This window comes from Argopecten irradians, chromosome 8 (assembly GCF_041381155.1).
Source record: "Argopecten irradians isolate NY chromosome 8, Ai_NY, whole genome shotgun sequence".
Classification (NCBI taxonomy): Eukaryota; Metazoa; Mollusca; class Bivalvia; order Pectinida; family Pectinidae; genus Argopecten; species Argopecten irradians.
This window is the reverse complement of record NC_091141.1, coordinates 8,048,645-8,192,823: the sequence shown is the minus strand read 5'-3', so window position 1 is coordinate 8,192,823 and position 144,179 is coordinate 8,048,645. Positions and strand designations below refer to the sequence as shown.

The following is a 144,179-nucleotide window of genomic DNA, read 5'->3' as shown; positions in this document are numbered from 1 at the left end:
AAACGAACACCTGTGGATATATTGTAATATTTGTTATACAGATAGAGAAAATGTATGGGAGTTACCTCCCCTGACCTACCTTGCTTCCCCATAGGTTTGTCCCTTCTTCTTCCATCAGATGATTTTGGCCGCCCTTGTCCATACATTTGATTCGGCATAGTTCTCTCCCTTGACGGACTTCCATCCACTTGGTCCCTATAATAGCCAGAATTACCTCCCCTGCCATCCCCTACCGGGAGATTGGAAGGCCTTGGTAGGCTGTTTTGACCTTGCTGTCCATGTTGCCAGTCTTTAGGATCATCAAATACAGGGTGGTCCTGTAAACACAATCACATTAGCAGATTTTATCAGAAACATATATATATAGAGATTGGCAACTCCGCCATTTTTACGATTGGCAAATGTACCTGTGTGTGTTTAGGGGTTTTAAGATCAACTCTTAAATAGTTAAATGCAGTAGAATAATTTTGATATGTTATAAAAGTTTTCAGATGGTTTGAGTAGAATTTTGAATAGAAAAAATTATATTTGAACTGATACATTAATAAAAAAAAAAATTGCACTTCCGGTTTTTAATGTCTGATTTTCGAAAAAAAAAAAAAAACAGGTAAAATTGCTGATTTTCATGCTTTCAAAAATCATATTATATAACATCAATCTAGAAAACTGGTCACATCAAACCAGGATATAATGTTTAATATTTTGTACTGATGCAAAATTATCATGTTTAAAGAATACACTTAAAAGTATTTAGCAAATGGAAACCAAGAAAAAGAGTTTCCAATCTCTATGTATATATATATATATACAGAGCTAATGCTAAACTAACAATGTGTTTCAATTCTTTATTTCTATATAGATACAGTGTATATATATATATCTGATTTTATAGCCAACATTTATTGGAAACACAGCATGTTTTAAAGTGTAATGACGTGAACCAAAACAACTGACAACATGAATTGATATATACTTGAGTCACAAATATAAAGACGTTTGCTATCAATCTAGGGGACACTTGTAGTCTATTTAACATACTTACCTTTGGAGGAAATATAGGTGTTGGATAGTTGAAATAAGATGGTTGCTGCATCCTCGTTTCTAGGTTCCTCTCGGCCTCCAGAATCTCTTCTGATGTCCTGGGGGTCTTAGCCTGAGCGATTTCCTCCACAATCTGTTTCCGTACCGAGGTCGGGAGTGGAGGACGTTGAGGTACCTCCTCTATATACTCCACACCATCATCCCGATCCTGAAGTTCTCGGAGACTTGATCTATCAGGCAAGTTTACATAGGTGTGTAAAGTTTCATTCTGATGCTCAGGAACCCTTAACTCTTGTTCCTGATGTCGGGGGTACCCTGACCCCTGATCATAAAGGTCATGTTGTGACCTTGGGCCTGGATGCAGACCCTCCTGCTGTTCCTGAGCCCTCTTTCGTTTCTGTTCCTGGTACTTAGTTAAGGTGCTATAGCCATCATCGGTATCCTCTCGTTGGTGGTGGGCATTCATAGCAGGCTGTTCTGTCTCCTTGGGAACTTTGATTGCTGGTAGTGGTCGGTTGGCAAGCTCTCGCTGTTTAGACTCGCGTGTTGGCGAGTAAAACCCCTCGTAGTCGGCTTGTCGAGGAGCCTCGTTGTCACTTGAACGTTCCGAAGGAGTATCACGAGTTCGGTGTTTGGCATACTGTGGGGCGACATCTCTACGACTCATCATCTCATCTGGCTCACGAAATCTGCTTTAAACAATTCAAATAAATATAAGTACTGATACCATGAACCTCTTTGTATTGCAATAATGTCTTGTTTTAACAGTAAATTTTGTGCAGAAGCTTCAAGCTGTCAAAAGCAGACAATAAACAGCAGAGCCACATTTCCTGTTGATGTGCATTTTTAGCATTAAACAGATATTGATAATAAATCTGAATAGTACCAATCTTAATAGCATGGTTCTCCGTAACAAAAGAACTTAAAACAAATGGGCATAAAGCTTTCATCAGAATGAAACGTGTACAAATACAGAATTAGTTACAAAGTCTTTGTTAAGTACAAATTAAGCTGTATAAACTGATTCAAGAACACATGCATTAAACTGACCACTAAACTAAACAATGTCTGTCTAAACCTCCTAATGATAATGGTACACAAATTAATAAAATAAAATAATCAAATATAAAATGACGCCCAATACATCCCAAGGACTGGTAAATTGTAAACCTATATATATATACCAGATTCCCCCTTTTCAGATTTTATGTACAATCGAACATGGAAACCTATATGTATACCAGATTCCCCCTTTTCAGAACTTATGTACTATCAAACATGGAAACTGACAGGTTTAGATCGGACAATATTTTCTCTAAAATCACAAAACCCCTGAACTGATAATTTCTACCATGAGTGCAATATGATGAAATTATTTGGAATTCTACCACCATGTACATCACCAACACCTCATGCACTGTAACCATAGCAACACAGACCACATCACATCGCAAACTGTAGCCAATGACAACACAGTAATACAAGGAAAGTTTGTAGACATTATCAATACAAAATAAGATTTAGCAGAAAAATAACTTATATTGAAATTGGAAACAATAGAAATATTGTTAGATATGGAATAGAATATTATTGTTTTTTGAGCCACAAAAAAATAGTCCACTTACATCCTGCCAAGCCAACTTAAAGTGCTTAGATTGATCAGTGATTTCAAGAAACAAAAAGCAGAGCTGCATATATATTTTAAACTAAACAAAATATGTTATAATCATCATAGTGTCATGTTAATGTAATGATCAAAACATATCAATGGGAAAGAGCGAGATTAAAATGCAGGTGTACATCTAATGTGGACCTAGAAATGAATTAATATCACTGTTATCATGTTACAGACGCTGTTATGTCATTTATTAATCTTTGTTACCGAGTAAGATTTTCAGAAATTATCTCCCTTTTTCAAAGCTACTGTTCCTAAGTTACAAAATCCTAAAAGTAAACGAGATGATTTATTGTGAAGGTACATTAAATCTCCTAAATTCTAAAAGTATACCATAAGCCTATTACAGATATCTAGCCCAAAATCTAAAGGTGGTGGCATGCCATGGAAGTCTTTTCATGTATAGTACCCATGACTAGCCAGGAGACCTGATGTAGCAGAAGAGTGAATATACATATATATAGAGAGGATTCCATAGCCCATGTTAATATATACCTGTGTAGATAAACCCAGAGTTATAATTATAGTAAGTCTACACAGAATTTTACTTGTGACTGTTACGGCTCTGCTCAAGGGGTTTTCTGAAGGGTCCCATGGGGATATAGTGATTTTCCTCAACACTTGAAACCTTCTTTTCTATACGGGCATATAATCCCTCCCTGCTGTCTGTCGGGCCCCGATTTCTGGATGAAGACGAGACTGAATGATCAGGATACCTTTGATTTGGCCCTTCATTGTAACCATGATCATGTGACCTTGGCCCTTGATCCTGTGACCTTGACGCTGGGTTGTACTGGTCCCTGCTGTAGGGGTCGTGAGGGTTTGGCACTCGTTGAGGTATGTTAGGTTGTCCGGTGTATCTATCGTAAGCTGCGTCTGAGTAATTACTGGTGTTAGGTGAGTTGTCCTGACCCCCTGTGTAACGGCCTGGCAAAGAATCCCCTCTGGGGTCGGATCTCATCCCAGGGTACTGGTCGAGACTACTATTAGGAGACAAGTCTTTGTTATAGTGACCAGGGAGGGACTCTCCCCTCCTGCCATAATCATCTCCTCTCCGTACAAACTCAGCTGGCATTGAATTAGCCTTCCTGTTTCCATAGGGATCATTATTTGATCTCGAGTGTCTTGGGTCCTGTTCATTGTTCATCTGTCTTGATTTGTCTCTAGGGTCCATATGTCTAGGGTCTTGTCTTGGGTCCATTTGCCTTGGGTCCATTTCTCGAGGGTCCATTTGACGAGCGTCATGTCTTGATCCATTTGACAGGTTCCATTTGATGAGGGTCATGTCTTGGATCCATTTGACGAGGTTCCATTTGATGAGGGTCATGTCTTGGATCCATTTGACGAGGTCCATTTGACAGGTTCCATTTGATGAGGGTCATGTCTTGGATCCATTTGACGAGGTTCCATTTGATGAGGTTCCATTTGATGAGGGTCATGTCTTGGATCCATTTGCCGTGGGTCCATTTGACGAGAGTCTGGTCTAGGGTCCATCCTTCTTGGATCTTGTCGAGGATCATGTCGAGGGTCTATTTGTTGTGGATCCTGTCGTTGATGACGCTGGCCTGCCATTTTGTCGGGATGTTTATGATGTTTAGTACTGTAACTGTATGGGTCCTGCTCCCTCTGTGGACCTTTGTCTCGATAACCATTGGGGTGCTGCCGGTCCATGTGAGTATTGTTGTGAGAGTATGGATGATTGTGCCCTGGGGGTCGGGACTGGTGCTGAGAGTATTGTCTGGGATCCTGAGGTGGAGATCTGGGGCTATTAGACTGGGAATTATAATCATTGTCTCTATGAGGATCAGATGCATATCTATTTCTTGGATCGGATGCCATTCGTGGATCGGACGCCATTCGTGGATCTGCCATTCTTGGATCGGACGCCATTTGTGGATCAGATGCCGTTCTTGGATTGGATGCCATTCGTGGATCCGCCATTCTGGGATCGGATGCCATTCGTGGATCATCTTGGAGTCGTGGATGATTACCAAGATACTGCCCATGAGGGTCATGTTGATTTCCCATAGGATCATCATCTGCAAATCTAGGATCATTCCTTGGATAGTGATTTCCGGGTGACCCTTGACCCCGATCATCCTGTGGTGACCTTTGAGGTTGCTGTGACCTCTGAGGTCCAGGGTCGTAACCCTGGGTTACTTTATTCTGCCATGACGATAGTCCTCTAGGTGTCTGGTCATCATCTTCATCCTCATCATCGTCCCAGGTCATAAAAGGTGATTTAGGGATGAGTTTAGGGAGAGGGTTGTTATTATTGGCCTCCTTCTCCTTCCTGTAGTAAAAATATAAAATGTTTACTTAATCAAAACAGACGTAATTTATTGTTTTAAAATACCTCAACAACAAAATATTTTCCCTTGTGACCAAATCATACAGTTTCTTATGAAAGAAGGCCAGTAAAAAAGAATAAGCAGAGAATATCTATTAAGATATAACACTAAAAGAAGTTAATCATAAGTAAAATAAATATTCAATATATTCGAAATATATCCAAGCGTGGTTCTTTTTTTTTGTACACTTACGAAGGCGGATTTTTGAGTACTGCTGCACATTTCAGGGCCTCAATCCAACGTGTGCGATCGTCTTGTGTATCAGAAGCAAACATGTATGTCTTCATATTATTATGCTCAGCCTTAAAGGCAAATTTTTTACTGGTATCTGCGGGACTACACTCCTCAATTCTGTAACTCGGCAACAGGATGGATCCCACGGTGTGGTTCTCTTTGTCATCTATAAAACAGAGGCAACGTCTTATGGTTACATACAGAAACCATAGCAATAAAGATTTAAAGTAAAATACAGAAACCAGAGCAACAAAGATTTAAAGTTACATACAGATACCAAGTAACAAAGATTTAGTACATAAAAACCATAGCAACAAACATAGCAACAAAGATTTAAGTTACATACAGAAACCATAGCAACAATAAAATAATACAACAAAATAAACAAATTAACAGAAACCATAGTAACAAAAATTTACACATAAAATACATACAGAAACCATAGCAATACAAAGATTTAAATAGAAACCAGAAAACCATAGCAACAAAGATTTAAAGTTACATACAGAAACCATAGTAACAAAAAGATACAAAATTACATACAGAAACCATAGCAATAAAGATACAAAATTACATACAGAAATCATAGTAACAAAGATGCAAAATTACATACAGAAACCATAGCAACAAATAGTCAAAGTTACATACAGAAACACAGTAAAATACATTAAAAACTAATGCAGTTACAGAACCAAATAAGAAATATATCTGATAATCATGATACAGGTTTACAATTCCTTCCTTCAATTACATGGAATCTAAAACAAATGCTTTGACATATATTAGCAGATAGACTTCATAAAGTTTGTAAAAACACCAAAACAATGTGATAAATAGATTTGCATAGCCAAACAATACATTGATTAAGCATTTACCTTTGTAGAAGAAGAGTCCAAAATTTGACAGGACACACCATCGTTTCTTCCATGTCTTCCAACTTCCACTCTCCTGTCAATACAAACCAATAAAGTGAGTTTCTATTTCCTGATTGTGTCACAGGTTAGGTTATCTCTACATCCCAGCTAGGTTACTGAGACAGTTCTGGGCTAACGAGGAAATCATTGTGATAGCGCATATATACAGTAGTCACCATAAGTGCAATTGTTCAATGTAATAGCTTAGACTTTCAAGTGGTTGGTTTGTTTTTTTTTTAATTTTTTTTTTTGGAATTTTTGTTGAAGACTTTATTATAACATTCAGGGTCATTTAAAGATATATGTATGGTGTACCAGGTTTACAGGGTGGAGGGAAGCTAGAGTTCTCGTAGAAAAACCATCAACTCCTGGTCAATGCTTGATAACTAACCTAGCTGTGTCTGATTGTGTCAGGATACAAACGTTCAACATGTTCAATAGTTTAGCAGAAATATTCGATGAGCACATTACAAATGTTCATCACAGACAAATGTTCAGTTTAGCATAGCTATTCAACAGATTATATATTATTATACATTTCATCCCCTGAACAACAATTGATAAATGTGTATTGTTTTCCTCTTGATACCTCACTCGTACTGTCAGTAATAAGTTTGTTTATCAGGACAATAAGACTTTTATGAGCAAATATATCAGACCCTTTTTAATTGGACAAGGTCACCATATATCACTATCTGAGACATTCAGTCCATGTACAACAGCTAAAATATAATAACAATTAGTTATTCATTGTAATTTCAAATGAATAATATTGAATCTCTTAAAAATGCAGCCCTGAAAGGTTTTTAATTTGTACTTAAAACTATACTTTGTTTATCATGCTTTTAAATGTGGCAGATGGAACTATACATTATCAAACTGACATGCTTTTAATGTGGCAGATAGAACTATACATTATCAAACTGACAAAGCTTTCTAAGACAATAAAGTAATACTTCCAGGTACTTTATCAATCTTACAGGGACTTTCTTTACAGACTATCAAGCTAACAAGACTTAATATACAAGACAACATTGGACAATACAAGACAATAGTTCCAGTAGATACAATGTAACCTAACCTAGGATACACAGATTATAATACCACAATCTAACATTCTACAACAACCCTCTCCATCCTAACATCCTTATGGACCACTACACCCAAACATCTAAGGCCTTCAAGCCACAATCTGGTCAGTTTATTTCCTCATTACAAACATTCTATAGATTATATTACACTGCCAGTCACCCTGAATTTCAGTCAGGTTTATTTGCTATACATTCCATCTTCAGATTTACTCCCCAAGGCAATCTGCAGAACTGTTCATTCATACAAGTCAGTGCTTTCTTTCTCACTTCTAATCATCACACTACAATTACTGACAGACAACTCCCATCTCACAAGGCCCTCCCAAAGTCTAATGGATACAAAAACAGTATAGTTATAGACATTGTATTCTAGCACTCAGAAGCAAAATGTGCCCTTCAAACACCACATCATACTTGCCAACACTATATGGATGACCTAAACACACTACCATTTTTACCCCTCCCTTCCCCTATTCAATACTATAAATGAACAAAAGATTTTTGATACCTGCCCTAATTACTGCAAACCAGCTTATTTCCACAGTAACTTAATTTGCCGATTTTTATTTTTCGATTTAGACTCAAGAGGTTCTAATATACCTATAATTTCTAATTGTCCATGAAATATGCGAATCTAATGGCATGTCAGAATAAGTTTACAGAGACAAGAACCTTTTGCTCTAAATGTTCCAATCATCTACACATTTATCTTAAGACTCTTCACTATCTTTTGTACACCTTTGACTGCCTTTCACTTTTACCTCCCCTTTTTCACCCCAATTTCCTGTCCACAATTCCCTACCTGTCGGTACAGCCAGCCCTTAAGGGTTACCATGGCGTTATCGTCTCTTTTGGCAGGTGGTGCTTTTAGTGGCCTACAAAAAAAGGTAAAAAATCATGAAAAGTCAGTTGACAACAGTTATTTTGGTATTTGACATATGCTATATATGTATTCCTTGATATAAGAAATTATCTTTTCACAATTTGAAATAGAATCATTCAATTGAACGTCTTCTTTCTGTGACTATTGCGTTTCTAAATGAGCAGATCATGATTCATTTAACCTAAGTAATAATGTACAGGTGTAATAAACTGTTTATAGGTATAACTGGAACACCTGGGGACACTAAATCATTTTATAGCGTTGTACCTGTATTTATCTTTTACCTGTGTCAATTAAAAATACATTAGAAAACTATAGATCAAGGTCTTACCAACACGAAGATGATCTTCAGAGCAATCATTAAAGCTAAGCAGTGGTAATTATCGGTGTGTAGGTAAAGGGACTATAGAGGTGAGTAAAAGTCTTATTTAACCTTATTTACTACAATTTCTTCTGATAACAGAGTTGGTATAAGCTAGGTCAATCAACTAAATTAAAGGTCAACCAAGGTCAAACCGATTAAAAGGAAAAAAAAAAAAAATAAGGTCAACCAAGGTCAAACCGATTAAAAGGAAAAAAGGTACATCCTCACTCATCCCATACAATCTAAAAGCCAATTTGTAAAATTTTGCAAATCACTGTGTTTAAGCATTATTCAGAATCTTGGAATTCAACAAAATTAAAACCTATACAAAAATTAGCAATGATATACAATAGGATGATAATTAAAATTCCTATTAAGCCGGATACCTTGTCTATCGAATTTAAATCCAATATTGGAATTGTTGTAGTCAATTTAAGAGGTCAGAGGTCAAAGGTAAACTCTACATGTACCATATGACACATATTTATCAATAATGTTCTGTCTATCATGTGCTATATACAACATCTTACAGAGAAGAATTTCTAAACTCAAATGTAAAGTCTGGAATGCTTTTACTAATATTTTGCAAGATGAATGTACCATATGACATTCATTTTCAAGTGTGAAAACATCAATAAACATCAGTGAAAATTGTACCGATTAAACTCATTAAATTAATGGAATGCTTTGAAATCAAAATTGATTTAATCCAATGCACTAACTCCATAATATTGAAATATGTAGTGAGATATACGGAGTATTCCAGCCTGATCACACCTACCTCATGCTGTCTTTTCTGACGTTCAACAGATCTTTTATGAATTAGTTATAACACCTTCCTCACAGAATATTCTCCATCAGAAGTTTTCACACACACTAATACACTTCTGTTACAAACTCAACAAGACTTCACACAATACAGGCCTGTGTTCCCTCCACTGATAACCATACATTAGCATCCTCATGAGACTGGATTCATTATCTCATTACTTGCACTTTTAAAATGATTATCAAACAATGGTGTGGAGTGTTGTACAGCCATGTACTAGTGGGTGCACCAGACGGGCTGGTCCAGGGTGTAGGATGAGGAGGAGGGTCTCTGTTGGCAGCTATCTCCACTCTCACACAGAGATGATTCTGATAGCAGGTGTAACTCTACAACTTTTATTTTCTTTACGCCTTCTTACAACATGTTTCTCTCAGAAGAGACATATACATTTCAATATAATTTTGAGAAAAAAATGTTCAAAGGTGCTGCAAGTTCAAGGTCAGAAACAAGTCTAGTCAGGGATCTGGTTTCCAGATCCTGTTTTATAATTAGATTTCGGTACAAATTTTCAAAGTTCAGACAGAGGTTAAAACTCTTCACTTTCAGTAGCCGTGTAAGTGTGTATGTTACAGTAGATTCAATTTCAAGGGCTGAAATTCTACATATCACAAATTATTTCATAGATGTCTGGCCAAGCACTTAATTGACATATAGCCAATTCAAGGAGGAGAGATACAAGATGAGAGAGAGTACAGGAATGGGTTTGAATGGCATCATGCTTTTATTGGAAAAATTCTGTTTCCATGCCAATCTCTAGGTCAAGGTGTACATGTCCGCTATGATAAATCTAGTGTTCCTTGGTTACATTATAAATACACTGGACAGATATTTGAGAAAATGACATGCCTTTCACTTTGAAAAATGTGTTGGTATTAGATCTCTTAATTAAACACTCATCAAAGTGGTATGCAAAATCTTAAACATAAAGATGTTTCCATTTTCAACAAACCCCATCGTTTTGAAACCTAATATATCAAAATTTAAAAATTTTGTCAACTTCATCAGTTATATTCCATCTTTGAGTTACAGAGTTACTTCCCTTTTAGGTAGGTATCCAGTGTGATGTTATAATTTTTGTGCATGAAAATTGTATTATTGTTTTCTCTGAAAGATATCAATACCTACCCACATAGGTAAATAACTAAGTTAATGCAGTGAAGACATCAAGGTGTCTTTCTTTTAATGCACAAGATAACTTTCACATTCCAGCGTACTTACAGAAAATTGATGATTACTTTACATACCTTAATTTATTTGGTGAATTAATCTTTATCTGTAACAGAAGGAGAAAATATGTTAACAGACAAGCTCAACTAAACATCTTAAAACACTGATCAGCTTTTACAAGGTGAGCATAACATTATTTTCAAGTTACAAGACTTTTTTCCTAGACTAGTTTTTCATATAGCATAAAATGAAGAAATGATCTGTGAAAATAAGATAATGCAAACGATGGTGATAAGTATAAAAAGAAAGCTTTCATATTCTAGGTTAATAGCCAAAAATGATGCCACACATAAGTAAAAAACGGCCACCTAAAAACTAGGCATGTGAAGAAAGATACAGCACCTCAAAACTCTATAAATTACAAAATACCATTTCACTAAAATAAATCCATGAAACCCAAATAAAAATATAATAAATTTAAAAATCATAATTGAACACATATTATGCAAAATGTTGAAATGTTTAAATGATTAAATGTTGCATCATCTGATTAACCATGCATGCATTCTGATTTTAGGGTTATGTAATCATTCAGGCATCTTAGAATTGGTTTCAGAAATCAAATGAATTAACAAATTACAACAAGTTATAGTTTCTAGATGAATACAACACATATTAACGTTCACATAAAACACCTGAGTTATCCCCCTTGGAAAGATTATAAAGCGTTATCACACTACTATTATATTATGTCAGTCATTAGAACCAGCCAAACTGCGGTGTACCTTGTCTAGATTCAGCTCATTTGTGGTGAAGATTCTCCGCAATGGGTACTGCAGATTAATACAAATATCTCTATATTCCATTATTCTACATGTTCTTTTTAAAAAACAAATCTTGAAATTAATTAGATGTTTTCAATAAACAAAAATTTTCAGGAATCATTAAATCATCTTATTCTAGTACCTTCCACTCAGATATCAGTTTTTCGCATTTTGTTTTTGCTAATTAACCTGCTTATAAAAATCATTAAATGAAATTTTAATATAGCCAAAGTATAAATTAGCATTACATACTGCAAAAGGTAATCTAAATCATGTATGCATTGGTGCAAGTAAATTATTGACAATGGGTGTCTTTTAATCAGTGAAATTGTTTCAGGAGATAAAATATAAATTTATACATCAATTTTTCACATTAATAAATATTGAATGATTACCAACAGAATGAGGCCACTGAAGTAACAGATTTGTGGAGTACATAAGATTAAATCTCTCCCTTAAGGACTGAAATGTTAGGTAACTCTTCCTTTAAATTAACTATGGAATGTAGAATTGTAACATGGAATTCCCCTTAGGGTACAGTACCTGAACCGTTTAACGTTCCCAAATTTGCGTTTCGTTTGCGTTTGCGTTATTTCCGTTTGCAATCGTTAGCGTTAGCTATCGTTTATCGTTAATCGTTATCGTTTGCGTTAGCAATCGTTAATCGTTAGTTGCGTTTACAATCGTTTGCGTTAGAAATCGTTTGCGTTAATCGTTAGCAGGACCGACTTCCGCTAACGTTAACCACTAAAAATAGAACCAAATGCCGGTGATATGCTTTGACGATCCGGATATAATGTTCATTTTTATCTACTAAGATATTACGTTTACCGCTTCGTGTATCCACGACGACTGATAGATTACACAAGAAAATAGCTAAAACAGATAATAAAAATATAAAAATGTTATTACAGACACGCTGCATAATATTGTTCTTGTTATGTTAAATATTATCAATGTACGAAGAACAAATAAATTCGTGAAATTTAAAAATCATTAATATGACGAGTTTGAACACGAGGAATAGGTGAGATTTGTCATTTACATGTACATACTTTTAAACGCAATTTATTAGTACTTTTATTTATATGAAAATGGAATAAAATGATGTAAATGTTTGCAATCCTACAACTACATGTAGAACACGTGTAGATAATTCGAACTGTGCAGGGGTACGTTACATTGTAAGCCTTCACACATACTGTACGCGTGTCAAATCAGCTCATATCAATAAAAACTGGACAGTCACGGGCACCCGTTGTTATTTGTAACTGGAATCTCTTCAATTCCCAGCGTGACGCGCACGGGTATTTTACCTGTACAGGTATATAGGTCACGACTGGTGTTACCTTGTGTCGACCCCCTGTAGCTTGCCACGGGCGGAGTTCACCTGTAATTAACACCTTCTTGGGAGGGAGATTAACTTTATACCCAACTTACCTGTGCCCCGTACACTGTGACAGTACATTTCACGTCCATATATGTACTGTCGTATTTCAAAGTTTTGATGTGTGCAATATGCTTTCCTATAGTATAGATTACGTTGGAAAGAATTAACTTACACTTATACATTGTATGAATAATTAATTTGTTTAAACTGTAAATTGAAGAGTTGCTTGATGTGAAATGTGATCAAATAACTATATTTCTTACACCAGTTACAAATATACGTAGAAAATTGTCGCAATGCAATTTTACAGTATATAATATTCAGTGTACATACATGTATGCATGTGCATCACTATCTTCATCGTCGTTGTTATTAATGATTATGCATAATTGACTTAATTTGAATATAAATAACTGGAAGTGAAATATTTTCATTCTTTATATCTTTATTATATGCATGAACTATAAAATGAGAGAACTGCAAATGGTGAAACACGAATTCAAATGTTCAATCTTTATTACAGTAGCTGTGGCGTATGTACGTGCATTTGTAAATGTACATGTACGACCCTAAAATCGATGCCTAGTCAATTGTAAGCAATGGGCTTTTATGAATGCACACCCTAGTAATATACAGCGTGTAATCCGTTATGAAACAAATATTTCGAGGATACAATTTTCCATGGTAAGCGGAAGAGCCTTTCGACAATCTACAAAAACCCTGAAACTTGTGATTGATGCGGGAAACACTATAAGATGTTAATTATTACAATTGTTGAGTTATGAAACATCGATAATAGAAATCAAACATATAGATGGAAATTTGATTTACTGCATTTTAAATGTGTTTGTGTGAAAATGTGTTATTCGTCATTTCAATACCATGATACTATTTAAAGTACCAGTATGTGACGGTAATATTATCAATAAAGTGTTGTTGTAACAATTTGTTTATTATTTCTTAAAATGTCGGACAAATATGACACTTAGAATAATACAATTCTCTCTTAATACATACGGCTGTACACGTAATTTGTAAACGTACGTGTACGTGTGAAGTGGAAACTTCGTATCGAGTACAGTCGTGTTTGACTTCATTGTGTTATTATCAGTAAAGAGATGTTGTAATAATTTGTTATTTCTTAAAATATCGGGTAAAATGACACTTTAGAATAATACCATTCTTTCTCCATACACACAGTTGCACATGTAATTCATTTTGTAAACGTACATTTTGTACATGTAAAGTGGAAACTTTGCATTGAGTACTGTCGTCTTTGACTTCATCGTGTCCATATAGTTTTCATAGGCAAATGTTTATATGATATACAGAAACTTTAATCCCGAACATACTCCAGTTTTTCTTGTACTTTCGTTTGTATTTCAGAACGTCAAGATCCGTAATTTATTTACCGTCAAGCCGTGTCCGTGATTATAACAATGGTATTTCCGGTTTATCATAGCCGATCGTTTTGCGTTTTGCGTTAATCGTTAATCGTTAGCCGGTTTTGCGTTAATCGTTTATCGTTAATCGTTAATCGTTAGCGTTAGCAATCGTTAGCGTTAGCTAACGGACGATTTTTTTGCGTTGCGTTTGTGTTAGGCTGGGAACGTTAAACGGTTCAGGTACTGTAGCCCCACACAGACGTGATAATTTACCTGACACAATTACCTTCAACTCATCAAGAGCCTCGTCTTATCTTGTATACTAAATATAAACCTTAACATGGATCTTGTTTGATTGTAATTTTCTAATGTATACATAAAATACATCAGAAAATTAACTTTACAAATTTTTGAAATTGAAATTCCTTTCACACACCTGTATTTTTGTAACAATCATTAGGGCAACTACATGTAGGATGTTTTAGCCTATGTCACTGTATCTTCTAATATCTGTTGTGGCTTTTAACAATTCTACGCTAATCAATAAATCAATACAAAACAAGATATAATACTTCTCTGTTTGACAATCTCGGCCCCTCCCAAGGGATAGAGACTCCCTAATACTATTAAGATACAGCCCTTTTAAATCAATTTAAACCCTCGTAAATTATATACCTACACAGGCAAAAGTGCCACGCATGTAAATCATGCGTGGCAATTTTCATGTGATTTTCACATGAATCTCATGCGTAAATCATATGATTTTTTGACACGCATGATTTTCGCATGAAAATTTCATGTCATTCTCATATGATTGTCATGCGATTTACATGTCATTTATTTTACACATGAGAATCGCATGATTTTTGTTAAATTTTAAACTTTTCCTAAATTTTGATATTTTCACTCTTTTGCAATATCTCATGTCATTTTTCGGTATATTCTATAAAATCTGTTTTCTCGCTAACTGATTGGATTGAGTGTTAGAGACTATATTGTATGGGCGGTATGTGCTCTTGATTCGTGCGAGGCAACTAAAAAAATCCAGATATATATATTAAGTACATACCCGCGTCATGTTCGGAAAATATCTTCCAAAAAAGTCCAAAATGATTACATCAAAACTCCACACGAAAATAGGAACAAAATTTAAACACTTTTGAGAATAGATTTTTAAAGAAACGAGAACTTGTTGTCATGAAAGTGATACCAAATATTGCTTTTGTGTAAATATGAAACCGGCCCTATAAAACAAATATAGGCCTAAGTTATTTGTTAGTGTATAGGTGCGTCATATTTGAAAAATATTAAAAAAAAAAAAAAGCGGTTACATTAAAACTCCACACGAAAATTAGGATCAAAACATATCTTTGAGAACAGATTTTAATGAACCAAGACATGAAATTGATACCAAATATTGCTTTTGTGTAAAAATAAGTCCGGCGTATGATTTTTTTTTTTTTTTTTACTTTCCAAATATAACTTAATGCAACATTATTAAAATATTTTAATAACTGCCATATAACTGCATTTGATATATATATACATGTAAGTTAACTGTATTCAATGTAAAACATAATGGTATCCCGAGCTAGAATATATCAGGATTTAAATTCTAATTAGCCATTAGGAACCATATCTGTCAGCAATATTTGATCTAATACAAAGGGACGGATGTAGACTGATTTTTTTAATTAAGCAAATTGCAAAATATTCAAATATTATGGTCATGTTTAGGATTTGAACAGTGACCTTAATTTTGTGTCCTTTAGAAATAACCTGAAAATATACATGTAAGCTTAAATAGGCTACCATTCAGTATAACATTACAATTGCAAATATGCATTAAAAATTATAATGGAAATATCCTTGTCAATTCTTAGATCTAATTATAAATATTTGGTGGTCACTGATCATGGCTTCAAAGCCAACTTTCCACCGAGTTAGGATGGAATCCCGGACTTGCACAAGACTGTGACGTTTCTGACGTCACTAAACATTCTAACAACTGGAATCAAGTGTATTCCGGACATATCTATCTACATCAAAAATAATACTCGCTGATTTTAGTTCAGCCAATAAAGTTAGGTTCTTTTTTAAAATAATTCTTAAAGATAAGTAGCAATTAAAAGGATTATTATTTTTCAATCTAATAATTGAAAAATGTCGGTATATCTTCACGTAATATGCTATCCGGATTATGTCGTTTCAGAAATTACACCATCCCGGAACCGATCGCGAAGGACGCTGACAAACGGACTTGACGAATGTTGACAGCAGTTGAATAACAGCTGAACAATACATGGTAAGTTGTACTGGATGAGGCATATAGGGCCTAACCCGTTGTAAGTCAACTTAACAGTTTTTAATTAGAATCACAATGCTTGTTTTTTTTTTTAAATAATGGTGATCAGAACATGCACTGATCAGTGATGAGCCACTGTCACTCGCGATCGGCATCAGTTTAACTAAAAAAATACAGTGTGTCGTTGCAACATTACAAAATAAATATAGGCATGCAAAATCAAACTTTTATGCTCAAAATGTTTAGGAAGTAAAACAATACCATGAATACATGAGATAAATCTGGAGTCAGAATTAATCAGGTCGTTTCGGTGCCGAGTTGTACAGTTACTAGGTGCCTACATGTAAGTCGTTTCGGTACAAAGGGAGTCGTTTCGGTACAAGCGAGAGTCATTTCGGTACATTAGTTATTAATGTACCGAAATGATTGTAAGCTATTTGGCGTATAAAATAAATACTGTTAATTAGTGTTAAAGTTATCTATTTGTATAAAGCTTTAGTTGGAATATTACCGGTTTATGATATTTTGAAACAATATTTTAAATGGGCGATACGCATTGATACATTAGATAAGTTTTATTGAAGTTTCATAGATATTTGTCTTCTTAATCAATGTTATTACTTATGTAATCCTTTGATTTTTTTTTCGAAAAAAATGAACATGGTTGTTGATTTTTTAGGTTGATACCACCAATGTAATCTCCAGCTCCTGTGACAGACAGAGAAGGCTACAATACAGGACAATTTAATTTTCATTCAAGGTAAATATAATATATATTGCCTGATGAATTAATCAGTAAGCAAACATTCAAGTGCAGACCAATCTTTTTGTGAAAATTTGCTTTAGTAAAGTGATAGCACTGTACAGAGCTACATTTTAGGTTCTACACTTTTATGAGGCAAGCATACCAACAAAAAAAGGAATATCTGACTGACATCCATGAAAACAGGTTAAAAAATATTTCAATAACATAAAATTGAAACTTACATAAATAGTTTGAGTCAGTGGTTTTCAAGTGGGTCTGTCAGGTTTAGGCAAAGAAACAATATTTTATTTTAGGCCTAACTGATAAACATATGGCATATATCAAGGGGCCCTGCTTAAGTTAGAGTCTGATATATCCTTATTGTGGGTCAGTCATTTATCAGGGCCCTTCCTGACTTTCCAGTTTTCTAGTTGTGCATGCATGTACATACATGTGCTGATTATGCCTTTGTGTTACCGGTAATTATTGTTCATCCGTGAAATTTAATAGATTATTGTACAATGCCCTATGTAATATTTTCCCATTTTGATTTTTACAGTGAAAGGAAACATGAAAAGAGGCAAGCAACTGGAGGAGCTGAAAAACTGCAAAATTGTGAAGCTGTGTTATGCAAGTTACACCATTTATTGATCAATAATAGGTAGAATGCAAATGGTTCAGATGTCATCAATGGATCAGCTCAGCATCCAGAAAGTTGATCATGGGAACTTGAACTGGCATTGACATGAAAACAGCTTAATTTGAAAAGGACATTTTCAATGAAATCAACTTGTTAGGATGACAAGCCTTGTTGGAAAAAGTGTTTTTATCCCACAACAAAAGACTGAACATTTATATCAACTGGAAGACAGGAAATGGACTTTGATATCCAGTAGTGAATCTAGTGTTGAAATAATAAGGCAAAAGGCATAGATAGTTGAAAGCTTAATGTGTCACACTTATAGACTGACAATTTAACTACATATAAAATGTTGTATGTGTTATTTAGGATATGCATGGAGAATTAATTTTGTTTTACAGTGTATCTTTTGATTGTTTGTGCATAATCAAATTGAAATGAATAATTTTCATCTTATCTGATGAGTTTTTGTCTGTTCCTTAAATTACATTTTGATATAATTTGAGATTTGACATAGGATTGTATTGCTAAGTTACAATAACATAATGCGAGATATGACATTTGACATGGAATGCGTTCTTGTTATATATAGTACATTTCTAGAGAAGTTCTAGAACAATTGGAGAGTTTTTCTTATCATCATGATAGAATGTCTAGACATGGGACATATAATTCACAAATTTATTAAATGTGCTCTTTTTTGTATTTTACATACATAATTTGATTAATTAATTACAAATATAAAATGCAAGAGAATATATTACACTATATGACATAATTTACATGTGTGATATGCATCACCATTCACATATATACAATACATGTGAAAAGCATGCGTGGCACTTTTCGGCTGATTTACATATGATATAATTTACATGCGTGCAACGCATGTGATACGCATGATTTACATATGTGGCTACACATGATTTACGCATGTTGAAATTTACGCATGAGAATCATGCGTTTCTCGCATGATTCTCATATGTGGCTACACATGATTTACGCATGTGGAATTCTACGCATGAGAATCATGCGAGAAACGCATGATTCTCATATGAATTTTACGCATGATATACAGGTGTGCTCTTTACAGCTCAAATACGCATGAAATTTTCGCATGAGAATCATGCGTTTTTCACATGTATTTCATGCGTGGCACTTTTGCCTGTGTAGATTTGTCAATGTATACCCTCAACAATACATCAATGATCAGATTTAGATAGCATCAACAATATTTACGTAAATCAGAATTAAAATTTAGTCATCTGCGAAATGATCTTCCCTGGCTGCGTCCAGCAGAGGTATTGAGGTCAGTCACACATGACTGGGCGTGGGAAATCGTTGTTTGTGTACAGTTGTGATAAATGTAAACAATCAAAATCTGTCAATATCCAACTACGGCTAATATTGATCTATACATCCTACAGCGAATTTTATTCAGACATTTATGAATCGTAAATCCAGCTTAAATATTCATATCTGTATGATATGTAATAATAGTATATCTATATGTTAGTGCTGTGTGACTGAATGAAGTCAGCTCAGATATCCAATATAGAACTATACATTTCTAAAGTAATCCTATATTACAGGAAATACTGGTGAAGGGTTTTTCTAGTGACGCTAATTCTATCCACAATTCACATCAATAAAGCCATCAATGATAAAAACACATTTCTAATCTATGAAGGATGCTTGAGACGGAAGCTGAAATATAAAACTAAATTATAGATCTATAATCAATATACAGAACCTATGATCACTATCATATCCTGGTGATCCCCTAATGAAATAGAAATTTCTGATAAAAGATCCCTCTAATTATCTACTCCATGGGCTATCCGTAATTTGACGAGGTCACTAAATACCACCTGATCTAGACATCTTTTATATTCTACCTCCCAGTTGTTCAAAAAGTGATTAGGCTAATCACAGTTAAACGACATTTTTCACATCAAGGTATATTCCATAAACAAAATTTTATAATATTTGTACAAACTTTACCTACTTGCTTAATTTAATGAAAATAAAATAAAATTAATGAAATCAGTATTGAAGCAAACTTAAGCTAATTACCTTTTGAACAATTAACCTTTGTTAAAAACAACTTAACAAGAATGGGTATGTTTAAACATATATGTGTGACATTTCAGACTTTGATGCTACCATCTGTTAATCTCCCAAAGGATCTTCAATAAAGGTATAAGACAATTTCAACTTCATTTCAATAAACAAACTTTTGCATAAATCATCTTTCCTTATACATAGATACCTTGAAAACCAGCTTAAGGTTATCAGTTAATTGAATTTCTACTGAACATTTTTGAAAAACGTTTATCCACCATAAGCTTTTATCATACAGTATGCAGTACAGTTTTTGAGAAAATCTATGGAAACCAATTGTGGATGAACAGACAGACAGACACTGTGATTACATATATAGAGCTCCCACACTAGAGAAGTGTGGCCACAATTAATGCACATTACTGTATCTATTATCTAAATACTGTTCTAACACAATATCATCAATGTGATGGCTTTACCCAGTACTGCCAACACCCAACTTTGGTCTGTAGCAGGGAAATACAAGAAAACATCATAACACTACCTAAAAGTAATGATACTGGGTACTGTCACTGCAAAACTAGCAACTTAAATTAATAACAGTAATTCAATATAGGGTTTCAAGATCCCAAAATGACGTGGGTAAATTATGATGAACCGTTAATAAGCCTCACCTTTCAGTGATAAGACATTACAAAAATAATGTCAAAATATGATGTCACAATCATCAGAACGTGGGACTAATCATCGGTAAATTGTGCTTTTCTTCCCATATTGTGGGGTCTAGAAACCACTGTATTGACAGGTTCAAAGGTTATTATGTATAGGGTAACCAAAAGGGAATCTATAGTCAGAAACTAGAAAGTGGAGTTTGGATTGGAAATAAAAATAGATCAAATCTGTGGACTGTAATAGCATAAAGAATGATTAGATTTATATATCATAATATAAAACAGTACTAACCTGCCTGTCTGTAGGACTCCCTGGGGATAGTGGAGAGACACCTGGTGGGGAACTGTAACATACAAAAACATCAACACACTTCAGAGTTTTTAACACTTCTAACCAGTTTGAAATGAGCTAAAATACTGCATCCGAATTACTTAGTGTTCATGCTACTATAAGTGTTTCTATTAATAACTGGAGTTATTTTTTTTTTTTTTTTTTCAAACTAAATGAAAACTTCGCAAGAAACTAGTAGGAAAAATTCAGAGACAGAAATATAATTTAGTTAACTATTTACTCAGTAGTTTACATGCAACATTTCAATTCATTTTCAACATCACATACAAGAAAAGATAATTCAAGGGAGATAACTCCATAACTGTTGAAAGTAAGATGACATATTCTATACTGGTATCTTTTATAAACAGCTGATTACCTGAATATCCATCTCTGAAAACAGTCTGTCATATCAGTCTGATTTCAATATTTCTGGGTAGTAAATGATATTATTCTGAGTTTGAATGACGATATGATCCCCACTCTATCACTGGATATATACCTATGACTCAGGTAACCTCGTCACAGGTGTTTGACAGTTACTGATCAACGTTCTGTGTACATCACAGACATATCACACACACAATAATGCTCAGTACTACAGATTCTACTATACAACTCTCAGTATTCCTCACACTGACCAGATTGGATAGATACTTGTGATAAATCCAACAGGAATCTATCTAAAACAGATAGTGCACTTACGAGATACATGTATATATGGGCTGTAGTAATTAGTGGTCAGATGAGATATGCACCTTTCCTGTTTCCAATATACCCCGACACAGCTATCCTAGTGTTGATTAGTCAGCAGGTTGGAGGTAAATCATGTTATACTAATTAACATTCTGCAGAGCCGGGGCTCAAGTATCCTGATATACCTCTATCAAACAATGGTAATAAACAAACTAACAGAATGGCGAAAACATTAATACCAATGTCCACTTAGAGTGGAGAAAATAGTATTTTTAATAACTCTGGTGTTTTTTATATGTTGTATTAACATGTTTAAGGCCATGCCAGGTTTAGGAGGTGCAGGTGTAAGCATACTTCAAATGAGCAATAGAGCTCTAATTACCTGCACAGCAATTAATTGATGGGAATTGGTGTAAAATTTCTGCTAAAATGATCTACCACTTTAGATTACAGCTGAGTCTGATAACACAATACAGGTGATGTAGTATCTATACTTTTATGTTTCCCTTAATCAAATGGTCACTTTGACCAATAATCTTTAACATGAAGTCCTAAAACATTCTATATAAGTAGGTTTTTCACTAGGTAACAAAAGAACAGAGAAGTACTGACCAATTCTCCAGATCCATTCCTTCTTTGCAACACATACATCTATCCATGACATCCGAAAACCACTATATCAAATATAACTATCATCCACATTTGTCATATGACCTTGCAGTGACCTTACATTGTGACAAAATCTGTGGTACAGGTAAATAATGATATTTACAATACAGATATACTAACATTTTCCTCTCGTCCAAAAAGGCCTTAGGCCAATTTAACGACCTCCAGTCATTTTTCCTGTGTTTCAGGGTTTACTATTACCTCCCCTTTTACCTACTACTACCGTGGTGTATTTCACCAGTCTCCCAAACCTTTCTACAGTTAAATATAACACTTTACCAATTAAAAAATTACTTAGAACATGTGACACAGTCTAGAACTATATTAATGGATTTTACCCTAGTGAACTAGCTGCCAAAAAGCCTTCAACATCTTTTATAGCTTCTCTCAGTCTTTGATTACCTCCCCTGTTACTGATGACAGAATGGTTCAGCACTAATGTTTGTGTGAATCCAATAATCAGCCAGAGTCAGTGGAGAAAAGATGAAGTACCCCGAAAGACTACAACAAGTTAAGGGTCCAGTACACAGCAACTGTCCCACATCGGATTTGAACCTCGAGACCAAGAGATGGAGGGCTTGTGGTAAAACATCATGTGAAGACATCTTAACCACAAGCTCAGCTACTGCTGCCCATTGTATGACATAACTCATACTTACACACATGTTTGTATATAGGCACTAACAAGTTCAATCAAATTGAAAAAAAGTACTATAAAAATATGGTGAAATCTATCTGAACTATCTAAACGGAATTTTTTGGCCTTAAAGGTAATAAGATTTGTATAAAAAGATGGTCCCTACAACAACATCACATGTGAGATTACTGACACAGCAAATCTATATTCTATAATTACATCTAGGGTAATAAACAAATTCAATTTGAATTGTCAATCACTCTTTAGAATTTATGGTAAAATGACAGGTACTTTGACATCCTAAGGCAAATCGGTAAAACGGGACACCAGTTTGATCTTAAAATGCTTCTCATCCACCGGTATTAGCTGTTAATGGAAGTGGGTAGAAACTGAACACTAGAACAGGAACTATCCTACCTACATGTGACCTATTGTAGTAGAATACAAATTAAATGTAAAATTTCATGTGTTTAAAATGAACAGCTTCAAAAGATTTCAATTAAAGTAACAAACTTTAAATCTCAAGGCAAAAATCCCCAGTTTTAGACCAATTAACTTAAACCTGGAAACATATTTTAACTCTTTGATGCGTTCTATAAATTCTCAGGGGAGAATGAGTTAGCTAAAGTTAAATTTTAAAAAAAAATAAGGTATCAAGATGTCTATTTAAAAAGATGTCTCTAAGCCATGATTTTTTAAACTGGATGCTATATGATGGGAAACGGCATGACAGAGAGTCACAAAATGGATATGGAGAACATAATAGGATGTACCTGCCCCATCCATATTTCATGATGGGAAGGGAGTTATGGGTAGGAGTGGGGGGGTATCAATGAAACCAAATCAAGTTAGGTATCTGTTGTTGCCAAAACTATTCTGTATGCTTTCTAACTGATAACAATGTTAATAAGAATATCATGTCTTTAGGGCTTCCTGTCCCTTTGATAGACATGATCTCACTATAAACATGCGACACCATGGCATGGTGCAGGTCCCTGTGTAAGTCATTTAGCCACTCCTACCACAGGAATTATCATACCCAGGTAAGTAAAACTATACTTAACAATAATTAGGCTGGAACCTAAACAAGACAAAGGTGTAGAAACAAACAATAGGCAGGTAATCTGTAGATCTCACCTGTAACGAGCTGATGTAACTAAATCCTCAACCCCAAACATAAGATCCTGTGGAAGTGACAGGTAGGAATGTGTGGGGTGATTGAGAGGGAAGGGTCGATGGTTTGGGTCAAATCAATGTGTGATGGCCAGCCGAGCTGACCGATGATTGAAAGATTTATGATGTGTTCTGGCCCTCACTGTTCAAATAGAATCTTTTGTTGGTGTAATGGGAGTCATTTACAGGTAGGCTGCAGTGACAATATCGTGGAGGTAGAGGTGGGTGGGACGATCACTTAGTGTATACCTGTATAGTGTGTATACCTCCACCATTTGGGCAGATGACACACATATATGTGGATACACAATACAGAGAAATGTTTATACAGCACACATATATATAGACAATAACAGACAAAGCATTTAGTATGGTGTTGTTAACACTGGGGTCTATTTTAGCTTTGGTTCGTAAGTATTCAAAAAGTCAATAAACAGAATGAACAACCTCAAGTTAACTCAAAATTTGTACCCAAATCATGAAGTCAACATTAATTCTAAAAGGTTTAGCCTACAGTGAATAATGACTGTAAAATGGGTTTTTCTGACCACTGTGTGAAGAAATAAGTAAGTGTTCTTATGATTTCTTTTTATTCAAAATGTGTCCAATTCTAAGTCTAGAACAATAAACAGTGGTGAAAACTTAGCTGTCATTTCTAAAGGTCTAAATTAAACACAAACACAGAGCTTAAATCTGAACAAGGACCACATTAGCCAGAAGAACATAAGATGGCCACATATCTCTCTGTTTATGATAGCCCTCCCTACATCTCCAAGTGCAAATTTTAAAGCACAAGTTTGAAGTTATTAGGTACTTATAATAGCCACATAATGGTTATTTTTCTCTGGTTACTCTGGCTTTCCTCTGCTTCCTCCAAAGACTGATATATGTGTATGTCTCATGATCTTGATAGACTGTAATTGAATGTAATTGAAAATAAAATCAAATTGTGTTCCGAGACAACTTACCTGGGAGATGATGGGGCATGTTGTTTAGTTTTCTCCCACGGGTGGTCAAATGTTGTGGTCCCTGAATTATGACTGAAATATACAAATAGTAAATAAATGGTTATAAATATCTGCCAGAAACTAGGTCACTGCAGCCAAGTTATAGAAGCAAATAAAACCTAATTAAATCAATATAATTGCTGAAATAGACCAAAAGTCCAATGGTACACACCTCTATGAATTAAGACTCCTTTATAAACATGTACATGACATGGATTCCTAGTTTGATCTGGATCAATGTCCATTGATAGAATCGCCACCATTAAATACTACTTAACATAATACAGGGTTACACATGTAACTTATCCTTGGAAGAATGTTGATCCAATTCACCAAGATAATACCCCAGTACGATATTCAATGACACAATATGTAGTTAATGCTTATTATGGCTGTTTGTTGATGATCCACACCTTTCATATTAATGCAGTAGTAACCCCCAAAACAATAATTTTCTGAAAGTTGTAAATATAAAACAACAGAAGTTGTACATGGAATACTAGTGACTGTAAGATATTTTTAATTTAGCTCTCAGTGCTTATTGCAGCAGCTCAAAAGACTTTTAGACAAATGATGATGTTGTCTTTAGAGCTGTAATTGATGTTTGACTGCACAATAATGCTTATGTAAACGAATATTAAAGTGTTTGTATGTAATTATCATACTTTTTTTATATCACTTACCTACCAATAAAACTGAACCATATGAAATATCGTATATAATTGTTCTAATTGCAGCAATGAAGAAATGTTAGTCCAACCTAGCTATATAGGTGTCATCCAAACTATATGGTTTATCGATGCACCTCTATCTATAGCTAATCAATCAGCATCTCTAGAGCTAATTGATCAGCATCTTTAGAGCTAATTGATCAGTATATCTAGAGCTAATTGATCAGTATCTCTATAGCTAATTGATCAGCATCTCTATAGCTAGTTGATCAGCATCTCTATAGCTAATTGATCAGCATCTCTATAGCTAATTGATCAGTATATCTAGAGCTTATTGATCAGCATCTCTATAGCTAATTGATCAGCATCTCTAGAGCTAATTGATCAGCATCTCTATAGCTAATTGATCAGCATCTCTATAGCTAACTGATCATCAGCATCTCTGTTTATATATAGCTAATTGATCAGCATCTCTATTTATATATAGCTAATTGATCAGCATCTCTATAGCTAATTGATCAGTATCTCTATAGCTAATTGATCAGCATCTCTAGAGCTAATTGATCAGCATCTCTAGAGCTAATTGATCAGCATTTCTATTTATATATAGCTAATTGATCAGCATCTCTAGAGCTAATTGATCAGCATCTCTAGAGCTAATTGATCAGCATCTCTAGAGCTAATTGATCAGCATCTCTATTTATATATAGCTAATTGATCAGCATCTCTAGAGCTAATTGATCAGCATCTCTATAGCTAATTAATCAGCATCTCTATAGCTAACTGATCAGCATCTCTATTTATATATAGCTAATTGATCAGCATTTCTAGAGCTAATTGATCAGCATCTCTATAGCTAATTGATCAGTATATCTAGAGCTAATTGATCAACATTTCTATAGCTAATTGATCAGCATCTCTAGAGCTAAATGATCAGCATCTCTAGAGCTAATTGATCAACATTTCTATAGCTAATTGATCAGCATCTCTATAGCTAACTGATCATCAGCATCTCTGTTTATATAAAGCTAGCTAGTTGATCAGCATCTCTATAGCTAATTGATCAGCATCTCTATAGCTAATTGATCAGTATATCTAGAGCTTATTGATCAGCATCTCTATAGCTAATTGATCAGCATCTCTAGAGCTTATTGATCAGCATCTCTAGAGATAATCGATCAGCATCCCTTTAGCTAATTCATCAGCACCTCTATAGCTAATTGATTAGCATCTCTATAGCTAATCTGATCAACATCTCTATATAGCTAATTGATTAGCATCTCTATAGCTAACTGGTCAGAATCTCTATAGCTATAATTGGTCAGCATTTCTATAGCTAATTGATCAGTGTTTGCCTATTTCTTACACATAAGTTTTTCTTTTCTGGTGGTGGATTCTCACCAGTCAGAAGAAGACATCACTGGTGTGTAATGGGAAATTCAAAATACAGGTTAAAATACATAAAAAAATCACGTGTGTAGGAAAATCAAAATACAGTTAAAATACAGAAACATCACAGGTGTGTAGGCAAATCAAAATACATGTTAAAATACAGAAACATCACAGGTGTGTAGGCAAATCAAAATACATGTTAAAATACAGAAACATCACAGGTGTGTAGGCAAATCAAAATACATGTTAAAATACAGAAACATCACAGGTGTGTAGGCAAATCAAAATACATGTTAAAATACAGAAACATCACAGGTGTGTAGGAAAATCAAAATACATGTTAAAATACAGAAACATCACAGGTGTGTAGGCAAATCAAAATACATGTTAAAATACAGAAACATCACAGGTGTGTAGGCAAATCAAAATACATGTTAAAATACAGAAACATCACAGGTGTGTAGGCAAAATCAAAATACATGTTAAAATACAGAAACATCACAGGTGTGTAGGCAAATCAAAATACATGTTAAAATACAGAAACATCACAGGTGTGTAGGCAAATCAAAATACATGTTAAAATACAGAAACATCACAGGTGTGTAGGAAAATCAAAATACATGTTAAAATACAGAAACATCACAGGTGTGTAGGAAATCAAAATACATGTTAAAATACAGAAACATCACAGGTGTGTAGGCAAATCAAAATACATGTTAAAATACAGAAACATCACAGGTGTGTAGGCAAATCAAAATACATGTTAAAATACAGAAACATCACAGGTGGTAGGAAATCAACAGAAAATACAGAAACATCACAGTGTGTAGGCAAAAAAATACATGTTAAAATACAAAACATACAGGTGTGTAGGCAAATCAAAATACATGTTAAAATACAGAAACATCACAGGTGTGTAGGCAAATCAAAATACATGTTAAAATACAGAAACATCACAGGTGTGTAGGCAAATCAAAATACATGTTAAAATACAGAAACATCACAGGTGTGTAGGCAAATCAAAATACATGTTAAAATACAGAAACAACAGTGTGTAGGAAAATCAAAATACATGTTAAAATACAGAAACATCACAGGTGTGTAGGAAACAAAATACATGTTAAAATACAGAAACATCACAGGTGTGTAGGAAATACGTTAAAATCAAAATACATGTTAAAATACAGAAACATCACAGGTGTGTAGGCAAATCAAAATACATGTTAAAATACAGAAACATCACAGGTGTGTAGGAAAATCAAAATACATGTTAAAATACAGAAACATCACAGGTGTGTAGGAAAATCAAAATACATGTTAAAATACAGAAACATCACAGGTGTGTAGGAAAATACAGGTTAAAATACAGAAACATCACAGGTGTGTAGGAAAATACATGTTAAAATACAGGCCTCTTTCCACGCTAATAAACACATAAAAACAAAGTCACTAGAATTTAAATCTTAATGCTATTGGGGAAGTCAATAAAAAGTCTTCTGACCTAAATGCCTTAAACTTGTTGATGCGACTCAAATGGCCTCCTTTATCTTAACCGTACTGACTTCTTTCTATCTACCATCAATAACTTAACACTTTTAACTTTACACATGGCTTGACAGAAAATTTCCTTAACATGTCGTACAAAAGAGTGTTCAACAATAATGCCTGTCATAGTATATTGTTAATGTTTTATATGGTTTATTTGATTGTAGGACAACAGAATGTTCACAAAGCTACACTTATTGTAATTATAACAAGGAACTATTTTCACAAAGCTACCTACATATTGTACCAGACAATGTACTGGTATATTCAGAGTCATATATTTTCTATTTACTTTGATCTAGGTTATAAATGGTTCTGTACTGGTGAGATCAATATTTCTTTATGCCATAAAAACTATATCCAGCTTCGAGTTAAACTCTTTTATAATTGCATGGAAAATAACCGGGAACAATATTAGTTAGGGTTGAATTATATATACCATATTCGACCCAATAAGTGCTCATGTCCCTATAAGCGCCCTCCCCCTTACTGAGGCCTCGATTTCAATTGTCCACGCATAAATAAAGACCAAAACTACAAAAAACTGTCTAGATTTGCAATAATTTCGTCTTATTTAAAGCACCTTTTCATTTTTTAGATTTTATAAACGCCCTGGGCGGTTATTGAGTCGAATACGGTAATTACTTTATGAAATATTATGCAAACATAAAAAATATAATCTAGGGTGACCTGGCAGTTTCAAATATACCAAAGAGATGATGTTACTTAGAAATCTGTGAAGATATATATATAGCTTGTACCACCATGCATGTATTACATGCGCATGAACTAAAGGTCTTCAACTTCTGACACAGGTTAAAGGAAAACTATTCACTCATGTGCAGAAATTACATTACTTCTATCTCACAAGCACGAAATAAATATATGTATGGACTAACACAGAACTTACCTACCTAGCTAATATACTGGTACCTCATCCAAATCTGAAATTTTCCTTAACTGCAATTAACCACCGCTACTATATCTAATCCTCCGTAAGACAACGCTATGTCAGACCTTAGATAGTCTTACACCCGACAAGTCCTCGAATGACACACCAATAAGTCCACCTAACTTAGTATCTGTATACTATAGGTCAAACAACTTAATCAATTAACCTAGATATTTGTCCAGGGTACATATTGAGCTGAGAAAGTCAATATTGATAGGTAATATCTTTGTTTGGTGGCTAGATAATCTATATCCTTAACACAACCTTTATGATTATGACTAGCTATACTCGGGCCACAACATTGGTCAGACCCCGACACAATGGATTTAAGTCTACTTATATTTCTCATAATTTCTGATCCTAACGTTTTAATGTTAATTTGTCCCCAAACAATGACCAGTTTTATAAGAAGGTGTGTGAAATGAGAACATCAAGCAGAGCAGTAAGTGTTTGTAGAGTTAATCCAATTATTTAGAGATTATGATATTGAGCTTGATAAGCTGTGTAGATATTGACACTTTAAACTTAGTCTAAACACTGGGGTGAGATATTCATAATCATATGTTAAAACACATATACAAGGATATCTCTGTATATAATTATGTAACAGAATTGTAGTGAAACAGGGTTTGGTCGAGTTGTCTCAATTATCGAAATGCCGCTGGTATTCGGGATGCCTCGGGTATCTGTGTGCCTCCGATAGGTAGTTGACAAATCTCGCTAGTCTTGAATCCAGCACCAGCCAGTAAACATATGAATTCCGTATCTATTTAGTATTGACATTGACTATGACTTGTATTGACTGTAGATGACATGTATGTTTATGCCTGTACTCGCTAAGAGCCACAGTTCCTGGTGAGTATACTTTCATTATCAGTGACCGTGTAGTGTCATGACAGGCATTGCATGAGGTTTTACAACAGAATTGAGATTTTAATAAAATTGACAGTTAAATGTCAAAATTGGAACAGGCTGACTGTTAAAGAACTCTGGTACTTGTTACAGTTGGTGTAAACAATACGAGGACTTCTTAACCTACAGTAAACAATCTTTGAGGACTTCTTAACCTGCAGTAAACAATCTTGAACTGATAACAAATCATCTTATCACCTGAACTATTAGTATGACCTTGTACAGGTCAGCAGGCCTAGGCTTATATAGCTAGTACCTCAGTAATTGTTACTTCTGATTACAAATATACAAGGACATACAATCCCTTTAATCTGTTGCAGCTTGATCTTAAACTTCCAATAATTTGAGAAAAAGGCTAGTCTGTCCTTCTGGTACTAAAAGCAAATCATTTTATGGCATTCAGTGATAGTGATAGCTACCAGCTGCTACAAAGAGATTTCCCCATGTAAAATGACCTTGGTTTGTCATAAGGGACCTAACCAAAATATTGACAGTATACTTATCAACTCTCTCATAACAACTTTTTTTCTTGCCATTGCAAGAGTTGAAAGCACAAAAATCCAGCTACCCAAACAGATACTGTGAGAATTATAATGCATATGAGCCAACCATTTGAGAATGATTAAATACATTCAAAATGAAACTTTAGACTTCAAAACATTCACACCACAAGACTATAATGATTGAAGAGCTACAAAATAACAGTTATGGTAATTTCCATTGATTAAACTGCATTCACAGGAAAAACTCCTTGATATCAATTTATACAACAAATCTGCATTTGGTTTGTCAACTTTCGAAAAGCTGCAAAGAAAAATCAAAGTGGTTATTATAATTAGTTCAAACTGTACCAACGAAAGGAAATAGAGAAATTCTGCTCCAAGGTCGATGTTATTGATCAGTACACAAAACAAATGTTACTGTGGACAGTGTTATTATGCTGATCAGCAAGTCTTGGCTTGCCTCCTTATCAATTCGACTTATGTAATATGGCCTATAAAATTTCACTATCAAGTTCTCAGATAAGTTCTGGATTTTGTTTATCATAGTAGAAGATAGTAGATATTGAATCTTGAATTCCAATATGGATTGTTTACTGGTTGGTTAGTCTACCAACAAACAATGCCATTATTTTGGTGTTTGCAGAAATAAAGAATTAAAATGTGGATTGTTCTCACATAATAATATCCTGACAGGACACTCATATATCTGAGTATTGAATTACAATACACTAAATTTGGTTTGATAGTTTTAATATAGTAAATACATACCAAGTTTAGGTGGTGGAGGAAAGTTGGAGTACCTAAGGAAAAACAACCGACTTACAGTCAGTACCTGAAAACTGACCCACATTGGATTTGAATTTGCGACCCAGAGCTAAATGTGAGAATATGTTGACACATCTTAACCACTCTGGCCGAATGAAATTTCAAACAGTTTAACTGATGCACTGCTTGTCATTTATCATAATTATGTGTTTTCTGATGATTGCACTGTCAATGAAGTCAAAAGGCGACATCAGAATGATGGAACCTGCATGAGTCTTAAGTATCCAGCGACTTTAGCAAATTCTTTGTAGACGAAAAACTATTTTTCTAAAACAATTCATGAGCCATGGGGATTTCCACAGATAAGTTTGAAATTTTATTCCTTCACATGGACCATGTACATCAGCATTATCAACAAACTGGAGGAGAAAGTCTATTATATATTCAAACACACTTAAAATAGCCATAAAACTTTCTATAATGAGATCATTCACCTTCGAAGGCACAATCAGAAAACACTACAGGAAATGTATCCACTTTAACAGCGACTTATACTGTGTGTATAGAAACTTGCAACTAATAAAATTACAGGGTGACACTGTGACCTCTTTCGTTAACGTATATAGGGGTGTACTATATCTGATGACAAAGAGTTACTTTTGGACACTCTATGTATAGACCAGTGTATGCCTTATCAACTTTTCATTACAATGTACACAATACCATAACTATATTAACCATGTGTAGAAATAAACTTTCCAAGATTTAGATAAAAATTTTAATTTGATTTCGTGTAATCTAGCTAAGCTTCCACATTTGTGCACCTTTCACACATGACTTGCAGAATTAGCAATGATTACTTTCACTTTTAAAACTAATCCATTTCTGGTGCATTCATAATAACTCTATACTAACATGTGACATAATCAACAATACCTATTACATCTAAGGGCAGATAACTCTATTATATGCAAGGATAGATTTTAAAGTAGTGACAGAAGTAAATGTGTAAACTTATGTGCCCCTTAAATCAGGAATAAAACTGACAAACACATGTACTGAAGGACATGGCAAACTTCCCAACTGTAAATATCTTACATTCTAAACAGGTTTATTACTACTCATTCCTTCAAAGGTTTCTTCCACTGATAATTCAACTCCCTTATGAGTAACGCTCCTCACAAGAGCCCAAAAGGCCATCAGTATGCACATAAAATGCCACTAATGTACATGAAATATGGAATAATGAATACTTACTATTAAGGTCCAACATATTTGGAGCTCTATAACTTTATATCTCTAAATAAGACAATTTCTTACAGAGAATCTTATTTAAAACTTACCTGTAACGAATTGGTTAAAATACTCATTTAAACCTCTGTATTAATCCATTATTTTAAGACTCCAGGTGTGACTGACCCACACAGGTAATATTTCCCCTCTGTGTACACGGAGACACCAGTCTGACGTTGTCGAACACGATATCAATACGTTACACCAGACTTACGTACCAATAATCTTCTATGTAAAGATTCCATAGCTAACTACTCATGCATTCCCCGATCAAATCCCTCAATAATACCGACTAATGCTTATTACATGAGGTTAAAGGTCACTTATTTCCAGCTCGCCCAAATTTCCATTCCGGACTAGATATAATTATATACACGCCTGTAATAATGCTCACCTTACCACTGTCTATATATCCCAGGTATGCACATGTTTAATTAAGTCTCAAAGTATGCAGACAACATAGAATTAACATGCATGGCTGTATTTTAATTAACAGGTAATGTAAAAGTGGTTATTTAAATGACATTAAACATTAGAACACACCTAATATACACATAACCAAAAGGTGAGTCTGTAGAGCCAAGGTACGGACCAGGAAATCTACATGTTAATTAGACTCAAGCTTGTTAGGACTGAAGAAGTGACTTTGGCAATTTCATAATTTTAATAAATTTGTTTGTAGCTCATCTTGAAACTTTTGACCTTGACAGCAAGTTTGTAAAGATCAATCAGATACAGTTCAATAGGTCTTACACTGCATTCACCTATAATAGGTAACACTACACATAGATAGTTTTCTTAAGATATCAGTTTCCATTTAACTCTATGTGAAGAAATTGTATTATCGGAGTGAGATCCTCGATTCTTTTTTTGATATCTAGACATGTTTTTTCCTCCTTAAATACAGCCATGACTGGGTCTAAGTATTAGTACACCGATTGCCTCATGATGTCTGAGTATGTAATATATCACTCTCTCATCCATCACAAGTGACCACCATCAATATGAGGTATGACCAAGTACAGTAGTAGTATATAACGTTGTGGATGATCAGTTCTGATACTTCCCACAAAATTATTTCTATACTACTGCAGATTTGTTGCCCCTATATTGAAACAAAACATCTGCCAAAATGGAGCAGGGAGGTGGAAGGAGGTGGAAACTGATGACTTCGTTTGCCAATTAACTTATTATAATATTTCACTGTACAGGATATTGCAAAACCTGTGTAAATCTACCCTAGTCCCGATTTATGTTAACCTCAGACAATAGATATAAACTTTTGTTTCTTTTTACATTTCCGACCCCTTTGACCCTGAAAATATTTTCATTCTCAAAAAGGTGACATCCAAGATTTTTAAAATAGGTCAAGGTCATGTGTACACGGAAGTGTCCATTTCACAATGAATCCTATATTACACTGATGAATATATCAGTGCTTCCTTGGCCATAGTAAAGTTACTCTAATTTGACTTATCCCAGTATTCAATGATAGCTTAGATTACAAACACTTATTGTCTTGCAGGTCCGACAGCTGCTATAGAATATTCATACTTTACCTTTCACAAATCAGTAATAAACATTTATCTTACAATGCTCATAAAATCCAATGAATGGCTTCACAAAATCCAATGAACGGCTACAAAAATCCAATGGCTTGCTACATAAATCCCAACAAATTGTTCCAGTGAATCCTATGAAGAGCAAGTTAAAATCCAGCGAATTGTTGATCAGTCCTGCTCCAACGTACTACAATCTGGAAAGTTATACTTACTCTATGTAGTAGATAGCTCCTTCCTGGGTGACTGCTTGTTCCCAGCCCCGAGGGAGTCCTGCAACATAAAGGACCAATCATGTACATCACACAGAAACAAAGTGGCCAATGATCGCCGCTTATACAACCTAACACAATCCGGACAGGTCACTATATTAGACAAAACTGTACTAGGCCCAGGTATAACATATGTATACTTTCTTCAGGCAATTGTTCACATGCATGGGCGGCTTAATCGTAACATCACCCAACCATAAGTAATCAAATCGAGTGATTGAAAATTACCTTAATTTCAACAAAATTCAAACCAATAGTAAAGGTATTCATAATAATCAGCTGATAAAACATGATAACGGTTTTAAACCTTTGAAGCTAAATTAAACAGTGTCTTTTGTAGATTTTAACATTAAACTAACAAGGCGGTTAGGACTGCGATGTCGCAGGTAAAATATCTACATATTCAAGTTATCAATCCTCCGGGGCAGACATTGGCAATAATAAAAGCACAGATCTCAGTGACAAAACCCTGACATCCTAACCAGTAAATATATGGTAATTTGTAGTAATCTTAACGGTGTTTTGTTGTTATAGCCTATATAGCTTTTATTTATAGCCAACAGCGCTCATGCGGAACTGTATCAGTAGAAATTCACTTTTTCTTCCTGATTAATCTCGAAGTGACAACATGTGCCTATCCCTAGGATAAGATTTCCGGCTGAATGATTCTGTAGATTAAAGTGTCCTCGGAAAAGTACAATGTAACAGATTCATCAGAGAAAACAGATCCCCATCGTAAAGGTGATCAAATACAGTATATACCTGTGATTTATATATACCTGACTGTAACACCTGCACAAAAAAGTTTATAGTATCTCGTTAAGGTACAAAACAATTAATTACCTTCTAATACCCATAGATATGAAGTAATTTCTGCATTCCGTTTTTATTAAATATACAGATTTAAATGCCGACTTGTGATGATGAATTATCACGTGTACATATTGTCATTTTATTCTTTAATCTATAAATATATATCCCCTGAAAATTGCTCACTTTCCAATATGTATCTATGAGACATTCATTTCTTTGAATTCAACATTAATATACTTTCTCACTCATTTATTTATTGCATTAACCATGATAATAACTTCAGTTCTTTAAAAGTTGTAATTTCTTTTTGTGTCCTATTTTAATTAGATAACATACTGCAGCCTCCCAAAACACACATGCATGTCACAAACTGTCCTAAATGACCTTAGCTGTTATATAATAGGGCGTTAGCCCTAATCAATCAAGTCTGATGTCACTTCAGTGAAGCTTCACTTTAATGGCATTAATTTCAATATATAGTAATATTCATTGAATTACGGAGTCACTGTAATTAACAGGGTTATAATTATGTATATTTTATGTAAAACTTTATTACAGTTTGCAAACCACAAAACAAAAAATTAAAGCATAATTAAATGAACACCTGAATAATGATGACCAATGATGTTATCGTAACAACTTAAGACACCATTATATATACCTGATGACTGAAGATGGTGGATTCCAAGTGGTCAATACTAGTGACCATCACAATATATCCTAGGCAGAAGAAGCAGTGGTCACTACACTTAAAGAAATACAGATGAAAGTGACCAGCACAACGTATCGTAGGTAAGAGACATCTACAGGTATAATGTGTAGTCACCTCTGGGGTGTCAGTATTCTCTATATAGGATGTAACGACAAGGACAAACCAAGGTGACTCTGGAGCCGATACCCTTAATAACCTTACCCCCAGTACACCATAGGTCAAGTGGTTATATTACACTAGAACATCCTAACAACAAACATTTTCTGTATCAGCTATTGTAAGGTTGGTAAACAATTACTGTCTTTTTGTTACGCCATATTGTCTTTATATGAAATTTCCTTCATTATATTTTTTGTATGTCTGTCCATGCAGGAAGGATTATGATCTAGCATTAAATTGTTTAGTAATAGACCTATTCCGTCAAGGAAATGATTAAAAGATGTTCGGTAACTTTTCACTTTATAAATGCCGACAGTGCTTATATTTACCTATAGTAATGACAAAGACTTGACATCTCACTTGATACCAACAGTATGCTGACCCAGACCCGATACGTTACAGGTATTCTCTGTTTTTTTCCCCCGAAAACTCTATAATTTAAACACCTATGATAATTATGAAACTACAACACATTTTATTGTGTACCTGTATAAATAAGAGTGGTAGGTCTTTATGCAGAAAGCAATATTTATGCTCATATTAGATGAATTCTTCTAAGTTTTACTATGTTAAAGACATCGTGTGTGGTGCATTAGATGTTAACATTCATATTTTAAGAAAAGAGATGACATATGGCTGCACAGTATACAAAGACTAGACATTTTATACTTGAGAAATTATTTACCTATAGCTCAATATATAACAAGATAGATAACTCCCAGACAGTTTATTACCTGGCTGCCAGGAAGGTCAATATCTAACCTGTAGTCTATAAATTGAAATGTGAAGGGAGATAACCATTGTTTTACTAAACATTATAAGCTTACTTTTTTGGTAAATAATTAGAACAGTCTTGAGAAATTTTCTAGAACATATATGCCTAGCATCAATAGTCCTTTAAGTCAGTTTAAGACATGCTGGCATGTTCTAGATCAATATATATTACATGATTTTTCAACCTTAAACCACTGTATATGTGCATGCATGTGTCTGTAATAGATTTCAAACCCAGGACCTTGTGCCGTCTTTTCTCCTGTCGAAGCCCAAGTTTTCTTTACCATAGTTACAATTATACTTAGAAACCTCAAATTGCCTATCGGAAAAAAATGTTAAAATTACAATGATGTTACAATGTTAATGTGTTTAAATAAAATAAAATTTGTAATCAACTGTTGAAGTGAACCTGATACCTGTTTATAAATCTGTAGACGTTACATCACTGTACTGGAATGACATAATTAGTACAGACTGCAGACAGACCTACAGGCTGAGATACCAGATCTAGATGTGACTCGAATCAATGAACATCCAATTTTACACAATTATGTCTGCTACTTTCCTACCTATCTATAGTGAGATTACGATCACAAACTTTGTTTACTAATTACTTCCTCAAAACACACATTTTTTAAAAATGGAAAACTTTTTTTTTTCCAAGCTATTTCAGTTTTGACATTCAGGGCTTTTGTATCAGTGTAATATTAGAACTGAGACACTAAGTGATAAGAGAATGTGTGAGATCTGTCTGAGTACCCGAGGCTCTGATCTCATCTAGATAAAGATTTATCTCCAGTGTAAGATCTCCTGATAAGTATGTTGCACAGCAGACTACATGGCCCTGTGTAACCCGACCCCCGGGGCCGACAATACCAGACACCTCTGGGGTCTAACACATCCAATATTTAAGTAAGTGCTTAAGTTTTTGAATTTTCTAAATATGTGTCTAATGATCAACACACTCAAGACACTAAAAGAAGTAATTGTTATGTGATAAATGTGATAATCAAGTCATGTAAAACTCTAATAGCAGAAAAAGACTATGCATAGGGGCTCGTGGGTTTCTAAAAGGTTAATAAAATGGCCTAGCATTATTACTTTATCTTACGCATATCCTGGTGACACTAAATGTGTAGCTTCAATCACATGTTGATTTTATTAAATTGGCTATTTTAAGGTTAGTTATGTTGTAGTAGCTGATGGCTACCTAATAAACAACATCTGGGACACCTTACAAAGATATTAGCATGGTACAACTGCTTGTCTGTTTCTACTAAATATTCAGAAAATGACCAATAATTATCTGTATATTAAACTTACAATCTTGATTTGCAGTATTGGATATGAATTAAGGCCAGCCATGCAATCACTTTTTAAGGAAAACTTAATTAAGCATTGATGTCACTATTTTTTTAAGTTTGATAGGAATATGAAAATGTTTTGTTTGCAAACTGTATGAAATCTGCATTTTTTTTTAACCCAATGAATTCTAATAACTTTTTAAAACTATTTGGTAAAATAAAATGTTTTAATGTAAGATTCAGTGATTTTTCATGATAATATTGAATTTTCGCACCATTCTAGCATATCTTTTTTTTAAAGAGGTATGAAAAAAAAAGAAGAAAAGAATAGGTCAATTAGAAAGTCAGATTTAATATGAAAACAAAGAAATGTTAATTATTTCCTTATTCGGTCCTTAATCCACACATTTGTACGTATCTATGCCGAACCCTGATAGTAGCTGTGAAACATCACAATTCAAATGATATTCCGTTAAACTAAACAATAAGAGTCAGTCATAGGTTAATTGTCACATTTAAATAAAAACTATAATGGGCCTTTATATATATATATATATAATTACAATAGGTACAATAACTACAATGGCCCAGCACTGGAACAATAGAGTATTAGGACTATTGTGCTGTCTGTACAAGAAGTGCGTACCTGTATCTTTGATGTTCATTTTATAACAATACCTGGTGCATCATCACACGCGGGATCCATTGTCACAATACACACTTCACCAATGGGTGTTATTTAGGACATGCTGGTGCATTTACCTTCCGACGCTGTCACTAGTAGGACAGGTTTAACACGAACCTGTACAGTAATGTATGACAATATAACGGATTGCTGACAAGGTCATTCCTACACCTAATATATACTTAGATTTCCAAAAATTTAAAGGGACGCTATTTATACAAAAAAATATTTTAGAATACGTTTTTTACAGAACGGTGAAAATTGATACCTTGGACATTATATAGTTATCGTTCTAATGCTGTTCTGTAGAATATAATTATAACATGTTCAAGGTTTGACGAGGGAATCTATCTGTGATTATATCAGGATAAACAGTCAATACTATTGTACAGGATTGGTCTTTGCACCGTAACTTACATTCTAACAGTTACATAGCTTCACTGACAAACACACCAGTACAGGTAGATGTTTGGACTCCCACTCAATTCTAACATTTTTTCTTGAAAGACTTGAGTCAGGTGTGAATAAGAAATAGTTGGGGATCGGCTTTGTTAAATTATTACAGTTACGCTAAAGCTATACCGTAATGTATATATGTGTATACTTTGTATACTCAATAAACATAAGTAGCTACAAGGTACCAAATCAAGTTGTCAAAACTCTTTTAAATGAAATAAATAATGTCAATATTTTTTGAGGGTATAATGATATAAGTGAGTATTTATTTTTATATAATTACGGCTATAGAGCATTGAACTGTGGGTCAGGTCCACAGGTGTATTTTAAGGAGTTAACAATGTTGGTAAATATGATATGTGTGAGAATCCAGGCTAAATGTTTCTCAGAGTACTGCTTATTTGAATAACATTAAAAATTTCTGGTTATGAATCGGCAATTGAACTCTTACCTGACGGACAGATTTTTATATGAGACTAAGAACTCGAAATAGTATTTTTATTTCAGACCAGTAGATTGCAAACATCATTTCCTGTTTTCAGCATGACTGCTTAGTATTCTAGCCTATAGTTTTAGGTATCCTGCTTTAACGGTCCTTATTAAATATGGATGCAGAAAATTTGTATTGTAGCATAGTTTTATAGTTTTATGCTCTAACAATCCTAATTAAATATGAGCCTCGGATGAGTTTATCCTAATGTTTGTATGTTTTCAAAGCTGAAAATCATTTTTATGTTTGGTTTTCTACCAATCTGCAAAGCATGTATTAATTAAGACAAGTTTCACTATCTTTCTATACCTTGCTTACAAAAGCATTATAATTATAAATACTTTTTATGGATCATAATCAACCCAATTAGCACCTAGGGCATTTAGAAAATTGAACAAGAATTCCACAAATGTGGATGTGTCGCCTGCACAGCATCACAAAAAATAGTTATTTACAGTTGAAAATATTGTTAATAATTTGGTGAAGTTATCAAGTCTCGCAACTCTTGTAGATATCGATTGATGGATTTTGAGAAATATCAAACCCATCTAAATCTCATTAATATAAAGCAATATACCAAATTTGGTTGAAATCGGACAATAAATACTTAAGTTATCACGCTGAAACCATTTCCTGGACACTGACGCTGACATAGTGATACCTAAGTGTATAGCCATTGCGTTGCAGGCGACACAAAAAATGAAAAGGTGCTTAATAAGACAAAATTATTGCAAACCTATTCAGCATTGATAGTTTTAGTCTTATGCCGGGAAATTGAAATGAGGCCTCAAAAAGGGGAGGGGCACTTATTGGTTTGAATATGTTAGTATCTAAAACTCCAGAAATACAACCTAATTTACTGTAAGTTTCCTATCAGAAGGTTTAGCATATATACGTACACCGTTAGCAAGTCCAATCTTCTGAGTTTATCAATCTGGATGATTGCTTGAAACACTAATTTCATAAGTAACACTTGTTTAATTGACCATGGGCCATTAATTATCTAATAATAAAAATGGGAGATTACTATGAATCAATAGTAGAAGCAGTATCCCAACATCTCAAATATTTGAAGAAAACTATATATATAGCTGCCATAGAATATACCAATACAATAAATTGAAAAAAAAGATGACCTGAATTTCCCTCTAAATCTATAGGATGAATCAATATAACTTTACCACTATATGACCTGACCCTACTTCACAAATACCTAGGTAAGTGATTCATCTCCAATTCCAGGTTATTGTCTTTCAAATTTGGCCCATACAAATACAACATAGAAAAGCATCATTTTTTTGTGTGTGGTTAGATCAAATGATAAAATATTGAAAATTGATTTCCATGGACTTTTTAAAACATGATTCATGTTTTGACAGAAATGCTTGAGTAAGTATGGAGAATTTTTCAATATAAAAAAATCAACATAAAACACTGATAACTTCACATAATTGTTTCAGTAAAGAGCATGTTTACAAATCAGGGAATATAGAAAAGTCATCAAAACTTTGATTTTATAGAAAGCACTTCATCAAAAGATACTTAAAATACACAGTCATTTTGATTGCTATCTACTGACCATGTCTTAATGGTTCATTATCTTCATTAACGGCCCACTTAAGAAAGTTAGGAGTCAATTACTATTGATATAAGTGCTATAAATAATAAATGTACCTCGGACTATGTTCAGTCAGGTGTATTTAACAGTAACAGGTGCTTGTAGTAACCAGGATATATACCTTACCAGCAACTTATCCTAATTAAGACTGATGAATTCTAAATTAATTTGTCTTATGTAAAATTAATAGACAACAGATTGCAAAGCAAAGCCTCAAAACGAAAGTTAGAAAAGCAACTGCTTGATTTGTAATTTATGAAAGATTTTGAAAGTATCAGTAGATGGGTTTCTGGTCATGGATTACAACTGAACAAGATTAATATTTTCTTGTACCTCCAGAAAATTGGCATCGATTCTCATGATCAGTATAGAATTGTGCAACAATCATCAGTTTAAATCATTTTACAATGGTAAATCAAAAATAATCTTTGTATTTTAGGTAAAAAGTGAAAGTCCTCTGTTGTTGAGAAGCATATAGAGGAAGAAACGCTGACTAAGGAAAAAACATCACGGCAGAGAGCCGAGTTATAATGGATAATGTGTTTTTATCTATACCATATGTAAACACAAGCAGGTTGAGTGGACATCCTTGCCTCAGGCCATATAGGATTCTTCTCCAATAATCTCATTCACAAATGGGGCCACCAAAGGAATTTGTCAACAATGTTACATTAAACCTTTAAAAACATGGTATTATATTGTTACAAAAATCTGAAAAGTCAACAAACTTTGGAATCCCAAGAAGAATATTTGACAAGTGTGGCAATATTTTACAGGGTACGTTAATGTGTATGCAGACCAAATGACGCCTACCACTGATCCACAAAGCTGTAATGTATTTCAATTAAAGTATTACCTATGTGTTTATACCGTATAGTAGAATAGTATATATATATGACCAAATTTATTTTCAACATGTGAAAGATGGTTTTGAGTCAACTTCACCTTCAAAAGTGATGAACTTGTGCATAAAACATAAGAACAAGATTGAGTCATGACAATTTAGCACAAAGGCACCAAAGACTAGGCTACAGCATTTGTTCCATTTAATGACCTTGACCTATACATTATAGGTCACACTAGTAGAATATGAGTTAAATTCTTAATCAACCCTAAACACATCAAATATCATCCAAATTCAAGCAATTGTGTTTCTGGAAACCTTAATATAATTAGTTTTCAATGTGTGTGGTTTGAGAAAAATAACATTAAACACCATTTTTAATATCATTTAAATGTTGTAAGTTGTCATTGTAAGAGTACAAGTAAGTGTTAATAAATCATACTTATGTGTCACTATAATCACAATACATTTCCTTTTTGGACTACATATTTATTCAAAACTGCTTAAGAATATCAAAATGCAATGTTCACACAGTAAATGTTTATTTGTAGCAAACAAAAATCAATGTTTGTTAAACATCAGGTTTAGTATGAACATAATAGCCCTGGTGTAACTTACATTACAGACTAATATTATACAAATTTACCTATGTTCTGTTTAGAAGCATATATAGGGGCTGCTATGGCCAAGTAGAAAACTGTTTGGACACAATACCACTAGCTAGACTTCCACACCATAGACTAAAAATGTGATATTTTCTGTTCCTGCTCAGCATTCAGCATAAAAGGAGTGGGATGACTGGTTTGCTCAGTGTCAGTATAATGTGACTTGGTAGAGTGTTTGATGTCTTTGGCGGCATGCTTCAGTGAGATTGCACTATAAAAAGAACAAGAGTTCCACTATGACAAAGAGATCTAGACACAAAAGGATTATACCGTAGCCTCCCAACTCTACATCCCTAAAGATATCTACAAATTATATATAGAGGAGGCTGTCCTTAAATGACCCTGCTTGTTAATAGAAATTGAAGTCCAATCAACCATCCAATAAGACTTTCACACAGATAATGATCATTTTGGTGAAGGAAAGAAACAGTTGGCAGTATCAATACCTAAAATGAAACCTTGATCTCTACAACTTGTGGATATCTGGGTGAAGAATTTCAGATACTGGTACTTTTTATTGACTCTTAGTTTCATTGGTTTAATATGCTATTCACATTCAGAGCCATTTAAAGACTACATGCCAGGTTTAGATGGTGGAGGAATTCGAAAGGCGGAGTAGACACCACTGACCAGTGACCAGCTAGCGGTCAGCATCTGGCAACTGCCCCATATGAGATTCTAACTCATGATCCAGAGGTAGAGGGCTTGAGGTAATTATGTTGGAACATCTATATAACCATTCAGCTATTGTGGTCCCCTTTATCAACTAAATGTAGGCCACTACACCTATATAGGTACACAGCTGAATTTCGTCAATTACAACGATATTTTAGCAACAATTCTTAGAATTTTAACATACTGACAACCAAACTTTTGTGTTAACATCTATACCAGTTTTCTCTGATGAGTTGTGTTTATCACGCTGTATAATCCAAACAAGTATTGTATTACTGAATTATCAGAATGATGTCACAACTGATCCAGATAAACTTACACCTGAAAACCAATACACACACCAGATCACCAGTAATACATTCCTACACAAACGGTTTTCATCCCTCAATGAACATAATAGCTACGGATGCATGAATCATGCATGATGAAAAATCCACGATCACAATAGGCAACCACAAGTACAGGTACCCTGACCTTTACGACTGTGAGGATATGGAAAGAGGCAAATAGGCAAGCTAAAGAGGTGCAACTGAAAGGCAAACTAAAATGAAAGATCATAGACCTATTCATTTTAATGGATTCATTCCTTATGGGAAATTTACATAAATTGATTAACATTATCAGGAACTTTTGAGCATTTTCTCTAGCTATGTTATGTCATGATCGATATATACATGTATATTACTGCTAGAAAAAAAAAGAATATATTTGATAAATCAATACTTTTTACCATTAAATATACATGATTTATCGACAAAATACTCATGTTAGTATAAATGAAAAGGTATATAATATATTATATACATTACAAAAGCTAACATCCATCAAATGGAGTACTTGACAATGACATTTTTAAATTTACTTGCTTATTCAAACACGCACTGTGCAACTTATATTAGTTGAATATGCATTTACAATTAATGCTTGCACAATCCAAAAATATCAGTGTGGAATGTGCGGTCCACGTATTTTTTCATGAGCTGAAAAATTTGGGAAATCGGTTACCAGACAATAGGTGGAGTGTATGTATGATAAGTTGTAAACAATAGTACAGATAAGGACCAGATTGCCCCTCCCTGTCGACCAAGCGTAAAACCTCTCCTCTCCACTACACTCAGAGCTAATTCTGATGTCTGTAATATAGAATCACCTCTCAGACTTTATAATCTTCTTCTTACAGAACAGACAGTAAAATTCTGTGTATTTCTCCCAATTATATAATTATATAACCTAGCTACATCAAAAGATTTGTTAGGTTACTCTTCTAAATGCACTGAACAACATAAGGCATTGATGATGGTAAGAAATTAAAGCTAACCAGACTTGGCAGATCTAGATATCCCCACCTTTAGACATGAGTCTCAGGCTTCAGACAAGGCCAGATATTAAGGAACTATATAATAATCAGACCATACAAATTGCCTCTTAAGATGTTTTTAGTGTTATCATAGGAGAAAAAATGTTTCACTACATGAAATGTTTTAACCATGGTAAAATAAGGACTAGCTAGACTGAGTTTGGTTTCAGCTGGTTGATTATACAAAATGTTAACATTTTTTTATAACTAACCAGCTTTGAGATCTTTGGTTCATTTTCTTTGCTATGTATTTTTTACATTTCATAAAAAAATTGTACAATTGTATTATATAAATAAAAATTGAAATAAATTGTAGTTCACTTTGTTATATTTTTTTTTTATTGTATCCAGAATCCTATAATTTCCAATCAAGTATTTTTTGCACATGATTTGATGGCATGAAACTTAAAATATTTTGCAAATGACAGTTTCCAACTGATAGAATACTGATACATTTTATATTTTCAATCATTGTTGTACATCCATGATATATCAAACTTACCTATAAGCCTTGAATACCTTCATAACTACAATGTTTACATCCGTTCACAAAACACCCAGAGAAATTTGTTGCCATCAAATTCAATGGCCAAATCGAATATATCTTCAAAACCTTCCAATCTTCATTCAGTAAAACTTTTAAAAATTGCATGGAGTTATGGACTTAGCCATTTGACCAAAAGCAAGATGTACCCCTCCCACAAATATTTCAAAATTTAGTTGAAGAACAATTCTAAATAAATATTATTAGACCCCCACCTGATTTCACAAATTTCCATTATTAGGAGGACCTGCAATTAAGAATCCGAAAATCAAGAATCCTACTATCTATTTACCTCATTTACTGGAGACTGGATATTTTAATCCGAATTTAATTATAAATGTCATAAGAAAGGATTGTGTACCAATACTTTGTTTTACAAGTTATAAAAAAACATATAGTAAAAACTGTAATTATTCATAATTGTAAGGATGCAAACTGGATCCAGCTAAAAATACCTAATTATCAGCTAGCTATATCAATAACAATCATCTGTATTTTATCATCAAAAGCACTGCCTGCATGACTTTATGACAGTGTAGTTGATTATAATGATAGCTCAATCATAAATTATCTCCCCTAGTCTAGTCATCAATTACCTCCCTCTAATTCAACACCAAATAAATGATAGTTATTCATCAATATAACCTGAGCAATTTGCATTTTTCTTTTATTACTTATCAGCATTCTTGGTACATACATAGGAACTTAATAAATTATCATTTATAATAAACCAGGTGTTAGAGTGTGTAATTAGTAATTATCTTCCAACGCGTATACTACTGGGTATCAATCATGACAATAGTAATTCATTGCAATTAAATTTCTCCTTTAACCGAAGTTATAACTTGAATCAAGGATTTATAAGTGAGAATTATATATTTAGTTTTCAGCTTGGTAAAATATTTATTTTCCAAAAATAATCGCCAAAAACTGTAATGCTTGCATTTTAAGTAAAATATGAACAAAAACTATCATGTTTAGTGTTATTACTGGTATACATAACCATGCAAAATATTAAATTTTAAGAATATAAATGGCTATATAAAAAATATATTAGTTTAAATGTATAATTCTTACACCTAATTGATGCAAACATTTCTGTACAGAAATATATGAAAATGTAACCATGTATGTCAACATTATTTCAAATTCAAATATACCAGTACATAACATTTGCAACCGATATACATTATATGTGTGTACAGGTGTATATACACAAACACACATGCATACCTGTAAATACCTGATCTGAGTACTAAACAAATGTAGCATTATAAAAAGCGTTTCTCGTGATTTTTGATACTTAATATACAATATATTGATAGTAAACAGCTCCGTTTCGGAAAAGGGTAATTTGTTTTGATTTTCACCTCCAAATTCACCTGTACCCAGGTGAGGCTCAGCTTGGAACCATGATCGTTTTTCGTGTCACCTGTATCGGTCTGAACTACCGCCATGCTTTCTTGTAATGTATATAGGCCTAACATTTAGAATCAAGCGTTAGCTTTCTGTATATGATTTTCACGAAAAAATGAGACCTACCTTGCACCTGTTTGTGACCAGTTTGTATCGGCTGTCCACTCAAGGGATGCAACCAAGACGTCGTCTGGAGTCGGTCACTGTCAACACAGGTGAAAAATGTATAAACTATCCCAATAAATAAACATGGACGCTAACAAACACATTCTTTATCGATTCACAGGTAAGAAACTTATAAATTGGTCAGGTGTGTACTTACTCAATAAAGAAAACCCTCCCGTCCCTCGTCACACCATAACTTAGGTGTGCAGGTAGTCTTTCCCGAGGGAGGTTCGCCGCCATGTTCGAAAAACTTGGGAAATTACCTTTCGCTGTTCCAGTTCCCTCCCCCTGATAAATATTTGACATAACAATAGTATGAGATTGAGGGACGCGGAAGGAGTTTTAAAGCTACGCGCTCATTGTAAAAAGTCACCAGCGGGACGTGTTCATTGTCATGTTCTATTAGGGAACTATAGATTAAACAGCGGAGGGAATCCACATGTTAAACATATACGTTTAAAATGTTATTCGACTTCATAAAAAAATGATACATTATACATGTACTTGATATTGTGAAATACAGTAATGCTTCTCCCCTGAAAGCAGAACATATCAATAATTTTAAAGATGCTCCATCGCTGACAAATTGTATTTCTCTATCAACAGAGCAGGCGAATTAGAATTTTCCTTCAGTTACCATCATCGAAAAGTAAAGCTTCAAATTTTACTTCAAGATAAAAAATATTTGAAAATAATTAATTGTGCCCCGAAAAAATCAAAGGCACTAATGTCCTATAAAATCAATAGTTGTTCTCCAAGTTCATTTTCAATCTTGAGGGTTTCGAATATCAAGGGGCGGAGGAAGCGGGGGATGGGGATGGGGGTGGGGGTGGGGGCATCCCCCCTTTCGCCCACCCCCCCCCCCCCCCCCCCCGGTTCCCAAGGGGGGGGGGGGGGGGGAGGGGGAGCAAACATGTCTTCCCCCACCATTTTCGCCGACTGAAATGTTCTAAAACGCACATTTGAAAGAAAAAAGGGTCCTCCTGCACATTTTTCGTATTTCATTTTAGAAAATTTTCCGCTGCGCGGCACATTTCCTGAAACGTTCAAGCACATAATGTTAAAACTTTTCATAGTACAAATCCAATACAAATGAACTAGACTAAAATGTCCATCGAGGGATTCTACTATTTCAAAAAAATGTCTCTTAACAGATTTATATGTTTATAAAGTAGTATCATGTATGTCTTAACAAAACAATTAATTCATTATTATTTTGAGTTACACAACAATGTGCCGATGGTGTGAAGCCGGTATGTTCAGATCGAGCTGGGTTGCATAATGAAATGACAACATTCACAATTACCATTTCTAAATGCAGGTCACTTTAAATCGAAAAATTACCATGTTAAGAACGCTTTAAATTCATCAAAATAAATCGTAAAACTCATCTCGGCCATTCTAAATCGTAATATTTTTTTCCCAGGGAGACCCCCGGACCCCCCAAACACCAAAAACCTCGCGTATTCGGCGCCCGCACGTCAATTTGGTCAATTTCCGTATTCATTAATGTCCTGTTAGCGACGCCACTGTCTACACATGTGTACAAGGATTAGATTTATAAAGGTATATGAAAAAAGTATATATGGTTGTTGAATTAATCTCCTCCTGTGGGCGGGGAAGGGGGGGGTTACAAAAAATTTGGGACCTTTACCCCCCCCCCCCCCCCCCCCATTACGTTTCATCTTCCTACGCCACTGAATATGATGTTTCGTTTTCCATCACGTTTTAAAAATTGTTTTAGTGAAAACAGAGGTAAAAACAGAGACATAGATGTCTTTGCTATAAAAAAAAAAACACCGTAAGGCAAACGTTCTGACATTTTTTAGCTAACAAAATAATGTTTGGAAAAAAATTCAGCATGGAATATTAAAATCGACGTTCATGTAGAATATAAAAATTAGCTTTTGCGTTTTAAAACAATAAGAATAAAAAAAAACTAATAATTTAAAATTATCTATTTTGCGCAATCAGTACTTCATACCATATAGGACATAGAGCCACGGATTTTTCCGAAATGCAAATTGATTATTTTTATTTTTTTCTATCTTGAAGTAAAATTAGAAGTTCAAACTTTGCAATGGTGGAGATGGTGTAAAGTAATTGGTAATTTCTGTAACTAAAGAAAAATACTGATTCGTCTGCTCCTGTTTTTTATTGAGATTTTTTTTTTATTTATCATCGATAGATCATCTTTATATTACGCGACCGATATTCCCCAGACAGTCTGATAGATTTCAATTAAGTAACGAGTGCAAGGAACTATGATTAAGAAAAACTTATGATTTTGTTTCTTTAAAGGGCACTACCATTCTTTTGTCAAGGAGGACAGATGATTAAGTCGGTAAGAGTTACTTCCCTTGCAATGGTTTTTCCTACATTGACATGAAATTGTAAGTATTTGTACAGCTCTCACCTTTATCAGACGAAAAATCCAACTCGAAGAAATGTTTTGAAGTATACAGAATTTCTGAAGAATGAATCCGAAAAAAATGAAAACAATAACATATTCCCTTTCCTTATTGCGTGTTTTCTTTATTACCTAAGTGCATTTTTTCCCATTCCAATGTACTGTCAATGTAAGACTGAGGCAGTGATATGGACGGGTGTCTCGTTCAAATAATTTGCACTCATGATGTTAATTTCAAGTAACACGGATTTGTATAGATATGTATTCTTTAGCAACACGAAGAAGTGGAAACACATTAGAATTCGAGGTCAATTAATTTATTATTTACAACTTGTTCTTTGGAAAACTTATTTTCGAAAATATTGATAATAGAAATGATGATAAGTAGAAAATAAGACCACTCCAACGATGGAATACCATCAGATTCAACAGGTAGAATCTGTTGGCTTTTAGTATAAATAGTTGGCTCATATAGAACTAGTTATTCTTTCAGTTCCGGACAATGCCTTTAGAGCTCACAACCTCACATGATATAGTTTTCACCAATCTCTTACAAAGTATCCAGCTGTTAAAGGAGATTATTAGTTGTTGGACTTTTTAGGATTTCCTGGAAAGTGGAGAGGAGGGTGTTCAGGACGTTGTCCAAGCCAGTTTCAACCCATCCTCGATATACGCCAACCCCTGGGATGTTTTATAGCAAAGCTGAAGGTCGTATGGGGGACACCAGATGAGGCGTAGTTTGGTCCTAACGAAAACTGTGGCTGATGTGGGACTTCGAAGTAGGGCGTCGTTCTTTTTGTGATCTTCAAAGTATGCCTCTGCAAGCTTATGATTGGTAATATTTTCATCAAAACTACCCTAATTTTGCTATAAATTATTCCAGGGGTGGATATAACGACAGCAGTAGTAGCTCCTGGAGTATCCAGGATGGTGTCAACGAGGCCCTTGTTCACGGACGCTTCCTTGACAGTGTAGGAAGCCTACCTTGACAGCTATTGGCTGACAACGGAATTATCTCGGAGTTCTCCTGTCACATTAATGTGTTGTAGATTAGAGTTGATCTGTTGGATCAAATACTTTTCAGAAGATTATGCAGTTGAAGGTAGTTTGTATAGCAGCAGACAATTAAACAGTTTCACCTGTCCGGAGAGACAAGAATACAAGGTCTCCCATCCTGTGTGGAGTTTGCCCCGGCTATCCTGGCTATTGATTTTCTTTGTCGGGAGTTGTCTATTCTGGCCAAGATTCTCGGAAAGGTTAAGTGTTCTGACGGATTCTCCATTCCAGGGCCTGGCACCATAAAACTATTCTCAGACAAATGTTTTACTCAAGTATATGATTTAACATAGACTTGAGTAAACAATCTGCCTGAGAACGGTTTATGGTGCCGGGCCCAGCACTACCAGCCGGTTCAGCAAAATAGCTAGATCGCTTGACCTTCGAGGGCATTACCATTACCTTAGGCCGAAAATTAGACCGTTTAGTGAAACACAGCTAGACATTTTGCGGTCTATGCGAGGCCTGTCCCACACTTGATAAATAACAAAATATGCCCTCTAAAGTGAAGGGATCCAGCTGAAACACCCAGTTGTCAACGTTTTGCTTTGTAGTGCAAGATCCGAAGACTTAGACGTGGAAGCATTATCTTGCAACTGGTAGAAAATGCTTGAGGATGCATTAGATCCGTTCAGCCTTACGGAGTGTAATCTTCAGAAACAGTAATACTTTCTCTTACAGATAACACCCATGTGAACGAGGCATTCCGTTTTCCAGAGCTTGTATAGATTGTTTCTTATGGGGGTCCTGCTCCTATTGCCGACTTCCGATTGTATCTATTGCCGGTGTGCTGATCGAGGTAGACTCGCCATTCTTCCTAAACCTGCTGGTTTCGTCAGGACTGACGTAGGCTTTCAAGTTAGCTTCTCACTGACATTTGGTACTCTAATAAAAAAAAAAAAAAAAACGTTCCTTACATAACTTTGAAGAAAGTCTTGTTTCCGTTGAGTCCGAGTACACCCTGCCATTACCATTTTGACAGATTCTGGCTAATAATCAATTTATCGGATATGGGATGGGGTGGGGATAGGGCGGGGTGCTCTTCTTAATATATCTCCTTTCATTATGTCATTTTCGCTGTCTTTTCAGGGCCCGGTCAGCCCTGTAATGTTTAGTTTAATGTGATCCTCCTGATGTAATATATCAGTTAATACAAAACCACGATTTCTCTTTAATTTCTTGCGTGATATTCTAACGTTAGTTTAAGTCATTATTCTTGCTTGTTAATGTCATTTCATATTTTCAATGTGTGAATTTGAATGACTGACATCATTATTCAAAAACGCGAGAAGAAAGCCCCGTCTTAACACGTATTCCTACCGAAATATTATCATGTAATTTTCTTTTCCACAGGTCAAATCTGGATCAAGTTTGGAGTTCAAGCAAGGTGAAACTTACATACGGTAATGATGTACTATCTGCAGTCACTGTCCCCGTCAGTGTCACATCCGAATAAAATTTTCATGTGTACAGTTTCCGTTTTTAACTGAAGCTGTTTATATTTTTAAGAGTGATTGGCTCTGATGGTGTGTCCTATTTTACAATATAAGTTATCCTGTATACCTGCTTGTAAATGAAATGGTAAAAAAAAAATCCATTCGATGATTTGACTACTCTGTAATATTCTCATTTATCCACAAAATGCATACAAAAATGACAAATCAAAGTAACGTTTTGTCGTTTGCTCTAACGTGACGCTACCCCAATTGATAAAGGCCCACTACCTTTCCAGAGCAAAATATAAAGATTTCTTAAAAACATTAATTACCTCCGAAAAAAATATACCGATGGCCTAAGATGAGGTTACAACACCAAACATATGCAAGATTTCCTGCGTAATACATGATAACAATGGAGAGTCATTTCGTTGTTTTACCGTCTGCCGCAGTGATAGTCAACTACCGCGCGGTATTTAGGACGACGGGGGGAAACATAAGACGACCCGCGTTATGAAAATCAACATTTTGTTTATTTTAATTAAATTGTTTAGGAGGTGATAATAAGTGTAGTATTAACGTTATGTTAATAACTTTTGCCACTCTACAAAATTATTAATCTCGTTTTACATTCCCATTTTAAAAATCAAAAACCGATTCGGAAAGGTAGTGGGCCTTTAATATAAATGAAGCAGAATTTTCAGTTTACAATCTTAATTGACAATAATTGTTCTGAACAAAATTTAAGGTGCTTAATAATAGTAACTGTGACATGTTTCATATGTCATATTCTTTCCTGTTTTTTATTATCGATATTTAAACATGAAAATAACGAAATTGGGGGGGGGGGGGGGTCCGGAAAACGACGTCGTACGACAACCCTAAAAACACCATTTATTTAAACAAGAAAAACGACTGCTAAATAGGACATTTTTGGCAAATATGTGACTTAAATAAACTTGTCTGAACTTTCCTTAAATGAATACAAACATGTTATATCATGTAAAGAGGTGTTCCATTTTGGCTAATCGAACCTGCTGAAACACAGGGCCGGACCGGAGATGCTTCAAAACTAGCTATTTATAAATACATGCACTGCTGACAAGTAAATAAATCATGAAATTTAAACTAAAGACATCTATTTGTTGAATGTTAAGAGAAAAATATGGATTCAAGAACACATAAGAAAATTTTAACAATTATCTTCATAAGTGTACCAATTTGGGTAGCGTCACATTAGGCATTGTGCCCCAATCAAGGACAGCAAGAGTTAATTTGAGTTTCCCGATTCATGATTGCTGTAAAATGTGTTTTTCCTGTAAATGTATTTTGTACAGAGATGACAAAACAACACGAAATATTCTTCAATGCTATCTGTTTATTTGATGTGCTTGATGATCGACTAAAACATTCCATTCCAATGCATATGCATGTCATTCAACATAATACCTACATGGATTACATGCGATTAATGGATGATTAATTATATGGCCGTAATTCTCCAAATTTAAACTAAACTAAAAGGGTTCAATATAGAAATACATATAACGCCATACACAAGCAAACTGTCTTCATGTTAATTAAGGTCCATTTTACCTGAAGAGCAAAATATCAACTAAGGATACGGTAAAGAAATTAATCTGCATTTCACAATAAAAAAAGACAAGAAAACAAGGTGAACTAACACTTTGACCACAAATTTACATGGCAATTTATTAATATTGGCCTGAAATCGCCATGAGTGTTTTCTTCATCTAAAATTGACCTAATTTTAGGTCAGTTTTAGGTGGTTTTCATACTAAATTTTAGGTCAATATCTTTAGACCTGAAGACGGGTTTCCTATGTATGTCAATTATCCATCAACGATATACATTATGTATATGCATTCTTTACGTTAAATATATCATACTTAAACAACTAACTCTTACAGTTTAATATTGTAATCAATAAGTTAGTTAGTACGAATATCGTAACACGTGGGCGTGGATGCTGGGTCTATCTTAGTATTTCAGTTATCTTCATACAAACAACTCCTTATGACAAGTGTAAACATACAGTTGTTATATAACAGTGACTTGGATCGCCCAGATTACATAAATGTAAGGTTAAGAAAAAAGGAACTCGACCTTTCTTAACCTCACATGGCCCATCATAAAAACAGTCAATTCAGTCTAATGCAACACTTCAGGAGACCGACTAAAAGTGTCTTAATAGACAAGTGTTTTCTCGACAGGTGCTTTAATAGACAGGTGTCTCGAATATACAGGTGTTTTAATAGACATGTGTCTTACTCGAAGGGTGCATTAAAAGATACGTGTTTATTAGACATGTGACGTGATAGACAGGTTTCTGATACGAGAGAGGTGTCTTAATATATATGTGCCTTAATAGACACGTGCTTAAAGATACACGTGTCTTACTAATAACAAGTGTCTTAATAGGGACGTATCTTGATATACTGGTGTATCAATATACAAGTGCCTCAATAGATAGATGAAGATTAAGGTCGCCAAGCATTTAGACAAACAGTACAATAATGGTAACATGTAGTTCACGTAACAGAATACAACTTTCCACTATTTGGTAGTATCTTCCTTGCCAACCAAGCTATCAAAGTTCTCGTGGTTATCAAGATTTGGCGCTGCCTTATGTCCAAATGCTGTATCAATATATTAACATGCAGTTATTTCAAAAGAGATAAAAAAACAATATTGCATAAACACGGCCTGAATTCAAGAGAAGTTATGTTTGGGACTTTCTCCAGCCTTGGTGTTTTTTGGTTTTGTTTTTGTAGCCGTAGTCCAGTTCTGCTCCCCCTGATAAGTTAATGTCGATTCCAGTACAGAAGGTAGCGTCGGCGGCCAGGTATAGACACATGAGTCCGCTTTCCTCCAGTGTCCCGTAACGGCCAACCAACTATAACAATATAACAATAAAGATAATTAATATCCATGGTGATAGATAAAAGTAAATTGAAAAAGAGATTGGCTTCAACAGCGTACATGGATTGTTCCAAAACATACATTCATACGCAACGTTTTAAATTACTTTAATCAACAGATTTTAGTTTATGCCGCCCAAAGTCAACTTCTCTACAGCAAATGAGAAGAAAAAAATAGTAAACCGGCTATGCGTACATAACATGGTCAAACACTTGTAAAAATAAGAAATCATATACTTGTGCTTATTAGGAAATTCCATTTCATCCTGTGGTTATCGAACTTTCTCAATCATTGTTTTTACAATTTCTATCAAATTTTGAATCAGATACATGTACACGTATTTTATTTTGATAGACAGAAATTATTTGAATTTTACTTAAACCTCTTACATTGTTGGAGCAACATAAAGATCCAAGCGCTAATTGGTACATAAAAAATCGTAATATACTAAGTATGCAGAATATATCAGTAATCTAAAGGTATTTGTCAGTAGTTTTGACAAAATGATCTATTTCATGACGGATGAAGATTTAATACATTAAAAAGAAAATTAGTCACTGTTCTAAAGTTTGACGAACTGATGTATTGCACCTGTTTAATTCTATCGATAGGCTTGCTTACCTGAGCGTCTTCCCCAGCCTGCTTAGCCGCCTCGGGGTCCGGGGCGTAACTAGCACCTTGTTCCCACATAGGGGTCCACACGTTCCCAGGAGAAAACCTTAGTTCAAATTAAAAACAATTTTATTGTAGAAAACATCAAAGAAACATCAAAGTGGCTTGCGATTCCAAATGCCTTCTTGTGTATATGCTTCAATATGTTTTAATATGTATTTTGAAATATATATCCTATGTCAGAGATCAAGCAAACCATTGACAATATCAAGTAAAGTTACAGCTGGTATAGACCTACTACCATATACACGGACATCAGCTATCTATTGTGCAAGTATAGCAGGCTCCCACAAAATTGCATAATCTCGATAATGGGTAGAATTAGAAAATTAACTGGGATCTTAATTGGTATAGCTCAATATTAATACACACTTGGTTTGGGATTGCGATACTGTATTTGAATGATTCGAATAATTAATACTATACTCACACATTGACTCGCACTCCATGTTAATACTATACTCACACATTGACTCGCACTCCATGTTCCGCCTCGTCTATAGCTAGGGCCTTGGTGAAGGAGGTAATGGCGCCCTTTAAAAGTTTAAGTTAAATAAAATCACCAATATTAGTAATATTTACATGATAATACTAGTATACATTTATAACGATGTAGTATCATTACATCGAACATCACTAAGATAGTCTTCAGGATAATTCATCTTGAATAGCGTCTAAAGAATGTGGTACTCTGTTGTTGAAAGTATAGTCAGTAGTTTGGATCACATTCTGTTTTATCAGAGTAACACCAGTACTGACCGAGGGAAACGATGGGAAGTAACTCTTACTGACAGAGTGAAACGAAGGGAAGTAACTCTTACTGACAGAGTGAAACGAAGGGAAGTAACTCTTACTGACAGAGTGAAACGAAGGGAAGTAACTCTTACTGACAGAGTGAAACGAAGGGAAGTAACTCTTACTGACAGAGTGAAACGAAGGGAAGTAACTCTTACTGACAGAGTGAAACGAAGGGAAGTAACTCTGACTGACCAGAATGCTTTTTAGGATAATTTTGTAAGATGGTTGGGTCCCTTTGCTATTGGAGGACGAGTTTACTTACTTAGTTCATTCATTGTACCAGTATTCCAAAAAATAAAGTCTCATTAGGCCACATTGATATTTCGACTACGGGACGCATTCAAGAGCATTCGTAATATGAATACATAACAGGTTTAAATTGCGGTAGTACACAGTCTATGTTTATCAATGTCCCCCATTACAATTTTGAAGATAAGAATCCCACTGTCTTTCCCTATCTGCTAAGCTTGTTTCCTAGAAAATATAGTGGCGAGGCAGTTATAGCAGATAGGATGCTTGTAATCTATTCTCAGTATACTATGATTACATCAAATGTAAATATAAATACCAACAGTTGTGAAACATCTGAAGATACTTACTTAATAAAGTGCATTTACCTATGTGCAACAATATGGTAACCTAATAAACAGTAGTCACGCCCACTAGTGAACTCTGACCTTTGTAGAGACGTAGGCAGTGGCTCCAGGCTGGCCAATCTGTCCTACTAAACTGGAGGCGTTGATGATGTTACCTTTGGTTTTCCTCAAGTGTGGCAATGCGTACTGATAATATAATAATAATTATGATTTAAGTATGAATTGCAAACCTTTACGATATTGATATCTATTGAGTTTATGGTACACACTGTTATAGTAGTATGTAAATTATAAAAGTGTTTTCATACAAGTGTGCCAACAATATGCAACTCCGAGGTAGAATATCCTCATCTGCGATATTTACACATGAAAGACTGCACTTGCATTTTACTCCCATACTTAGATTAGCCTAGATGCTTTCACGGTGAATTTCAAAGAAGTTGATATTCTACCCGAAGGCCATAAATGAAGCAATACTCAAGCGAGTCTTGCTAAGGAATTTTTCTACAGTTCGCAACGCCGAGGTAGAATATTTTCATCTTTGATATTCACACATCAAAGATTATTTTACTCCCATCCCTGGATGTTCTTATTTTAAATCAAATGAATATGTGAATGAAAATAAATTCTCCAAGGTGGCAAATTATCGTTACATATTGTTCGACAATTTGCATTACTTGCAATAAATCCAGTCGGGGATTTGAAAATGACGTTCATATTATGCGAGGTAACATCCATATTGTTTGACGGAACAATAAAACTCCAACTACGATAAGTGTTTGCCATATTGTTTGACGGAACAATAAAACTCCAACTACGATAAGTGTTTGCCATATTGTTTGACGGAACAATAAAACTCCAACTACGATAAGTGTTTGACATTAAAGGGACAATTCAGTCTAAGGGAACATTAAAATTTGTACATATATCAGAAAACAAGAGGCCCATGGGCCTTAACGGTCATCTGAGTACCTTGGCAATAATCATATAGGAAATTAATTAGATATAGTGTCATGGTTGCCATCTTCGATTGGGGATCAACCAGAGATGTAACAACACTTTGTTGGGACCATGTCAGGCTCCTTTCATACAAGTTTCAGCCAAATCGAACCGGTAGAACTTGAGAAGAAGTTCAAAATGTGTTTTCAAGATGGCAGCTGTGGCGGCCATCTTGGATTTCGGATCAACCCGAAAAATAAGATCACTTTGTCGGGACCATGTCAGGATCATTTCATGCAAGTTTCAGCCAAATCGCACTTGTAGAACTTGAGAAGAAGTTCACAATGTGATTTCAAGATGGTGGCTGTGGCGGCCATCTTGGATTTTGGATCGACCCGAAAAATAAGAACACTTTGTCGGGACCATGTCAGGATCATTTCATGCAAGTCTCAGCCAAATCGCACCGGTAGAACTTGAGAAGAAGTTCAAAATGTGTTTTCAAGATGGCGGCTGTGGCGGCCATCTTTGATTTCGGATTGACCCGAAAAATAACAACACTTTGTCCGAACCATGTCAGGATCATTTCATGCAAGTTTCAGCCAAATCGCACTAGTAGAACTTGAGATGAAGTTCAAAATGTGTGTTTTCAAGATGGCGGCTGTGGCGGCCATCTTGGATTTCGGATCAACCCGAAAAATAACAACACTTTGTCGGGACTATGTCAGGATCATTTCATGCAAGTTTCAGCCAAATCGCACCGGTAGAACTTGAGAAGAAGTTCAAAATGTGTTTTCAAGATGGCGGCTGTGGCGGCCATCTTTGATTTCGGATCGACCCGAAAAATAACAACACTTTGTCGGAACCATGTCAGGATCATTTCATGCAAGTTTCAGCCAAATCGCACTAGTAGAACTTGAGAAGAAGTTCAAAATGTGTTTTCAAGATGGCGGCTGTGGCGGCCATCTTGGATTTCGGCGGCCATCTTGGATTTCGGATCAACCCGAAAAATAACAACACTTTGTCGGGACTGTGTCAGGATCATTTCATGCAAGTTTCAGCCAAATCGCACCGGTAGAACTTGAGAAGAAGTTCAAAATGTGTTTTCAAGATGGCGGCTGTGGCGGCCATCTTGGATTTCGGATCGACCCGAAAAATAACAACACTTTGTCGGGACCATGTCAGGATCATTTTTATGCAAGTTTCAGCCAAATCGCACTTGTAGAACTTGAGAAGAAGTTCAAAATGTGTTTTCAAGATGGCGGCTGTGGCGGCCATCTTGGATTTCGGATCGACCCGAAAAATAACAACACTTTGTGGGGACCATGTCAGGATCATTTCATGCAAGTCTCAGCCAAATCGCACTGGTAGAACTTGAGAAGAAGTTCAAAATGTGTTTTCAAGATGGCGGCTGTGGCGGCCATCTTGGATTTCGGATCGACCCGAAAAATAACAACACTTTGTCGGGACCATGTCAGGATCATTTTTATGCAAGTTTCAGCCAAATCGCACTTGTAGAACTTGAGAAGAAGTTCAAAATGTGTTTTCAAGATGGCGGCTGTGGCGGCCATCTTGGATTTCGGATCGACCCGAAAAATAAAACACTTTGTGGGGACCATGTCAGGATCATTTCATGCAAGTCTCAGCCAAATCGCACTGGTAGAACTTGAGAAGAAGTTCAAAATGTGTTTTCAAGATGGTGGCTGTGGCGGCCATCTTGGATTTCGGATCGACCCGAAAAATAACAACACTTTGTCGGGACCATGTCAGGATCATTTCATGTAAGTTTCAGCTCAATCCCACTGGTCAAACTTGAGAAGAAGATTGAAATGTGAAAAGTTTACGGACGGCGGACGGCGCACGACGACGGACGAAGCATGATGACTATAGGTAGGGTCAGATGACCTAAAAACCAGTTCTAATGGAAATAAGATCAGTCGGTTTTACTGTGATATGCCAGAAAAGCCCATAGTGGTGAAATGCGTGTGAAATGTGCAAACTCGCTCGCTGTCCGCCATTCTAATTGTGGTCAAACATCTTGCATGCCGTACCCTATCCCTTGCTCGTAGAGTTTACCTTATTAAGTGAATAGTTTTGCCTAAAAATCATTTTATCACCTCAACAGTGGCTATGTACTTCATTTGCTTAACGTGCGTGACTTTGGCTCGGATATGGGTACAGCGTACATATTGTGCCTGCTTAATCGTATTGATCAACGATTTGTAATTACAATGGTATCAATTAAAATACTAAACAATGACGTGGAATTTGTCAATATTTTATGTCATATGTTTCATAAGAAATGTAGAACAATACATTTGTGCCATATTTTGCTTCTTGGTTATGTAAAAGAATTAGCCTGAGTGAATTGTCCCTTTAAAGATATGCAAATATATACAAAACTGGGTGAAAGAGGTTATGAAAATCCTTCAAATAATCAAAAGTCAGATGATGGTAAATGTTATACAACGCAGTCACAATGGAATGATCACACATTAGCCTCAATTAATATATTACTCAAATGATAGGCTACCTTGGCGAACAGAAACATGCTGACCAGGTTGATGTCCAAAAGACGTCGGAAGTCATCAGCAGATATGTCGTCTATGGGTGTGTGTTTGGGATCTGTAAAGACAAAATAAGCTAACATTGGGTGTTTAAGGGAAACAGCATTTGTAAGACTATATCGCATTCTACAACTGATGTGTTTATTTTTCCCACAATGCACTTGTTCAAAAGATGATTAGGCAAACCACAGTCTAGGTAATTTGTTGTGAAATGAACTTGACAATACAGTCAAGATAATTTGTTGTGAAATGAACTTGACAATATTTAATAAAATTCTGAAGTATTTCATTTTTTATCAAATTGCTCATTTTTGAGAAGATGTACAGATTTTGTAGAAAATGAGAAATGATTAAGCAAAATAACCTGAGCAACCAAGCCCACACGTTTGCTGCTCTATTATGGTATGTTATTCCTTTATCTTGCGTAGGCCTGCTCTATTAGAACATCGTTAGACATAGGCGGTTTCTAGAACTGTTTTTATTTTTTTCTGGTATATGTACATCTGATGTAAATACAAGGACTCTCTAAATTGTTGCTTGCAAAGTGATTAATCTGTTCGACTTACGTTGCCCTGCGTTGTTGATGAGACAATCGATCCTGCCATACTTCTCTACTGTTTTGTTTACCACATTCTGCAAAACATAAGTCATGGGTTAATTGTCTTGGTACGCGGTAATAACAATACCACTTTATGTAAAGCAAAACACAACCTATCCCCTCCCGTTTATTCCTTGTCCTGCAAATAGAGCGTTAGATGTGTTGTAACAACTTTGCCCCCATTATGTCTACAGGGACCTATCTTTTCTTCCTCACTGACTGTCTTCTTTCTAACGTTTCTCTTGACGCCGTCCCGATTACCTCATTTTTTGTCAGGAGTTCAGCATTTGCCTCTGTGATATGCCGTTCTGTTTCTTGGTCGAGAAATACCTTAGGATAATAGTGATAATTTTTGCTCCTGCTTCATGTTAAGCGTAAAAGGACAAATGGTTTGTCAATTGTCAGTATAATGTGACCGGGTTTGGTAAGCTGTTCTGTGTCTTTGGGAAAAGAAGCAGCGACATCGTTAATAACATTCGTGTTGCTGAGTCCTTGTTGTGTACTAGAAATAGTTAAAGTATTATGTTAGATGACACTTTACTGATATGAAGACTTAAGTGATACAGGTCAGTTGTTATCAGAACAGACTTAAGTGATACAGGTCAGTTGTTATCAGACCAGACTTAAAGGGACAATTCATTCTACGAGAACATTAAAATTTGTATATATATCGGAAAACCCCCAGTTCTAATGGAAATTAGATCAGTCGGTTTTACTGTGATATGTCAGAAAATCCCATGGTGGTGAAATGCGTGTGAAATGTTCAAACTCACTCGCTGTCCGCCATTACACATTGTGGTCGAATATCTTGTATGCCGAACCCAGTCCCTTGCTCGTAGAGTAATGCTACTTTTGTCTAGAACTGCTCAAATCGCTCTGACAGAAGTGTGTTTACCTTATTAGGTGAATTGTTTTGCCTAAAAAATCATTATATCACCTCCACAGTGGTTATGTAGTTCATTTGTTGAACGTGCGTGACTTTGGCTCGGGTATGGGTACAGCGTGCATATTGTACCTGCTTAATCGTATTGATCAACGATTTGTAATTACAACAGTATCAATTAAAATACTAAATAATGACGTGGAATTTGTCAATATCTTATGTTATATGTTTCATAAGAAATGTAGAACAATACATTTATGCCATATTTTGCTTCTTGGTTATGTAAAAGAATTAGCCTGAGTGAATTGTCCCTTTAAGTGATACAGGTCAGTTGTTATTCAGACCAGACTTAAGTGATACAGGTCAGTTGTTATCAGACCAGACTTAAGTGATACAGGTCAGTTGTTATCAGACCAGACTTAAGTGATACAGGTCAGTTGTTATCAGACCAGACTTAAGTGATACAGGTCAGTTGTTATCAGACCAGACTTAAGTGATACAGGTCAGTTGTTATCAGACCAGACTTAAGTGATACAGGTCAGTTGTTATCAGACCAGACTTAAGTGATACAGGTCAGTTGTTATCAGACCAGACAAAGACTTACCTTTATATCCTCTTCTTTGGACACATCACAGGTCAGAAAGAATGTCTCTCCTGGTCCCTGTTTGTTCATCTCCGCTTCTAGCTCTTTTCCTTCTTTTTCTATCATAACACATTGCATTGAGGAAATTAGTATTTCTGATGATATCATAAAACCAACATTACATAAAGGTTCAATGTGATCAAATCCAGATCTGCAATACGCTTTCGCTTCATGGCGTATGCGTATTGTGTACGATTGGGCACTGATTTGCATCTATATTTGTGAATAAGTTGAGGTTTTCTTTTTTCGAACGTAATGAATTTGAAAATGTGCAGTGAAACAAAATGCGCTTATTCTTTGTGAACACAACAACTTATTCTTCCATTACTTTAACGGTATTCGAGTATTTTCGTTTTCGATTCACCCCCTGTCCATGGTCCATTGTCCTTCCGCCCAGTCGTTATCTATTACTGTGACCTCAGAAAGAGCTTTAAAACTAAAGCATCCTTTTATAGATTCTCCCTAATTTCTGGTTGTGCATTTTGCACTTTGGGGCCGATCCCTCAACATGATGGCCGATACGATAAGCGGCCATCTAGGATTTTGATACTTGTTTGCTATTCTAAGAAAGCACTGAAGGAAATGGATCTGTTCCATATGTATGCATCCCATAGGACTTATGGCTGTTGAACTGGATATTCGGGGCGATTGGAAGAATTCCTTCCCTTCAAATCACCTTCTCTCCTGGAGATTACCTTATCTTCGATGATAAACAAACATGCATATAGTTGAGAAAGGCGACATAGGGTTATAAAATAAAACTTACCTCCTCTCGCACAAAACACCACTTTAGAGCCATGCTTCACTGAAGTTAAAACAAAAGTATAAACCTTAGGAAAGGGAAATCTATCCGCACAGTAGTTCTGTAAAGTTGTCTTTATTTGCAGGGATTCTTTTTCGCGATTTTGGGGATCAGGTTAATTCTAGCCAAATTTAATATTCACGAAAAAGAATGACGTGTATAAAGTATTTCTATGAGAAATTGTCAAATGCGCGAATATTTTCCCCGCGAGTTATTATTAAATACATAAAGATCGCGAAATTCACGCTCTGCGAAATTTAAACCTTTACAGTATGCTTCAAATAAATGTAATGTAACAATAAAAATACTTAAACACCACTGGAAATATGCGCAAATTATATGTAGTATTCAGCAAACATAAATAGTTTTGTTTTGGTTTAGATTGCATTAATTCTTAGTACACATTATTTACATGTAAAAATGATATCCTAATGTTACTTGAAATTCATTCGTAACGTAAATAAAATAATACATGTTTAGTCACAAATGTGCATCTTATAAATTTACGTACATTTTAGGTATATCTGGTGAGATTGTGTTGTAACTCTTATAGATATTCGTACGCGTGTTAGTCATACCATCAGGTAAATGGGATACCAGACTAGCTATTATTAGTACCGTTGATCTGACTGTATTTCAAATAACACAATATTTTAGTATTCATGAATCTATACGATTACGCCACATATACTCAAGTCATTTGATAATAAATACTATCGCGGTATTGCGTGGCTGTTAGAGTAAAATATGTTCTACAATGTAAAGGTATATTTACCATCCCACAACAACTGTCAATAAAGCCTCGTGACGTCACGGTGTCAACAATTCTATTTCCTGGGTAATTTTGTGTCAACAATTCTATTTCCTGGGTAATTTTTTTTCATAAACTTGACTGGTTTTCAATACGTGATGCAAACAACGGGATTTTTGTTGAAAATATCACGTAATTTTTCATGTATGGAAAATTGACTTTCAGTCGTGGATTTCTTCGAATTTATATCAAAATGCCGGGATATTATAGTTGTAAAATTGCAATAAAATGTCGAGGTATGAAAGAAAAATACTCTTTCATAACTGGATATGAAAGAGTCTTATAATATCCCCCTAAACCATTTCACCCCCATGCCCTTGCAAATAGGTTATCTCCCGCCTATTTGCCTCCCAATTGACATAAGTTGTCCATGTTACCTGAACAACTGCCTGATTCCACAACTTACCAAACACCTCGACACAGCCCCTACTTACCAAACACCTCGACACAGCCCCTGCCGATTCCTTTTGACCCTCCTGTAACGATAGTCACTTTGTCTTTGTATCTCTGTGCTTCCGCCATCGCGCCTGTAAAATATTCGATTTGACTTGAATGTTTAGCCATCTCCAGTTCACTCCTTAAGGCAGGTTTTCACCCGGTCCATTAAATAGTTATTCATTAGTTCGGATATAATGTGAGTACTTACCGCTGTCAATGTTTCCTGGAAGGTAAATAAGTACTGAACAGTGTGACGGTATACAATAGATTAATGTCACTGTTTACCAGGTGAGACGTGATGTGAGTGTGTGTGTGTTTAAATTCGTATAAAAATCAAACTGATATGTACGTCAATGATCCACGATGGAAAGACATTGTTGACAGACATGGCTCAAGTGGTCAGCAGGGTGTTATATTATGTGCAATGTTAAAGAATGTGTTGTGATCACAAATTAAAAGTGTGAACAACACCTTTAGTGGACAATATAAAGCTATGGGGTGGATAGACATTGTGATTTAAATTATATCTCCAGGAAATCAAGCCTAGACAAAGGATTTGTTTCCCTTTTCCATCTACGACCCACCTGGGAGTAACAGGGGAGGGACAGTGGGTCCGGATTCCCCCCCTTTTTTTAACAAACATTGTACTTATATTACTTTCCATTTTTCACTGACCTTGTGTCCCATTTTATACGAGTGTTATACTCTTAACACTTATTCAGTGGACTGCAACGTATATATGCAAATGTAGCTGTGTGACCTCAAGCATACATGATATATACATGTATGCACTTACCATACTCATGTCAATTTAGGACTGTATAGTTCTATGCTCGATCGAATTTCACATTTTATGACCAGATTGAAAGAAATTTATAAGATATGTGCCGTAACTGGGTTAAAATTTTAGCATGTTAATTTTTCTTCATTAATCTAATGAAAACCATAAGGTTTGATGAATTTAGCCGTGAAAATCATTCAAATGGCTTCAGATGCCTTATAAACGTGAGTTACAACACAGAAATTATATACTGTAAAATTGTAATTTTTAAGCCTTATGTATGTTTAGATTGAAACTTTCATGCAGAAATCACTTCACAATTACTAATAACACTGTAAAAATGTGACATGACATTGTAGACCACAATTTGGCTTCGTGGTCTGACTGTGGGTACTCATTTCGCTTCACTATAGATGTACATACAATGATTTTTGGCAGTACTACTACAAATAATTTTCTGCTCTTATTTTTGTACTTGTAAGATTAAAACCAATGCATTGAAAGTACTGTCATTTTCAAAATGTTAGTAACCTTTTTGTGATGAATAACATATCAAAAGCTTATCTTGATTCGTGAGTGTAAAAAATACAGCCAGTATAACTTTAAAACACATAAATCAGTCTTTTGTTAATACCGCTGTCGAGTGGTATACTGTTCTGTTAAATGTTTCAGCTATCTAAAGGTGTCTACGAAGAGGTTTGTAAGCTATATAACGTTCTGTTGTTTTGTACATCCTCTGTGTTAGTACACTATTTAGCTCCGATATATTATCATCAATGTTTTTAGTATGAACATAATCCCTACAGCGTGTAGAATGACACATTTAAGAAGGAGGAAGGGAGAGACCTACCTTGTGTGGACTTGGCATAAAAAACCCTCGCTCGAACTGATAGAATATCAGACTATAGACAACATGCAGTTCAGAAGGATTAAGTGGGGCCTAAGGGTATTAGATCCGGGGTACTTGCTACCCAGAGGTTATCGACTGTCACAGCTTAGGATACTTACAAACACATAGGGATTTAGGAGAGTACTCAGCTGGCTTTCCTTCTTATTCATGATAGAGCATACATATTAGTCTCATTGACCGCCTCAACCATGACTGTATTTAATTGATATTATCTAATTGACTGCTAGTTAAGAACTTTTTAGGTAATGTTATTTGATTTGTATTTACATATTATTCGTTTGAAAAGCATGTACCAGCTTAGCTCAGTGTAGAGGATAATAAATAACAAAAAAAAAACCTGATGATCATCTGAGCTATACACACGATGTTTGTGTGGAAAGTACGGGGTGATCTTTGTGTTACCACAGGGATCCGATAATGATGATCGTCTGAGCTATACACACGATGTTTGTGTGGACAGTAATGGGTGATCTTTGTGTTACTACAGGGATCCGATAATGATGATCGTCTGAGCTATACACACGATGTTTGTGTGGACAGTACGGGGCGATCTTTGTGTTACCACAGGGATCTGATAATGATGGTCGTCTGAGCTATACACACGATGTTTGTCTGGACAGTAAGGGGTGATCTTTGTGTTACCACAGGGATCCGATAATGATGATCGTCTGAGCTATACACACGATGTTTGTCTGGACAGTAAGGGGTGTTCTTTGTGTTACCACAGGGATCCGATAATGATGATCGTCTGAGCTATACACACGCAGTACGGGGTGATATTTGTGTTACCATAGGGATCTGATAATGATGATCGTCTGAGCTATACACACGCAGTACGGGGTAATCTTTGTGTTACCACAGGGATCCGATAATGATGATCGTCTGAGCTATACACACGCAGTACGGGGTGATATTTGTGTTACCATAGGGATACGATAATGATGATCGTCTGAGCTATACACACGCAGTAAGGGGTGATCTTTGTGTTACCACAGGGATCCGATAATGATGATCGTCTGAGCTATACACACGCAGTACGGGGTGATATTTGTGTTACCATAGGGATCCGATAATAATGATCGTCTGAGCTATACACACGCAGTAAGGGGTGATCTTTGTGTTACCACAGGGATCCGATAATGATGATCGTCTGAGCTATTCACACGCAGTAAGGGGTGATCTTTGTGTTACCACAGGGATCCGATAATGATGATCGTCTGAGCTATACACACGCAGTAAGGGGTGATCTTTGTGTTACCACAGGGATCCGATAATGATGATAGTCTGAGCTATACACACGCAGTACGGGGTAATCTTTGTGTTACCACAGGGATCCGATAATGATGATCGTCTGAGCTATACACACGCAGTACGGGGTGATCTTTGTGTTACCACAGGGATCCGATAATAATGATCGTCTGAGCTATACACACGCAGTACGGGGTGATCTTTGTGTTACCACAGGGATCCGATAATGAGTTACAGTTTATACTAGCATGGACCCACCAGAGTGTCCATAGTCTGTAGTACAATGTAGAATGAATTTTTTATCAATTTTTGATCTAGACCCCTATAACGTCTAAAATAAACTATGAGCACTCTGGTGAGTCTATAATTATATAATTTGTAACTAATTTTCAGATCCATGTAAATTTAACAGATCTAGAGTAGTGTGCCGCTAGTCGAGAAACACGTTTTTTTTCTTTTCTTTTTTTTTGGGTGGGGGGGGAGTCATTTTCGCGTTCTTGTTTGTTTTAATTGACATACTGACCATCCTAGGTCTTCCCCTATATCGCCTACTTCGTTGTAATGTGTAATATACTGCTAAAACATTTTCTGACAATAATTCGATAAAGTCCGATGTCATGAATGGGGTAACAATTGCAACTGTTCTAACGTTTATTGATGCATGGTATTATGGTCACTGAGGAATCACAAAATGATGGGGATAGAAATGTTTCTAGTATTAGATTAACGTCAACAATAACGTTTAAAGTTATATGTGCCTTATTTTTTATACTCACGAATGAAGATGAGCTTTTAACATGTTATTCATCACCAAAAGTTACTAACTTTTTGAAAATTACAGTACTTTCAATGCATAGGTTATAATTTTACAAATGTAAATAAGAGCAGGAATTGATTTTTAGCAGTACTGCCAAAAATCATTTTATGTACATCTATAATAAAGCGAAATGAGTATCTACGGTCAGACCATAAAACCAAATTGTGGTCTACAATTTCATTTCACATTTTTACAGTGTTATTAGTACAGTGTAATTGTAAAGTGATTTCTGCAAGAAAGTTTCCATCTAAACACACATAAGGCATAAAAACAACAATTTTACAGTACATAATTTCTGTGTTGTAACTTACATTTATAAGACATCTGAAGCCATTTGAATGATTTTCACGGCTTAATTCATCAAACTTTATGGTTTTCAATAGATTAATCAAGAAAAATTAGCATGTCAAAATTTTCGCACAGTTACGGCACATATAACTTTAAATACTTTTATTTTTATAGAATATTACAGTGCAGCACCTATCATTGCCTCAAGTACAACCAGTCACCTCCAATCATTTGAACCCAATTCACCAACTGCAATCTTTGTAATATTTGACATTTCAACGGAAGAAGAAGAAGAGTAATAAGCTCGCCTCGTAACACACATTTACAGTGTTAGCATGTTTATTCAACAACAAATAAAGCCCTATACACATACATACTGTATGGGAAGACACAATGTACAGGTGTTGGGGTTTGTTGATAAATAAAACGTGTAAATGTGTGAGAACTGTGGGTTAATGCTCATGAAATCGACCCCTGATTGACTAGTGGGTTATATGGCTTCATCACAATTCAAGGCATTCAGAAAACAACATTCCATAGTTTGTTTTCATTACTTAAATACAAAACTGTACTAAGTTAAACACCTGCCGACTCTAATACATGACATACATCTTTCCCTCCTGTCAAAATCGTATCCAGGTAAAATTACACAAGTATCCACATTTAATAATGCATTAAAAATACAAATTTATGACCACGTACAATTATTTATTAACACACTATTAGGACCTACTGAAATAAAATGTTTTATTACATAATTTGTTTACACCAACCTATATATGAAGTAATATAATATTTTCAACTATTACACCGACTTTTCAATAAAACCTTGTTATATTGCACGGTTCGAAGTTATATTGCACGCTTCCATGGAAACGTTATATTGCACGGTTCGAGATGTTATATTGCACGGCTTTAGGAACACCTCGCTGTTGTTGTCTAGTTTCGTAGAAAACCTCCGAGGAATCGCGCGTAACAGTGAGTTACGTTATTATGACGTCACAAAGGTTCGCGTTCAATTTCGCGCTAGCTTTATAGATCTTGAAACAAGCACGTCATGTAGACGTTCATCGAGTAGAGGACGGACACGGCGAATGTATTTAAGGATTAACTTGAATAGATTTTTTATGTTATGGAGATATAACACAAAAATCTGAGTGTTCTCTAAATAAACCGCGAAGCGGTTTATGATGAGAGTACACTCAGAATTTTGTGTTATATCTCCATAACATAAAAAATCTATTCAAATTAATCCTTATAATTCAATTTACTAAAGATAATCTCTTCAATATTCAAAATTCATTTTGGGACTCTTTTGTCTATGAAATCATTACGCCGTCATCTCAGCCAATCAGAAGCAACGTTACAAACGGCGACGACATTTTTTCCTTTATGGGCTGATAAAGTAAATTTTTAAGCCAATGAAATTACTCGTAACAAGCAAAATTGAATTATTAGATCAAAAGGCTACATGCAGGTCTAATATTGTTAAAGAAGACAATAAGACATCCAAACCGGAGTTACAACGTGACGTACGTGGTTTATATGTCAATCTTCAATAGGATTTGAAGCTTTTCCGTACGGTACGGTGCTGATGATTTTGTTAAGTGATTGTCATATTCGTTTTATAACAATATTCAACTGAAAAACTGGTGATTATGTAATAAAACAAATATTTCATGGGTTACTGTGCTCTAGTTCATAATATTTACCCCTCGGTGATGGTAATCAACAAATATTATATTGCACTCGGCCTTCGGCCTCGTGCAATATAACATTTGTTGATTACCACCACCTCGGGTTAAATATTATGAACTAGAGCACAGTAGGCCATGAAATATTTGTATATTAAATTATGGATTGCTGTCATTTGCACATATTGCCCTTATCATTTTAAATTAAAACGGATTCAACTTAAATTGCAAATGAAGCGCATTGTGCATCATCTTTCAGAGTACATTCTTATGCTAACTTTCCTTCATATTACTAATCGTGGTTTCGTCATTGTGTGAACGCTACGTGTGTTAATCGTAATAGAAAGGTTGGTTAACACCACACGAAATATTAACGTAGTCAAAAATGCATCGAAATCAGCCAGACTTCACTGTTATTTAATATTTCCGCATTTGTAAATAAATGAAATGGTAGATAATGTTGTTGGTAACATATTACGAATTATTATTGTTAATTCTTTACATACGATAAAACGTGTGTCAATCACTACAATTTAATATCATCGCCTTTGTTACTTATATCAGTGTGGTAAATGCATGTAATGTCATCGCCTTTGTTACTTATATCAGTGTAGTAAATGCATGTAATATCATCGCCTTTGTTACTTATATCAGTGTAGTAAATGCATGTAATATCATCGCCTTTGTTACTTATATCAGTGTGGTAAATGCATGTAATGTCATCGCCTTTGTTACTTATATCAGTGTGGTAAATGCATGTAATATAATCGCCTTTGTTACTTATATCACTATAATATCGGTGTAGTAAATGCATTAATAAATCGTAAAACTGTATGTAAACATGTTAAAGTATGTTTGTTTTCTTCTAGATAACTCTTTTTTAACCTAGTGCAAGTATACCGTATCCAAATAAAAACTCCGTACGTACCTGTGTATCCGCGTCTTAAGGTTAAAGATAATGTCAGAGCGGGGACCTTATCAGGACGTTTAGGTGAGCTGCAGGCCTGATAACGCTTTAGATCACGTGAAGCGGTCAGGCCTGTCTCTGTGATACTCTTAAACTGTAATTATCTCTGATACACTTAAACATCTGAATGACCAAGTCAGTCTCTGTGATACACTTAAACATTTGAATGACCACATGAAGGGTTCATACATGTGACAGTATACCGATAGTAAGTTATATACGTAGTTGATACATGTGACAGTATACCGGTAGTAAGTTATATACGTAGTTGATACATGTGACAGTATACCGGTAGTAAGTTATATACGTAGTTGATACATGTGACAGTATACCGGTAGTAAGTTATATACGTAGTTGATACATGTGACAGTATACCGGTAGTAAGTTATATACGTAGTTGATACATGTGACAGTATACCGGTAGTAAGTTATATACGTAGTTGGATACATGTGAAAGTAGGGACCATCGCAGCCCTTCAAAAACTCAAATCCGCCAAACAGTTGATCTTGAGAAAATGTTACAATTAAATGTACATTCTTTTAAATTACCTTCTTTCAAAAACACTGTTTTTAAATTTTGATACATATTTTTAATAACTTGCAAAGAATGGTATCGGATACCTATTATTAGTTTTTAGACACAACTCATGATTGACCACGGAGAGATGGAAATACAATGTATGTGTGTAATATGTTATGACCTAATTACGTATCTTCCTTTTAGTACAAAAGGATACGATAAGAGTATTAACTAAATGAAAATCAAGATAGTTAATTTTTGAATGCAACAAAGATCTCGACCCTTGAGTTATAAAGTGCGCCAACCTCTATGATAATACAAGTCAAGTGGCATGACACTCATAGCTTTATCTCCCTTCTAGTTACAAATTTCATTTTAATACTATATGTATGTATTTGATGAAATGACAGATGTGGACTTGTGACTGTGTACACTGTGCCGTAGGTTGTATGATATTTAATAGTATGAGTTTTTTTATGTATCAGTGATGTATGTAATGATGATAATAAAACTTTATTTCACGAGGGTTACATATTAAGTATAGGACTAATTTTAAATTTGTCCCTCACAACAAACACGAAGAAACAGATAATGATATAAGTATCTGGTTTATCTGGGATGTTTCTGAGTAAAACTTGCGCAAGTGATCACCTCTTTATGAAGATCTCCTTTTTGAATAGGCCATTACTCCTTTAAGGTTCCAGTCGAATCTCCAGGTACTTTTTGTAGAAAGAGTACACAATCATACATACTACTTGGTGTTCTTTATAGGCAGATTACAGTGTACAGCATATCAACTTAAAGCAGGTATATATAGATTTCTGAATTGGCGTATAAGTGTTATATTTACATACGACAAATATGAAAAATAGAAAATGGAATGTTAATCAATTTTCTATTTCTATTATTTTTCAATATCGAGTGACAATAACTGTATTTTTTATGCTAAACTTATTTTCTTTGAACGTTGCCCCCTTCCCCATGTGTGGAACTAAATTATCAAGCAGGAAATACATGAATAACAGCTCTTTTCCATCTTGTGAGGTGGACATCCTACTCGATGTAATATAAATGTTATTCATCAGGAAACAAAGAGTTGACTCTATAACGTTGACCATCTACTTACAAAACATCTTAATGAGGTAAGCTTTCACAGTTACGAAGGCAATTCTTCATGTGCTGCGGATTCGTTTTTTCCCCAATTTTCTGAGTTTGAGAAGTTGACAGAAGCGATCACACACGGATTAAATATTGAGTAGATGCCGAAATCAAGAAGTAAATCAGCAATATATATTTAGTTCTACTTCATTAAAACCTTGGGTGTGATCTGTTTAAATGGAAAACAAAAAAATACTTTTCTTGAATTATGTCATTGCTTATTATAATAAATGACCGAAATACAAGCATAATATTTACTAATTTTAACTACTTGTGTTATATACATTAATAAATCCAATGGAGTTAAGAAAATTCCTTATAGACAGATAGGGATCAATTAACGCCTATGTACGAAAATTCCTTATAGACAGATAGGGATTAATTAACGCCTATGTAAGAAAATTCCTTATAGACAGATAGGGATCAATTAACGCCTATGTAAGAGTTTATATATACATAACACAAAACATATGCTTTAAAAATGCATGAGCATGATTTTTATTATTAAACTCGTACAAAATTTGAGAAAACGAAATATTAATTTCCGTCGTGTTGAAATTAGATATTTTCATCATGTAACACAGCACTTGTAACTTCCACAAACGCCCAAGTTCCCACCCCGGTACTCTCTCTCATATGAGCGGCATGAACTTCGACACCATCCGCGGTTGCCAAGGCATGAATGATTGTCGTTGCTCCCTGTAAAATACAGATAGATATCAGTGAAATTTAAAATATACATGTAGATATACAGTCAGAAGAGCAAAAAAAAATTTACACTAACATTTCACTTTAAATATACTTTTACATTAACTTAATCAATCAATTAATCAGTGTTTCTTTGGTAAACATCTCACACATGTAAGCACAAAGAACACTACATATTAATTCAAATGTTTTGATGGAATACCAATTTCAATTGGAATTCATCTTCATTTTCCATTTTAAAATCTTTGAAATTATCTTTTAGAATATTCAGGGTTTAGTTTCCTTTAACAATTACCCTTATGTATTCATGATACCTATATGTAACTCACCTGTCCGTAAGTAGGGCGTCTAAGTGTCAACTTTAAAGTTTAGACTTGTCTTTTGAAAATCTTTTTAAAGGCGTGTTTCGTTCATTATTATGACTACTTCAATATCCTTTTTGGTAGAAGTTATAATTCCTCCATACATTGTAATTCCCTTATCGGAAATATAACAGAAATTAGAGTATTTCAATGATGAATTCGAGATTTGATAACCGTAGGAATAAAACCCTCTTGAGCTAGTTGTTTGTAATTAATGATTAATTATCACCATATCTGCATGTAAAGTTCATTCCGAGTCACGATCGATGGCCATGTAACTGTGATACAAGCCAATAAAAGCTAATTTTGTTCTATTATTCCATAGTTAGGTATTGGAGTTGCTACACAATGGGATAGGATTTTTTAATTTGTATAACACCTCTCATTGGTGTAGAAAGGGCAGAGAAAAATCCTATATCGGGTATGTATAACTCAGAGAAGACACTAAGGACTTCGACCCTCGATAAATGGTTTTTCTTACTAATTTACATCAACTCGTGGTTTGTCCAATACATAAACCCATTGTATCGCCAAATCGTTATTTGTCAGAAATGAACGAATCTCTAAAACCATCGGTTTGAATACTTACTTGATCTATTGATAACTCTCCTCAATGTCACTCCAGCTGCAGTCACGGCCGCTGCTCCGTACGCTCTCACAAGCCACCTATTGTTCATATAAATCAATCAATGACAAAAAAAAAAAATTAAAATTATAAAAAAAACATCAACGAAACTTTACCAGAAATCATGATAACTAGTGTTGGTAACTGTCAATTCAATCGGACCCTCCAGCACCTTCCTTTTCACGAACGATTCTCGTACATGATGGATGCCATATCTCGATAATGCCAAACAAGAGCTTGGGTAAGTAATTCTGACATTGTATGGTACTAATTGTAGGCATTAACTTTTGAGCTTTCTTGCCACCATTCTAATTCCAGGTGGAATGGAGGGCGACAACACAGTATGAACGTCACAGAAAAATGATAAAAGGTGCTAGTGTGACGGTTATCGACTGGCACAGAAAAATGATAAAAGATGCTAGTGTGGCGGTAATAGACTGACACAGAAAAATGATAAAAGGTGCTAGTGTGGCGGTAATGGACTGACACAGAAAAATGATAAAAGGTGCTAGTGTGGCGGTAGTGGACTGGCACAGAAAAATGATAAAAGGTGCTAGTGTGGCGGTAATAGACTGGCACAGAAAAATGATAAAAGGTGCTAGTGTGACGATAATAGACTGGCACGGAAAAATGATAAAAGGTGCTAGTGTGGCGGTAATGGACTGGCACAGAAAAATGATAAAAGGTGCTAGTGTAGCGGTAATGGACTGGCACAGAAAAATGATAAAAGATGCTAGTGTGGCGGTAATAGACTGACACAGAAAAATGATAAAAGGTGCTAGTGTGACGGTAATGGACTGACACAGAAAAATGATAAAAGGTGCTAGTGTGGCGGTTATGGACTGGCACAGAAAAATGATAAAAGGTGCTAGTGTGGCGGTAATAGACTGGCACAGAAAAATGATAAAAGGTGCTAATGTGGCGGTAATGGACTGGCACAGAAAAATGATAAAAGGTGCTAGTGTGGCGGTAATGGACTGGCACAGAAAAATGATAAAAGGTGCTAGTGTGGCGGTAATGGACTGGCATAGAAAAATGATACAAGGTGCTAATGTGGCGGTTATAGACTGGCATAGAAAAATGATAAAAGGTGCTAGTGTGGCGGTAATGGACTGGCACAGAAAAATGATAAAAGGTGCTAGTTAGTGTGGCGGTAATGGACTGGCACAGAAAAATGATAAAAGGTGCTAGTGTGGCGGTTATGGACTGGCACAGAAAAATGATAAAAGGTGCTAGTGTGGCGGTAATGGACTGGCACAGAAAAATGATAAAAGGTGCTAGTGTGTGGCGGTAATGGACTGGCACAGAAAAATGATAAAAGGTGCTAGTGTGGCGGTAATGGACTGGCACAGAAAAATGATAAAAGGTGCTAGTGTGGCGGTAATAGACTGGCACAGAAAAATGATAAAAGGTGCTATTGTGGCGGTAATGGACTGGCACAGAAAAATGATAAAAGGTGCTAGTATGGCGGTAATGGACTGGCACAGAAAAATGATAAAAGGTGCTAGTGTGGCGGTAATGTGCAGAAAAGATGTGGCGGTAATGACTGGCACAGAAAAAATGATAAAGTGCTACAAAAGGTGCTAGTGTGGCGGTAATGGACTGGCACAGAAAAATGATAAAAGGTGCTAGTGTGGCGGTAATGGACTGGCACAGAAAAATGATGAAAGGTGCTAGTGTGGCGGTAATGGACTGGCACAGAAAAATGATAAAAGGTGCTAGTGTGGCGGTAATAGACTGGCACAGAAAAATGATAAAAGGTGCTAGTGTGGCGGTAATAGACTGGCACAGAAAAATGATGAAAGGTGCTAGTGTGGCGGTAATGGACTGGCATAGAAAAATGATAAAAGGTGCTAGTGTGACGGTAATGGACTGGCACAGAAAAATGATAAAAGGTGCTAGTGTGGCGGTAATAGACTGGCACAGAAAAATGATAAAAGGTGCTAGTGTGGCGGTAATGGACTGGCACAGAAAAATGATAAAAGGTGCTAGTGTGGCGGTAATGGACTGGCACAGAAAAATGATAAAAGGTGCTAGTGTGGCGGTAATAGACTGGCACAGAAAAATGATAAAAGGTGCTAGTGTGGCGGTAATGGACTGACACAGAAAAATGATAAAAGGTGCTAGTGTGGCGGTAATAGACTGGCACAGAAAAATGATAAAAGGTGCTAGTGTGGCGGTAATAGACTGACACAGAAAAATGATAAAAGGTGCTAGTGTGGCGGTAATAGACTGACACAGAAAAATGATAAAAGGTGCTAGTGTGGCGGTAATAGACTGACACAGAAAAATGATAAAAGGTGCTAGTGTGGCGGTAATAGACTGACACAGAAAAATGATAAAAGGTGCTAGTGTGGCGGTAAACGACTGATAAATTGATAAGAAACATACATTCCTAAATCTTATATCACCGTAGATAAATAGAATGATACATATATATATCAATTAGAAACAAAGAACAAAAAAAACGTTTTCAAATTTAGCAAAATATATGAATTATGTAATAAAATAAGAAATAACATAGCATAAGCTAAGATTAGCATAAGCCCTCTACACTAGTCTTATGTATACTCAAGAGGGCTGTTGTGTGTCAGTATACATTTATGTATTGTGAGATTGGGTGTGTGTTGCATGGATGTAAGTGTGTACTTTGTTTATTTCAAAACGATGAGTCGAAAGGCTCAAGGTAATAAAAGAATTGAATTGAATCGAATTGAATTGAATTAAATTGAACTATAGTACATAATTAATAAACCTCTCTCCTTATCCTCAAAAAAGATGATTAAAATGAAAACAAGATACAATACATTGTGTATACATTATCTTCATTTTAAGAACAGAAATCAATATTATAACAATTATTCTCAATTGTATATACAAAAAAGGGTATTTTATCAATATTTCATTCCGTGCAGTAATTTTTACATAAATTGACGGTTGTTCAATAAAATTATACCGAGATGAAAAAGCATTTGTATTTTACCTGAAAACTTGTGGTGCTACGGCCATTCCTACATAAGCAAGGGGTATGGCACGTTTCTTTCTACTCTTAGGGATCTCCTCCGACCAGGCCGGACATATGATTGCCATTACAATGAGGGCCGTGAAGAACAGGGAATAACATCTTACTAGGGAGGGACGAGTCATTGTCGATCTGGTCGTGTCTGCAGTACAACATATAGAAGTTTATAAAGTAAAATATATAGAAATAACAGAAATTATTATTCACATAGTAAAACGTATAGAAATATATGTAGTAGTATAAAAAGAATTCAGGCACAACATAACAAAGAGGTGACAATGATGTACATTGCCAGACTTTTAAAATTTAAAGGCCTAGTACGTTTCCGAAACAACAATGAAAAAAATCTTAAAGGCAATAATATATCTATATATACGAGGTTAAAACACCAAACAAATTTGTTTTTTTCCATTCCTTGTGTAAATATGCAAATTAACTTTTAATCTATTTGAATTAAGTCGTTCAGGAAGGGATGATATGTGTAGTACATGTACTAACAGTGACTCAATAACTTTTTAAAACTCTTTTTACTTTCCCGTTTAAAAAATTGAAAGCCCGTTTTCTCATCAGTATCTCATCAGTCCAAAATCATTGGAAAGCCATATTTGGCTTATATAGATATATGGTAATATTTACATAAATGGTTAAATATGTACTTAAATCAATGGCAACGCATACAAAATAAATAACATAAAAACAATTTTGGTCATAATTTCAATATTTTAGATATTAATAATGGAAAGTCTAGAATGTGCCATTTGGTGGTGATTTCCCTTGTCCTAATCCAGTTGGTTTCTAGGTATCTACGTTGCGATTCTGATTCAGATCTATGAAGTCGTTAAAGTTGAAATCGAGTTTTTTTCTTCTTTTTAATTCGTATTATAACTATGATTATAACTAAATTTATGAAAACGTTGTATCAAGATTTCTACAATGTCTCGATACACGCTAATTTATGGCATTTCAAACACAGTTAATGGATTGTAATAACATAATGAATAACGAAATGCTTTGTACTAATGATTTAACCTACTGTACACATTTTAGAGAAGGCTCTAATCCAGGAACATGAATGTCAATGAATTACAATAAATCCTGATAAACAAACATCATCACCGAGAATTAATATTATAGTTTCCGAATACTCACTAAACCAAAACCGATTGCTTACTTCAAACAATGAAAACATGAATACTTACCAAAGCTGTAGTTGTGCCAGTAAGGTCAAGTCAATGATACAATCGACAAACCTCAGCATTTATATAGACCCATATAACCGGATTTTAAAAACCACAAATTGATGCGTGATGCATATTGCATTTAATGCTGACAACTGTGTAGGTTTTCCAATTCATCCAAAAAAAAAAAAAATTTTCGTTTTCCAAGTAAGATAGGTAATAAAAACCATATCCACTAGCTCGCTTAAGTACTTTTCTTGGTATCTCGAAAGCTGCTGGTTAACCCAGTAAAAACCCAAGGAGCGATGGCTCCTGGTGTTAGGGGAAACCCCTCTCTGTAGACATTGCAGTGCTGTTATATCTGTCATGTCTCAGTGAACAATTAATTATGTCTGATAGTTATGGAAATTTGAACAGTTAGGTATAGCATCACTGAGTTAGAACTATACAAATGGATACAGATATGAACCCACATGTCTGTGAGAAACTGTTTCTCAGTACAAATGGATAAGAACTGACACAACACTGAACTTACTAATAAATTAATAAATGTTAATTCATCATCATCATCATCATTCATCATAGCCATCATTTTATATGAGGAATTTGAATTTGTTAGCATTATTCATAGAATGTAAAAAAACAATACAATTTTCTTGTTGCCATAGAAAATTCAAATGAAAACACCGTGTAATCAAACATTGGAACAGGACGCAGAGATCGAACGTTTTACTGGAATCATGTAAAGATTAATCAGCTAATGCGGATAACCACTGAGTAATACAATAATGTACAAATACGACAAATTAATCAGTTACCTTCAACGCGTATAAATAATAATAACTACATGTATATGAAAAGCAACAACACTATACCGCCTGGGTGTTGCGGTTATCCATTTTAAACCCACCCATGGAAGCAAGTTTCAATTTTTTTTATTTACCAAATGCAATATAGCATATAGGTGTAAGAAATACATAGATACATAATACAATGATCATTGTTATGTTTCAAGATGGCGGAGGATAATTCCGATATACTTCATAACAAATTAAGCAAATTGACTAATATATCAGTATGATATACTACTGCAGATTAATGAGAATTTTTCTTTTTTTTTCTGTCTGGATCAAATATTTCCCCAGCAAATTTAAGCTCTCTACATTTTTAGATGAAAATAACAAAATTAATTTATATACACTTGTGTGTTTGTGGTAATAAGCCTTTATAAACATGGACACCACAGTGTCGATTACGTGGGTAACCGACAATGTTTTCAGCCAACAGGTCAATCAATTTCAGTATGACACTTGTTGCATGATAAATGTTATCACTTTAGACATTTTAAACATATAAGAAACTACGATTAACGAATGAAAAATTCAATAGCTCAAATCTAATGATAATAACGCTAATGCATGTGGATTGTTTTGGTGCAGTTATGTTATAAGATAAAGGAAATAAACATCTTTTTATTTATTTTTCTTAATGATATATTTTTATGTAAGATACTCTATTCTACTGTCAAGGCTTACTAGATCAATAAATGTATATTAGGCATTCAAACTAATTTTTTCATCATATTATGTAATTGGTTATGGGAAGAAATGCAATAGGCACGGGTTTCCAACTCCTTTTACGTATGTAGTATTACTTCCTGTTTCGTTTTTGAGAAAGTAGTACTAGCAGTTACCAAGAAAACGCCGCTTTACTTCGCCATGTATTTTATCACAAGGCTTATCTTTCGCAGAACACGAAAATAGTTTAAATGATTTAGAAAACACGCGCGTGCTGTCAACAATCACGTACTTTATCTTTGTGGTAAACATCGAGATATGGTTTTAACAATAAAATCCCGCGATACGGACGTTCATATAAACACAACGAGGTTTTTATCATTAACTGGACCACCAATACTGGCTAACCAAGTGCGTATTAACATTTCTCATGGAAAATAACAATTGTGGTTTTTGAAATGTCACTGTTACATGTTTATCTTAATCAACATTTAACTTGTCAATTAAGCAAATGATGACGCACCTGTTGTGACAAAACATATCAGCAGTATGTTACAATATAAACATGAATTTAATTTGCTAGATATAAGATATGGAATATATATAACAGCATATAACATTTAGATCACTTTGTGCGAATAGGCCGGTGAGAGTGTACGATGGCGCGGCGTCCGTACGTCTGTCCGTCAACATCTCTTTCAAAATTCTACTAGTCATAAAGTTGTGAATGTTTTAATCTTTGGTCAGAAACATCGTTGTGGAAAGGAAAACAGATCATGAATAAATCTGAGCTCTGACCTACCTCCCCGGAGCCGGAGGGGCGGGGACCTATAGTGGGAAGTAGACGTAAATTTCTTTAAATCGACACTACTCATAAAGTTGTAGATAAATTGTAATCAAAGAGGTATGGTCACTTCCGCCTGTGGCAGGCGGAAAGTGACCATATACCTCGAGCTCTTTGGTTAAAATTTATCGTGGCGAACTAGGTCGCTCACAGCGCGCTAGCTCTTGGTCGAGCTAAAAATACACTACAGGTAAAATGTCACGTGACCTATTATGGGGTCTCCCTTGTCCAAAATAGATTGCTACTAGTAGTCCATTTTATTGTTCACATAATAGACAGCAAATTTATCAATTAATAATGCATGTAATCACTTCGAGTTACGGAAATTTGAACAGTTGGGTATAAAATCACAATTATGTATGACCCCCATATGTCTGTGAGAAAGTGTTTCTCAGTACAATGGATAAGATTATTTAGGTATATAGCATCACTGAGTTAGAACTACAAATATGTGTGACACCATATGTCTGTGAGAAAGTGTTTCTCAGTACAATGATCCGGATAACAACAGATAGAGAGTGGTTAAAAATATTAAAAGAGCGTCACCACTGAACTTACTAATAGTGTTAATTCATCATCATCATATCATCAACATAATCATCATCATCAACATAATCATCATCATCATCATCATCATTCATCATAGCCATCATTGTCTATCAGGAATTTGAATTTGTTAGCATCATTTACAGAATTAAAAAAAAAGATAAAAAAAACAACAACAACAAAAACCCAACATTTTCTTGTTGCTATAGAAACTACAAATACAATATACCGTGTAATCAAACATCGGAACAGGACACAGAGATCTAATGTTTTACTGGAATCATGTAAAGATTAATCAGCTAATGCGGATAACCACTGAGGAATACAATAATGTACAAATACGACTAATTAACCAGCTTATGCGGATAACCACAGAGGAATACAATAATGTACAAATACGACTAATTAATCAGCTTATGCGGATAACCACAGAGGAATACAATAAAGTACAAATACGACTAATTAATCAGCTTATGCGGATAACCACAGAGGAATACAATAATGTACAAATACGACTAATTAATCAGCTTATGTGGATAACCACAGAGGAATACAATAATGTACAAATACGACTAATTAATCAGCTTATGTGGATAACCACTGAGGAATACAATAATGTACAAATACGACTAATTAATCAGCTTATGCGGATAACCACAGAGGAATACAATAATGTACAAATACGACTAATTAATCAGCTTATGCGGATAACCACAGAGGAATACAATAATGTACAAATACGACTAATTAATCAGCTTATGCGGATAACCACAGAGGAATACAATAATGTACAAATACGACTAATTAATCAGCTTATGTGGATAACCACTGAGGAATACAATAATGTACAAATACGACTAATTAATCAGTTTATGTGGATAACCACTGAGGAATACAATAATGTACAAATACGACTAATTAATCAGTTTATGTGGATAACCACAGAGGAATACAATAATGTACAAATACGACTAATTAATCAGCTTATGTGGATAACCACAGAGGAATACAATAATGTACAAATACGACTAATTAATCAGCTTATGTGGATAACCACAGAGGAATACAATAATGTACAAATACGACCAATTAATCAGTTACCTTCAACGCGGATAAATAATAATAAGAACAACAACACCATACCGACTGGATGTTGTGGTTATCCATTTTAACCGCACCCACCACAGTGTTGATTAGGTGGGTAACAGACAATGTTTACAGCCAACAGGTCAATCAATTTCAGTATGACACTAATGTTATCACTATAGACCTTTTTAAACATATAAGAAATTTAGACTACGAATAACGAATGAAAAGCGATTTGAAAAGCTCAAATCTAAAGATATTAACGCTAATATATGTGGAGTCTTGTTTTGATGCAGTTATGTTATAAGATAAAAGAAATAAACATCTTTTTATTTATTTTTCTTATTGATATATTTTTGTAATTCTACTGTTTCTCAACATGTATAAAGTTAACATTCTTTATATTTTGGGTAGTATAGGTGTTGGTAAATATGTCAATCTTCCGATAACTAGAACAATAAATGTATAGTAGGCATTCCAACTATTTTTTTATCATATTATGTAATTGGTTATGGGAAGAAATGCAATAGGCACGGGTTTCCAACTCCTTGTACGTATTATAATTACTTCCTGTTTCGTTTAAGAGAAAGTAGTACTAGCAGTTACCAAGAAAACGCCGTTTTACTGCGCCATATATCATATCACAAGACTTATCTTTCGCAGAACACGAAAATAGTTTAAATGATTTAGAAAACACGCGCGTGCTGTCAACAATCACGTACTTTATCTTTGTGGTAAACATCGAGATATGGTTTTAACAATAAAATCCCGCGATACGGACGTTCATATAAACAACGAGGTTTTTATCATTAACTGGACCACCAATACTGGCTAACCAAGTGCGTATTAACATTTCTCATGGAAAATAACAATTGTGGTTTTTGAAATGTTGCTGTTACACGAATATCTTTATCAACATTTAACTTGTCAATAAAGCAAATGATGACGCGCCTGTTGTGACAAAACATATCAGCATCAGCAGTATGTTACAATATAAACATGAAATTTGCTAGATATAAGATATGGAATATATAAACAGCACATAACGTTTAGATCACCTTGTGAGAATAGACCGGTGAGAGTATACGATGGCGCGGCGTCCGTACGTCTGTCCGTCAACATCTCTTTCAAAATTCTACTAGTCATAAAGTTGTGACTGTTTTAACCTTTGGTCAGAAACATCCTTGTGGAGAGGAGAACAGATCATATATAATTCTGAGCTCTGATATCTCTCACTGGGGCCTTATAGTTGGAAACATCTTTAAATCGCTACTTTTCATAAAGTTGAGAATGGATTTTAACCAAATTTGAACAGAAACATCCTCGGGTAAAGAGGAATATGTCCTTATCTCCGGGCCAAATCGGGCGGAGTCCAATATGGGAAATCAATCTTTTAAACTTTTCTTCCGTAGTAGGAACGAAATGATTCTTGACTGACAGGGAATAAATGTTAAATAAATCAAGGGTCTAGCTGGATCTCAGGACCCAATATGGACATTATTGAGGAAACTATTAGATTATTTAAAATCCTTCTTTTAATGTAGGAATGAAAAAAGGAGTCATATTTGGTCTGGTGCATCGTTGACTGAAAGGGAGCAAATTTTGCATAAATAGGGGAAATAGATGACATTCTATTTAAAATATCCTTCCTCTACTTTAGCATTGATAGGATATCTATCTATCTCTTTCTTCTCTCTTATATGTTCCTCTTTAAGAATATAATCATAATATAATATGAATATATGATATGTGTTGTACATTGTAATGGAGAGGGCATTTGTAAGTTAGAGTTAACTTGTACCCGATCGTGTTGCTAATATGGCAATAGAATATGCTTAAACTAATTGATAGGTCCATTCACAAGCCCTCCTCTCTCCACTTAACATGGAATGTTGTTGTTAAGAAAATTTAACACGTGATATGTACTACGTCGTACGTTGTGACTTGCAGTGTAACATGCCATACGTCATAGACTCGTAGAACAGCAGGCGACTTCCAGAGAAGTACTGCATTTTATGGTAAAGGCATGAAATTTGATATGAACATTGATGGTGTTATATGAAATCAGATATGGGGACCCCTCGCATAAAAGAAATAATTAGACACATTTCACGGAAGTGAATCTAGACTGAAAAACAAACACATTTCATGGAAGAGAATATAGACTGGAAAACAAACACATTTCACGGAAGTGAATCTAGACTGGGGAAACAAACATAGTTCACGGAAACAAACCAAACCAAGGAGATATAAGTTTACAAATTTTACGCTGGTATTAGTGGTAAGGCCCAATATAGACTAATTAAGATATAGAGAGAAAGAAAAGGAAGTCTCAGTGATTCATATTTGGGCAATTAATTTCAAAGTGCCGTACAAAAATAACCAGACAAGGTATCCCAACAGCGATGGGCTTAATTTAAAGTTAAGATATATTAAACTTTAATATGATACCAAGAAGTCATATTTAACTATGATCAAGGACGTGTATGAATCCTCGGATATGACCTAGAACATGTTCGCACACCAGAGTGTCTATTCGCTACATTAAAAGCGCGGCGGTCCACAATGGTTTGCAGAATTTCGGAAAAATACGTATTTACTGGTTTGACGCTTCACTTAACCCCCTCTCTTCTCGTGTTCTTTCGCTATATATATTATTCTATAGTGGGTCATTGACTGACTAGGCTGCTAAATAATTTTTCACAAGTATCTTTTCGACAATCGTTTTCAATATTGAAGAACATAAATGTATTAAAAACATATCTTTTAACATTTACGTTTCAGTTTCATGTACAAGGCTAAATCACATGACGAGAAAATTGGTGGAACATCAAAAGAGTGTTTCCCATACGTTTTCTATATCACGTAAAATAATTGACTGTGGAATAAAATATAACAAAGATGAATTATGATCCACGGCATTAACTTTTGTTGTTTGTGATGATATCACGATAATATCACGATAGATCTGGATTTGTTGACGGTAAGTGGGAATATTCTCAAAAAGTCGAAAAAAGTAGAAATGTTATCAAAATATATTACATGTACAGGTTTTTTTTCTGTGACATAATATATACATTGTATAATGTGATCACATGCACGCGAGTTCGTATAATCTCTCGCATACATTTTTTGGACCTTTACTTTTTTGTGGATATGCTGCTCATTCTAGCGTCGGTCTTGTGAGTTCAGTAACGAACCGAACATACTTTAACCTTGGACACGTGAGTGAATGCACCGATTTAATTAATTCATCTTAAGTACATTATAGGGCGTTGTTGTCACACCTGGATGATTTCATTCATATTGCCCTTTTATCAGATTAATTTTCCATGATTATGTCATAATAAATTTGTACATGTAATTAATAAAACTTTTACCGTTCACTTGTGGTTAATGGCCAACAAGCGATTGTGGAATACAATGTTTGAACAAGTAGTTTGATTCACAATAAATATTTTTTCTGTCATTTAAAATAGCTGGTAAATTGTCAATCTTGGTTTGATTGTAGTATTTTTCTGCTACCATTTGAAAGGGATTGTCCGTTTGAGTGAGCTTCATTGTTGGAGGTTCCCACTCATGCTGCATATATTCATGAAGACACGATTGCTTAAGCTGGAATAATTGTAATAAAGTTTCAAGTATTTTGATGTCATTCTCTCGATCTGTGATTAATCAAAACTCACCGAGTCTTGTAAATATGTTTTGACTTCTTGAGTTAATTATATCTGAATTCAGATCTGAAAGTCACATTTATATTATAATTAGCAGCCTATCCTGCAAAATATGCAACAACTATCTCTTATAAAGAGTATATACACTAGTAGTTGCTTGACCTATATCATAGGCTAATTTGAACCACAGACATTGGCCGTCCAAAAACGTTTACTTAGTAGCTCATCTACCTTAAAATCAAGTGAACTCAGTCGTTTGTGCTAGGATGAAAAAATACGTGTTTAACTAACTGATAAAAGCTAAACTTCCATTCAGTAATGAATATTCTTAAATATCTAATAAACATATGCCCTGCATGGTATTTTAATTTGGTCACAATAAATAAGAGCCAAAGAGGGCTGGTCATTGGTATTCATAATATAGACCATCAGTCAGTTATGGTAAATGGAGTCCAATACGTACATTCTACATTGTAAAATAGTTCAAGTGTTCTTTTAAATAACTAAAAGGTCCAAATCAAAATGTTCAACGCTCATTCAGAAATAGGATGGTTGCCATACAAAAATATAATCTTAAATGGCCATGACATTTTAATTTAGGAGAAGGAGTTTTTTTATCATTTTATAACAAATGGGTTTAAGATATCGTGTTCCTGCAATAGGTTACTACATCTACAATGTAACAGGAGTAATGCAATCAAGTTTTGTTGAAATTGCTTTAGTAGTTGAGGAAGAGTAATCAGTCGATCGTTGTGTCTACAGACGGACAGAAAAACTGCCAGACAGACAGACAGAAGGGGTATAGTAAATGACATTGACCTTCATCAGCTCTGCAGGGTCAGGGTCTAAAACATTCAATGCATAAAAAGAACTAACAGGTGAGTTCAAATAAATGACATTTAATTTAAAATGTCAAATTATGCTTGGTTCCTTATAAGACTCCGTTACAATACCTAGTAGATTTTGAAATCTGGTCATTAGTCATGGTTCCAACACATGGTCCACACGATGACACATAATGGTTGTAGTTATCATCATGTCATTGCTTCGATGCCTTGCATCAGACCCAGTTATTCCTTACTTTGATGTAAATGACATTGATGCCGGGCTGCACAAACAACAGTATTCTGATACACACACACAGGCATTCAGAGAATGTAATAGTTACAATAAACAATAAAACAATCGGTTAAATTTAACACAACACATTTATTTCAATGGTAAATAAATACATATTGGAATGTGTTTTATTTCACATTTCACATTCACTGTACACCACATACCTGACAAACTTCAGATTCAAATTCCATGAATGATATTGAATGAATATATGACATGATCGATCAGAATTTTCCAGACAGACCCACTTCTGTGTAAACATCTATGATAATCAGTTTTTCAATGAGTTTCACAAAAGTTGTATCTTCTTTGATCCATTGGGAAGTTTTCAAACATAGTGTCGCTAATGTAACTTAATGAATTATAGAAGATTTCCTGGTACATTACTTCTTTACAAAATCTGACATCGTTCTCACTTCTCCATTGGTAACCATGGTGATTGTGATCAGAGCGCAGCCTTGAGGTCAATCAACAGGCTATCAAACGTTTGTCTATGATTGAACAACTATTGCACCAATTTTGTCTTAACAAGACATGGCAGGCAAAATCTCACAGATCTCAGCTAGATTTATTGTTGTATGAAAATTTGAAGAATTTTGATTTTTCAAAGTCATTTGCACCAACAGGCTGAAAAAGCAAGGATAATTTAATTTTGATATGGAATGTAAAACAAAAATTACAGTATAGGAATATATACTATATAACATGAACTGTTTGTTGTGCAAAACCTTTTGTCCATTGCATCACTTCATGTTATCTGTTGAAGTTTTATTAGTGGAATTTGACCCAATGAATTAAGTACAAAAGTTATATACAACTTTAGAATAACTGCCTTTTATTTTTAATCATCAGTAAAGGAAGTTACTAGATAATGGTAACTTGCCGTCTTACTGTCATATAACCAAACTGAAATTACAAGATAATGGTAACCTGCCGTCTTACTGTCATATAACCAAACTGAAGTTACAAGATAATGGTAACCTGCCGTCTGACTGTCATATAACCAAACTGAAGTTACTAGATAATGGTAACCTGCCGTCTGATTGTCATATAACCAAACTGAAATTACTAGATAATGGTAACCTGCCGTCTGACTGTCATATAACCAAACTGAAGTTACAAGATAATGGTAACCTGCCGTCTGACTGTCATATAACCAAACTGAAGTTACTAGATAATGGTAACCTGCCGTCAGACTGTCATATAACCAAACTGAAGTTACTAGATAATGGTAACCTGCCGTCAGACTGTCATATAACCAAACTGAAGTTACTAGATAATGGTAACCTGCGGTCTGACTGTCATATAACCAAACTGAAGTTACTAGATAATGGTAACCTGCCGTCTGACTGTCATATAACCAAACTGAAGTTACAAGATAATGGTAACCTGCCGTCTGACTGTCATATAACCAAACTGAAGTTACTAGATAATGGTAACCTGCCGTCTGACTGTCATATAACCAAACTGAAGTTACTAGATAATGGTAACCTGCCGTCTGACTGTCATATAACCAAACTGAAGTTACTAGATAATGGTAACCTGCCGTCTGACTGTCATATAACCAAACTGAAGTTACTAGATAATGGTAACCTGCCGTCTGACTGTCATATAACCAAACTGAAGTTACTAGATAATGGTAACCTGCCGTCTGACTGTCATATAACCAAACTGAAGTTACAAGATAATGGTAACCTGCCGTCTGACTGTCATATAACCAAACTGAAGTTACTAGATAATGGTAACCTGCCGTCAGACTGTCATATAACCAAACTGAAATTACAAGATAATGGTAACCTGCCGTCAGACTGTCATATAACCAAACTGAAGTTACTAGATAATGGTAACCTGCGGTCAGACTGTCATATAACCAAACTGAAGTTACTAGATAATGGTAACCTGCCGTCAGACTGTCATATAACCAAACTGAAGTTACTAGATAATGGTAACCTGCCGTCAGACTGTCATATAACCAAACTGAAATTACTAGATAATGGTAACCTGCGGTCTGACTGTCATATAACCAAACTGAAGTTACTAGATAATGGTAACCTGCCGTCTGACTGTCATATAACCAAACTGAAGTTACAAGATAATGGTAACCTGCCGTCTGACTGTCATATAACCAAACTGAAGTTACTAGATAATGGTAACCTGCCGTCTGACTGTCATATAACCAAACTGAAGTTACTAGATAATGGTAACCTGCCGTCTGACTGTCATATAACCAAACTGAAGTTACTAGATAATGGTAACCTGCCGTCAGACTGTCATATAACCAAACTGAAGTTACTAGATAATGGTAACCTGCCGTCTGACTGTCATATAACCAAACTGAAATTACTAGATAATGGTAACCTGCCGTCAGACTGTCATATAACCAAACTGAAGTTACTAGATAATGGTAACCTGCCGTCAGACTGTCATATAACCAAACTGAAGTTACTAGATAATGGTAACCTGCCGTCTGACTGTCATATAACCAAACTGAAGTTACTAGATAATGGTAACCTGCCGTCTGACTGTCATATAACCAAACTGAAATTACTAGATAATGGTAACCTGCCGTCAGACTGTCATATAACCAAACTGAAGTTACTAGATAATGGTAACCTGCCGTCAGACTGTCATATAACCAAACTGAAATTACTAGATAATGGTAACCTGCCGTCTGACTGTCATATAACCAAACTGAAATTACAAGATAATGGTAACCTGCCGTCTGACTGTCATATAACCAAACTGAAGTTACTAGATAATGGTAACCTGCCGTCTGACTGTCATATAACCAAACTGAAATTACAAGATAATGGTAACCTGCCGTCTGACTGTCATATAACCAAACTGAAGTTACTAGATAATGGTAACCTGCGGTCAGACTGTCATATAACCAAACTGAAATTACAAGATAATGGTAACCTGCCGTCTGACTGTCATATAACCAAACTGAAATTACATGATAATGGTAACCTGCCGTCAGACTGTCATATAACCAAACTGAAGTTACTAGATAATGGTAACCTGCCGTCAGACTGTCATATAACCAAACTGAAATTACAAGATAATGGTAACCTGCGGTCAGACTGTCATATAACCAAACTGAAATTACATGATAATGGTAACCTGCCGTCAGACTGTCATATAACCAAACTGAAGTTACTAGATAATGGTAACCTGCCGTCTGACTGCCATATAACCAAACTGAAGTTACTAGATAATGGTAACCTGTCGTCTGACTGTCAAATAACCAAACTGAAATTACATGATAATGGTAACCTGCCGTCAGACTGTCATATAACCAAACTGAAGTTACTAAATAATGGTAACCTGCGGTCAGACTGTCATATAACCAAACTGAAATTACAAGATAATGGTAACCTGCCGTCTGACTGTCATATAACCAAACTGAAATTACAAGATAATGGTAACCTGCCGTCAGACTGTCATATAACCAAACTGAAATTACATGATAATGGTAACCTGCCGTCAGACTGTCATATAACCAAACTGAAATTACATGATAATGGTAACCTGCCGTCTGACTGTCATATAACCAAACTGAAATTACTAGATAATGGTAACCTGCCGTCTGACTGTCATATAACCAAACTGAAATTACTAGAAAATGGTAACAACCTGCGGTCTGACTGTCATATAACCAAACTGAAGTTACTAGATAATGGTAACCTGCCGTCAGACTGTCATATAACCAAACTGAAATTACATGATAATGGTAACCTGCGGTCAGACTGTCATATAACCAAACTGAAGTTACTAGATAATGGTAACCTGCGGTCAGACTGTCATATAACCAAACTGAAGTTACTAGATAATGGTAAACTGCCGTCAGACTGTCATATAACCAAACTGAAATTACTAGATAATGGTAACCTGCGGTCAGACTGTCATATAACCAAACTGAAGTTACTAGATAATGGTAACCTGCCGTCTGACTGTCATATAACCAAACTGAAGTTACAAGATAATGGTAACCTGCCGTCTGACTGTCATATAACCAAACTGAAATTACTAGATAATGGTAACCTGCCGTCTGACTGTCATATAACCAAACTGAAATTACTAGATAATGGTAACCTGCCGTCTGACTGTCATATAACCAAACTGAAATTACTAGATAATGGTAACAACCTGCGGTCTGACTGTCATATAACCAAACTGAAATTACTAGATAATGGTAACCTGCCGTCTGACTGTCATATAACCAAACTGAAATTACAAGATAATGGTAACCTGCCGTCTGACTGTCATATAACCAAACTGAAGTTACTAGATAATGGTAACAACCTGCCGTCTGACTGTCATATAACCAAACTGAAGTTACTAGATAATGGTAACCTGCCGTCTGACTGTCATATAACCAAACTGAAATTACTAGATAATGGTAACCTGCCGTCTGACTGTCATATAACCAAACTGAAGTTACTAGATAATGGTAACCTGCCGTCTGACTGTCATATAACCAAACTGAAATTACAAGATAATGGTAAAATGCCGTCTGACTGTCATATAACCAAACTGAAGTTACTAGATAATGGTAACCTGCCGTCTGACTGTCATATAACCAAACTGAAATTACATGATAATGGTAACCTGCCGTCTGACTGTCATATAACCAAACTGAAGTTACTAGATAATGGTAACCTGCCGTCTGACTGTCATATAACCAAACTGAAGTTACTAGATAATGGTAACCTGCCGTCAGACTGTCATATAACCAAACTGAAGTTACTAGATAATGGTAACCTGCCGTCTGACTGTCATATAACCAAACTGAAGTTACTAGATAATGGTAACCTGCCGTCAGACTGTCATATAACCAAACTGAAGTTACAAGATAATGGTAACCTGCCGTCTGACTGTCATATAACCAAACTGAAATTACAAGATAATGGTAACCTGCCGTCTGACTGTCATATAACCAAACTGAAATTACAAGATAATGGTAACCTGCCGTCTGACTGTCATATAACCAAACTGAAGTTACTAGATAATGGTAACCTGCCGTCTGACTGTCATATAACCAAACTGAAGTTACTAGATAATGGTAACCTGCCGTCTGACTGTCATATAACCAAACTGAAATTTACTAGATAATGGTAACCTGCCGTCTACTGTCATATAACCAAACTGAAATTACATGATAATGGTAACCTGCCGTCAGACTGTCATATAACCAAACTGAAGTTACAGATAATGGTAACCTGCGTCTGACTGTCATATAACCAAACTGAAATTACTAGATAATGGTAACCTGCCGTCTGACTGTCATAATAACCAAACTGAAATTACATGATAATGGTAACCTGCCATCAGACTGTCATATAACCAAACTGAAATTACTAATAATGGTAACCTGCGGTCAGACTGTCATATAACCAAACTGAAATTACATGATAATGGTAACCTGCCGTCTGACTGTCATATAACCAAACTGAAATTACATGATAATGGTAACCTGCCGTCAGACTGTCATATAACCAAACTGAAATTACATGATAATGGTAACCTGCCGTCAGACTGTCATATAACCAAACTGAAATTACATGATAATGGTAACCTGCCGTCTGACTGTCATATAACCAAACTGAAATTACATGATAATGGTAACCTGCCGTCAGACTGTCATATAACCAAACTGAAATTACATGATAATGGTAACCTGCCGTCTGACTGTCATATAACCAAACTGAAGTTACTAGATAATGGTAACCTGCCGTCAGACTGTCATATAACCAAACTGAAATTACATGATAATGGTAACCTGCCGTCAGACTGTCATATAACCAAACTGAAGTTACTAGATAATGGTAACCTGCGGTCAGACTGTCATATAACCAAACTGAAGTTACTAGATAATGGTAACCTGCGGTCAGACTGTCATATAACCAAACTGAAGTTACTAGATAATGGTAAACCTGCCGTCAGACTGTCATATAACCAAACTGAAGTTACTAGATAATGGTAACCTGCGGTGACTGTCATAACCAAACTGAAATTACTAGATAATGGTAACCTGCCGTCTCACTGTCATATAACCAAACTGAAGTTACAAGATAATTGTAACCTGCCGTCTGACTGTCTTATAACCAAACTGAAGTTACTAGATAATGGTAACCTGCCGTCTGACTGTCATATAACCAAACTGAAGTTACTAGATAATGGTAACCTGCCGTCTGACTGTCATATAACCAAACTGAAATTACTAGATAATGGTAACCTGCCGTCTGACTGTCATATAACCAAACTGAAGTTACAAGATAATGGTAACCTGCCGTCTGACTGTCTTATAACCAAACTGAAGTTACTAGATAATGGTAACCTGCCGTCTGACTGTCATATAACCAAACTGAAGTTACTAGATAATGGTAACCTGCCGTCTGACTGTCATATAACCAAACTGAAGTTACTAGATAATGGTAACCTGCCGTCTGACTGTCATATAACCAAACTGAAGTTACAAGATAATGGTAACCTGCCGTCTGACTGTCATATAACCAAACTGAAATTACAAGATAATGGTAACCTGCCGTCTGACTGTCATATAACCAAACTGAAATTACTAGATAATGGTAACCTGCCGTCTGACTGTCATATAACCAAACTGAAGTTACTAGATAATGGTAACCTGCCGTCTGACTGTCATATAACCAAACTGAAGTTACTAGATAATGGTAACCTGCGGTCTGACTGTCATATAACCAAACTGAAATTACAAGATAATGGTAACCTGCGGTCTGACTGTCATATAACCAAACTGAAATTACAATATAATGGTAACCTGCGGTCAGACTGTCATATAACCAAACTGAAATTACAAGATAATGGTAACCTGTCGTCTGACTGTCATATAACCAAACTGAAGTTACTAGATAATGGTAACCTGCGGTCTGACTGTCATATAACCAAACTGAAGTTACTAGATAATGGTAACGTGCGGTCTGACTGTCATATAACCAAACTGAAGTTACAAGATAATGGTAACCTGCCGTTTGACTGTCATATAACCAAACTGAAATTACATGATAATGGTAACCTGCCGTCTGACTGTCATATAACCAAACTGAAATTACAAGATAATGGTAACCTGCGGTCTGACTGTCATATAACCAAACTGAAGTTACTAGATAATGGTAACCTGTCGTCTGACTGTCATATAACCAAACTGAAATTACAAGATAATGGTAACCTGCCGTCTGACTGTCATATAACCAAACTGAAATTACAAGATAATGGTAACCTGCGGTCAGACTGTCATATAACCAAACTGAAATTACAAGATAATGGTAACCTGCCGTCTGACTGTCATATAACCAAACTGAAGTTACTAGATAATGGTAACCTGCCGTCTGACTGTCATATAACCAAACTGAAGTTACAAGATAATGGTAACCTGCCGTCTGACTGTCATATAACCAAACTGAAGTTACTAGATAATGGTAACCTGCGGTCTGACTGTCATATAACCAAACTGAAGTTACTAGATAATGGTAACCTGCGGTCTGACTGTCATATAACCAAACTGAAGTTACTAGATAATGGTAACCTGCGGTCAGACTGTCATATAACCAAACTGAAGTTACAAGATAATGGTAACCTGCCGTCTGACTGTCATATAACCAAACTGAAGTTACAAGATAATGGTAACCTGCCGTCTGACTGTCATATAACCAAACTGAATTACAAGATAATGGTAGCCTCTGACTGTCATATAACCAAACTGAATTACAGATAATGGTAACCTGCCGTCTGACTGTCATATAACCAAACTGAAGTTACTAGATAATGGTAACCTGCCGTCTGACTGTCATATAACCAAACTGAAGTTACTAGATAATGGTAACCTGCGGTCTGACTGTCATATAACCAAACTGAAGTTACAAGATAATGGTAACCTGCCGTCTGACTGTCATATAACCAAACTGAAATTACAAGATAATGGTAACCTGCCGTCTGACTGTCATATAACCAAACTGAAGTTACTAGATAATGGTAACCTGCGGTCAGACTGTCATATAACCAAACTGAAGTTACTAAATAATGGTAACCTGCCGTCTGACTGTCATATAACCAAACTGAAGTTACAAGATAATGGTAACCTGCCGTCAGACTGTCATATAACCAAACTGAAATTACAAGATAATGGTAACCTGCCGTCTGACTGTCATATAACCAAACTGAAGTTACTAGATAATGGTAACCTGCCGTCTGACTGTCATATAACCAAACTGAAGTTATAGATAATGGTAACCTGCCGTCAGACTGTCATATAACCAAACTGAAGTTACTAGATAATGGTAACCTGCCGTCTGACTGTCATATAACCAAACTGAAGTTACTAGATAATGGTAACCTGCCGTCTGACTGTCATATAACCAAACTGAAGTTACTAGATAATGGTAACCTGCCGTCTGACTGTCATATAACCAAACTGAAGTTACTAGATAATGGTAACCTGCCGTCTGACTGTCATATAACCAAACTGAAGTTACTAGATAATGGTAACCTGCCGTCTGACTGTCATATAACCAAACTGAAGTTACTAGATAATGGTAACAACCTGCGGTCTGACTGTCATATAACCAAACTGAAGTTACTAGATAATGGTAACCTGCTGTCAGACTGTCATATAACCAAACTGAAATTACAAGATAATGGTTACCTGCCGTCTGACTGTCATATAACCAAACTGAAGTTACTAGATAATGGTAACCTGCCGTCAGACTGTCATATAACCAAACTGAAGTTACTAGATAATGGTAACCTGCCGTCTGACTGTCATATAACCAAACTGAAATTACAAGATAATGGTAACCTGCCGTCTGACTGTTACCATTACATGATAATGGTAACCTGCGGTCAGACTGTCATATAACCAAACTGAAGTTACTAGATAATGGTAACCTGCCGTGTGACTGTCATATTACCAACTGAAATTACATGATAATGGTAACCTGCCTTCTGACTGTCATATAACCAAACTGAAGTTACTAGATAATGGTAACATGCCGTCTGACTGTCATATAACCAAACTGAAATTACAAGATAATGGTAACCTGCCGTCTGACTGTCATATAACCAAACTGAAGTTACTAGATAATGGTAACCTGCGGTCAGACTGTCATATAACCAAACAGAAGTTAGAAGATAATGGTAACCTGCTGTCTGACTGTCATATAACCAAACTCTATCACAACTTACCTCACAGCTGGCCTCTGCTGCCAATGCTGTTACCGTTTTCCCAAACTCAGCCACTTGTTCTAGCTTAAGTTCCAACATGTATCTGTAGATGACAAGACAAATACTCAGGTTATTGTTTCATCATAGTCAAACCTGCCTTAATGGTCACCTGTGTTAGTGGTCAGTTTACGGTCCATCCAATGAAAATCACTATATATTGTACTCTAATTAAGCGGTCACCTAGCTGTCAATGACCACTAAAATTGTGTCCTAATGATGATCGTTACTTATAAATTATTATCATATATTCTATCTTAATTGCTGATAACATGTTCCAATATGACAGACTATGACCCAGTCATATATAATTAAATGATAAAAGCTCACCTAGCGGATTCTAGGATCAGTGTGGCATGGTCAGCAAATATAGGCGTAATATTCTCCTTCAACAGGTGGACTAAACTGTAACAAAAGATTGATACATTAAAAATTATCTATGAATTTGGTTCTGTTAAGTACCTTACCTAATTGTTTTCAATTGTTTTAACGCCTTGGGCACTTACTGGGTTAACTACAGTATTTAAATGGATTTTTGAACTTAATGCGTCTGAGAGGTGATTAGCTGAAAGGTTATTGTCAGAATACCTTAACTACAGGACCAACTCCTCTTTTTTTCAAATAAATAAATGTGACCAAGTCTGAAACAATATGATACTTACCTATTGGCAAAGTAGACAACATGAAATAGTTTCTGGTACTTGCTCTTCTTGGCGATATCAGTGAGGCTGCTGATTGGCAGGAAGGTCACCTTAACACCATCCACGGTCATCGATTCTACACAAGATTATCAGCATCAAAAATAGTCTTCAATACATTCTGTACAGCTTCAATATTTCAGAGGTTAATATCGCTGTCATATCCCTTGGACTATGTCATAACAAAACTGACGGCTCTGTCTGCGACAACAGATAAGACAGATAGTTTGTTTGATTTAAGATACACTGTATATCTTTTGTTTAGCATTACTCTCTGTAACCATCAAAGGAAGTCTTTGTAGGCCTTTGATTGGGCAGGTGTTTTCTCTCACTGAAATGCTTTCAGTTTTAGTATGACATAGTCCATTGTGAGAATGTGTTTACCCTAATAAAAGTCATCAGATAAGTCATAAAAATAATGATTACATAATTACAATATCAAACAAAAGCAGTCTCCTCTGAAATAAGTAAGTATTATAATATAATGTTCAGCAGGCTATCAGAATAAAAAAAAAATATGACTGATTTTACATAAAAAAAAATCAATTTTCTAATCTCATATTTTTCCAGATATTTAATTGATAATTGTTTTGGACATCTCAAAAATATCTTCCCCATATAATGTATATTGTCTACATGTATCCCAAACTAATAAAAGTAATATTACCAAACTCCTGGTCCAGTGTTGACACCTCCGGGATCCCCTGTTGTTTCCTGGCCTGTTTATCAGCATCAGCAGCTGCTTCCTCCTCTAATTTCTTCAATGTTTCCTCCACTGTCTCTTCATCTTTCTTCAGCTCTTCTTCTGTCTCCTCTGTGACCTCTGACAAGGGTACATATGGACATACATGTAGTTATGGATATTGGGACCTTAACCACCAAATCACAACTCATGCATTCTGAGTTATCAGAGTTACTTCCCTTCATTCCACTCCGTCGTTACTGATGGAGCGAAATGCAATATAGATATTGAATACGAAATACAAAGGGAAATAACTCCGATAGATCAGATTGAGATTGTACATACAAATATCAGATGAGTCTAACAATAAACTATCTAATCTATCAGCTACGTCCTTTTTACTTTTTTGCTCTATAAATATACACCTTGCAAAAACTGTGTATACAAAAGTCTATATTTACATTTTCATTGCAGTCCCACTATGTAACCTTACCAAGCGAAGTTAGCAGTCATATAAACTATGAACTTCAAGCGCTTATTATGATGTCATTATCATTGTGACATCACAATTGTCAAGCCAGCGATCACGGAAAATGGCAGTTCAAATGGCTGTTCCATCCATGACGATAACCAATGATTATTTCATTATGGATGCAAAATCCCTTGGGATTTCATCATAAAATTGTAACCAAATGTAAATATAAGCATTACACGTCTTTCAGTTGGCATTCATAGCCTATATGAATGCCAACTGAACAGAGGCAAATTCAACATGAAGCGCTAGCACACTTCATGGAATTTGCCTCTGTCCAGTTGGCATTCATATAGGCTATGAGTGCCAACTGAAATACGTTCAATGTTTAACTATTGCGGCTACACAACCTTTGTCAAGGAAACATTTTGCAGCTTATTCAAGTTACCATCTTATCTTTGAAACAGATTTTCTTTAGTTTTAAGGTGTTTTAAAAGAGCAGGGGATTATAATCACAACATAAAACATTACAGTTCAACTGTGTTTGCACTTTTTTAATATACCAATACAGCATACATTTACATATATATTGTAGGATGAAAAAAAAATAGTTTAACCTCTGAACTAACCTGTAGTAGTAACCCATTTAGAGTACACTCAGATTTTTGTGTTATATCTCCATAACATAAAAAATCTTTTCAAGTTTAGTCTTAAATACCATATAATCTCTCACTTGTAATGGTCGGATACTTATACACTCTATAATCTCTCACTTGTAATGGTCGGATATACTTCTATACTCTGTAATCTCTCACCTGTAATGGTCGGATATTTATATACTCTATAATCTCTCACCTGTAATGGTCAGATACTTATATACTCTATAATCTCTCACTTGTAATGGTTGGATACTTCTATACTCTGTAATCTCTCACCTGTAATGGTCGGATATTTATATACTCTATAATCTCTCACCTGTAATGGTCGGATACCCTGTAATGGTCGGATACTTATATACTCTATAATCTCTCACCTGTAATGGTCGGATACTTATATACTCTATAATCTCTCACCTGTAATGGTCGGATACTTATATACTCTATAATCTCTCACCTGTAATGGTCGGATACTTATATACTCTATAATCTCTCACCTGTAATGGTCAGATACTTATATACTCTATAATCTCTCACCTGTAATGGTCGGATACTTATATACTCTGTAATCTCTCACCTGTAATAGTCGGATACTTATATACTCTGTAATCTCTCACCTGTAATAGTCGGATACTTATATACTCTATAATCTCTCACCTGTAATGGTCGGATACTTATATACTCTATAATCTCTCACCTGTAATAGTCGGATACTTATATACTCTATAATCTCTCACCTGTAATGGTGGGTCCAGCATCTTTAGCATCCTTGCTGTCAGACTTTTCCTCCTTAGGCTGCGGTTTCTCATACTTTGTTTGTGTAGCGATCTCGTGAAACATGGACAGTACATTGTACTCAGCGATGTGTTGTGATGTCTACAAACAGAAAAAGAGGTTTTATAATACTGGTGTTTGGACTCGCACAATCATTACTAAAACCAAAAAGTCTACGCCAGTGCTCCGGCCTCCACATCAAATAGAAACAGATACCAAGAAATTTTCCATTCCATGGGAGGGCATGAAAACACAATGAAGAGAGAACCAATCTATTCATTTGAACACCTATTGATATATTTGTTCAGTATGGTTTGTTTTTTATTTTGCAATTGTCACTAGGTATATCTAAAACATAATTCCTAAATTTATAGACTGAAAATCATTTAGTTAGTCAGTTAATTACATCCATTGGACAATCAAATTAATAACCAACTAACATCTTTAGATAATAGTATTGTATACTATAGATGATATATCATAAAGGAACTTATTTTAACAGTTATTCATAGTTTTATTTTAGTGCTTTTCAAATTGTTTTGAAGCGCTAATGCATGTACATCACTAAATTTTGTAAAAGATTATATCTATGCTAATAAGTCATAACTTTTTTTTCGTATTAGCGTTAAAATTTGACTGCTTTAAAACAGGTATGTTTACAGAAGCACTATTTTTTTGTAATCCAATAAAGACTCTCACATGCTGGTAGATATTGTTGGCTTTCTTGAAGGCCGATTTGTCCTCACACTCGATACCCAGGGCCACATATGGGCTGACGAGGAGATCTCCCCAGTACCCCCGTCTGTGGTGCCTCTCTCCTTCCTGTGGAAACATCAATCGTTACAACTGTATAGCCTCAATAACAATTAATTAAGCATGATCCATGTTTTTTTTTATCTTTTCCTTATTATTAATGGCAGTTATGATTTTGCATCAAAGTAAAGAGGGATGGTGAAAATAACTAATCTCTTACAAATTAGCGCAAAACACAATTAACATTACATGATTTAGAATGTGTTCTGTATTTACATATAACAGACTTATTATCATTTTCAGATAATTATTGATTGTGATGCCATGTGTATGATTGCAAGCGTCATGTCATATTTTTTTTGAGAGAAATGATGATTATCACAGATGAATTTATGATGAAACAATCAATACCTACCCACATGTGCAGATAACTCTGTTTTATACAGAGACAAGGTATACTTACGTGTTTAAATACCATCCCTGAGGCTAAGGTTCTGTTTGGGATGTCGTAACTGCCCTCTCGTAAGTCAAACGCGATCCCTTTGTTTCTCCATCTCCTGTACTCATGGGAGTTTATGATGTCAGCCTGTTGGATTAGAAATTATTCTCTATTTACATTTGTATATTATGTTGAGTATTTATATACAGTTTCTAAACTTATTTCACTTTTTTAAATCCTATCCGCTGATAGAATCAAACTCTCAACAAAGTGGATATTACTAGAATAAGGAGTGATCATAGATCATTACACTTAACAATTTCAATTTTCATCCATAGCATTTTTTAAATTAATTTTTTTTTACAAATAAATGGCATCATGTCATCCTTGCTTTATTAAAGACTGAGAACATGTTTGTACAAATGTACGTTTGTATATACACTACTTACATCACTGTATATTTTTTTATATTTAAAGTTTAATAAAGAAATGGTCATGTCATCCTTACTTTATCAGACACCGAGTATATTTTTGTACAAATGTATGCTACTCACATCCCTGTAGACCAGCTTCATGTTGAGATCCCAATCAAATATGTTGAGTCTGTTGTCATATCTGTTTCCCATCAACTGACGAAGTCTCAAGTCCCTACAATCAAGTATTTAAAATGAAATAATTTTACAAATTCTTTACCAGAATTTTAAAATTAATTCTATTTCTTCAAACTGGTGAATAAAACTTATAATTTATAAAATATAATTAAGTTAAGGTGTTTTTAACTTTAGTTTTAAGAACTATTCATATTTCTTACCAGACTTTCTCAGCATCAAAATATTTGATATCAGGAAGTCTCCAAAATTTAAATATACTCTCCAAGAAATCCCTCTCTTTGTACTGAAATAAAAAAGACAATGTAGTTAGATATACATGTATAGCATTTTCCTTGTTTATTTTATTACTTCATCTATATTTACAAGAAAAATTACTCTGACTGGATGAAATACAGGATTTATTTTACAATCTTGAATTTTTCTCAATTTAATAGGATAAAATTACAGTATTAAAAGAATTTGAAGTATTTACCAACATCAATCTGAACAAACCAGTATTCTGTGACAATGAGAGACACTCAGAAGATTTAACTCACCTTTAGTTGTGATAAATCAAAGATGGGGAGCTTTTTCTCCAAGTAATCAAAATCTGTAACCATTCTGTGAAAAAAAAATAAAAAATAAAAAAAAATAAAAATCTGAAGATCTACCAGAATTAGATTTTGTTTGGTCAAACAATACCACCTTATAAATATATTGCATCAGATTTATTCATCAATTAACTTAGAGGCTAATTTAATATAATTTGTACATTACATTCATATGATTAATGCAATCCATCAATCCCAGATTTTAGTCAATATTTGTAGATCCCAATGACAGTGTCTATAAAACAATACTCTCAGCTGATAGTTTTATTCCCAGAACATGTAGTTATACCCATTGGTCAAAAGGTCAGTTATTTGATAACACAATGTCAAATCAGGGATTAATGTACCAATTTAATATTCTGTCATTAATCTAGAGTGAGTAAAATTAATCTATTTTCAAAAAGAAAAAATATCTGATAAAATAACAATCTCGTTTTGTATGATGTTGTATACTATAGTGACTTTTGTATACTTACTTTATAAACTCTGTGGACATTTTCTCTAAGTATTCACAAGACTGTTTTCTCACAAGAACATTCCCAAATAATTCAAGAAACAGCTCTGTCTTTTCTGTAGAATAAAACACAACTTAGCCTAACAATATATAAGATGAAAAGATTAAAACAATCATTGTGAAAATTAAATTGAAACCATAAATAATCAATTTTTTTCAAACAAGCTTCAAAAACGTAATCATTTTTTGGTATGATTTCATTGAAATACGTCATTTGGTTTGGTTTGTTCAGTTTAATGTCCTAACAGCTAGGGTCATTTAAAGATGAGCCAGTTTTAAATGACTGAGGAAAGCTAGAGTACATGGAGAAAAACCACCGACCAGCAATATATTTTAGTAGTCTTATGTGAATAAAATAGGAATGTTGAAACAATTGTCTAAGTTCAGTCAAATGACTCACCTTGTAGACCCATTCTTTTCTGAGTTTCTAATGCAATCGCCATAAAGAGCATATCTCTTGCATACAATTCCAGGTTATTTTCTATAATATAAAACTGAAAAGGAAATAAACTTTGTTAAATCAAAAATGTTTCATAGGTTTTCAATTTCAATGTAATTTATATGTATTTATTTTTCATTTCACTTATAACTCAAAGTTCTAAATCATGCATGAGTATCAGGACCATAAAACACAAAGCAAAACCATTTGATGTACATGTAACTCTTAATCTGAAAATTTCTCTCTAAATCTGATCATATGGTACTTGCATGCAGTTTCCTTTTTCTGTGACGGTAAGACCGGGCCATAGTCGTGAGAAGATGTCTCATATCTCCAGACCCAACCAGGAGGATCCGCAGTTCTTCTACAAAGACAGATACAAAATAGATATAAGACTCATAATGTCTTCCCTTTTCTGGGGCTTGATGATGATGCTAAATTAATGATATTGTACTCAAATTGCAGTATTAAAATTAACAAAAAGATCAAATTGGTTATCGTCTTAAAATATTTATATTCTTATCTTGTTCTTATTAACCTGTCATGTGGTATCATCTTGATGGGAAATGTAGTTTTTATAGGTTTTACCTGTAATCTAAAATACCAGTTACTTTTACTCTTTCAATTCAAATGCATATACAGTAATAACAAATATCATAGCAGGTTTGTCTTGATTTGTATATAATACATGTGGAAAATACAAATGTATCAAATTACCTGGTCCATCATCTTTGTCCAGTCTGAGCTCCTTCAGAGCAGATATTAAATCTGTGATAAAAAGGGGAAAAAATGATTTACAATAAAAATGATTCCACCTCCGCAACTCTAAACAATTACTGATGCTGTGTCATATATTTTATCATTATCAAGCCAGGATTGAACCCATGCCCCAGACTTACCTTCATACTTAAAAATACTTGCTGTTGCTCTATCGACTGAGCTTAAATGGGAAAGTTCCTTTTCTAAAGGGAGGCTAGAAGATGACCCTATCATGTCTGTTACACTGTCAGTTTTTTATAGTTGTTTCTGACATACATATACCTTGTTGCTCATCCTTGAACTTTTTCTAAATGTATGTTGGCTATATTTTGTTGTGTGGGGGGGTCCCATGAACAACTACTGTATTCAAGTTTTGACCTTACCATGCAGTGCTAAGTAGGCCTTGGATTTAATGTTGACACATGTACGTTGTATTTGAGATTTATTACTGATCATCGTGTATATAACTTTAAAATATTGCTTGACAATTACTGCAAAAATGTTGGGTTTCAAAATCTAACCAACATATATCATGTAAATAATGCAAATATATGAATATTCAACAGTACTGTAGCCATTGTTGTATACTAGAATTGAAATAACTAATTATGTATGTGTATTAATTTGTAACAGGAGAGGAGAAAATGTAGCGGCCAGACCGGGATTCGAACCCGGGACCCTCCGAATACTAGCCGAGTGCTCTACCGACTGAGCTACCTGGTCACCGATGATCGACCCAGTCCAATCCCGCTACACTCCTCCCTCCTTTCTCGAAGTCTTCGCCCTCGAAGACACACGAGACCCTTCAAAACACCACCACCGTGGGTTATTTAGTTGGGCGCCAAGTTTGTAACAGGAGAGGAGAAAATGTAGCGGCCAGACCGGGATTCGAACCCGGGACCCTCCCAATACTAGCCGAGTGCTCTACCGACTGAGCTACCTGGTCACCGATGATCGACCCAGTCCAATCCCGCTACAAATTAATATGGATATAGAGGCTTACAGCCTGCATCCATTAAATATCATAATAAATTGTGATATTAATTAGGAAAGTTGATAGACTAAATAAAATGATTGGACATCTTAACACTCCTCAATACTCTCTTCGAATATGATTACTGATATAGAAACGTTAACGTGTAAAAGGCCTATTGAATTCGATAAACATATCAATAACGATCTCAAACTTAACACTGAAAGACTCGAGATGAAACTCGGAAGATCGAAAATAAAAATCTGTAAAAGCTTACCGGTGTCTTGAAGATCAAGTGCGGGGCTAAATCCCCACCATGTTATACTTCCAAATGCATCTGCCATCTTTAAATCACTACGATAAAGAATTTGGATGTCAGGAATGAAAACAAGTTTTTGCTTGCTAGCACACGTGAAAATTCTGACGGAGTAACGCCATCCACCATTTGTAAACAAAGTGACTCCGCACTGAATGACATTTCCCTATCTTCTGTGTAAAGCAATATAAAAAGACAATCATGCATGAATATTTTGTTTTTGTTATGACAGTTTATTTTAAGGACAAAATTATTTAAATAAACTTAAAATATTTTATTTTGTCTAAAAATTTACCGCGGGGTTGCAATATGTCTGCGCCCATTTAAACAGTGCGCGGTAAACGCTTAAGTCTGAATAAGATGTGGTGAATTATGGCAAGCACAGCAGCTTTGAAAATGTAAGTTGCTGATTGGTTTGGTTTACAGAAATTCAATATGAGTGAAGAATAAATGTTGAATGTTATTCCGTCTAATTCAGATTAAATTATCAAATTTCTGTCATTAGAGTCTACCACAAGTTGAAGTTGTTGGGGGGCATTTCAACATCTTTGTAAAAATAAAAATAAAAACGTGCCAAATCTAGTTAACTAGGCTGGTTGGCTAGCTATATACAGTCGTGTGCCAAAAGTCTTCGTAACTTTAAGTTTTCCCTATATATTCTATGTATTTTTACATTTTTTCTTAGATTTTTCCTGATCTCATCTAGGCGCAGATTTTAATCAAATTTGGCATACTTGTAGAAAGTTATCTACATTTTCAACTAATAATATTTACATAATTATCCTTTATGCACTTTTTGAGAAAACCGTATTTCATTACCACACAATACTTTTGCGTTACATTTTGGTAAAAACAAATAGGGAAATGACGTCATAAGTGTAAGTAGTGCACAAAAAAGATACATATTTTGAAAACAAAATATCGGAAAATTTTACAAATATTATGAACTGAAAGTGTAGATAATTCTCTACAAGTATGCTAAAATTGAGTAAAATCCGCCAATAGATGAGTTAAGGAAAAATCAAAGAAAAAGTGTAAAAATACATAGAATATATAGGGAAAAAATAAAACTTTCGAAGACTTTTGGCAAGTTACTGTAGGTGAAAGGCGACACTACACCACCTGATCACCCTGTATATATCACAGTCATTGGAGTACAAACTTAGTCCATCAGTCTGCATTAAACCCTAGTCACAGAAAGAATCAACATTGGTCACCCAGTGCTCGGTCATATGGCTTTTTCCCTAGCACTGGTAGTATGCTTAGCAGGGAGACTTTCGAACCTAAGTATTACTAGCTATAGTGTAATGTTGAGTCTTGAGGATGAATACTTAAAAAGTAAGGGAGGCAACCAGGTATCTGAATCGGTGAAGCAAACTCTGACTAAAGCTTGTGTTCAGAGGGTCTCTGATTCAAATCCCAGTCTAGCGGTGCATTTTTTCGCTCCAACTACAAATTATGTGACCTTTCACATATTGTTTAAGTAGCCAATATTTTTCTTTACAGACTTGTAGCTGGAGACGTGGATGGGAATTTTGATCAACTTTTTTCAAGGATAAGAAGTATTCAAAAGAAAAGTGGGAATTTTGATGTAGGTCAAACATTGTTCCTTAGTTTTCTGCTATGAAACTGATGACATTTTATTTTTTTCTTGGGGGGGGGCTTATGAATAATTAGTGGATCCAAGGTTTTATAAGTAGAAGGATTTGTCACTCAAGGTCTTTTGGACAAATAGGTCGCAAGAGCTTTTGTTTTTGTGCACTGAACATGATGTTGGGCGACGAACGATTTCCCTTTTACATCTGCCGGCGCACCCATTGATGTACGTAGCTAACGGGTACGAGGGTAATTGCCTTTTTACTTTCTGAAGGGGACCGTCATTTCATGAGCTGTCGTAATTTTTCAACAGAAATTTAAGACAATTCTTCTAAATCTTCTGTCCTAAAGCAAGTACTAAACGTTGTGAAATTTAATGAACTTTACATTGGTGTTTCTTTTCACTCATATAAGACAAGTATTTGATGAGAAAAATGGTTTTTATTCCCGGTTCATAGGCGTCTGGTGTGGTGTTAAGTAGTGTAAAGAGACAGTGACAAATCCTTCTCACTTATAAATCCTTGGTGGATCAGAATTAAATTTGGCGTAGTTAGTCATTGAGATTACCTAAACTAAATGTTTTTCTCTGAGGTTATTGACCTGTCTAATCAAATGTATTTTATATTTTTTTCCCTTAGAAATCTCCGAGATCTCTCTCTCTCTCTCTCTCTTGAGCTCTCTTTCTGATAAAAAGATTGCAGTGTGTCATCAGTGTCACTGTATTTACAACATATAAATATATTTTGATCTGAATGTTCTACATTTGTATAAATATATCTTGATCTAAATGTTCTGCATTTGTTTTAATAGCTACTATTATGTGTTGGAGATTTCTTTGGCAAAGATGATAGTACATGGAAGCCATATTTAGCTGGTGAGAAAAAAGGTATGTGTAATAAAAAATACTCGGTCACCTGTTATGAAAACAGAATAATAATTGCAAAGCATTGATTTCCTCAGAGATCTGTTATCATTTCCCTGACACAATTTTGCAACTTTCATTGAGTCCTTGGAGAATATAAGCACTTTTGCCAGTATACCAGCTAATTAGTTTGATCTTTTTAAAGTTTCTGTTTCTTTCACCTACAGAATTGGATTTTTAATGTTTTCTTGCATGTCTTATTGTATTATTGAAATCACAAGTTACCCACATCATGTGTTATTACATTAAATGTCATATATGTCATGTAGAATAAGCTCGTCGAGTATGGAAGGGAAATAACTCTGACAGACTCTTGTAGAATGTTTGTGTGTAATGCATTGTTTACTGTTACAGTACCTCTGAGTACCCTGATTTTAGGCCCTAATCAACCGAACCATGTCAGCTACTACAGCGGGAAGGACGGCTCAGAGCTGTGTGACCACATCACATACCTTGGTGGGTTTATTCAAAGTCATTTTATTCCTTTTTAGAAGAAAGGGGTAAAAATTCCTGTTATGGATATTGGGAAACATATTCTTCAAGATGGGTAGGAATGTTATAAAAATGGTTATTTGACACAACCAACAAAATTATTACTTGTGGAGTTTCGATAACCTCACTGTAATCTTCATCAGATGTAAATACAATGTGTTTACACTGAGGAGGTGTGTTGGTACGAGAATCTCAGTGTGTAAGCGTGTACAATATATATGATGAATGTTTTGATAGACACTTGATATGGTCAATTAAATGAATGAATGATGGAGCATTAAAATAAATAAAAATTTTGGGTCATAGTGAACAACATTTCACATGATACTGTACGGTTTTATAGAATTATATAAACATACATCACAGTATAAACTTATATATGTAGTACATTTAAAAGCTTCCCTTTTTGGTGGTTTGGTTGTTTAGAGTCAAGATTTAGGTTATAACTGTCTACTTTAGACTTTACCCCTCCTCCTATCTCAACACAGGCTCGGGACTGGCCATCGCCTTCCTACCTTAATGGTCAGCTCCCCAGCTTTTAAAGGGACAATGCAGTGAAGTTCATTTTCGCAACATATCCATGAAGACAATTTTATATAAATGATAAAACTATTGTTATACATCCTTTATTACAATAATAAAAAAAATTCAGTGGCTTAAGTAAGAATGATTTGAGTAATTCTAGATATAAGATGCTTTACTTCACTGATGCAAGTTCAGCCTATGCGACGTAGCTAACACCAATTTATAATGCGGGGAGTGAGGTATTTGTCGCATTGTACACACTGACTAAATATCCGTAGACATTTTCAGGCGACGATAACAACTAATAGCAAAATAAAACAATAACTCCATATTCCTAATAAATAATTTGTTTTTTAGGTAAAAAAGGAATGTTTACTGGATCATCTGGCTTACAGCTTGCCTACCTCAGTGGTCTAGAGAGTTCCGATGAAAAGGGAGACGATACCCATTTTTGTAACAAAGACATCTCCTCTCTCACCCTCCCAGTCATTTCAGACTCCAAGTTTAAAGGTGTGGATATCCTGATCACATCTCAGTGGCCGAGAGGAGTCGACAAATATGGAATCAAAATGGTAAAGTATCAGTACATTATATTACAGATAATGCAAATCTACGAATCTTTGTAACTTACACTGATACAATTAACAACGATTTGGAAGCTTAGTGGTAGTACATATGATTAACATGACCAGGTACAGAGAACTCCAGCTATTTACATAAGACTTATTTAAATAATTTGGCTGTTTGCATAAAATTTTGTGGTCCTGATTATTTCCTTTTTGATCTTTCTATTTCAACTCTGTGTATTTGCATCACTTTTTACATGATCTCTGCTTTTTCAAATAAAGATCCTGTAAATTCTATAGATAAAAAGTGGTATTTTTCAGTTTTCTGATGTATTTGTAAATTTTTACTATATTTCTTTATAAAAAAAATGCTCTGAATTGTTTTATTGCCTCAGGCATGACATGAGTAAAATAAGGAAAGAACGACTGGAATTTTATGATAATTTGAAGCAATTTTAGAAGAACAAATATTCCATCCATTGTTTTCCAGGATGCTAAACAATAATGTCATGTGCTCACAGTAGAGTATTTTACAGGAGTCGGTGGACACTTCATCTAATGGTTCTATTGCTGTATCACAACTAGCCATGCATCTCCAACCGCGTTATCACTTCGCGGGGATGGAGGGAGAGTTTTATGAACGGCAGCCATACAGGTGGGTTCTAAGTGTGTGAAAGAGCATGCGCTTTTCGTTTTTTAGACCTTTTCACTGTATATATATGTTATCAATGAGTGAAGACAAACTGTTTTTGGTTTTGTTTTGGTGTCAGCATAGCATCAGCAAAATAATAGGTTATATATCTAAATTGTCAAACATATTATTATGTATTATGTATGGCTTATCAAATTGCTGGAGCCGTGTCTTTTCACTTACCATGAGTGCTATCTGATGTGATAATTTGATAAATAAGTTTCAAATACAATATAAAATTGTTTATCCTGAGTTTAACTTTCCATTCTGTAGGAATCATAAAGTTTTGGCAGATAAGGAAAAACATGTGACCAGGTTTATAGGCATGGCCAACACAAGTAATAAAGAAAAGAAGAAGGTAAGCTTTTGTTCCATACTACTCCTTTGCAAATACTGTACAAATTGTACATGTTATTTTACTGATAGCAATGTTCATATTAAACATGGTGACCAGATGTAAATGTAACTCAATATTCTGAAACATGGTAACCGATATAGTCCAGACAGACATCAAGAAGGTGATGTGGCCAAAGATTGTTAACAGATTTTTGTGACAGAACTCAAGCCTCTGAGTTTAACACATCTTTGTGACATTCTGTGTCAGACCTGAGGTGACCATTAAGGCTCATGAGCCTCTTGTTTTGTAAAGTATTACTACTTTTGATAACCAATGTCAAACACTTATTAATCCTACGATGTAGTTTGAGGACTTCTCAATCCCAGTCTGTCTTGTGGAAATTTTAAGTTATTATTGTCATTTGCAGTACTTGTATGCCTTCAATATTGTACCCCTAAGTGTCATGGATCCTACAGAACTCACCAAACAGCCAGCCGATGTGACAGAGTGTCCATATAAACTGACCATGTCCAAGCAGGCTCTACAGAAAGAGGTACTGACCACTTGGAGTCTATAAAATGTATATCTAATAAAACCATAAAAATACGGTCAAAATTCTGTAAGACTTATAATTTATGTAGTATGTAATTTTACTGACAATGTTGTTGGTTCTGTCAATAGATACAGTAAAAGAATTTATTTTTACAACATACAATTTTTGCCTAATAATTGTATAAAATCATATAAATACATTGTTTGTAAAAACCTTGGTCACGAATATGTGAATAACAATGATGTGAACCATTGTATACTGGAGTTATTGCCATACTGGATATAAAGTGTTTTACATTTCTTACTATGTGTGAAACAAACTACATCTATATGTACATGTAATTTATCTTTTAGATGTGTTTTTCTGTATTTGATATAATGAAAGCATGTACATCTGTACCATCATCTGATATTTCATTAGACAGAAGAAAAGGCTGGACAGTTTTTCTATGACATGACAGAGAAGAAGAGTTCTAAAAGGAAAGGACACGATGGAGGTGGCCCTGATAGGAAGAAAAAGCATCGTAAGCATATTGTAACATCGATTAAATAATATCAATCACCACAGTTTGGAGAAGGACCATCATCTGAAGAAACCTTAAGAGGACAAATCTGGTAGACAGTTATAGATTTAACAAACCTGCTCTGAAGCTGCTGTGATTGATATTTTTAAGTCAATTTTCCCAGTAAAGTCACATGGCATACCTCTGGTATCCAGTAAAAGGACTGGAGGAACCAGCCAGCTTATCGCGATCAGCGTTGGCTTTATGACCTTAATCCGATATTGTAACATGAATCGTTTGGTGTAATTTATAATAAATAAAGATAACCATTTACTGGTGTTACCTAACGTAATAGGTAGATATGTACTTGAAACTGAATGCCAGATAACAATTTACTGTTGTTACCTAATGTAATAGGTAGATATGTACTTGAAACTGAATGCCACTTCAATCTGATGTTGATAGCCCAGCCAACCGGTCCATGTTGGTTCTGTCTCGGTAGTCCAGAGGTCGAGAAACACCTAGTGGTCAGTGTGGGAGATCATGTAAGTACTGTATTGTTATCTAGTGGTCAGTGTGAGAGATCATGTAAGTACTGTGTTGTTATCTAGTGGTCAGTGTGGGAGGTCATGTAAGTACTGTGTTGTTATCTAGTGGTCAGTGTGGGAGATCATGTAAGTACTGTGTTGTTATCTAGTGGTCAGTGTGGGAGATCATGTAAGTACTGTGTTGTTATCTAGTGGTCAGTGTGGGAGGTCATGTAAGTACTGTGTTGTTATCTAGTGGTCAGTGTGGGAGATCATGTAAGTACTGTGTTGTTATCTAGTGGTCAGTGTGGGAGATCATGTAAGTACTGTGTTGTTATCTAGTGGTCAGTGTGGGAGATCGTGTAAGTACTGTGTTGTTATCTAGTGGTCAGTGTGGGAGGTCGTGTAAGTACTGTGTTGTTATCTAGTGGTCAGTGTGGGAGATCGTGTAAGTACTGTGTTGTTATCTAGTGGTCAGTGTGGGAGATCGTGTAAGTACTGTGTTGTTATCTAGTGGTCAGTGTGGGAGATCGTGTAAGTACTGTGTTGTTATCTAGTGGTCAGTGTGGGAGATCGTGTAAGTACTGTGTTGTTATCTAGTGGTCAGTGTGGGAGATCATGTAAGTACTGTGTTGTTATCTAGTGGTCAGTGTGGGAGATCATGTAAGTACTGTGTTGTTATCTAGTGGTCAGTGTGGGAGATCATGTAAGTACTGTGTTGTTATCTAGTGGTCAGTGTGGGAGATCATGTAAGTACTGTGTTGTTATCTAGTGGTCAGTGTGGGAGATCGTGTAAGTACTGTGTTGTTATCTAGTGGTCAGTGTGGGAGATCATGTAAGTATTGTTAGCTCACCTGGTCCAAAGGACTGAGGTGAGCTTATGGGATACCGCAGCGTCCGGCGTCCGGCGTCCGGCGTCCGTCAACAATCGACTTCTTCTCCATAACTGCTGGTCGGATTTCAATAAAATTTGACTGGTAGCATCCTGATGGGCTACTAACTGAAAATTGTACAAATGATGGGGCTGACCCCCCGGGGGCCTGAGGGGCGGGCCAAAGGGGGTCAATTTGGCTATTTCCATATAAACGACTTCTTCTCTGCAACTAAGCATGGGATAGCACCCATAATGCAATGGTAGCATCCTTATAGGGTCGGGATTCAAAATTGTACAAATGATGGGGCTGACCCACAGGGGGCCTGAGGGGCGGGGTCAAATGGGGTCAATTTGGCTATTTCCATATAAACGACTTCTTCTCTGAAACTAAGCATGAGATAGCACTCATAATGCAATTGTAGTATCGTTGTAGGGTGGGAATTCAAAATTGTACAAATAATGGGGCTGACCCTCCCGGGGGCCTGAGGGGCGGGGTCAAAAGGGGCCAATTTGGCTATTTCCATATAAACAACTTCTTCTCTGAAACTAAGTATGGTATAGCACCCATAATGCAATGGTAGCATCCTTATAGGGTGGGGATTCAAAATTGTGCAAATGATAGGGCTGACCCCCGGGGGACCTGAGGGGCGGGGTCAAAAGGGGTCAATTTGGCTATTTCCATATAAACGACTTCTTCTCTGCAACTAAGCATGGGATAGCACCCATAATGCAATGGTAGCATCCTTATAGGGTCGGGATTCAAAATTGTACAAATGATGGGGCTGACCCACAGGGGGCCTGAGGGGCGGGGTCAAATGGGGTCAATTTGGCTATTTCCATAATAACGACTTCTTCTCTGAAACTAAGCATGAGATAGCACTCATAATGCAATTGTAGTATCGTTATACGGTGGGAATTCAAAATTGTACAAATAATGGGGCTGACCCTCCCGGGGGCCTGAGGGGCGGGGTCAAAAGGAGCCAATTTGGCTATTTCCATATAAACAACTTCTTCTCTGAAACTAAGTATGGTATAGCACCCATAATGCAATAGTAGCATCCTTGTAGGCTGGGGATTCCAAATTGAGCAAATGATAGGGCTGACCCCCGGGGGCCTGAGGGGCGGGGTCAAAAGTGGTCAATTTCCTTATAAATGACTTTTTCTCTGCAACTTAACATGGGATTGCGCTCATAATGCAATGGTTATATCCTTATAGGGTTTGGATTCAAAATTTTGCAAATGATGGGGCTGACCCCCCCGGGAGCCTGAAGGGTGGGGTCAAAAGGGGTCAATTTAGCTATTTCCATATAAACGACTTCTTCTCTGCAACTAAGAATGGAAGAGCACTTATAATGCAATGGTAGCATCCTTATAGGGTTGGGATTTGAAATTGTACAAATGATAGGGCTGACCCCCGGGGCCTTAAACGGCAATAGATGCGAGGTCAAAAAGGTCAATTAGGCTACTATTTTCATATAAATTACTTTGTCTCTGAACCTTTGTATTGGATAGCATATTTGTATGGTATCAATAGCATCATTGTATGGTTGTGATTCAAAATTAAACTTTGGGAGTCAATTTTGCTTATTTTTCTAATTGTCAGATTCTTGTGATAATTACTAACAAAAAACCAGGTGAGCGATACAGGCCCTCTGGGCCTCTTGTTTTGTTATCTAGTGGTCAGTGTGGGAGATCGTGTAAGTACTGTGCTGTTATCTAGTGGTCAGTGTGGGAGATCGTGTAAGTACTGTGTTGTTATCTAGTGGTCAGCGTGGGAGATCATGTAAGTACTGTGTTGTTATCTCGTGGTCAGCGTGGGAGATCATGTAAGTACTGTGTTGTTATCTAGTGGTCAGTGTGGGAGATGATGTAAGTACTGTGTTGTTATCTAGTGGTCAGTGTGGGAGATCATGTGAGTACTGTGTTGTTATCTATTGGTCAGTGTGGGAGATCATGTGAGTACTGTGTTGTTATCTATTGGTCAGTGTGGGAGGTCATGTAAGTACTGTGTTGTTATCTAGTGGTCAGTGTGGGAGATCATGTAAGTACTGTGATGTTATCTAGTGGTCAGTGTGGGAGATCATGTAAGTACTGTGTTGTTATCTAGTGGTCAGTGTGGAAGATCATGTAAGTACTGTGTTGTTATCTAGTGGTCTGTGTGGGAGATCATGTAAGTACTGTGTTGTTATCTAGTGGTCAGTGTGGGAGATCATGTAAGTACTGTGTTGTTATCTAGTGGTCAGTGTGGGAGATCATGTAAGTACTGTGTTGTTATCTAGTGGTCAGTGTGGGAGATCATGTAAGTACTGTGTTGTTATCTAGTGGTCAGTGTGGGAGGTCATGTAAGTACTGTGTTGTTATCTAGTGGTCAGTGTGGGAGATCATGTAAGTACTGTGTTGTATCTAGTGGTCAGTGTAGGAGATCGTGTAAGTACTGTGTTGTTATCTAGTGGTCAGTGTGGGAGATCATGTAAGTACTGTGTTGTTATCTAGTGGTCAGTGTGGGAGATCATGTAAGTACTGTGTTGTTATCTAGTGGTCAGTGTGGGAGATCATGTAAGTACTGTGTTGTTATCTAGTGGTCAGTGTGGGAGATCATGTAAGTACTGTGTTGTTATCTAGTGGTCAGTGTAGGAGATCATGTAAGCACTGTGTTGTTATCTAGTGGTCAGTGTGGGAGATCATGTAAGTACTGTGTTGTTATCTAGTGGTCAGTGTGGGAGATCATGTAAGTACTGTGTTGTTATCTAGTGGTCAGTGTGGGAGGTCATGTAAGTACTGTGTTGTTATCTAGTGGTCAGTGTGGGAGGGCATGTAAGTACTGTGTTGTTATCTAGTGGTCAGTGTGGGAGGTCATGTAAGTACTGTGTTGTTATCTAGTGGTCAGTGTGGGAGATCATGTAAGTACTGTGTTGTTATCTAGTGGTCTGTGTGGGAGATCATGTAAGTACTGTGTTGTTATCTAGTGGTCAATCTAAATGTTTTATGTATTACAGAATTACCTGACCTTATATTGGTTGATAGAGTTTGAATATTATATCTTAATATTTTATGTATTACAGAATTACCTGGCCTTAGATTGGTTGATAAATTATATCTAAATATTTTATGTCTTACAGAATTACCTGACCTTATATTGGTTGATAGAGTTTGAATATTATATCTAAATATTTATGTCTTACAGAATTACCTGGCCTTATATTGGTTGATAGAGTTTGAATATTATATCTAAATATTTTATGTCTTACAGAATTACCTGGCCTTAGATTGGTTGATAGAGTTTGAATATTATATCTAAATATTTTATGTCTTACAGAATTACCTGACCTTATATTGGTTGATAGAGTTTGAATATTATATCTAAATATTTTATGTCTTACAGAATTACCTGGCCTTATATTGGTTGATAGAGTTTGAATATTATATCTAAATATTTTATGTCTTACAGAATTACCTGGCCTTAGATTGGTTGATAGAGTTTGAATATTATATCTAAATATTTTATGTCTTACAGAATTACCTGGCCTTAGATTGGTTGATAGAGTTTGAATATTATATCTAAATATCTTATGTATTACAGAATTACCTGGCCTTAGATTGGTTGATAGAGTTTGAATATTATATCTAAATATTTTATGTCTTACAGAATTACCTGACCTTATATTGGTTGATAGAGTTTGAATATTATATCTAAATATTTTATGTCTTACAGAATTACATGACCTTATATTGGTTGATAGAGTTTGAATATTATATCTAAATATTTTATGTATTACAGAATTACCTGGCACTGGCCAAAGGTGGGTTAGTAGAGGACCATATTCTGATACTGCCCATTGGTCATCATCAGTCTACGGTGTTGGCTCCCTCCGAGGTCGTGGAGGAAATTGAAAAGTAAGTGATCAATGTTTCATAACTGAACATTGATATTATTAAAGGGACAATTCAGGCAAAAAGAACATTAAAATGTGTACATATGTTGGAAAAAAACCCAGTTCTAATGGAAATTAGATCAGTCGGTTTTACTGTGATATGCCAAAAAAGCCCATGGTGGCGAAATGCGTGTGGAGTGTTCAAACTCGCTCTCTGTCCGCCATTACACATTGTGGTCGAACATCTTGTATGCCGAACCCCGTCCCTTGCTCGTAGAGTAATGCTACTTTTGTCTAGAAGTGCTCAAATCGCTCCGACAGTATTGTGTTTACCTTATAAGGTGAATTGACTCGTCTAAAAAAATCATTTTATCACCTCCACAGTGGTTATGCAGTTCATTTGTTTAACGTGTGTGACGTGGGCTCGGGTATAGATACAGCGTACATATTTTACCTGCTGAATCGTATTGATCAACGATTTATAATTACAACGGTATAGATTAAAATACTTAACAATGACATGGAATTTGTCAATATTTTATGTTAAATGTTTCATAAGAAATATAGAACAATACATTTATGCCATAATTTGCTTCTTGGTTATGTAAAAGAATTAGCCTGAGTGAATTGTCCCTTTAAGAAGAAGGCATTTGATTGAAATCATTTGATGCCCCTGTGATGAAATGGATGAGTTGATTACCCATATCCTTCCTGTACCATCCTATTCTGTTACATCTATCTTGCTTTGCTATATGGAGGCAGGATTGTCATACTGTCACTTCTAGTCTACCTTAAATTAGATACAGTATCTTCCATTTATATTTGATTACCAGGTATTTACAGTTTCCACTGACTTGGAATCAATAACCATGCTTTCTAGTATGATCATTATCAGTGTGTAATGATAGTACAACACTTGCAGGATTCTATTGTTACAGGAATAGCTAACGTAAGTGGCGGGAAAAAACCCCACTTTTGGTGGGAACATATGATTAGGGCTGTTCCAGCAAAACATATATGGCACCCAGGGAAGGCACTTTAAAAAATAGTATGTGCCATAGTGGGTTCAAAATAAAATCACTTCTGTGCCAGGGTGGCATTTCAATAAAATCCCTTCTGTGGGTGGGTCTATCTGAAGCATTTGTAACCTTTTGAAATAGAATGCAAAATTTGTGTTTTATAATGTTGCCGTAAATCATCCTGACTACAAAAATAACTGTTGAGAAAAATTTTAATTTCTGACTATAATAATGTTTTGTTCATCTTCAATAAATAACAATTATTTTATTTTCTGGGTGTTCTGATATAATAATGACAAAATATTTATCTAAAACATATCATATCCATTCAAACTTGTCATTGGTACAGAGAAACAATGGATTAGTTTTGGCATTATCCTGTTGTCATCAACAGATCTTTATTTAAATTCACTGGTATTTATCAAGGAAGTCAAGGAAAAAATGGCAGTTCACAAGCTTCAGTGTCAATGTCCAGATGTCTACTCTTGCATTAAGCTTGTGAAACACTTTGGTATCAGTAGTAGAATTTCCGCTGGTTCTATGAGGATTGTATCTTTATACAGTAATAGATGCAGCACATCAAACAATAGTTCACTGCACCATATATAGTGCAATTTTGTCCTGGGACTCTTTAGTGATGCTAGAAATCAAAATATGTAAATCCAAAAAGATGTTGGAGCAAAATGAAAAAAATCAAATCGTCTCTATGCCATGGTCTCGTTCATAAAAAAATAGATATGTGTGGGGGTCAACAAAATTGAAAATCACTTCTATCGATGAGTCTCCAATTTCAAAGTGCCTTCCCCCCCTACCATATATGTTTTTCTGGAACAGCCCTTACAATGAGCTGTTCAATCGAATTCGTTGGCGATGACAAGAGAGAAAACAATATGGGTATTTAAAAAAAATATGCAACTGTCGTGAAAATAAATAATATTAATTTATGTGAAATACTGTGACTATAAGGAATAGAGTTTTATTTTGTTGAAATTATGAGAGTATAATGGTAATGGAGCCAGTGTAAATTTTATGTAGCTCGGCTTCGCCGGGGTTACAGAATTTACATGTGCTCCATTATCATTATACTCTCATAACTTCAATAAAATAAAACTGTATTCCTTAAATCTTCCATTTTGGCTGGCTTATCCAAGACCAAGAAGCCACCTTTACTTTGATTTTGTATGTTTACAGGTACAAGTCTGCATTGAAGAAATGTTACAAATCTTTGGGGAAGGCTGTAGTTTTCTTTGAGAGAAACTACAGGACTCAGCATCTCCAGATTCAGGTTTGTGTGAAAAATTAATATCATCTGTGTAAAAGAAAAAGAATGAATTACTTTGATTGGCACCTGTTAAAAATGGTATTAACAATGGTTGGTGATATTTAACATACATGTAGGTTAGTGATGTAAGGCTAATACATATAAATTCCATATCTCTGGTGAATGCGAGACAAGAGAAATCATTAGGTTATTTGATAACGCATTCAATTTTGAAATAATTTCATCATGCAAAACAAATTGACTTGCAATTGATATCACTTTAATTGACCTAGACTATTAACGAGACGTTTAACAATTTAACCAAACCAAAACTTTGGACATTTTGTACCTTTATAAAGTGTGTTTTTATTGTAGGTTGTCCCCGTACCTGTATAATGTGTGTTTATATTGTAGGTTGTCCCCGTACCTGTATAATGTGTGTTTATATTTGTAGGTTGTCCCCGTACCTGTATAATGTGTGTTTATATTGTAGGTTGTCCCCGTACCTGTATAATGTGTGTTTATATTGTAGGTTGTCCCCGTACCTGTATAATGTGTGTTTATATTGTAGGTTGTCCCCGTACCTGTATAATGTGTGTTTATATTGTAGGTTGTCCCCGTACTGTATAATGTGTGTTTATATTGTAGGTTGTCCCCGTACCTGTATAATGTGTTTTATTGTAGTTGTCCCCGTACCTGTATAATGTGTGTTTATATTGTAGGTTGTCCCCGTACCTGTATAATGTGTGTTTATATTGTAGGTTGTCCCTACCTGTATAATGTGTGTTTATATTGTAGGTTGTCCCCGTACCTGTATAATGTGTGTTTATATTGTAGGTTGTCCCGTACCTGTATAATGTGTGTTTATATATGTAGGTTGTCCCCGTACCTGTATAATGTGTGTTTATATTGTAGGTTGTCCCCGTACCTGTATAATGTTATAGTTGTTATATGTGTATTGTAGGTTGTCCCCGTACCTGTATAATGTTGTTTATATTGTAGGTTGTCCCCGTACCTGTATAATGTGTGTTTATATTGTAGGTTGTCCCGTACCTGTATAATGTGTATATTGTAGGTTGTCCCCGTACCTGTATAATGTGTGTTTATATTGTAGGTTGTCCCCGTACCTGTATAATGTGTGTTTATATTGTAGGTTGTCCCCGTACTGTATAATGTGTGTTTATATTGTAGGTTGTCCCCGTACCTGTATAATGTGTGTTTATTATTTGTAGGTTGTCCCCGTACCTGTATAATGTGTGTTTATATTGTAGGTTGTCCCCGTACCTGTATAATGTGTGTTTATATTGTAGGTTGTCCCCGTACCTGTATAATGTGTGTTTATATTGTAGGTTGTCCCCGTACCTGTATAATGTGTGTTTATATTGTAGGTTGTACCCGTACCTGTATAATGTGTGTTTATATTGTAGGTTGTCCCCGTACCTGTATAATGTGTGTTTATATTGTAGGTTGTCCCCGTACCTGTATAATGTGTGTTTATATTGTAGGTTGTCCCCGTACCTGTATAATGTGTGTTTATATTGTAGGTTGTCCCCGTATAATGTGTGTTTATTTGTAGGTTGTCCCCGTACCTGTATAATGTGTGTTTATATTGTAGGTTGTCCCCGTACTGTATAATGTTTTTTTGTAGTGTCCCTACTGTATAATGTGTGTTTATATTGTAGGTTGTCCCCGTACCTGTATAATGTGTGTTTATATTTGTAGGTTGTCCCCGTACCTGTATAATGTGTGTTTATATTGTAGGTTGTCCCCGTACCTGTATAATGTGTGTTTATATTGTAGGTTGTCCCCGTACCTGTATAATGTGTGTTTATATTGTAGGTTGTCCCCGTACCTGTATAATGTGTGTTTATATTGTAGGTTGTCCCCGTACCTGTATAATGTGTGTTTATATTGTAGGTTGTCCCCGTACCTGTATAATGTGTGTTTATATTGTAGGTTGTCCCCGTACCTGTATAATGTGTTTTATATTGTAGGTTGTCCCCGTACCTGTATAATGTGTGTTTATATTGTAGGTTGTCCCCGTACCTGTATAATGTGTGTTTATATTGTAGGTTGTCCCCGTACCTGTATAATGTGTGTTTATATTGTAGGTTGTACCCGTACCTGTATAATGTGTGTTTATATTGTAGGTTGTCCCCGTACCTGTATAATGTGTGTTTATATTGTAGGTTGTCCCCGTACCTGTATAATGTGTGTTTATATTGTAGGTTGTCCCCGTACCTGTATAATGTGTGTTTGTATATTGTAGGTAGTGTCCCCGTACCTGTATAATGTGTGTTTATATTGTAGGTTGTCCCCGTACCTGTATAATGTGTGTTTATATTGTAGGTTGTCCCCGTACCTGTATAATGTGTGTTTATATTGTAGGTTGTCCCCGTACCTGTATAATGTGTGTTTATATTGTAGGTTGTCCCCGTACCTGTATAATGTGTGTTTATATTGTAGGTTGTCCCCGTACCTGTATAATGTGTGTTTATATTGTAGTTGTCCCCGTACCTGTATAATGTGTGTTTATATTGTAGGTTGTCCCCGTACCTGTATAATGTGTGTTTATATTGTAGGTTGTCCCCGTACCTGTATAATGTGTGTTTATATTGTAGGTTGTCCCCGTACCTGTATAATGTGTGTTTATATTGTAGGTTGTCCCCGTATCTGTATAATGTGTGTTTTTATTGTAGGTTGTCCCCGTACCTGTATAATGTGTGTTTATATTGTAGGTTGTCCCCGTACCTGTATAATGTGTGTTTATATTGTAGGTTGTCCCCGTACCTGTATAATGTGTGTTTATATTGTAGGTTGTCCCCGTACCTGTATAATGTGTGTTTATATTGTATGTTGTCCCCGTACCTGTATAATGTGTGTTTATTTTGTAGGTTGTCCCCGTACCTGTATAATGTGTGTTTATTTGTATGTTGTCCCCGTACCTGTATAATGTGTGTTTATATTGTAGGTTGTCCCCGTACCTGTATAATGTGTGTTTATATTGTAGGTTGTCCCCGTACCTGTATAATGTGTGTTTATTTGTAGGTTGTCCCCGTACCTGTATAATGTGTGTTTATATTGTAGGTTGTCCCCGTACCTGTATAATGTGTGTTTATATTGTAGGTTGTCCCCGTACCTGTATAATGTGTGTTTTTTGCTACTGTATAATGTATTGTATAATGGTGTTTATATTGTAGTTGTCCCCGTACCTGTATAATGTGTATTTATATTGTAGGTTGTCCCCGTACCTGTATAATGTGTGTTTATATTGTAGGTTGTCCCCGTACCTGTATAATGTGTGTTTATATTGTAGGTTGTCCCCGTACCTGTATAATGTGTGTTTATATTGTAGGTTGTACCCGTACCTGTATAATGTGTGTTTATATTGTAGGTTGTCCCCGTACCTGTATAATGTGTGTTTATATTGTAGGTTGTCCCCGTACCTGTATAATGTGTGTTTATATTGTAGGTTGTCCCCGTACCTGTATAATGTGTGTTTATATTGTAGGTTGTCCCCGTACCTGTATAATGTGTGTTTATATTGTAGGTTGTCCCCGTACCTGTATAATGTGTGTTTATATTGTAGGTTGTCCCCGTACCTGTATAATGTGTGTTTATATTGTAGGTTGTCCCCGTACCTGTATAATGTGTGTTTATATTGTAGGTTGTCCCCGTACCTGTATAATGTGTGTTTATATTGTAGGTTGTACCCGTACCTGTATAATGTGTGTTTATATTGTAGGTTGTCCCCGTACCTGTATAATGTGTGTTTATATTGTAGGTTGTCCCCGTACCTGTATAATGTGTGTTTATATTGTAGGTTGTACCCGTACCTGTATAATGTGTATTTATATTGTAGGTTGTCCCCGTACCTATTGACAGTGTCTGTGATATTAAGGAGACCTTTACGGAGTGTGCCCAGTCGGAGGGATTTGAGCTATTTGAGATTCCTAAGCACTCAGATTTAAAACAGGTACTCCCTTTGATTGAAAGCTAACATCGTTATTGACCTTTGCTTTAGTAACTGTCAAGGTCATCACCTTGAATCAGTATTAATTTTCCATAATTCAGTTTTTGAAAATAATAATTAATTTAGTCTTAAAAAGAATCATTTAATGATAAAATTATTTCTTTTTTCAAACTCCTTTTGCTTCTCAATCGATCCTACTCGTGCTTTTCCTCAAAGTTATGACATAGTCCAAGTGGTGGAGAAAACAACAGTGATAATAATCACTGTAATATCAGAGATGCATCATCAAATGATGTATCAGAACTGAGCACTATAATAATATACATGTGTATATTATATGACTAATTTGTTATTTACAGATTGTTCCACCTGGAGCTCCATACTTTTATACAGAATTACCCTCGGGAGACAAACTTTTACACAGAATATCAAAAAACTTCCCTCTACAATTTGGGAGGTAAATGATTAAGTTCGTGGGATAGAAATAGATCTAAGGATGTTTTAAAATCTGAAAGATACACAATAATATTAAATACACTCATGTTATATTCTAACTGATGCCAGTTACGAACAAAATTCTTATTATTACTTAAAATGGTGTCAAATATCATATCTTCCCTTATGGATGGATAATTCTATAAAAAGCAAAGACATAATATAGGATGTCAGCAATTAGTGTTTTTCAAAATTAGACATCTGCAATAAAAATGGCTTTCTACAGAGAGTTTAAGGAATAAAATTATAAAAACGTCTTGATAGAAATGTAGCATTTGTGTTGAGGAGAATTTTAAGTGTGTTACAGTTGGCAACTGCTTTCATAAGCAATGGAACTATTACCATGTGTTACAATACTCATTGGACAGATGACAAATCCTTGCATATGTTGACTATCCAATATTCAAATTTTAAAAATTCTTATCTTGTAGAGATGTATTGGCCAGTCCACAGATACTGAACATGACGGAGCGAGTGGATTGGAAAGCATGTAAAGTTAGCAAGGAGCGAGAGGCAGACCAGGCCTCGGACTTTAAATCTGTCTTCTCAGAGTTCGACTTCAATGAATTCGACTGAGGTGTACTGTTCAATGATGTGTATTGAAAATTTTTCCTTGGAAATGCGACTCCACAACATCTTGAAAGTCTTTAAAGTTCCTGATTGAAGAATTTGTCGCTTGAACGTGGAAAAAATCATAAGAATTGTACAAGTAATTGTCCAGAAAAAAACTTTATTCACCATTGGCATCTTAGTAAGATAAACATTGTGTTACATGATGCAAACTGAACAAGTACCAAGTTATGAGAGATTCTATACGGAGCTCAAACTTATAAAATAAGGATAATCTATGGGGTGGTACACCCAGAACCTAAAGGGTATTCCTTCCAAGCTCTGACCATTTTTTATGATTTACATAAGGTGATGAAAGATATAATAACATTAGGGTATAGATGATAAATTAAAGAATTTTTTTATCAAAATCAAAGACTTTTGTAATTGATTTACAAGGAATATCAAATCAACACTGCTGGTCATATAATTATATGCACTAGGAAACACGGACAGGAAATGTTAACATCTGATCTCAATGAATGAAATTGAATGAAATTTACATGAGAAATTGTATTATTACACTATTGACATTTACAACATCGGTCGATCAAATATTGATATAGCAACAGACCCTTGAACATTGGTAAGAGTGGGAAACCAGGGAAATACAAAGTATGAATGTTATAACATGATGTGATGTTGAAATCGACGGCTGTATGAAGTGAAATCGTTCACAGTGAAAGGAGAAGATGCAGAGACAGAATATCGTGCAGTCTTAGTAGGACTAAACATGAAAACATTTAAAACTCTAGTTTCATTTGTCAATGGATGAAGAGTTCAAGATTGGATTGGAGAGAAATCAGCAGTCAGGTTCAAAGCGGAGACAAGAAAGACATGGTTAGCAGTCAAGACTTTACGAGGCAGTCATTGTAGAGAGTAGAACTAGGGCGACAGAGAAGTACCAGATAAAATGATGACGAGAACTGTTCATAGCCTCCCAACTACAGTGACACAAGTAAATAGGGATATAGCAAATGGAGACAAGTGCTAATGGTGTAAAAGAGGTAGGAATTCTCTAAGTTGGTCTTTCAACATGATCGGTATCACATTACTAGACACACGAAGATGTTCTTTGAAACCCACAAACTAGAGACTATTGAAGAAGCACAGGAAACAACAGAATGCAGGTCAGTTGGTCAGGCTTGCTTGGTGAGCATAGAAGCCAAAGACGAACACTTAATAAAAGGGATACAACTTTAAGTCTTGAATGAGACAGTGACTGAGCGCTATTGTAGACTTTGAGATGAAGCAAATCCACCGAAGAGTACTAGATACTGTCTTCAGACGCGACACGTGTCTTCAGTTCCACCATACACAGAAACAGGTCTTGGTGGAGCAAGAGTACAATGTAACACCTTCACATGGGTGACCAACAAGTAGGTGATATATGTAGTATGTAGATCAGGTCGAGCAATTACAGAAATTAGGTCAAGAACAATGCGTCTGTCCAAATCAATAGAAATTGAATGTTTTGAAGTACACATGGAAGATGATTGAGCCTTAGTATTTAGGAAAAAACCGAATACAAAATAAGACCATCAGTAACATAGTACAAGCAGTAATTAAGAAGCGTGTCATGCAGGTTGTGCACGAGGCCAGAAAACATTAGCTGACTCACCATCTCAGTTCCGGGTTAGAGGTTGATACGTATTTCAGTGACGGATGGACTCTGGATGAATGAATGATCTAATAACATACTAGCCCGAGATACTCTGGCCCTGACACCAGACTTAGACATTATGACAGATAGATGTCTGGTTTAGGGCCAGAGCGCAGTAGTACTCGAAAACCTGGAATAAGCCGACACCGTTTGGTATCGAGCCAGGTACTCTCCGATTCAGACTGACCACCGAGAATCACCACTAACCTTAGTCTATTCAACAAATGAATATCATATCTACCCAAATATAGCAATCCGTCGAGATCTAAGATGATTTGCATACTACGAGAAAATGGCGACGACGACGAGGGAAATTTAAAGTTGCGGAAAAGAAACTACTGTGTTGACACAATAGAACATGCATGCGTGTTGAAATGGATGGCTATGAGTAGTTAATTATTCATTTGTTGAAAAGACCAAGGTAAGTGGCGATTCTCGGTGGTAATATTTTGTAAGTAGTCTGAATCGGAGAGTACCTGGCCCGATACCAAACGGTGTCGGCTTATTCCAGGTTTTCGTGTACTACTGCGCTCTGGCCCAAAACCAGACGTCTATCTGTCATAATGTCTAAGTCTGGTGTCAGGGCCAGAGTATCTTGGGCTAATAACATACATACTAGCTAATCTGTCTAGAACAAACCAGTAATGTAAGGTATGTAAAAGGTTAGCAAACCATCATCTGGTGAAGTCCCAATGTCCATATACATATACTAAAAGGTTAGCAAACCATCATCTGCTGAAGTCCTATTCAAAAGACCCAACGTCCATATACTAAGTCGTCCACTCAATCAATATGTATTTCTCGTATCATTCTATGATTTAATATGTGTCCCTTAGTCTCTAGTGATCACTGAGGCCTAGAGACATGTGACGTGCTGAGATGAAGGGCTACCAAGTTTGTTCAAATAAACGGTAATGGAGACTTTCAAATGAAGTGATATTAAATAGGTGGTGTAAAGTTGGCTCGATATACGACATTCAACATTCAAACATCGTTGACCACCGAGCGGAATTTTACATGATGCGCAGCTCGACGTAAATCATCCAACATTCAGAATTTGAATGCTGTGCAGCTCGACATACGACATTCAACATTCAAAACGCATAATTGGCCAACGAGAACGGAATTTGAATCTTGTGCAGCTCGACATACAACATCCAACATTCAGAATTTGAATGTTGTGCATCTCGACATACGACATTCAACATTCAGGTTATGATAGGACTTTTGAATGTAAATATTAGATAATTGCCATCCTTTTCACAATATATAATTACATCAAGCGATATTATTCAAATTAATCTACTTCAAATTGAAACAATAGAAAGATAAAGACGGTTTTCCAGTGGGGATTATTTTTACTTCAAATCAAACGATATTGCAATATATCAGATTTTGAATTAGTTGGAGTCGAGTGTAATTTTCTGTCAAAAACCGTTGAATAGCTTTAGAATGACGAAAGATTAAAACAAAAGTCACTGACGTATAGGTTGGTTTGTGAAACGCGGCTTCTATCTTTACGGAATGCGGATGTTATCAGCCTTGTGCCCTCGGTGTATTATATTTCAACTAGTGGCGCTATAAGACCTATCTCATCAGTTCGTGTGTTTGATTCAACATGCCCATGGAATGGCATTGTAATCTATTTTCATATAAAAGAAGTTTGAATCAGAAATATATATTCTTTCCAAGTTGGATAGTATTTTTTGTGAAAAGGTTCTTAATTTTGCTACAATAAATAAATACACAAAACAAACAAGATAATTTTATACCCCAACTTTCATAGAGAGGTCCGGGCTATGAACTCAGGATACAGAAATGCGTGACCATAATTCCAAACATAATGTCAATAAAAAAAGACGACATCTCTAATCATACAATGATGATAGATTCAGGTATTAATGAATAGGTGTGCTGCTCAGTACTGACGGCCTCCGTCATACAAAGTGTAAGTACATTTTGTATAACGAAGTCGGTAGTCCGCACGGGGACAACAAATCAGCGGTTTGTATTCACTAAACTTAGAGAAATGTGGTGGGTAATATATGTCTTTGGTGCCTTTCTATATTAGAAGGCATGTCTCTTCCCCAATCTACAACGCATCGAAGCAATATATGTCACCACTGATTTATACAACATTCCTTGAAGTTTGGTTCCAACATTTAATACTTTTGGTTAACGTGGCGCTGATCTTTGGCTGAAGGGTTCAGTGGAATCAGATATGAACAAAAACGAGACTTCCTCTGCGGAATTGCAACGCGAGCGTACAGGTCGATACATGTTATGAAGTTTGGTATTTATTAAAAGTAAGTAGTGATCAGATTTTGAAATTTTGGCTTGGCTTTATAATATTGTTCAATGTCCTACCATTTCAAGGCTGGTAGGGTTTAGTTTCACCATTTTAATGAATGGGTCACCTTAGCTAAATGTTGACAATGAAATATCAAATTAGATAGAAGATGTCTGAAATTGATGAATTATTTCACTAGGTGAATTGACAGTCGAAGGTCATAAATGTGGATGCTCACAATTCTAGCGGGATACGCAATGGTAGCTGCTGTCAAGGTTATATATCCATGTTATAGATAAAGTTGGCTTTTCTTCCAATTTCCAAGGAAATATCTTTCTAGAGTTAATTTTGGTAGTCTTGTCCGTATCGTTTAAAACATCCTGGCTGTTTGTGCTGGTATCAACAAACCGATTGAGAGGGTCCTTATTAGCAGTTTCTAGTCTGTATGTATACATGTGTATTGTAGACAGGCGTATCATATCGGTCAATGACGCAGCGGTCAGAAGCCTGTGACGTCACTGGGATTTCATGGGATGAAGGGTTATCTTGTGACGTGATATAGACCATGTAACATTTAACTGCCCTATTTAAATTTTATCTAGAAAACAGAAATATGTTGCTACTTATGACATGGAAATAACCTTAATTTGTTCACCAGCAACCAATTAGTATACAGTGATATACTAACCTAGATCTCGTGTGAATACCATTGCTTTCACCACATCCTCTATATAGGAAACACCAACAGATGTACAGACTATGTAAACATAAATACCTTACATATACATCTGGCTTCCCAAGAATGATTATCTTACTAATCCTGTTACATATAACAATCTATTGAAAATATGGACAGAAGTTCACAATTGATATCGAAGACAAGACGTTTTCAGATTTAATAAACCGAATTGTATCCTTAAATACGATTTTGACTAAATCATTTTGAAGTTAAGACAATAACAGCAAGTGTTATTTGTTATTGTTAAGCTTAATTGGTCCAAAACAATACTCGATTCGCCATATGTTTTGTGCTGTCATGCTTGATTTCTCTGTTATGGAACTCATCAGGGTCTTTGACCTAGGAGTCAGCGCCAGATACTGGAGCACGGTTAGTCGTACGTCATCTTCTTAACCCGAGGTTAGTTCTTAACCCACGGGTTACCTCAATAGATACCACTTAAGTACGAAAGGAAACAATACTACAGACTCGTCAACCGTACAACCATACGTGATTTGATAAACAATGGTATAAATTGATACTTTTTAATCGGAAATGTTATTCCATTGACGCAGCTCCAAGCTAACAATGGTATAACACACATGGTGCTGGTTCGGTTTATATACATACTGGTGGAGCTGGATCCTTCATTACTTGTAGCGTCACCATCGAGCCTGAAGATGTGGAAAAGATTTGTTATTAATTTACTCATTGTTCTTGTGGCAGCTCATGATTGTAAGTAATAACTATTCAAGTATTAATTAATATGTCATTATAGACTTTGATAATTTTTGTTTCGACATAATCTCCTATATATTTTAATATTTAAGTACGTGCTGAAAGTGGGATGATATAAGAACCAACAAGAAATGGGCTTTATTTTCATTCAATATTTTACAGAAAATATAATTAAGCTTATGCCATATGCCTTTGTATATATTCTTGCACATGTACAATTAATTTATTGATGACGATGTCATCTGTGAACAAATGACCTATAGCAAGTTCTAACGTTCTTTATTATTTATAATGTCGTTTAGCTAGACGTGTTAATTTTGTCGATATTCGTTAACTTATGAATGTTAACTAACTTAGTTTCGCGTACGATTACATTTCACTTATTTCGCCGCGATAAATGCTCTGAGCACAGATATTGCTGAAGCATACGAGTCAAAATCGCGAAAGTAAAACCCCGTGAAACGGCCATTAGACATGCGAAGTTAAGCCGTCGAGACAAGTTAGTTAACAGTAAGTTAATCTGATATTTGTCTAAACATCACCGTTATGGAGACTATATCTTATAAAATATTTAGAATATTGAAGGTAATCCATAGCTCAGTAAGGGAGGCTTGTTTTTGTTTTATCCTTACTTTAAGTGTTATGTCTTCTTGCGTTAGCGTAAACCTTTGCCTACATAAATGTGTCGCTTCATTGAGGCACACATATTGCTGGAGCATGTACACCAAACTGACGAACGGCATTGTGTATCAAGGATGCGAGACATTTGAATACACAAGAATCGCCACAACATCTGTAATTCATTCTATAAACGACACTTTGATTCAGAGCATAATGCAAAATTTATATTTGTGTTGCTCAATAATTCATCACGATATATCGTACAGTAAATCAACCTCTTTTCATGGTAAGTTAATTTCCCATTTTTATGCCTCAGAGTATTCCCACGGCAAATTCATTTCGCGATCTAGACTTCTATGATGGTTCTATTATTTATTTAGAATGTGCAATAGTTGTATTTTTTAGCATTTTTACTGCAATTTATTTCCGCGTTTTCTTGTCTCCCGCGAAATTTTGATAAATTGCATGAATTCTTTCTATACAGGTCTGTCGGCTATCCCAGAACAGGACATTTTGGAGGATCTCTTCTACAGCTACAACAAACATGCCCGTCCGTCTACAGGTCTACAACACGTGGTACAGATATCTCACAGTCTCACTCTCACAAGGATCGTCAGCATGGTGAGTAATCCTAGTTCTCACACATACTGTAAAAGTGGAAATCTTCGCGGGACGGAAATATTCTCTTACTTTATTTAAATCTCCGCCAATATATCATTGCGCGAGCATATCAACGAGGACATATGTGACCAAGTCTTACCATTTGAATAATGATAATATATATATACATAGCGCGAAAATGAACACACCGCGAACTGTTTTAAAATCTGACCTTGCGAAAACACGCAAAAGTATCCAATTTATTGAAAGAAACACATTCCAGTATGCTGACGGTATGTTATTGTTATACCCTGAAACACACGAGACGAGTGAATTAAATACGGAAAAATCATCCTTTGGGTCTTTTGGCCAGCCAATCAAAATAATCCCAGAAGTCCTCAAGATCGCGGGAGAACGTTTTGATATCTTCTTTTTTATATTCATTGAGTGGGAGAAATGTTTGCACGTTTGTTAGTAATCCGTAAACAAAACTGATCGTAAAAGGCGACTAAATTTGGCATCTTATCTTTTCTTTCTTCCTGACCTACTTTTTCTTCCCAACATCTCCCATATAAACCACCTCATTTTTGGCCTTCGGATGAGCGCTCGCCCCTGTGAGGAAGACTCTAGGTCCTGTCCCCTGGCCGAGACACACCATAGACCATAAAAGTGGTAGTTTTGCTCCTGCTTAGCGCTCAGCATACAGGCAGGGGAGTAGGACGACTGGTTAGTATAATGTGATCGGGTGGGGGTGTTGCTTGGTATGTTTGGCAGGATGCTTCAGTGATATAAAAAAGGTCAACAGTTCCACTAAACAAGATTTACCGCAGTCTCCCAAAACAAGCACCGCACATTTCATACACGCTACACACCGCATACATGGAAGACCGTCCTTGCATGACCCTGGCTGTTACAGGACGTTAATTAATCAAACAAACAAATGATGATGATATATATAGGCCTAGTTAACTGTTTTTTGTTGATACAGGATTGGTATATGGTGACGTTATTGACTGTTTTATTTTTGTTAACAAAGGAGAAGGGCGTAATGACGGCGGACACATGGCAGATGATGAAATGGCAGGACGTAAGGATATCGTGGGACCCAGACTATTACCAACAGGTGGCGAGCATTAACATTCCAGACGAGCTCATATGGACACCCGACATCATATTATACAACAAGTAAATGACACATATAAGTTACCGTACAGCCAGTTATTTTCACGGGTCAATATTTTAGCGATTTTGACTGATTTCGAAGAAATAAAATGTTCATTAAATTAAATTTTGTAAATTTATGATAAGAGTATATGTAATTTACCTTTACCTGTTTTTTCTGGGTATTGAATTTCCTCTGTGAAAATTACCGAAAGTACGGATTTAAGAATAAAAAAAATACACAGTTTCTTTCTAAGATAGGAACGAAAGTAAAGCATACACGTTTTGTATTTCCAATACTAATAAAACAATATTTCATAGTTAGTAAACAAAATAACTTGTGATCATTAAACCGTTAATCGTTAAATGATTGAAAAGACATCATCGGCAATTGAATATTCTGTTCATCAGTTAATATACACAAACTGATTTTATTTATTCCAGTGCCGGTGCTACTTCCGGTAGGACCTACGCCAGCATCCGTATCATTGTCAGTTCTGACGGTTCCGCCGAGTGGATTCCTGGCACGCGCGTCATCGCCTACTGTGACGTAGTCAAGAGTTCGGATCGGCCTAATGTTCAGGCGGGAGATTACAAATGTCCCCTTAAGTTCGGATCTTGGACGTACCACGAAAAGACAGTAAACATGACTGTTTTCGAAGAGGGTTTATTTCTTGGTGACTACAACGAAAATCCCGAATACGACATTGTTGACCACGATGTAGTCCGAGAGACGCTGAATTACACATGCTGCTCCGAGCCGTATGTATCTATTACATATACCATATGGCTGAGAAGAAACTGCTCACAATCTGTCGTCAATACTGATGTCTGTAACACTGACGAGTCGAGCATTAAAACCTCATCTGATGACGGCAACGATCACAGTAATGATGACAATGGTACTGGTGATAAAACAAGTGATGATAACAAGAACGATGACAGCGATGTTGATGATGGCGACAATGATGACACCGATGATACCACCAATGATGATACTGACGAAGGTACCGATCATGACGATGATGGTGACAATGACGAAGGCGATGACGTCGATGATAGTGTACAGCCGGTTGTGACCACGTAATATTTACAGCTGACGAGTGGGATTGACTTGGCAGTATTGGTTTAAGTTAGAGTTCCATTGCATTGTTATGATATCAATGTACACAGGCATCATTATGCTGGATATTGAAGCATGATAAACGATACTGTTTCTGTCAATGTTTAAGACTTGTTCCGGCTGTACATGAATACACTTTTGTTATTTTAGGAAGGAGACATTGCGAAGTTGCCACCTCATTGTAAACTATGGTGGTACAACACATTCCGTCCACAGTCGTAGGAGAAATGACTTATATAGATCACCCATTTGACTTGTATATATCACCCAGCTTAGCAACAAATACAAACCAGCATGGAGAGAAAAACACATGCTTGTATAACTATGTAATAGCAGTAATTCGATTACATTAAAACAGTTGTGCGCGTTTGGCTATTTGAGATGGCTATTTCTACGATTGGAAACTACCACTTTGACTTTAAATATGCATAAATACATGATGACTTAAATCGTGATATATTTTCATTTTCAATAATATCAAATCAAGATTTATACGCAATTAAATCTATATTTCCGATAAACATTGATTTTGTAAATAATTTGCAGTATTACTTACTACAATTGATGTGTTAGTTTGGGTTTCATCCACTTCAATAATACCATGTAACTATTATAATCTAAAGACAGTCGATCGGTAGAACCCGCGATACGTGAGGATATACTACACAACATATAGTATTCGTTTTGTAGACACGTTGTAGACACGTTGTAGACACTTGCGGGTTTTTTGAAGTTGTGAAAGCACGAATATAAAACATCTTATTTTGTTTTTACGTAATTGTGACTATTGCTCCACGAATATTGCTGTCCACGGAGCTTTACCAAAGCTCCTAAGCACGAAAGAAAGTAAACAGTATTTAAGATTTTATACAAAAGAGAGGCATTGGTGATATACTGCATTGCATTTCGCATTGATTGGCTGTGGTTTTACAAATATAAATATACCGGTGAATAATTTAATAATAATGTGTTTGAAAGTTCTTATATCCAGTCCAATATATTGTTATATATCAAGTACATGAACCCGGTTGGTGATATTATCTACATTTAATTTGGTGAAGTGTTCAGTGAAATTCTTTATATATCACATTCACGAACTGTATAATTGCTTTTAGTGGATTTGTTGAGTATGCTTTTCTAATAAAAACAAAATCATTGTGAAAAAGTTTTCTTTTCTTTTAACATATGAAAATCTTATCCTGATGAGCGATTGCTGTGCCATGAGTTTAAGAATTAAGTGTCACATTTGGTGATACCATACAATTGTAGATAGAACAAGGTGATACCTCAACAACAAAAATAGAGAAAGAATCCTGGACTGTATACGAAAGCTTACTTCTATATCTGTATGGAATTTGATCATACCTGAAGCCAGTATAAATCGGACTTGGAGGAATAGAACATTACTTAGAGGCGATAGTATGGAAGTATGTTTCGTATGTTATATTAGTAAATATGCATGATAATATTACTAGGCTTGAGTTATAAAAAAATTCAGTAAATAATAAAATTTCTTTTTTAAATTTACCGCAAATTGGAAATAAGTGATGAAAAAACAATAACGTAGCATTACCCAAATGATAATTATATGAAAAATAGAAATCTTACATTCTTGGATGCGTCATATAAACTTTATTAAACTCATTCATTAATATTACATATAATATTAATATTTGATATACTACATTTTTTTATTGTATTTTTTTTTAAATAAAGAATTATTGAATTATTTAACACATTTAGTCACTCGTGTAAGATCTCTATTTACATTTCCGTATTATTTCGCAGAAAAATACTTACAAGGTAAAAAAAATGGACATGACTGGTATTTGATACTTTTCGGTGACGACAGACAACTCATATTCTTGAATCTTGGTTTGCTTCGTCAGCCCCACCAGCATTATCAGGCATTTGTACGAATCCAGCTCTCTTTGCCCGCGATGCTGTAGAAACTCGACTACTGGATATCCTAGCCTTGTAGAATTTGCGGACACGAGCATTTGTAGAATAGGATAAAAAGATAAAAATGCCCTGGGAGGAGTTCATTATTCCAGAGATGACAGAGAACACGGACAAGGGGATAAAGGCATCTATGATCTGGAGAATCCACGTGGCACCAGTCAGAACAAATAATTTAACATATAACGGAAATTCCTGGCGCGCGTGCCTCGTTGATGGAATCTTAGGAGCTGTGGAAATTTTATATGTGACAAAAACGAAGAAAATAATATTTGAAAGGCAAACCAGCAATATGGGCGAAATGAACGTAGTTATAACAGACTCAAACCTGGTCAAGAAACAATATCCTTTACCTGTATATCCGAGGTGTTCTGCATTGAAGACGGTCGTGGACAGTGTTATAGAAACAATCACAATCAGAGCTGACATACCATACACATAACATAAGTACCAAAAGCACGTCCAGCTGTGGACTCGCTTCACTTCCGCCAGTGGGAAAACAAAGACCCTGAACATATGGAATGAGCAAACGTTCATGCTGAAGAAAGTGGACAACCAGAAGAAGTGAACCAATATGGCTATGATAACACAGAGAGTGGTATACTGGGCCTGGTTCATCCCAAACTGAACCAGACATTGAGAGAAAAAGAGAGAAACTATCAAACACATATTGTTCTTACCAGGGAGAGTACGGAGTTCTGCAAAGAAACAGTACGTGAGGAAGGTAATTATGAGACAAAGAATGGAAAGGCATGTACAAAGAAATGATACAAGCTGAACAATAAACGTTAAATCGTACACACCTTCCGGTACAGGCGATCTGCTCTCTATCATTTCTATAAAGTCCTCAACACAAATTATCAATGAAGTATTTTTCAAAAGTTCGTAGTTCCCGAAGGAAAGTAGTGGCCCGCCTGGTAGTAGTTTCACATTGCGTGTACTATTGTCAATCTCGTATCTGTCCTTTTCAATGGTAACCCTAGGACATAATAACAATTTAGATACGAATTTCAATCTATTGGCGTTATTGTTATATTTCATATTAATTTGTCTTGTTTGAAAACAATTTTCTTCGAAATTCAAAAGAATTATATTTCCAGGTAGATCAATGGCTGAAGGATGGGTCTCCATGGAGACGTCTACCTCGGCACTGTTTGTCGTTTTGTTGAAAGATTTGTTGGTAATGTTGATTAGCTTACTCTCTACGTCAAACCTGTTCACTACAATTTGTACATAAAATGACATATATAACGTCATAACGATGTCGATCCTATCCCCCAACGGTACTGTTTGTCTACATTTATTAGGTATGGCCGAGTATGACGACACAACTATCGGTGGAATATTTGCTTCAAATGCTATGAAATTAAGAACCATATCATCTACATCATACAGTAGGGTCTCCACCGTCATGTCTTCCAATGCCAGCGCGCTGACTGTGACCCTTAACGCCACTGTGTAGCCGAGAGCTGATGTCAACTGTAGTAGAGGTTTACACCTTTTCTCTATTAACATCTTCCCGCCAGCACACTCTTGCATGATACACGATTGCTGTAATGAAAAATACAAAAAATCGGGCTTAGATTAAACAGGGACAGGACCAAATAGGGCCAAATAATGGTAACTCATTTAAATTACTACTAGATATAGAGTTTTGCATGGATTGTAACCAAATTCGTCACTAAACATTCTTAGGGGAAAGGCATGGAGTTTGTGTTTTTGTTTATCTTGGCTCAGACTCTTCTGGGGCAGAATGGGCAATAAATATGCGGTACTGTCTGCAAGGTAAACAATAAAGAACCGATATGTCGATATTACCTCTAAGTCAACAGTTTTGATTCCTGTTTTGGTAGTTGCATCTACATTTGTCGTCTATAACCTGTGTACTAAATGAGATATTAACATGTATGTGCCGCCGTCTTGTCCTGAATGTGTCTACCGGTTTTATTGTACCGCTTGATTGACTGGACTTGATCAAGTTCATCGCTGTTCTTTAATGTTTCATAATTTCCAGCTTATAAATAGGTCAATCTGATACCACAACGGAAATCAGCTGTGCTCCTTGGATTGTGAAATTATTTTTACAAGGACGGAAATTGTGTTTAAAATGTCAAACAAAAATGGATCGTCGGTTCTTGTACAACCTTTTGTTTCACCACATTAACACAGTCATACAGACGACGAGTAATGGTTGAAACAGCACACATGTTTTCGACAATGTAGATTGTAGATACCTCATATGGAAAATGAAACAAATGTGTAACAGGATCTGCGGTATTATCGCTCTATGCCTCTAGCTTTACTTTTAATAAAACATGCAAGGGCATCTTACAATTTTAACCGTATGTAGCAGGATTGGACTGGGTCGATCATCGATGGCCAGGTAGATCAGTAAGTAGAGCACTCGGCTAGTGTTCGGTGGGTCCGCGGTCCTTTATTTTCTCCTCTCCTGTTACAGACTTGGCGCCCAACTAAATAACCCACGGTGGTGATGTTTGGAATGTTCTCGTATGTCTTCGAGGCGAAGACTTCGAGAAAGGAGGGAGGTGTGTAACGGAATTGAACTGGGTCGATCATCGATGACCAGGTAGCTCAGTCGGTAGAGCACTCGGCTAGTGTTCGGGGACACCCGGGTTCGAATCCTGGTCTGGTCGCTACATTTTCTCCTCTCCTGTTACACGTATGATGAAATTTTCTATTCTAGGAAGTATGTCTTTATAACGACAACGTTTTATGGAGACTTTGATCTGGATATCGAGACCCTAATTCCGTACACATTTAACTGTTGGCAATAAATAAGCATTAATGTTTTCACAAATTTCGGTCAACTGATATGATTGTGAAAGGAAGTTTTTTTTTATCGAATTGTTATTCGAATTAGCACAAAATTAAGCATTGCAACATAAAAAAGGTTTGTTAAAAAGGATTTCAAAACCCATTGTTTAACGAATGTATAAGGAGCCGATGGGAAAATGATTTTCATTTGCAATCTTTATTTGAATAACCAAGAATTTTGCACTGTTTTGCATAAAACTGAGTAATTCCCCTTTCAGGTATATATCAATTGTGACGTATTGCAAAACTCATAACGTTTTCTCTAAAATATATGATGTCCCGCTTGCAAACAAATGGCGTCTCAATCAATACTTTTTTTTTGCAATGGCAGATAACTCTATAATATGCAAAAATGGAATAATTTTCATACAAACCTTTTCCGTGTCATAGATTTCGTTTCCCAAGCAGTGATTTCCGTATGTGCTGACTTCCTTGTCTAAATCGCCTGAGAACTCTGGTGCCACGGTGATGGAGAAAAGATCCCGCACTGTCAGTCCAAAATCAATCATTCCATTTATCCCAGAATTTCCATCGGTCCTTCTATTGTTACAATTACTATCATTCTGACCAGTGTTGCCGCCAGAGTCAAATCCTACGATTGGGTTCATATTGACTATAGGTGGAGGTCGATAGTTACATAACTTACAAAAGTAGTTTTTGTAAGGCGTCATAGAAGTGACCTGCGGGTACATCTCACACTCGTCATTGTAAGTCATGTTCACGTCACACGAGGTATATGTCAGGCCTATACCTAGTGCCGTATTACACATCTCACAGTAAATATTCTTATAGGCTCCTGAATACTCAGTATGGGTGATGTCATGGTTAAAGGCGAGGCACGCTTGTTCTATATCGGTGTCGTATATGTCCCAATCTCCAGTAACATTACACCTGTCTATTGTATCTGGGACAAGCTTTTTGTTGTCGTACAGATCATAAAGAATGGAAAATGTGCATTTCTCATCACCATCTGCCATTTGATCGAAATCCTTCAACATGTCGTCCAGCAATAGGTATCGTTCCGTTTGGAATATGAAGTTACATTGTATCTGGAGGTCTAACGGATCGTACCCCTGCTCAATGTCGGACGTGTCCACTCCCTGACCATCCTCCTGATTTTCACTTCCATGGCCTTCGTTACAGAGAAAACAGTACACGTTACGATAAAGAATATCCGAGCTCCTAGACCTGACTGGAATTTGAAGTATGCCTTTCGCTTGCATGGTTGATTCGCACTTTTCTTGTAACGTTGTATTTCTAGATTTATCAAGTCGGTAACATTTCGAAACTGCGAGTGAATTTCTGAATGTGTTTGTATATGCTACAGGATCGCTCATTGCAAACTCGGCACAGCAACTTGATGAAGACACGCATGACAAACTGCATGTGCATTTCTGTGATTGATCATTTCGGTTTTCTCCATTTAGTGGACAATTCCCATGGACCCCATAATGTAGATAATAAAGAAATAGAATATTTGACATATTGCTGTACGTGTTGAGATTGTACTCTGCTAAGACGACATTGGTGTTAGATATGACCTGCAGTAGATCTGCCTGTAACATTACCCGTCGGAAATACTGTATCCCAATAACTGCTTCATATGTATTCTTAAAGGCTGTATCCCACCTTTCCATGTCGACACTGGTTTCTGCGTCCATAAAGCTTCCCAGCATTCTGTTGTCACGGTTACATGAATAACAAAACCTGTTCTTAAATGGATATGCTATTTGTGATACAGGGTAATACAGACATGCCTCTTCCAACTCGGAATCATACGGATCCCACATCGCTGTGGAGTTGCAGACAGAGATCAGTTGGCTGTCTGGGTGTTTAACAGGATTGCATACAAAGCAGTATACGTTGTCAAATCCCCGGTAAGGCTGCTGGACATTTCTACAGGCCCAGTCGACGTTAGCGTCATATACTCCCCACTGCCCTGTCATGTTGCAGTGTTTGAACCCAGGGTAGTCATTTTCTGAGCACTGGAAGTGCTGTGGAATGCCCGAGTACTGATAACTCATATTGCACTTGTTATCAAGCCCAGCTTGGAATATACCTTCGTAACTAGATATGTGGTTTATATCTACAATTCGATCACAATCCATTTTGAAATTCCATCTTGTTAGATTATGTTTGACTCCATGACAGCTTGCGCAGTCCGTGTTCCTAAAGACTTCTGCAGTCAAAGAAACTGGAACACGTTTAATTTTGTCGGCATTGTCGTATTCATGCGTTGTACAAGCCGTATCGTCCTCTGTACCTAGGGGACAACTGGCCGCCATCAGAACGGACGGTCCACGACTGTCGTTAGATAGGGACACATCCACACAGGACATCTCAGGGTAACGGAACACTAAGTCTGGACAACACGTATGGTGTTCGAAACAGTCGTCAGGGTTACAGGAACAAGATGGACACTTGATGATATGGTCATACCCGGTAGGTCTGGGAAGCGAGGGCAGAGAGTTGGCGTTACACATGTAATCTAGTCCACACACCAACGCATACTCGGTCAGGATGGCTGTCGTGTTGATTCTGTGATCAGTGGTGGAACTGGGGACCAGTAGCAGGATCCAGATGCTCAGGAGGCACTGGAAGAACATTCTTGTATGCGGACGTAATAACATGACAGTTCTGGTTACGGCGTCAAGGCAATTCCTACTGTAAAATATGAACAAAGATTTCCTATGTTATCAGTCTACTTAATGGAAAAATGTAAAGTTAGAAAAATTTAAATAATTATTGTCTTTCTAGTTAAAATACTGATTACAAATGAATAGTGATAAAAACATAGACATTGAATAATGAATCATTGCAATATTGCCAGTGTACTTCATTTTAATTAGCGCAACGAAAACATGGAGCTCATTGAAGTAAGTATAACAAAACAAAATATGTGCGATCACATTTCTATTTTCAAAGTTTAACAAAACAAAACCAACGAAAACAAGTATGCGTGCTATGCATAGAAATACAATGTAGATTAAAGTAATTTGTATATGAAATATCGATTATATTATAAGATTATGTTTAAGATTAAAAAAAGGTCAAAATGAACCGATGAAATAACATAAAAATAACAAGATGGTGACCCAACCTTACCTGTCTCACTGTCTAATAGAATGTATCCATGTGATCCCTGCGGTCCAGTGATGTGATGTTTTTGTGTGGACTATCTATTGATCCGGGATGGTTACATGAAGTCCAGGACAGATGAAAGCATCCACACATCGGAAATGTCCTCGTGATGGAAATGGCTGTCATATTGGTACATCATACAGACCGTAAAATACAAATTAATTACGGTTGATAGGTATAAAGAGTTGTAATTCCCTCGCGGACACTAAACACACGTTCAGTATATTAGCGATTGCAAAACGAAATGTTCAATTACATCACCATTATTTGTTTATAATGATATCTATATAAGTGTTATGGCTATAAATGATAATTCCTGAGTTTCTGATTTAATGTCACAACAGTCGTACTGGACAATATCGGCTATAGAGAGCACTGACATTATTTGAAATTATTGTTTAGTATAAATAATTAATGATGGCCAATGTTTCTAAATGCCATAACGACTGAAAATAATTCATAACATAACATAAGGGAAACTAGCCATTCTTTTATAAGTCTTGTACTTTTTTATTTCTAAAATTGTTGAAACATTAGAATATACACTATGATGCTGATCCAAGTGTATGTTGAAGGCCTACTTCCAAAGTTTTTGGAGGTTTCTGCTAAATCTATCCTGTATTTGCATATTACAGAGTTACACTGCCCTTGCGGGTAGATATCGATTGCGAGCGTAACGTAATACATTTCGTAGAAAATGACGTAAATTGCGCTAACAAAATAATGACGCAACAATCGATACCTAAATCTGTAATATGCAAAGACGGAATTTGAGTTAGAACTTGAAAACCGTTTATCAACGAGGGTTTAATACATTAAATGGAACAGCCATTTTGGCGATGATCACTTGATGCGTCTTCGTCAACATTAGTAACGTTATAATGGTCACATTGCGGATGTCACTATAGATTTCACTTCGCCTTTGTTGGTTTGTATGAACGAAATATCAACATGGTTCATGAAGCAAAACCAAAATGTCAAAATGAAAGTTAATTAATTAGCGACACAACCATAAAAACACCTGCAAAATGAGGATTGCTTAACATGCTTATCCCGAGAGCAATCTAAATTAAAGTCTTCAAGCTACGAGGGTGACTGGATTACTATCCGTCCTAATCCATGTTCTGTTGGGATCCACATCCTCTCTTTCAGTTTAATTTTTATCATCCTCTAATACGATGTTCTTATTTATCCAACGACGTCCAAGTATCATCAGTCCCAGACAGAAAAATAGTTTTGTTGATCGACAACATCCTAAACAGCCTCGATCTCCTGGGACGACGACCACATACGCTCTCCTGACAAGGTATCGAAACGCCTGGAGATCGAATAGGACTCCTCAACTGCCGCAACGGGTTAGAAGTTTGGAAAGAGGAACATCTCGCTATAGATAGGTCAATCGGATAGACAAGGTGTTATTTGATTTCTTATGCGTTTCGCTCTATAGTACAAAAACGTACATCAAGAGAATGGAATAACGAAATAACAGGCATGTGGTTGGTCAGTTTTTTATAATCCTGAACTTCCTTTAGTTTTGCTATAACATATTCGGGGTGGATATAACGGCGCTGAGAGTGCGAGTGTGTATGCATAGGATATAGGATCCTAAATGAGTGTTAAAAGCTAATGATTCATTATTATTTTTTTAAGAACGTTCGTGAGTTTTATATAATAAAATAACAACAAATCTATAAATAAATTAATAAAAGTTAATAACACGCTTTATCACACAACTACATTAACCATCATATCAAAGGATTTCAACTTCATTTTGTTTCGCTGTTCTCTTCGTTGTTTCTGTCATGACGTCATGATGGATTTCCTGCCCGGAATAGCCAATGAAAATCGCTCTAGGTAATAACACTTCAGTGGCATATGCAAAAATATTACACGACAAAGTCACTGTATATCAGGCGGATTATTGTGATAAAGCATTCTATCATGATGTTTGGTAGAAGTAAAATCGTGTTATCAGTCACAGCATAGACTGCCAAGTGATCATTTCGTAAAAGCCCTCATTTTTCTCCCTCCGCTGTAAAACTATGAAAGATGCTGCCATGATCACGCTATTGTGTGATCACTAATTTTAATATAAGAGATGGCCTCATCACTTATAAGGAACCCGACTAGAGGACACAACATTATGGGTACTTTACTCTGAAACAGTTGTCGGAACAGATAGAGGCATTTCCTCTGGTTTATAATCAGCACACCAGACCGTTTCCTGTCAGATGTAGGCCAGTTCCTAACGACGGGATTTATCATAGAGAAACGGCCCATAGAGTGTTCTGATTATCAGTTATGG

At 35.6% G+C, this 144,179-nt stretch overlaps 7 protein-coding genes and 1 long non-coding RNA gene across 24 annotated transcripts in view; 3 read left to right on the top strand and 5 right to left on the bottom strand.

The window, feature by feature from the left end:
- The window catches only part of LOC138329260 (trichohyalin-like), a 74,780-nt gene extending 26,861 nt beyond the window's left edge, over positions 1 to 47,919 (bottom strand). For 7 of the 14 annotated variants that reach the window (XM_069276106.1, XM_069276119.1, XM_069276107.1 and 4 more), the window contains exons 1-15: positions 47,785 to 47,919; positions 47,589 to 47,665; positions 34,894 to 34,951; positions 25,048 to 25,119; positions 20,866 to 20,917; positions 11,335 to 11,382; positions 10,627 to 10,655; positions 8,109 to 8,181; positions 6,177 to 6,249; positions 5,260 to 5,467; positions 4,120 to 5,009; positions 4,008 to 4,064; positions 3,433 to 3,967; positions 1,043 to 1,733; positions 80 to 317 (exon numbers count right to left, since the gene is read on the bottom strand). In XM_069276106.1, the coding sequence (XP_069132207.1) occupies positions 80 to 317; positions 1,043 to 1,733; positions 3,433 to 3,967; positions 4,008 to 4,064; positions 4,120 to 5,009; positions 5,260 to 5,467; positions 6,177 to 6,249; positions 8,109 to 8,181; positions 10,627 to 10,655; positions 11,335 to 11,382; positions 20,866 to 20,917; positions 25,048 to 25,119; positions 34,894 to 34,951; positions 47,589 to 47,665; positions 47,785 to 47,867 (3,184 nt within the window). In that variant the 5' untranslated portion in view covers positions 47,868 to 47,919. Of the gene's footprint in view, positions 1 to 79; positions 318 to 1,042; positions 1,734 to 3,432; positions 3,968 to 4,007; positions 4,065 to 4,119; positions 5,010 to 5,259; positions 5,468 to 6,176; positions 6,250 to 8,108; positions 8,182 to 9,334; positions 9,577 to 10,626; positions 10,656 to 11,334; positions 11,383 to 20,865; positions 20,918 to 25,047; positions 25,120 to 33,169; positions 33,319 to 34,893; positions 34,952 to 36,424; positions 36,573 to 47,588; positions 47,666 to 47,784 lie in introns of those variants that run through there. The other 7 variants (XM_069276108.1, XM_069276109.1, XM_069276111.1 and 4 more) reach the window with 6 other exon arrangements.
- Positions 16,033 to 18,294, top strand: LOC138329262 (uncharacterized). Its single transcript, XR_011209433.1, has 3 exons — positions 16,033 to 16,453; positions 17,133 to 17,213; positions 17,758 to 18,294. It is a non-coding gene; the product is annotated as an uncharacterized lncRNA (long non-coding RNA).
- Positions 47,920 to 53,887: 5,968 nt separating the features above from the next.
- LOC138329259 (17-beta-hydroxysteroid dehydrogenase 14-like) lies at positions 53,888 to 66,981 on the bottom strand. Of its 3 annotated transcripts, none has more exons than XM_069276104.1 (10): positions 66,848 to 66,981; positions 65,213 to 65,305; positions 63,932 to 63,970; positions 63,127 to 63,224; positions 61,608 to 61,674; positions 61,008 to 61,099; positions 57,620 to 57,724; positions 56,611 to 56,678; positions 56,094 to 56,190; positions 53,888 to 55,446 (listed from the first exon to the last, which is right to left on the bottom strand). In XM_069276104.1, the coding sequence occupies exons 2-10, from the start codon at positions 65,298 to 65,300 to the stop codon at positions 55,273 to 55,275; spliced, it is 828 nt and encodes a 275-aa protein (XP_069132205.1). In that variant the 5' UTR covers positions 65,301 to 65,305; positions 66,848 to 66,981; the 3' UTR covers positions 53,888 to 55,272. The 3 variants fall into 3 exon arrangements, with proteins under 3 accessions (XP_069132205.1, XP_069132206.1, XP_069132204.1); XM_069276105.1 differs by lacking the exon at positions 66,848 to 66,981 and adding an exon at positions 65,425 to 65,561; XM_069276103.1 differs by lacking the exon at positions 66,848 to 66,981 and having other exon boundaries at positions 65,213 to 65,388.
- A 7,092-nt stretch (positions 66,982 to 74,073) lies between these two features.
- Positions 74,074 to 79,783, bottom strand: LOC138329258 (big defensin). Its single transcript, XM_069276102.1, has 4 exons — positions 79,516 to 79,783; positions 78,278 to 78,458; positions 75,259 to 75,335; positions 74,074 to 74,298 (listed from the first exon to the last, which is right to left on the bottom strand). Exons 2-4 carry the CDS (start codon positions 78,439 to 78,441, stop codon positions 74,171 to 74,173), a joined length of 369 nt encoding a protein of 122 aa, XP_069132203.1. The 5' UTR covers positions 78,442 to 78,458; positions 79,516 to 79,783; the 3' UTR covers positions 74,074 to 74,170.
- Positions 79,784 to 88,350: 8,567 nt separating this feature from the next.
- Positions 88,351 to 106,371, bottom strand: LOC138329257 (dynein axonemal assembly factor 3-like). Of its 2 annotated transcripts, none has more exons than XM_069276100.1 (16): positions 106,173 to 106,371; positions 104,881 to 104,931; positions 104,433 to 104,527; positions 104,125 to 104,218; positions 103,687 to 103,780; positions 103,157 to 103,220; positions 102,821 to 102,903; positions 102,564 to 102,657; positions 102,034 to 102,156; positions 101,517 to 101,639; positions 100,781 to 100,919; positions 98,901 to 99,056; positions 98,198 to 98,312; positions 97,866 to 97,940; positions 97,500 to 97,581; positions 88,351 to 88,907 (listed from the first exon to the last, which is right to left on the bottom strand). In XM_069276100.1, exons 1-16 carry the CDS (start codon positions 106,237 to 106,239, stop codon positions 88,839 to 88,841), a joined length of 1,524 nt encoding a protein of 507 aa, XP_069132201.1. In that variant the 5' UTR covers positions 106,240 to 106,371; the 3' UTR covers positions 88,351 to 88,838. The 2 variants fall into 2 exon arrangements, with proteins under 2 accessions (XP_069132201.1, XP_069132200.1); XM_069276099.1 differs by lacking the exon at positions 106,173 to 106,371 and adding an exon at positions 105,063 to 106,060.
- Positions 106,372 to 106,508: 137 nt separating this feature from the next.
- On the top strand, positions 106,509 to 125,388 carry LOC138329256 (CWF19-like protein 1). Its single transcript, XM_069276098.1, has 15 exons — positions 106,509 to 106,609; positions 107,718 to 107,802; positions 108,618 to 108,693; positions 109,084 to 109,185; positions 110,104 to 110,318; positions 110,849 to 110,967; positions 111,277 to 111,361; positions 111,768 to 111,893; positions 112,314 to 112,416; positions 112,861 to 112,940; positions 117,575 to 117,690; positions 119,879 to 119,972; positions 123,811 to 123,924; positions 124,281 to 124,378; positions 124,848 to 125,388. The coding sequence occupies exons 1-15, from the start codon at positions 106,584 to 106,586 to the stop codon at positions 124,990 to 124,992; spliced, it is 1,584 nt and encodes a 527-aa protein (XP_069132199.1). The 5' UTR covers positions 106,509 to 106,583; the 3' UTR covers positions 124,993 to 125,388.
- Positions 125,389 to 130,217: 4,829 nt separating this feature from the next.
- Positions 130,218 to 135,104, top strand: LOC138329255 (neuronal acetylcholine receptor subunit alpha-10-like). The gene is made up of 4 exons (XM_069276097.1): positions 130,218 to 130,431; positions 131,540 to 131,676; positions 132,692 to 132,840; positions 133,261 to 135,104. The coding sequence occupies exons 1-4, from the start codon at positions 130,299 to 130,301 to the stop codon at positions 133,901 to 133,903; spliced, it is 1,062 nt and encodes a 353-aa protein (XP_069132198.1). The 5' UTR covers positions 130,218 to 130,298; the 3' UTR covers positions 133,904 to 135,104.
- Positions 135,105 to 135,796: 692 nt separating this feature from the next.
- Positions 135,797 to 141,339, bottom strand: LOC138328944 (uncharacterized). The gene is made up of 3 exons (XM_069275652.1): positions 139,108 to 141,339; positions 137,292 to 137,449; positions 135,797 to 136,877 (listed from the first exon to the last, which is right to left on the bottom strand). The coding sequence occupies exons 1-3, from the start codon at positions 141,337 to 141,339 to the stop codon at positions 135,797 to 135,799; spliced, it is 3,471 nt and encodes a 1,156-aa protein (XP_069131753.1).
- Positions 141,340 to 144,179: the final 2,840 nt, after the last annotated feature.

Excerpts from the sequence above, each read along its gene's own strand:
- LOC138329255 (XM_069276097.1), top strand. The coding sequence starts at position 130,299 with ATGGTGCTGGTTCGGTTTATATACATACTGGTGGAGCTGGATCCTTCA. Across the intron at positions 130,432-131,539 it reads TCTTGTGGCAGCTCATGATT|GTCTGTCGGCTATCCCAGAA; the intron begins GTAAGTAATAAC and ends CTTTCTATACAG. Across the intron at positions 131,677-132,691 it reads TCACAAGGATCGTCAGCATG|GAGAAGGGCGTAATGACGGC; the intron begins GTGAGTAATCCT and ends TTGTTAACAAAG.
- LOC138329257 (XM_069276099.1), bottom strand. The coding sequence starts at position 105,156 with ATGATAGGGTCATCTTCTAGCCTCCCTTTAGAAAAGGAACTTTCCCAT. Across the intron at positions 103,221-103,686 it reads ATGTCCACAGAGTTTATAAA|AATGGTTACAGATTTTGATT; the intron begins GTAAGTATACAA and ends TTTTTTTCACAG. Across the intron at positions 98,313-98,900 it reads AACACTGGACCAGGAGTTTG|AATCGATGACCGTGGATGGT; the intron begins GTAATATTACTT and ends AATCTTGTGTAG.
- LOC138329256 (XM_069276098.1), top strand. The coding sequence starts at position 106,584 with ATGGCAAGCACAGCAGCTTTGAAAAT. Across the intron at positions 111,894-112,313 it reads AGCAGGCTCTACAGAAAGAG|ACAGAAGAAAAGGCTGGACA; the intron begins GTACTGACCACT and ends ATATTTCATTAG. Across the intron at positions 112,941-117,574 it reads TGGTCAGTGTGGGAGATCAT|AATTACCTGGCACTGGCCAA; the intron begins GTAAGTACTGTA and ends TATGTATTACAG.
- LOC138329258 (XM_069276102.1), bottom strand. The coding sequence starts at position 78,441 with ATGACTCGTCCCTCCCTAGTAAGATGTTATTCCCTGTTCTTCACGGCC. Across the intron at positions 75,336-78,277 it reads GTAGCACCACAAGTTTTCAG|GTGGCTTGTGAGAGCGTACG; the intron begins GTAAAATACAAA and ends TATGAACAATAG. Across the intron at positions 74,299-75,258 it reads GAGAGTTATCAATAGATCAA|GGAGCAACGACAATCATTCA; the intron begins GTAAGTATTCAA and ends TGTATTTTACAG.
- LOC138329259 (XM_069276103.1), bottom strand. The coding sequence starts at position 65,342 with ATGGCTAAACATTCAAGTCAAATCGAATATTTTACAGGCGCGATGGCG. Across the intron at positions 61,100-61,607 it reads CATCAACAACGCAGGGCAAC|ATCCCAAACACACACCCATA; the intron begins GTAAGTCGAACA and ends TTGTCTTTACAG. Across the intron at positions 56,191-56,610 it reads CATGGAGTGCGAGTCAATGT|GTTTTCTCCTGGGAACGTGT; the intron begins GTGAGTATAGTA and ends ATTTGAACTAAG.
- LOC138328944 (XM_069275652.1), bottom strand. The coding sequence starts at position 141,339 with ATGTTCTTCCAGTGCCTCCTGAGCATCTGGATCCTGCTACTGGTCCCC. Across the intron at positions 137,450-139,107 it reads AAATCTATGACACGGAAAAG|CAATCGTGTATCATGCAAGA; the intron begins GTTTGTATGAAA and ends TTTTCATTACAG. Across the intron at positions 136,878-137,291 it reads ATGACGGTGGAGACCCTACT|GGTTACCATTGAAAAGGACA; the intron begins GTATGATGTAGA and ends ATTATGTCCTAG.